The sequence below is a fragment of the Hypanus sabinus genome, chromosome 3 (assembly GCF_030144855.1).
Source record: "Hypanus sabinus isolate sHypSab1 chromosome 3, sHypSab1.hap1, whole genome shotgun sequence".
Lineage (NCBI taxonomy): Eukaryota > Metazoa > Chordata > Chondrichthyes > Myliobatiformes > Dasyatidae > Hypanus > Hypanus sabinus.
In genome coordinates, this window is record NC_082708.1 from 184,638,565 (window position 1) to 184,760,460 (window position 121,896).

General features: G+C 42.4%; 1 protein-coding gene across 2 annotated transcripts; it reads left to right on the forward strand.

The window, feature by feature from the left end:
* Window positions 1–3,884: 3,884 nt before the first annotated feature.
* npm1b (nucleophosmin 1b) lies at window positions 3,885–120,439 on the forward strand. 2 transcript variants are annotated; one of them, XM_059965755.1, is made up of 10 exons: window positions 3,885–4,011; window positions 7,582–7,664; window positions 21,304–21,423; window positions 26,955–27,048; window positions 32,553–32,659; window positions 38,522–38,637; window positions 42,680–42,803; window positions 110,590–110,700; window positions 112,339–112,413; window positions 118,025–120,439. In XM_059965755.1, exons 1-10 carry the CDS (start codon window positions 3,954–3,956, stop codon window positions 118,073–118,075), a joined length of 939 nt encoding a protein of 312 aa, XP_059821738.1. In that variant the 5' UTR covers window positions 3,885–3,953; the 3' UTR covers window positions 118,076–120,439. The 2 variants fall into 2 exon arrangements, with proteins under 2 accessions (XP_059821738.1, XP_059821739.1); XM_059965756.1 differs by lacking the exon at window positions 3,885–4,011 and adding an exon at window positions 6,013–6,200.
* The last annotated feature ends 1,457 nt before the right edge of the window (window positions 120,440–121,896 follow it).

The following is a 121,896-nucleotide window of genomic DNA, read 5'->3' on the forward strand; positions in this document are numbered from 1 at the left end:
TCATCCATGTCATTTATACAAATCACAAAGAGGATGGGTCCCCGAACAGATACCTATGGAACAGCACTGGTCACCGTGCTCCATGCAGAATATGAAGCATCCACAACCACCCTTTGTCTTCTGTGGTCAAGCCAATTCTGGATCCACAAAGCAAGCTCTCCTTGGATCCCATGCCTCATTACTTTCTGAATGAGCCCCGCATGGGGAAGCTTATCAAATGCCTTTCTGAAATCCATATACACTGCACTACTTTCATCAACGTGTTTTGTTATACCCTCAAAGATTTCAATAAGGTTTGTAAGGCATGACCTTCCCTTGACAAAGCCATGCTAACTATCCCTAATCAGATGCTGTCTCTCCAAATGCTCATAAATCCTGCCTGTCAGGAACTTCTCCAATAACTTGCCCACCACTGAAGTAAGTCTCACTGGACTATCATTTCCTGGGTTACCTCTAGTCCATTTCTTGACCAAGGGAACAATGCTTGCAACCTTCTAATCCTCTGGTACTTCTCCCTTCCCTATTGATGATGCAAAGATCATTGCCAGAGGCTCAGCAATCTCCCCCCTCTATTCTCACACTAACCTGGGGTATATTTCATCTGGTCTTGGTGACTTCTTAACTTAATACCTTTCAAAATCTCCAGCACATCCTCTTTCTTAATGTCTTCACTCAAGCATTTCTTTGTACACCATATTTCTTTTACCCTACCATTCTTCTCCTGCCTCAGTGGAACATAGCTATGCAGAATGCCATGCAAATGTTCCTGAACATTTGCTGCATTTCTGCCGTGCATTTTCCTGAGAACATCTGCACCCTATTTATGTTCCCAAGTTCCTGCCTAATAGCATCATATTTCCCCCTTTCCCAATTAAATGCTTCCACAAATTCTCTGCTGTTATCCCTCTCCAGTGCTACGGTGAAGGAGATAGAGTTGTGGTCACTACCTCCAAAATGCTCTCCCACTGGGAGATCTGACACCTGACCAGGTTCATTTCCCAATACCCAGATCAAGTACAGCTTCTCCTCTAGCTGGCTTATCTACATGTTGCATCATGAAACCTTCTTGAACACACCAATCAAACTCCAACCCATCTAACCCCCTTTGCTCTAAGGAGATGCCAATCAATATTAGGAAAGTTAAAATCCCCCATCACAACAACCCTATTATTATTGCACTGTTCCAGAATCTGCCTCCCTATCTGCTCCTCAATGTTTCTGTTACTATTGGGGGGGGTCTATAAAAAACACCTAACAGAGTTATTGCCCCCTTCTTGTTTCTGACTTCCACCCACAATGACTCAGTAGACATTCCCTGCTTGACTTCCTCCTTTTCTGCAACCGTGATACTATCTGAGATTAGCAATGCCACTCCCCCACCTTTTTTGCCTCGTTCCCTGTCCTTTTTGGAACATCTAAAGCCCAGCATACTCAGGAGCCATTCTGTAATGGCCACAACATCATAGTTCCATGTATTGACCCACTCTCTAAGTTCATCTGCCTTGCTTATGATACTCCTAACATCCTTAACAATTGGCTCCAACATCTTCCCAACCCCTGAGGTCAGGCTAGCTGGTCTATAATTTCTTTTCTGCTGCCTTCCTCCTTTCTTAAAGAGTGGACTAAAGAGGTAGTGTTGATGGATCAGGCTGAGATCACATGTTACGTGCACTCCCAGAAACCTGGTGCTTCTAACTCTATGAGAGATGCTCTCTAGTCCAGGCAGCTTCCTGGTAAATCCCCTATGCACCCTATCTAAAGCTTCAATTTCTTTCCTATAGAGGTAACCAGAAATGAACACAATGCACACAGTGTTGTTTAACCAGGGTTTTATAGAGCTGTAGCATTATCTTGCAGGTCTTGAACTTAATCCCCTGACCTATGAAGCCCAACACACAACACACCTTCTTAACAGCCCCATCGACTTGTGCAGCAACTCTGAGGGATCTATGAATCTATGATGTGGACCCCAGGATTGCTTTGTTCCTCCACATTGCCAAGAATCTTGCCATTATCCCTGTATTCTGCCTTCAAATTTGACATTCCAAAGCAAATCACTTCACACTTCAGCCTCTGCAACCTGCATAGCCTTCCAATAATATTGTGGGCGATTCGGTTTTACTGCCACTGTTCCACTATCTTGAAGATGAGCCACTTTGTTCATGGTCCAGAGTCAAAAGAAGACTGGAGCAGGTGAGGATGGAAGAATTTATAAACTAATGTATATTGAGTGGAGGGATGGAGTTACATTTCTACCAAAGGAGGTGTGAGGCACTTCTTCCCTCTCCTTGCCTGCAGATCATCCTTGGGCAGGGCAAAGCACCCGCTTAACCCTCCAATCAGGGTCATGTGAAGCCATGGGAGCGGGTTGTATGGGACCATGGGAAGCCATGGTTGTATGAGCAGCCGGTGCATATCACAAGTCCTGGTTATGCCACCACTGATGCCAGGCAGACAATCATGAAGAGTATTGATAATGGTTGGGGTCACCCATCTTGTAAAGATACTGCCCAGAAGGCAGTGAAAAATTTGCCAAGAACAATCATGGTCAAAAGACCATAATCACCTACATCGTAAGGCACAGCACATAATGATGATGATGATTGCTGTTTTGAGTTATGGTGACATACAGCACCAAATCAGGGACTTCAGCCCACTGTCCATACCAACTATCAGGAATCCAGTAATACTAATCCTGTCTACCAGCATTTGGACCAGAACCAAACATACATGACAACAAGCAGCTTTCTGGTAGAACACAGTGCGGTGAGTAGCATTTGTTGGGGGGGGGGGGGATGTGGAGAATTATTTAAAATATAAAAACTTTATTCCAAAATACGAGAGAAAATCAGTACAAAACATTTTACATTCTTAGCATCATTTGGCCAATATCTTTATTGGTGTTAACACATATTTTTATCTACAGCACCATTGCCATTCATGTGGCCCCCTTGGGAGTTGCACCCTTTCGATTTGAGTTGCTTGACTGCCTGACTCAGCCCCTCCTTGTCCATAGTGGAAGGACTTTAGACTCTCGTGCTTCTCCAGAGACTTTACATTGGGCGGATACAACAGGGTCTTTTAAGAGACTCTTAGGTAGGTACATGGAGCTTAGAAAAATAGAGGGCTGTGCACTAGGGAAATTCTAGGCAGTTTCTAGAGTAGGTTACGTGGTCAGCACCAGATTGTGGGCTGAAGAGTCTGTAATGTGCTGTAGATTTCTATGTTCTATTATACTATTGTAGCCTGAAAAGTGCCAGTTGGCAGTAGAGGAGGTGGGGGAAGGAACCATCAATGTTTCAGGCTGAAACCCTGCACTGGGGAGGGGAGATGGCTGTAGCCCAAGGAGTGGTGAAGGGTGATGGGCAGATGATGCAAATTAGCAGGACAGAAGCTTTGGCCTTGAGAATTCACATGAGTCTCTACCTCCATCCCCTATTCAGGCAGTGAGTTCCACATTAGATCGACACTCTGAAAACAAAAATCCTCAGATTCACTTCCTTATGAAGTAAACACAAGATGGAGCTCAGATTTGTGCAGTGCTTTCCAAGCATTTAGAAAAACTTTCAGAAGTGAGAAGAATGAGTGCATTGTTCCTTTCGGTGGGTATTTGCCAAGTTCAGCAACAGGCCTGTGGGTGTGAGGGAGCGAGCTGTCAATCAACGTCCAGACCCGCCTGCCTTTCATTTGATTGATATGGAATATTGCATAATTATTGGACTTCATACCCGAGCCTGCCGAGGCACCGAATGTCTATTGGTCCGCAGGAGAGTCAATCAGAGTGAAAGCGACCCTTTGTCAGGATTGGATAACAGGCTTCAATTTTACGCATCAGTGATTGGTGTAAATAGGAGGCTGCCTGGAGTAGTGATTGGCTAACGGCCCAGAGGCTAGAGGGTATTTTCCGATTGGCTGAAGCGAGCGGCGGTTGCGCACTGAGTGAAGGAGTTGCGATGGAGGAGCGGAGAGAGCGGTCCGGGGCTTCGTTTAATCCCAGCGTGCGGCTGTTCGGTAGGTAGGCGGCGGCTGGAGATCGGGCAGGGTTCTGGGACACAACGACAGGGGCTGACCGGAAGGCCACAATTGCACCCCGGTCTTTCCCATCACAACCACTTTCACTTAGCCGATCGCCGGCCCTTCCTAGCGGAGTCCTTTCCCACCGCGAACACCCTCCCCTAACAAACGGGGGTCCTTCCCCACCGCGACCATTCCACTCTCCCCCTAACAAACGGGGGTCCTTCCCCACCGCGACCATTCCACTCTCCCCCTAACAAACGGGGGTCCTTCCCCACCGCGACCATTCCACTCTCCCCCTAACAAACGGGGGTCCTTCCCCACCGCGACCATTCCACTCTCCCCCTAACAAACGGGGGTCCTTCCCCACCGCGACCATTCCACTCTCCCCCTAACAAACGGGGGTCCTTCCCCACCGCGACCATTCCACTCTCCCCCTAACAAACGGGGGTCCTTCCCCACCGCGACCATTCCACTCTCCCCCTAACAAACGGGGGTCCTTCCCCACCGCGACCATTCCACTCTCCCCCTAACAAACGGGGGTCCTTCCCCACCGCGACCATTCCACTCTCCCCCTAACAAACGGGGGTCCTTCCCCACCGCGACCATTCCACCCTCCTTCCCGCCCATCCGACCGTTCCCCCCCTGCAACACCCTCACTACTGGTCCTTCCCCACTCCCCCAGACCCAGTGCTCATAGTTGGAATCACTTCTGGAACACAATAAATACGCAGTTGGATTTGAAATATAGAACAGCCCTTTGGCTCAAACTGGTCAGAATGAGGGACTTGGTACTAATCTTGATCCCGGCAAGTAGTTCGTAAAGATCATAAGGTTTCTGAATGTCTGATCTAGTTAATTGGGACAGCCACTTATTGAAGGCAGCTCTTAAAGAGCAGAAGCTAAATCGAAAAATAAAACTGGATTCTCTTCGTTGTTCACTATACTACTTGATTCGTACACTATTCTAATTAGTCAGTCGTGACTTGTGTAGCCGTTAGACACGACATCATGCTTGGAGCAAGCAGATTTTAAAAAGTGTCAGTTGTGTGTGTTTGTATTCAAAAATCAGTGATTTTTTTCCCCTCCCTCATAGCTGGTGAGAAATATGCAGGCAATTTGAACTGTTTTGCTCGCTATTTAGGCTTGGAGGTTCCAGCATCTGCAGATTTGCTTGTGTTGGAGATACCAGAAATGGCTGGAAGTGAAAGGGAAACAATTTCACCACTTCAACAAGTTAGGAACTATGAAGAATTTGAAGTTGTCGACAATCACCTTGATGTTACAATGACAGTAAAGATTTGGAGGATGCTGTTGTTGATAACATCGTACGGCATTACCTGCACTTAGATGTCTGTACTGAATTCCTCCATCGATAACTGTTTGGAGCTAATACAGCTTTGTAGTACTATGGGTAGTATTCTAATTTATTCTGTATTTCATTTAAGGTCTTTTTATACCTTTTTAACTATTTCCATGTAAATGGCGAATTGGAGCAGCCACTTAATTCAGCCAAAGTGTCCTGGTCCCGATGTGTCTCAATTAATCAGAATCCATCATATTTCACTTGGGGCTTTAACCATTTGAACTTTGAGAACATTAGAACTAGAAGCAGGAATAGGCCTTTTGCCTTCTCTGAAAAACATTGATCACCAAATTCCAATTGGAAAAAGTAACTTCGAAAGGTCTTGGCCCGAAACATCGTCAGTTCTGATGAAGGAGTTTGTTCCAAAGCATTGCTACGTGACCAGCTGAATTCCTCTGACATTTCTACTTGTTGCTTTTGGTTATAGCTGTCTTCTTCCTGTCACCAAAGCAGCTTGACTTGAGTGTGTGAATTTGTCCCACGTTCCAAGAATGCTAACCTTTCACATGCCTCCCTTATTGAAGTCTGTATGACAACATAAACTATCCCACCCCTGGATATATACCTAATTGTCTCTTTTTGGGGGGGGGGGAAATTAATCAAATTTGTTAAGATTTTCCCTAAGCAAGCCGATGCTGACTGTTCTAACTTGTTAATCACTACTGTGCTCTCTTGTGAGGACCTTGAGCTACCTGGAAGAAGATGCTCCAGCAAATGTGACCCACGGCAACATCCTTCAGACAGTTCACAAAACTACTTCCCAAATATGATTCTTTTACTAAGCTGCATGCCATTGGGACCTGTGATCTACATTTTGATGGTATGTTCTTGGGCCGATTGAGCCTTCTGGCACTTGGTCTCCAAGGTTTGGAATGGAGTGGGAAGCTTGAAGACCAAGAAGCCTGGAGATGGGGGTGGGGGGGGGGGGGCGCAAGATTGACATCAACAAGAAAGAAGAGCAGAAGGCAGTCAGCTGTTCAGCACTGCCTGCCTGCATTTGACCGGGCTCTCTCTCCCTCTTGCTCGATGATGCCACAGTCTTGGGCAAGGTTTAATCAGCACAGTTGTGGATTAGACTCTGCAGTTCATGCTGTGTTTCTGGTTGCTCTTTTTCTTTAATTGCTATTTTGTGTGATCTTGATCAAAGTGGACGGACTACAGCCTGGAGTCAATGAGCGACATGGTGCTAAATTGAAATCGACTGGAACATTCTTAGACTTGTTTCGAGGACTGTGTGTTTTGATGTTTTACATTTTTTTCACTCATGTTTTTTGCTATTTGAGCGATTTGTTCCTTTTTATTACGCTTTTGAGTGTTTGATGTATCCTTTGATCGGATCCATAGTGTTTATTTGTTTCGTGGCTGTCTATGGGAAGGTGAATCTCAGGGTTGTATACTGTTTACATACTTTGATTCTTTTAACTCTGAGAATTCATAAGTCATTGAATTTTCAACTTGTACCCAAGCTCTCAGGACAAGAACTGAAACCTTTCAATTAAAGAAGTTTCAGTTCCTTGCCCAAAAACTACAGTTTGAAGGTTTTTTCTGTGTTAGGTAGGGCAGGGTATAACAAAATAATTTCGGAGCTGTTGATTTAGTTTGATTTATTTGCCTCACTAGAGGTGTGTGTACTTGAGTCGAAACAATCTCTCCAACTTTTATTTCATTCGTTATACCCCATAAATGGTTAAGTTGTATTGTGTTTTGACCTTCATTACTCAAGGGATTGAGTTCAAAAGCTGTGAGGTGATGTTGTGGTCATAGAACACTGCGGCATAGAGGCAGGCCCTTTGGCCTGTCTAGTTCATGCCAAGCTATTTTGTCTAGTCCCATCGAACTACACCTGGAGCATAGACCTCCATACCCTTCTTATCCATATTTCTCTTAAATGCTGAAATTGAACCCACATCCGCCACTTCCACTGGCATCTCATTCCACATTCTCACCACCCTCTGAATGAAGGGCTTAGGCCTCTGCCCTAGGCCCATCTTTCAAGTTTACCCCATGTGTAGCCCATTTTTTTGAAAATCTTTCCTCTCCCAGAGATGAGACCTTTGGAGCTTCTGTACCTCTGTATTTTTATGGATGGGATTGCTAGCCCCATGCCCAAACCTCCTTACACAATGGGCTTGGGACTGTCCATGGTGGAGTTCTTTGCATGCATTGCTGGTTATATTTATAGTGTTTATTTGATTGTTCAGGTTGTGTCCTGGAGGGGTCAAAGAAGGAGTACAAGTTCAAGGTGCAAGATGATTCTATGGTACATCAGCTTGTTCTGAAGACGGTGAGTGCGGTGCATAATTGGAAAGTACTTGTATTTTGGTAAATTTGTTTATTGTCATAAAGTGCAGTGGAAAAACTTGTTTTGTGTACTGTTCATATTCATTCAGAGCCCACTTTATTAGGTACACCTGTTCACTTCATTAGGCAAATATCTAATCAGCCAATCACGTGGTAGCAACTCAAAGCACGGAAGCTTGCAGGGCTGCATGTTTCAGCATGGTCAAAGGTATAGTTGTTCAGACCAAACATCGGACTGGAAAAGAAATATTCCACGCTTTGACTGTGGAATAATTGTTGGTGCCAGGTGGGATGGTTTGAATATCTCAGAAACTGCTGATCTCCTGGGATTTTCACACACAACATTCTCTAAAGTTTACAGAGAATGGTGTGAGAAACAGAAAGACATCCAGTGAGTGGCAGCTCTGTGGGTGAAAACACCTTGTTAATGAGGAAGGTCAGAGGAGAATGGCCAGGCTTGTTCAAGCTGACAGGTGACAGTAACTCAAATAAGCACATGTTACAATGGTGCTGTGCAAAAGAACACAACGCATTGAATCTGAGGTGGATGTGCCACTGCAGCGGAAGACCACAAACTTAGTGAATCAGAATCAGGTTTATTATCACCGGCATGTAACGTGAAATTTGTTAACTTAGCAGCAGCAGTTTAATGCAATAAATAATCTAGCGGGGGGGGGGGGGGGGGGGATAAATAAATAATAAATAAAGAAGTGAATCAATTACATATATTGAATAGATTTTTTAAATCTTACAAAAACAGAAATGCTGTTTTTTTTTCTTTAAAAAGGTGGGGTAGTGTCCAAAGATTCAACGTCCATTTAGAAATTAGATGGCAGAGGGGAAGAAGCTGTTCCTGAATCACTGAGTGTGTGCCTTCAGGCTTCTATGCCTCTTAACTGGTGGGAACAGTGAGAAAAGGGCACGCCCTGAGTGTTGGAGGCTCTTAATAATGGACGCTGCCTTTTTGAGGCACCGCTCCCTAAAGATGTCCCGGGTACTTTGTAGGCTAGTACCCAAGATAGAGCTGACTAGAGTTACAACCTTCTGCAGCTTCTTTCGGTCCTGTACAGTGGCCTCCCATACCAGACAGTAATGCAGCCTGTCAGAATGCTCTCCATGGTACAACTATAGAAATTTTTGAGTGTATTTGTTGACATGTCAAATCTCTTCAAACTCTTGATAAAGTATAGCTGCTGTCTTGCCGCCTTCATAACTGCATCGCTATGTTGGGACCAGGTTAGATACTCAGAGATCTTGACACTCCACTTCTGATCCCTCTTTGAAGATTGGTATGTGTTCCTTCGTCTTGCCCTTCCTGAAGTGACTACTTTATTAGCTACAAGTATCTTTAGTATCTAATAAACTGGTCACTGAATGTAAATCAATTCATTACAACAGTGCATTGAGGTCAGATCAGGCAAAACAAGGGCAGAATAAATTGTTACAGTTAGAGTGCAGGGCAGACAGACAGTATGGTACAAGGTCTCAATGAGGTAGGCGGAGTCAAAAGTCCAACTTATTGTACAGTCTTATAAGCTTGTGATACATACTATTGGGATTTTGTATCTTCTTTCTGATGGGACCCATGCAGACTCATTAACTGTCAGTCTTTAAGTCCTCCCTTCTCAGTGAATAGTTCAAAGTCTCCACTTCATCCCCAATGGACAAAAGTTGTGGGATTTCAGTATGAATCTGCTATGGGTGCTTTCATTCTGCTGTAATTTTGCATAGTATTGGTCCAGTGAAAGTGTTGCTGAGACTAACCTGTTACTCATCCTTCCTTTGCTCTTTGGGTCTCCAAAATGCCGCTTGTTTCTCTGCATGCTTCACTAGGAAATGTTTTCAGAATCAGAATGAGGGTTAATATCAATGGCACCTGTCATGAAATTTGTTGTTTTGCCACAGCTGTACATTGCAATATAAAATAATAAAAAATACTACAAATTCGACCATAAGACATAATGAACAGAATTGGGCCATTCGGCCTGTCAAGTTTGCTCTGCTATTCCATCATGGGTGATTTATTATCTATCTTAACCCTGTTCTCCTGCCTCTCTTAGTAATCTTTGATGCCCTGATTAATCACAAACCTATCAACCTCCGCCTTAAATATACTTAAAAATATTCATGCATGCTTATGAAAACTTGCTGTACATTACCAAACCAAAAGCCATTGATGAATCAGGAGGTCTGTCGTGTGTTGAGGGCTAGATTTGTAGCAATTAAGGCTGGTGACCCAGGTCTTTACAAGAAAACTAGGTTTGACTTGTGAAGGGTTATTTCAAGAGTGAAGAAAGAATTCCAAGCAAAGTTGAAGACAACATCAGATGCATGTCAACTCTGGCAGAGTTTGCAGGACATTACTTCCTACAAAGCAATACCCTATAGCATGAATGGCAGTGATGCTTCACTACCAGTTGAACTCAACGCCTTCTATGCCCACTTTGAAAGGGAGAACATAACTACAACTGTGAGGATCCCTGCTGTACCCAGTGACCCTGTGATCTCTGTCTCAGAGGCTGATGTCAGACTGCCTTTAAGGCGAATGAACCCTCGCAAGGTGACAGACCCTGATGGGGTACTGGTGGGAATATTCAAGGACATTTTCAATCTCTTGCTACTATGGTTGGAAGTTCTCACCTGCTTCAAAAAGGCAACAATTATACCAGTGCCTAAGAAGAGTATTGTGAGTTGCCTTAATGACAATCAACCAGCAGCATTCACATTTATGGTGATGAAATGCTTTGAGAGGTTGGTCAAAGCTAGAGTGAACTGCTCAGCAAGGACCTGGACCCATTGCAATTTTCTTATCACCACAATAAGTCTATGGCAGACAAGATCTCAATGGCTCTTCAAACAGCCTTGGATCATCTGGACAATACAAACACCTAGGTCAGAATCAACACGAGTGAATCTGCAGATGCTGGAAATAAATAAAAACACAATGCTGGCAGAACTCAGCAGGCCAAACAGCATCTATGGGAGGAGGTAGTGACGAAGTTTCGGGCCGAAACCCTTCATCCTGATGAAGGGTTCATTGACCATAGCTCAGTGTTTAACATGATCATTCCCAGAGTCCTGATCAATAAGCTACAGAACTTGGGCCTCTGTAGCTCCCTCCTGCAATTGGATCTTTGACTTCCTAACCTGAAGATGGCAATCTGTGTGGATTGGTGATAATATCTCACAACTCCAGTGATCAACACTGGCACACCTCAGGTGTGTGCTTAGCCCATTTCTCTACTCCCTCTCTATCCATAACAGTAGCTAGATGTAGCACAAATACCATCTATAAATTTGCTGATGATAAAACTATTGTTGGTTAAATCTCAGGTGGAGGTGAGAGGGCATGCAGGAGTGAGATATATCAGCTAGTTGAGTGGTGTTGCAACGACAACCTTGTCAGTAAGACCAAAGAGCTGATTGTGGACTTCAGAAAGGGTAAAATGAGAGAACACATACCAGTCCCCTCGGAAGTGGTGAGAGTGAGGAATGTTAAGTTCCTGTGTGTCAATATCTCTGAGGATCGAACCTGGACCCAACATATCAATAGAGCTACAAATTTCATTTGGAGTTTGAAGAGATTTGGTTTGTCACTTAAAACACTAAAACTTCTATAGATGTTCCGTAAAAAGTATTCTGACGGGCTGCATCACTGTCTGGTGTGGGGGAGCTACTCTATAGGATCAAAAGGAACTACAGAAAGTTGTAAGATTAGTTAGCTCCATCTTGGGTCCTAGCCTCTATAGTGTCCAAGACATCTTCAAGGAGCAGCCCCACAAAAGACTACATCCATTATAAAGGACCCCCATCACCAACGACATGCCCTCTTGTTGTTGCCATCAGGAAGGAGGTACAGAAGCACGAAGGCACACACTCAGTGATTCAGGAACAGTTTCTTCCCTTCTACCATTTGATTCCTAAATGGACATTGAACCCATGAACACTACTCACCTTTTTATATAATATACATTACATCTGTTTTTACACTATTAATCTGAAATGCACATGTACTTACTGTAATTGATCTACTTATTTTTTTCTTCTGTTGTCACATACCCCGTGACCGGGTTACCAAATCAACAGAAATGGAAGGATACGTTGGAGTCTGGTGATACTGTAACTAAAGTTGTTTGTTAGTAAACTAAGTAATACAGTATCAAAAATACAAAGATACATATAAAACAGGTTAGCAATGATAAATACAGAAGTGTAGGAATAAGAATCAAAACCAAGCTCTATCATAGTCTAGGGGTAAATAAATAGTCTTAAGATAATGCAGAGTTCAGTGTACGTTGAGGTAGTTGCTGTTGTGATGTTGGGGAGAGAGAGAGTGAGCAAGATGTGTGCAGCTGCAGCAGGTAAACCTTCTGTTGTCTTCTTGTACCGTTGTGGTCATCAATGATGACCCCTCCGTTCCAAGCCAGACCGTTCTTCAGCGGTGGACTCTTCACCCGAGCATGGGTGGACACACACACACAACCCCCCACCGGCCTGGTTTCACACACTGTGAGCCTCTGACCAATTCCCCTGAATCGATCCTCCAAGCCCCCACCTTCCTGTGGGTGCACAACACTCTTTCAGTGTCCCGTGGCGTGTCTGCCGGTGTCTCAGCAGACTTGTCTTTTATCTCCCCTGCCGTGGTACCAGCCATCCATCAACTGACTATGTCCACTCCCTCCTGTCTCAGCAGGCATCTGGCATCACTCTGCTGTGTCAGCAGGGATCCACGCAAACAGGCCAAACGTCCTTGGCGTTAAAGTCAACAGTTAGCGAAGAAGCCATAATACTAAATCATCCATGGAGCCATAGCTTTAATCTTTGTCTCTTTCTCCCATCTGCAGCAGGATGTCTTCATCTCTCTCTCTCGTTAGCAGCATAGTTCGCAGGGGGTCAACTCTGGACCCCATCTCCATCTGGTTTTCTCATCACACATAACACTAAAGTATTGCATTGAACTGTTGCTGCTAAGTTAACAAATTTCACGACACATGCTGGTGATAATAAACCTGATTCTGATTCTGTGACTTGGCCTCCATAGCTATGTGTGGCAATGAATTCCACAGATTCACCACCCTTTGGTTAAAGAAAATTTTCATTATCTGTTCTAAATGGATGCCTTCAATTCTGAGGTTGTGTCCACTGGTCGTGACTCCCCCCCCCCCCCCCCCCCCCCAACTATAGGAAACATCTACTCTATCCAGACCTTTCACTATTTGTTAGGCTTCAGTGAGATCCCCTTCCCACCCCAACCCATTCTAAACTCCAGCAAGTACAGGCCCAGAGCCATCAAATGCCCCTCGTATATTAAACCTTTTGTTCCTGGGTTAATTCTTGTAAATCTCCTCTGGGCTCTCTGATGCCAGTACATCCTTTCATAGATCAGAGGCCCATTCCTGCTTTCAGTACTCCAAGTGTGGTCTAACCGATGTCTTAGAAAGCCTTGGTATTGTATCCTTGCTTTTCTATTCTAGCCCTTGCCGTCAAATAACCTGCAAGTAAATCCTACATGAGGACTCCCAAATCCCTCTGCATCTGATTAATTTGAATGTTCTCCCTATTTATAGAATAGACTATTCCTTCTGCCAAAATACATGACTATGTACATTATGTTCCATCTGTTATTACTTTGCTCATTCCTCCAATCTGTCCAATTCTTTCTGCAGGCACTCTGCTTCCTCATCTCTACTTGCCTTTCCACCTGTCTTTATATCCTTTACAAACATGGTCACAAAGCCATCAATTCTGTCCTAGGTGGAGCGTTTGCTACTTTTGTTCAGGAGGATTTAAACTAATGTGGCAGGGGGGATGGGAACAAGTGCAGAGAGACAGAGGGGTGTAAAATGAGGGTAGACGCAAAAAGTAGTAAGGTGAAAAGTAAAAGTGGCAGGCAGACAAATCCAGGGCAAAAATCAAAAAGGGCCACTTTTCAACATAATTGTATAAGGGCTAAGAGTGTTGTAAAAACAAGCCTGAAGGCTTTGTGTGTCAATGCGAGGAGCATTCGTAACAAGGTGGATGAATTGAATGTGCAGATAGTTATTAATAAATATGATATAGTTGGGATCACAGAGACATGTCTCCAGGGTGACCAAGGATGGGAGCTCAACATCCAGGGATATTCAATATTCAGGATTGATAGACAGGAAAGAAAAGGAGGTGGGGTAGCGTTGCTGGTTAGAGAGGAGATTAACGCAATAGAAAAGAAGGACATTAGCCTGGAGGATGTGGAATCGATATGGGTAGAGCTGCATAACACTAAGGGGCAGAAAACGCTGGTGGGAGTTGTATACAGGCCACCTAACAATAGTAGTGAAGTTGGGGATGGCATTAAACAGGGAATTAGAAATGCGTGCAATAAAGGAACAGTAGTTATAATCGGTGACTTCAATCTACATATAGATTGGGTGAATCAAATGGGTAAGGGTGCTGAGGAAGAGGATTTCTTGGAATGTATGCGGGATGGTTTTCTGAACCAACATGTTGAGGAACCAACTAGAGAGCAGGCCATTATAGACTGGGTATTCAGCAATAAGGAAGGGTTAGTTAGCAATCTTGTCATGTGAGGCCCCTTAGATAAGAGTGACCATAATATGGTGGAATTCTTCATTAAGATGGAGAGTGAGCAATTCAGAAACAAATGTTCTGAACTTAAAGAAGGGTAACTTTGAAGGTATGAGATGTGAATTAGCTAAGATAGACTGGCAAATGATACTTAAAGGGTTGACAGTGGATATACAATAGCAAGCATTTAAAGATCGCATGGATGAACTACAACAATTGTTCATCCCAGTTTGGCAAAAGAATAAACCAGGGAAGGTAGTGCACCCATGGCTGACAAGGGAAATTAGGGATAGTATCAATTCCAAAGAAGAAACATACAAATTAGCCAGAAAAAGTGGCACACCTGAGGACTGGGAGTCCAGCAGAGGAAGACAAAGGACTTAATTAGGAAAGGGGGAAAAGATTATGAGAGAAAGCTGGCAGGGAACATAAAAACTGACTATAAAAGCTTTTATAGATATGTGAAAAGAAAAAGATTGGTTAAGACAAACGTAGGTCCCTTACAGTCAGAAACAAGTGAATTGATCATGGGGAACAAGGACATGGCAGACCAATTGAATAACTACTTTGGTTCTGTCTTCACTAAGGAGGACATAAATAATCTTCTGGAAATAGTAGGGGACCGAGGGTCTAGTGAGATGGAGGAACTGAGGGAAATACATGTTAGTAGGGAAGTGGTGTTAGGTAAATTGAAGGGCTTAAAGGCTGATAAATCACCAGGGCCAGAGGGTCTGCATCACAGAGTGCTTAAGGAAGTAGCCCAAGAAATAGTGGATGCATTAGTGATGATTTTTCAAAACTCTTTAGATTCTTGATTAGTTCCTGAGGATTGGAGGGTGGCTAATGTAACCCCACTTTTTAAAAAAGGAGGGAGAGAGAAACCGGGGAATTACAGACCGGTTAGTCTGACATCGGTGGTGGGGAAAATGCTAGAGTCGGTTATCAAAGATGTGATAACAGAACATTTGGAAAGTGGTGAAATCATTGGACAAAGTCAGCATGGATTTGTGAAAGGAAAATCATGTCTGACGAATCTTATAAATTTTTTTGAGGATGTAACTAGTAGAGTGGATAGGGGAGAGCCAGTGGATGTGGTATATTTAGATTTTCAAAAGGCTTTTGACAAGGTCCCATACAGGAGATTAGTGTGCAAACTTAAAGCACACGGTATTGGGGGTATAGTATTGATGTGAATAGAAAATTGGCTGGGTGAAAGGAAGCAAAGAGTGGGAGTAAACGGGACCTTTTCAGAATGGCAGGTAGTGACTAGTGGGGTACCGCAAGGCTCAGTGCTGGGACCCCAGTTGTTTACAATATATATTAATGATTTAGACGAGGGAATTAAATGTTGCATCTCCAAGTTTGCGGATGATACGAAGCTGGGCGGCAGTGTTAGCTGTGAGGAGGATGCTAAGAGGATGTAGGGTGACTTGAATAGGTTAGGTGAGTGGGCAAATTCATGGCAGATGCAATTAAATGTGGATTAATGTGAGGTTATCCACTTTGGTGGCAAGAACAGGAAAATAGATTATTATCTGAATGGTGGCCGATTAGGAAAAGGGGAGATGCAACGAGACCTGGGTGTCATTGTATACCAGTCATGAAAGTGGGCATGCAGGTACAGCAGGTGGTGAAAAAGAGGGTTCGAGTACAGGAGCAGGGAGGTTCTACTGCAGTTGTACAAGGCCTTGGTGAGACCACACCTGGAGTATTGTGTGAACACAAGGAAATCTGCAGATGCTAGAAATTCAAACAACACACACAAAATGCTGGTGTTGTTTGGAGTATTGTGTGCAGTTTTGGTCCCCTAATGTGAGGAAGGACATTCTTGCCATAGAGGGAGTACAGAGAAGGTTCACCAGATTGATTCCTGGGATGGCAGGACTTCCATATGAAGAAAGACTGGATCAACTGGGCTTATACTCACTGGAATTTAGAAGACTGAGGGGGGATCTTATTGAAATGTATAAAATTCTAAGGGGATTGGACAGGCTAGATGCAGGAAGATTGTTTCTGATGTTGGGGAAGTCCAGAACGAGGGGTCACAGTTTAAAGATAAAGGGGAAGCCTTTTAGGACCGAGATGAGGAAAACCTTATTCACACAGAGAGTGGTGAATCTGTGGAAATCTCTACCAGTTCATTGGCGATATTTAAGAGGAAGTTAGATATGGCCTTTGTGGCTAAAGGGATCAGGGGGTATGGAGAGAAAGCAGGTACAGGGTTCTGAGTTGGATGATCAGCTATGATCATACTGAATGGCGGTGCAGGCTCGAAGGGCTGAATGTCCTACTCCTGCACCTATTTTCTGTGTTTCTATTCATTTATCCAAATCATTTGACATTCAACGTGAAAAGAAGCGGACCCAACGCCAACCCCCTGCAGCTCGTCGCTCGTCAGGCAGATACCAGAAAAGGCCCTCTTCATTCCCATTCTTTGCCTTCTGCTAGTCAGCCAATCATATATCCATTCTGGTACCTTTTCTGTAATACCGTGGGATCTTATTTTGTCAAGCAGCCTTGTGTGTGGCACCTTGTCAAAGGCCCTCTGAAAATCCAAAGAAAGAGCATCCATTGACTCTGCTCTGTTTATCCTTCTATCTCCTTAAAGAATTCCAACAGATTTGTTGTGCAACATTTCTCCTGTGGAAAACTGTGGCGATTTCATCATGTGCCTCAAAGTAGCCTGAAACCTCGTCCTTAATAACCTTCCCAACCACTGAAGTCAGACTTACTGGCCTATAATTTCCTTTCTTCTGCCTGTTTCCTTGACAAGTGGAGTGACATTAGCAATTTTCCAGTACTCAGGAACCTTTTCAGAATCTCATGATTGTTAAACGGTCATTACTAATGCCTCCACAATCTCTTCAGCTACTTCTTCAAGAACCCTGTCCATTTGGTTCAGGTGACTTAGTCTGTTCAGCTTCCCAAGCACCCTCTCCTTAGTAATAGCAACAGTAATTAGATCTGCACCCTGACACTCTCCAATTTCCAGTGTCGTGCTAGTGTCTTCCACAGTGAAGACTCACACAAAATACTTATGAGTTTGTCTGCTATCTCTTTGTCGCCCTTGCCCATTTGTAGTGGTCCAATATCTACTCGTCTTTTTTTTAACTCCTTGTATTGAATCATAAAGTACAGCACAGAAACAGGCCATCCAGCCCATCTAGTCCTTCCTGACCCATTTGCCTCGTCCCATCGATTTGCAGTCGAACCATAACCCTCCATACCTCGCTATACATGTACCTATCTAACTACTTAAACGTTGAAATCGAGCACGTGCACCAGCAGCTCATTCCACACTCTCACTGCCCTCTGAGTGAAGAAATTTCCCCTTAAACTTTTCACCTTTCAAGCTTAAACAATGACCTCTAGATGTAGTCCCACCCAACCTCAGTGGAAAAAGCTTGCTTACATTTGACCTATTTATGCTCCTCATACATTTGTATATCTCTATCAAATCTCCCCTCAATCTTCGACATTCCAAGGCATGAAGTCCTGTCCTATTCAGACTTTCCTTATAACTCAGGTCTTCCAGTCCTAGCAACTTCCTTGTAAACTTTTTCTGTACTTATTTACATCTTTCCTCTAGGTAGATGTCCAAAACTGCACACAATATTCTAAATTAGACCTCACCAGTGTCTTATAAAACTTCAATATAACATAACATCCTATCTCCTGTACTCAGTACTTTGATTTATGAAGGCCAATTTGCCAAACGCTTTCTTTATGGCTCAACCTATTTGTGCTACCTTTTTCAATGAATTGTGGACCTGTATTCCCAGATCCCTTTATCCTCCTGTACTCCTCAGTGTCCTCACCATGTAAGACCTGTCCTAACCTGATTTTCCCAATCTACAGAAGAATGTTTGTGAACCCTTTGCAATTACCTGGTTTTCTGCATTAATTACTCATAAAATGTGGTCTCATCTTCATCTAAGTCACAGAAAGACAGTCTGCCTAAACTAACAAACAATTGTACTTCTCGTCAATACTGAGTACACCATTTAAGCAAACTCAGACTAAGTTCAAAAATTATGTGAATGGTTTCTACAAAAGTTATTTGGAGTCAGATGTTCTGATCAATGAGTTGAGATTGGAAGCGGGGGTTGTAGAGGTGTCCTGCCCCGTGTAAAAGACGCATAGTCTGATTATTGACAGAGCCTGCTCTTCTCAAGAAAGATCTGTTACGTGTACCATGCCTCGATCAAAACAACTTTCAGAGGACTTTAGTCGAAGAATTGTAGAGATGCATAAAGCTGGAAGAGGCTATAAATAACATTTCTAAAGACCTGAGTGTTCATCAGTCCACAGTAAGAGAAATTGTCTACAAATGGAGGAAATTCAGTACTGTTGCTACTCTCCCTTAGTGTGGGTGTCCTGCAAAGATCACACCAAGAGCACAGCGTGTAGTGCTGAAGGAGGTTAAAAAGAACCCAAGCAAAAGACCTGCAGAAATTTCTAGAACTTTTAAAGTCTCTGACCTTTTGTCCACTCTTAAGAAAAACACTGAACAAGAATGATGTTTGTGGAAGGACACCACAGAGGAAACCATTGCTCTCTTTTTTTAAAAAAAAACATTGCTGTGTATCTCAAGTTTGCAAAAGACCATCTGAATGTTTTACAGTGCTTCTGAGGCAATGTTCTGTGGACAGATGAGACAGAAGTTGAACTTTTTGACAAATGCACATTGCTATGTTTGGAGGAAAAGGGGCACGCACCAAAACCTCATCTCAACTGTGAAGCATGGTGGAAGGAGCATCATGGTTTGGGGCTGCTTTGCTGCCTCAGGGCCTGGACAGCTTGTAATCATTGAGGGAACAATGAATTCAAAATTGTGTAAAGACATTTTACAGAATGTCAGGGTAGTGATCTGTCACCTGAAGCTTAATAGAGGTTGGATGATGTAACAGAACAATGATCTGAAACACAAGAGTATGTTAACAACAGAGTAGTTTAAAAAGAACATTTGTGTTTTGGAATGGCCAAGTCAGAGTCCAGATCTTAATTCAAATGAGATGTGGCATGACGTGAAGAGGGCACAGTGAATCTGTGGCTGTGAACTTGCCACTATTCAGGAGATTTACAATGACAGGTACGTATAAAGAGCCCAAAGTCACCACAACCACAAACCTTTCCAGCTGCTACCATCCGGAACCAATACTGCAGCATTAAAGCCAGGAACAACAGGCTACGAGACAGCTTTTTACACCAGGCCATCAAGCTGATCAATCCACACTGATAAGTTGTACATCTTGGTGTACATACAACTTATTGCAAATTTCTACATTGCACATTCAGACGGAGATGTAACAAAGATTTTTAGCCCTCGTGAATGTGAAGGATGTAAGAAATAAATTCAATTCAATTCTTTTGTATGGAGGGATGGTCTAAAATGCCTCCTTAGTATTGTGTGAGTCTGGTCAGCAGCTACAGGGAATGTTTTGTGGAGGTTATTGCTGCAAAAAGAGGTTCTACCAATTATTAAATACAAGGGTTCGCATACTTTTTCTGGCCTGGACTGTGAATGAATAAACAATGTGTTCAATAAAGACATGAAAAGTACAATTATTTGTGTTATTAGTTTAGGCAGATTAGGGATATGGAGGGATATGTTGCAGGTCAATGGGACTAAGCAGAATAATAGTTTGGCACGGACTAGATGGGCCAAAGGACATGATTCTGTGCTGTAGCCTCCAACCTGATGGAATGAACAATGATTTCTTCCCCTCCCCACCCTTCCCCCTCTCTCACCTTATCTCCATGTCCATCCATCACCTCTCTCTGGTGCTTACCCGCTCTTTACTTCATTCCTCCCCCTCCAGGTTTCACCTATCACCAGGTGTTTTTCTCTCCCCTCTCCCCACCTTTTAAGTCTACTCTTCAGCCTTTTTTCTCCAGTCCTGCCGAAGGATTTCGGCCTGAAATGTCAACTGTACTTTTTAACATTGATGCTGCCTGGCCTGCTGAGTTCCTCCAGCATTTTGTGTGAACTTCTCACAGAATCGTTTTCTAAATTTATTTACCATGGAACATCATCTGGGTACTCTTCTTGCAGTTACTATTGGGCAGGGAGTACAGAAGCCTGAAGTCCCACAGCACCAGGTTCAAGAACAGCTGCTTCCCTTCAATCATTCGGTTCTTGAGCCAAATGGCACAACCCTGATCAGTACAGTTTAGCAACACTTTTAACTCCTTTTCTGTTTCTGTTGTAACTTACTGATGCCACCAGATGGCGCTTCAGATAGCAGATCAGCCTTCAAACGTGCGGAGGTTTAGCCTGTTTGAACTTGTGACTGGAGCATTTCTTGCCCCTTCAGTTTAAAGGGTGAAGCTCAAGGAATATTCAAAGTAAAGTAAATTTATTATCAAAATACATATATATCGCCATATACAACCCTGAGCAACAGACACAAAGTGCTGGAGGAACCCAGCAGGTCAGGTTCCCACCTTCCCCCACCTTCTTGCTTTGACTTCTCATCTTCTTTTCCTGTCCTGATGAAAGGTCTCAGCCCGAAACATCAGCTGTTTACTCGTTTCCCTAGTTACTGCCTAACCTCCTGAGTTCCTCCAGCATTTTGTGTGCATTACTTGGATTTCCAGCATCTTCAGATTTTCTCGTATGTGTACAATCCTGATTTCTTGTGGGCCTACTCGTTAAATCCATAATAGAATGATAAACATAACGGAACCAATGAATGGTCGCTCAACGTGGGTGTTCAACTAGAGTGCAGAAGATAACCAAACATGCAAATACAAAAAAAATTAATAATAAATATTGAGAACATGAGATGAAGAGATCTTGAAAGTGAGTCCATAGGTTGTGGGAACATGCTAATGATGGGTCAAGTGAAGGTCTCCCCTCTGGTTTAAGAGAGGTAATAGCCATTTTTGAACCTGGTGGTGTGTTTCCTGAGGCTCTTGTACCACCTACCTTATGGCAACAGCGAGAAGAGATCATGACCTGAGTGGTAATAGTCCCTGATGATAGATGAATTTGATTTAACAAATACTTTCAAATTGCTTTTGGAAGCTTTGTTACTCTTATTTCATTTTGACAGGTGTGTGTGGGGCCTAACACAAAGGACGAGCTGCATGTTATTGAACTGGAAGCCATGAGTGCAAATGGGAAATTGATCAAAATGCCCTTGACTTCTCTGAAGCCGTCCGTTCTAACTACTGTAAGTGGCCTTCTGATATATGTATATATTTATGTTTGTGTATGTGTGTGAGATCAGATTTTACTATATATACATAAGGCAATAAGACATGGGAGCAGAATTAGGCCATTTGACCCATTGCATCTCAGTATATGATTTGTTATGTTTAAAGTTGATGGAAAGTTAGTGTTAGGGTCTGCTCGGGTGAGAAACGGCTACGTAGAAAGTATAGAGTATTCCTGGCTTTTGCCCGAGTCAGTTCAGAGGTTTGGGTTCGTTTCCTACCTCTGCTGATAGCTCCTACCACTGATAGCTCAGTGCTTTCACTTTTACACAACCTACAGGTGCTTAGAATGTGCTGCCAGGTGTGGGGGTGGTAGTGGAAGCTGATATAACAGAACATTCAGGAATGTGCAGGGAATGGAGGGATCTGGACCATGTGCAGAAGAAGAGATTAGTTTAATATGTCTTCATGCTTGGCGCAGGCTTTGTGGGCTGAGTGGCCTGTTCCTGTGCTGTTCTGTGTTACAGAATACCGCATGGTTGTGGCTGGGCAATTAATTGTTCAGGTGTTTGCAAGAGATCCTCTTCAAAGTTGCTGCACACATTGACTCTGTGTTGGCAGTTATTAATCGGAGGACTGAGTTCAAGAACCTTGAGGTAATATAGCAGTTCGATAAAATCCTGGAATGTTGTGTTCAGTGCTGAGTGCCTCATTATAGGCGGCGTATGGAAGTTTTAGAGAGATGCAGAGGACGTTTACCAGGATGGTGCCTAGAATGGAGCAGGCATCTTATGAAGTAAGGTGGAGTGAACTAGGGCTTTTCTCTTTGGAGTGAAGGAGAATGAGAGAGAACTTGATAGAGCTGTACAAGATTATAAGAGGGATAGATCAAGTGCATAGCCAGAGACGTTCTCCCAGGGAGGAAATGGATAATATGAGAGGGCTTAGTTTTGAGGTGATTGGAGGAAAGTATTGGAGGGATGTCAGAGGTAGGTTTTTATAGAGTGGTGGTATTGCATGAGTGAAGTCACTGGAGAAAAGTTCTGGTAGATTCAAAGCAGCTTCTTTATTCGACAAATCAAGGTACGGCAGGCATCAGACGGAGACATTTTCAGTCAACAGGTCTCGCTGGCCCAACATGGGGCTCTAGTTTATGTGCTAAACTTCGAAGGACAGTTCCATATTTACAAAGTACAGTATGGACAACGCTCTCTTTGAAACTACTCAGAAACTTCATGTCTCCGTATTCACACACTCATCGCAGACATCCAATTGAATTTTAATCAGTGTTGTCTGGTCTGAGATTCACAGCTTTTAGGACCCATTGTCAAGAGCTTTACTCTAAATTAAATCCACAATACATGTTCAGATGTGAATACTGGTAGCCAAAGTCATTTGCTAAACGTAAATGTGCTAAGCCCAAAAATTGTTCTAACAGTAAGCCTGTCAAGAGTGGTGGTAGAAACAGGTACATTATGAACACTTAAGGGTCATTTAGAATGGATGCTTGTACAGGAGGGAAGAGTTAGATTGATCTTGGGCTACATCCACACTAGACTGAATAATTTTGAAAACGCTAGTTTCGCGTAAAAACAATAGGCGTCCACACTATGCGTTTTTGAAAATATCTCTATCCACATTGAGACGGAGATTTCAGCAAATCTCCTCCTCCTGCGCAGGCGCAGGACACATCTACCAAAAACAAGCGATATGTTTGATGTCGCAGTTACAGACTAGAAAGACTTAAAACGACGGACAGCTGTAGGCTCTCGCGCAGGAGAACTTAAAACTTTTAAAAAATCAAATACTGGAGCGTACAGCGGTAACCAACAGGGAGTTCACAGACAGATTGACCCGGCTGATGACAAACATTGAAAAACTGACTAGCTCTGTTGCATTAATAAAGCACTTTGTTAAATGTACAAAACATGTCTGCATCAGTGTTATCTTGTATTTCCATACAATGTTACATTAGTCTGTTACACATCTATTGTCAGGGAAGTACTTACATAAATAGGTAAACCACCTTCGTACGAGCAAGGACAGAAAACAGGGCAAAGTGAGTATACTTATTTGTTCAGAAAGTTATGGGTCAAAGTATTTGGTGAGTACATTTCTAACTCTTCTGGCTTCAGTCTCATTGCCGTCTGTTCTGAAATTGTTTGGTTGCATTCAAGAAAACAGTGAAATGGCGCGCTGCCGTCTGATAGCGCTTTCAGATTTCTCCGGTTACCCCATCCACACTGATCTGCCCGAGCAGCATTTTCAAAAATACCCGGGAAAGCGTTTCTGAAAAGCTCCGGTTTCGGGGGATGAAAACGCGGTTTTAGTGTGGACGGAGGGTAAAAATGAAGAGAAAAAGCTTCGGTTACGGACTTATCTGGCGTAGTGTGGATGTAGCCTCCGATTGGTTAAAAGGTCAGCACCATTTCATGGGCCAAAAGGCCTGTAGGGTGTTGTAGCGTTCTGTGTGAGATGAATGGAAGATGTCATACACAATCCTAGCCAGTGCTGAACTTGCAACAAATACCATAATTGCTGCTTGTTATTTAGTTCTCTTTAGGACTGCTGTTTCCCTACATTAAAGCAATTAGTGTACTTCTAAAGTACTTCATTGACTCCAAAGGCATTTTGTCCTGAGATCCCAGAGGCAGTAATAGTGGGCAAGTAAAGAGAAAGTTGAACTAGCAAATGAGGAGGAAGGCAAACAGAAACAGAGAACCTCCAGCACAGTACAGACCCTTCAGCCCACAAAGCTGTGCCAAACACATCCTTACCTTAGAAATTACCTAGGGTTAGCCAAAACCCTCTATTTTTCTGAGCTCCATGTACCTCTCCAGGAGTCTCTTAAAAGACCGTATTGAATCCGTCTCCGCCACTGTTGCTGGCAGCCCATTCCAAGCACTCACCACTCTCTGCGTTTTTGGAAAAAAAAAACACAACTTACCCCTGACATCTCTTCTGTACCTACTTCCAAGCACCTTAAAATTGCCCTCTTGTGTTAGCCATTTCAGCCCTGGGAAAAGCCTCTGACTGTCCACACAATGAATGCCTCTCATCATTTTATACACATCTATCAGGTCACCTCATCCTCCATTGCTCCAATGAAAAAAGGCTGAGTTCATTCAACCTATTCTCGTAAGGCATGCTCCCCAATCCAGGCAACATCCTTGTAAATCTCCTCTGCATCCTTTCTATGGCTTCCACATCCTTCCTGTAGTGAGGCGACTAAAACTGAGCACAGTACTCCGAATGGGGTCTGACTAGGGTCCTTTATAGCTGCAACATTACCTCTCAGCTCCTAAACTCAATCCTACGATTGATGAAGGCTAATGCACCGTATGCCTTCTTAACCACAGAGTTAACCTGTACAGCAGCTTTGAGTGTCAATAGAGACAATGGACAATAGGTGCAGGAGTAGGCCATTCGGCCCTTCTAGCCAGCACCACTATTCACTGTGATCATGGCTGATCATACACAATCAGTACCCCGTTCCTGCCCTCTCCCCATATCGCTTGACCCTGCTATCTATGAGTTCTATCTAACTCTCTTGAATGCATCCAGAGACTTGTCCTCCACTGCCTTCTGAGGCAGAGCATTTCACATATCCACCACTCCCTGGGTGAAAAAATTTTTCCTCATCTCTGTTCTAAATGGCCTACCCCTTATTCTTAAACTGTGGCCTCTAGTTCTGGACTCGCCCATCAGCGGGAACATGCTTCCTGCCTCCAGCGTGTCCGATCCCTTAATAATATTATATGTTTCAATCAGATCCCCTCTCATTCTTCTAAATTCCAGTGTATACAAGCCCAGTCGCTCCAATCTTTCAACATATGACAGTCCCGCCATTCCGGGAATTAACCTTGTGAACCTATGCTGCACTCCCTCAATAACAAGAATGTCCTTCCTCAAATTTGGAGACCAAAACTGCACACAATACTCCAGGTGGGGTCTCTCCAGGGCCCTGTACAGCTGCAGAAGGACCTCTTTACTCTTATACTCAATTCCTCTTGTTATAAAAGCCAGCATGCCATTAGCTTTCTTCACTGCCTGCTGTACCTGCTTGCTTGCTTTCATTGACTGATGTACAAGAACACCTAGATCTCGTACTATGGACTTGGACCCCAAGATCCCTCTGATCCTCCACACTGCTGCGTGGAAGAGAGGACTACTCTGACATTTGTCTGCAGGTCTGGTCATCTACCTACAGGAATGATGTATCAATAAGCTTGAAAGAGTGCAAGAATATTTACAATGATATTGTTTGGACTTGAATAAGTTAGGACTTTATTCCCTGGAGTGCAGGAGAATGACAAGAGATCTCATGACGGGATACAAAACTGAGTGATATAAATAGATGAATACAGGCAGGCTTTTCCCCCTCAGCATGGGTAAGAATAGAACCAGAGGTTGTAGGTTGAAAGTGAAGGTGAAAAGTTTAAGTGAAATCGGAGGGGAGCTTCACTCGGAAGGTGATGAGTGTGGAATGAACTGCCAGCATAACTGGTAGATGTGGAATCAAGTGGAACACGTCGGAGGAGATTGCATAGGTACAGGGATAAAAGGGTATGGAGGGCTTTGGTCTGGATGCGGGTGGATGGGACTAGACAGAAAGAGGCTAGCACAGACTATATGGGCTGAAGGGTTTGCTTTTGTGTTGTAGTTCTCTGTGACACTACAGCTGAAAAGGGAGCTTGACTGGAGCATGAGTGTTGGTCTGGTTGGCCCATCTAGCCTGTTTCAGAGCTGGATATCCTGTTAGCATGTCTAATGATTTTTGCAAAGAGTACAGTAACTAAAGAGGCCAGAGCAGTATAACTGTTTTATGTATTTAGTTATGTATTGCAAATATCTAACACTTAATTTTGTGTGTATTTTACTTCAAATTTATTCAGTATGTTCTAGTGACCTCACTGTTTGCTATTTCCACTCATTTCTGATTACGTTCCAACTTTAGCCCAGATTACCTTATTTCATACATTCTGGAAATTTACAAACGTTAGCTCTTTACAATTGTGCTCCTTTTTGTTATTGGAGACAGTTTAATTTAGTAAGCAACAGTGCAGAGTAGGACCTTCCGGCCTTTTAAGCCATGCTGCCCAGCAGTCCCTGATTTAATCCTAGCCTAATCACAGGCCAGTTTACAATTGCCAATTAACTTGCCAACTATTAGGTCTTTGGACGATAGGAGGAAATCGGAACACCCAGAGCAAAGCAATGCAGTCACGGGGAACGTACAGATTCCTTACCGACAGCAGCTGGTATTAAACCCGGGTCACTGGTACAATGGAAGGGTCTCAGCCTGAAACATTGACTGTTTATTCCCATCCATAGATGCTGCCTGTCCTGCTGAGTTCCTCCAGAACATTGTTTGTATTGCTACAGAAAAAAATCATTTGTGGCTTGTATGTATTTATAATGGAAAGACGCAATATACCAGGCACTATGTTACTGTGGCTTTAGCTGGAGGGCCAACGTCTCGCACTAATAATGAGATCCTAATTAACGAGTACCTTATTTGAAATGCTGAATTCTGGGTCTTTTCCAGATGGGTCTGGGTGGATTTGAGGTGTCTCCCCCTGTCCGTTTCCGCCTGAAGAGTGGCTCTGGTCCTGTTTACATCAGTGGAGAGCATATCATCGGTGAGTGTCTGCATACCAGTTATGATTGCATCAATATTTATTTTTAAAAGAAGAAATTCTTGTATTTTTTCCTCTATGATGACTTTCAAATGACTTTCCATTACTTGGTTGGTTGGGTGGCTAGTGTATGCAACGGATTTGCGCCTTGGTCTTTTACGCCGGAAACATGCTTAAGATTCCAGCTCGGAGTGATTTGGGATGAAAGTCTTCTCATTCGACCTCCAGGCTTGAAGAAATGCAGGACCAAGACCTCCGTGCCCAAAGAAGACATTGTATTGTGGAGAACCTGGAGGGAAATGGTTCCTGGGATATTGATCATATCGGGAATAATCTTGGTAAGTGTTATTGAGGGATAATATGTAAAGTCAGCACATGTATTTTTCTGAGATTAATGGAGTTATAGTGTATCATATTCATATCTTCACAACTATGGCCATGTTTTCTGGTTACAGATTGGCCTGAATGTGATGCAGCCACAAGAGGATCCTTTGGCCCAGTTGCATCTACCATTTCTAGCCCCTATGCCGGAGAATTTAGCACCAGCTTGATCAGCTTTATAATGAATGTGACGTGTCTCATGGTGGAAGGGGATGTAGATCAGCTGAAGGATCTGAAACACCTGCAAGGATGGGCAATGGGAAAGCTTCATTGAAAGATTTTGAAGCATCGATTGGATCTGGATACAAGCCTGGGATGGGCTTTGATGCACTGAAGTATGGATCTGTTGCAATGTGCACAGTAAGGGGCCTCACAAGAAGCACGTGGCAAGGAAGTTTTAAAATCGACTTTTTTATGGGACTTTCTGCTTCCTTATTTATTGAACAATTTTTTAGGAATACCTTTTACACGTGGAGTTAATGTTCAGGGTTATTTCACTCATCTGGGTAAGCCATTTCAAAGAAGGGGTTGAGCAAATGAGCCAGCTCCAGGCTACCTATCTGGTGGTGTAACTAAGACAAATGTCCCAACGTCAGGACTGTCAGCATTGATGGTGGGTGTCCTTTCTCTCATCTCGCCTTTCTGTGTTCCAGGGACAAACTACTGGAATGCTGCTAAAGAAAGCACTGCCTTTGAAATAAAGTATTACACCTATCACAAATAAATGCAATTGCACTACATATTCTGGCGGTCTTGTTTTTTCGTAGAGCTCTGTGAGACATTGAGTTTGTGTGTTGATAAGTTATCCACTTTTAATCTAAACCAGAGGTTCCCAACCTCAGATCCATGGACCATTTGCTAATGGTATTGGTCCATATCATAAGGGTTGGGAACAATTTGGAAAATTTGTAGCTCGGGTGGTTGAATTGTTCTCTGAACTTGACAATTTACTTGCAAACGTTTCATCACCAGACAAGGAGCAACTAACAACGCACTGATGATGTCTCCTCATACAGTGACAATGTTTGCAGACAAATTGCTAATTAGAGAAAAACTCAACCCAAGCAAGGTTGGGAACCCATGATCTAAACACCGTTTGGACGCAAGGTTCAATGTGTTGAAATCAGCTAAAGGTGATGATCAATTTGTATCTGCTAAAATCCTTTCAACCACATACATCTAAAGAGCAAATCGAACAAAATAGTGAGGTGCCAATTATGGATCATTTAGAAATATGATGGCAGAGGGGATGAAGCTGTTCCTCAGTCATTGAGTGTGGGTCTTCGGGTTCTTGTACCTCCTCCCTGATGGCAGTAATGAGAAGGCATGACCCCCTTAATGATGGATGCTTCCTCCTTGAGGCATTGCTTCTTGATGGTTGGGAAGGTCATGCATGTGATGGCACTGGCTGAATCTGCAATCTGCAGCCTCTTATCATCCTCTGTATTTGTGCTTTCATGCCAGTCAGAATAATGTAACCAGTGAGATTATTTTCCACTATACAGTGGCATGCAAATGTTTGGTCAAAATTTCTGTTACTGTGAATTAGTTAAGTGAGTAGAAGATGAATTGATCTCCAAAAGTCATAAAGTTAAAGGTGAAACATTCTTGTCAATATTTTAAGCAAGATTAGTGTATTTGTTTTGTACAATTTTAGAGTGGAGGGGGGGAAGGAAAGGAGCACCATGCAAAAGTTTGGGCACCCCAAGGTATTTGAGCTCTCAGATAACTTTTGCCAAGGTCTCACATCTTAATTAACTTGTTGGGGCTATGGCTTGTTCACAATCATCATTAGGAAAGGCCAAGTTTATAAATACCCGGACTCCTCAAACCTTGTCCCAACAATCAGTGGCCATGGGCTCCTCTAAGCAGCTGCCTAGCACTCTGAAAATTAAAATAAATAATGCCCACAAAGCAGGAGAAGGCTGCAAGAAGATAGGTGATTCTGTAGATGCAGGAAAGAAAGGCCAATGGTAGTTTGCCTCCCAGGTACCAGGGTCTGGGATGTTTTTGATTGCATCCATGATATCTTGAAGTGTGTACGAGAACAGCCAGAGGTCATGGTACATATTGGTACCAATGACATGGGTAGGAAAAGGGAGGAGGTCCTGAAAAAAGACTACAGGAAGTTAGGAAAGAAGTTGAGAAGCAGGACCTCAAAGGTAGTAATCTCAGGAATAAATGCCTGTTCCACGTGACAGTGTGTATAGGAATAGAATGAGGTGAAAGATAAATGTGTGGGTGAGGGATTGGAGCAGGGGACAGGAATTCAGATTTCTGGATCTTTGGGACCTCTTCTGGGGCAGGTGTGACCTGTACAAATAGGATGGGTTGCACTTGAATCTGAGGGGGACTAATATCCTGGTGGGAAGGTTTGCTAAGGCTTGTGGGGAGAGTTTAAACTACAATTGCTGGGCAGTGGGAACTGAACTGAAGTGACAGAGGAAAGGGAGGTTGGCACACAAATAGAGAAAGTTTGGAGACAGTGCAAAAGGGAGGATAGGCAGGTGATAGAGAAGGAACACACTCAGTCCGATGGTTTGAGATGTGTCTAATGCGAGGAGTATCATGAATAAAGCGGATGAGCGTAGAGCGTGGATCAGCACTTGGAGCTATGACGTTGTGGCCGTTACAGAGACTTGGATGATGCAGGGGCAGGAATGGCTACTTCAAGTGCCAGGCTCTTGATGTCTCAGAAAGGACAGGTTGGGAGGCTAAAGAGGTGGTGATAGAGATCAGAGATAGTGTCATGACTGCAGAAAAGGAGGAAGTCATGGATGTGTTGTTTATAGAGTCTCTGTGGGTGGAAGTTAGGAACAAAAAAGGGTCAATAACTACTGGGTGTTTTTTATAGGTCATCCAATAGTAACAGGGATATTGAGGAGCAGATAAGGAGACAGATTGTGGAAAGGTGTAATAATAACAGGGTTGTCATGGTGGGAGATTTTAATTTCCCAAATATTGATTGGCATCTCCCTAGAGTGAGGGACTTAGATGGGGTAGAGTTTGTTAGATGTGTTCAGGAAGGTTTCTTGACACAATATGTAGATAGGCCTACAAGAGGAGAGGCTGTACTTGATCTGGTATTGGGAAATGAACCTGGTCAGGTGTCAGGTCTCTCAGTGGGAGAGCATTTTGGAGATAGTGATCACAATTCTATCTCCTTTACTATAGCATTGGAGAGGGATAGGAACAGACAAGTTAGGAAAGCGTTTAATTGGAGTAAGGGGAACTATGAGGCTATCAGACAGGAACTTGGAAGCATAAATTGGAAACATGTTCTCAGGGAAACGTACTGAAGAAATGTGGCAAATGTTCAGGGGATATTTGCGTGGGGTTCTGAGTAGGTACGTTCCAATGAGACATGGAAAGGATGGTAGGGTGTATGATCCATGGTGTACAAAGGCTGTTGTAAATCTAGTCAAGAAGAAAAGAAGAACTTATGAAAGGTTCAAAAAACTAGGTAATGATAGGAATATAGAAGATTATAAGGTTAGCAGGAAGGAGATTAAGAATGACTGACCATGCAGGTTGCGCAAACTTTTGCTTCGGGCCCTTTTCCTTTTTTGTTATTTTGAAACTAAAAGATGGAAATAAAAATGTAATTTTGCTTAAAATATTAAAGAAATGTGTTATCTTTAACCTCATGCCTTTTGGGAATCAGATAATCTTACTCGCTTAGCTATTCACAGTAACAGAGAAGTCTGGAGTGTCCAAACTTTTGCATGCTGCTGTACATGAACAGAAATTTGTAAGAATCTTTAGTAACATACCAAAATTCATCAAACTAATGAAGTAAAGCTGCTGGCATGCCCCCTTTTTCTTGATTCCTTTGATGTGTTGGGTCCAGGATGGATCATCTGAGATGCTGACACCCAGGAACTTGAAGGTGCTTACCCTTTCCACTGCTGACCCCTCAATGAGGACTGGGGTGTGTTCCCCCGATTTCCCCTTCCTGAAGTTCACAATCACTTTGACACTGTGTGAAGTTCTTGTTGCAACACTGCTCAACCAGACGATCTTTCTCCTTTAAGTCCCTGCATCTCCATCTGAGGTTGTACTAACAACAGTGGTATCATCAGCAAAGTTATAGATGGTATTTCAGTTGTGTCTAGCCACACGGAGAGTAGAGCAGTGGGCACATCTTTGAGATGTGTCTGTGTTAATATTGAGGAGATGTTTTTGCATATATAGACTGACTGGTCTGTTGATGAGGAAGGTGAGGATTCAGTTGCAGAGTGAGATACATAGGAAGCTTGCTTATTGGTACCAAGAGAATGATGGTAAAAGCCAAGCTGTTATGATATACAGCAACCTGATATGCCGGACAATTGTCTAGTCGCACCTACATGGACCATTTTTGACCATCTAGCTTTTAAATAGTAAGAAAGGTGCAAAATGTTTCATAAATCAAATATTTAGAACAGCAGTTGGGGTGTCATGCTAAAGTTGTATGAGGCTTTAGGGAGGCCAAATTTGGAGTATGTGCAGTTTTGGGCACCTACCTACAAGAAAGATGTCAATAATATTGAAAGGGTACAGGGAAAATGTATGAAGTTCTTAGATTTTCAAGTTCTATACAAGATCACTTCTCAGTTGACCCTATAACCTCTCAATTCTTGTGTTGTTCTTGTATGCTGACTTCAGATTCTGATTTATTTATCATGTAGAGCATACTGTGGAAGGTGTTTGCATTAACAACACACCCAAGGATGCGCTGGGGGCAGCCTGCAAGTGTCGCTGCACATTCCGCTGCCAATATAACATGCCTGCAATTTTCACAGAACAACACAAGCAGCAGCAACAAGAACAAAACAAGCCCCTTTCCCATCCTTCTGGATAGTTAGTGCAAATGTATATCGGATAATATTTAGCTGTAAACAAAGCCCTGGATTAACTCAGCAGCATCTGAGGAGGCAAATGGATGGTCGGCCCTTCATCTGGACCTTTTATGAATCCTGATGCATAGTCTTGACCGAAATGACGACTGTCCATTTCCCTCCCCAGGTACTGCCCATACTGCTGAGCTCCTCCTGTGTTTTATTTATTGCTCCAGGTTCTAGCATCTGCACTTTCCTCAGATGATATTTACTTTTGTTAATTGCTGTACCTTATGACATTAACAGGTGTGCCTGAATCGGATTCTGAATCTGAAGACGAACATGTGAAAGCCCCCGCCAAGAAGGAGCCAGTGAAGCGCATACCATCTTCACCCGTAGCGCCACCCGCAAAGGTACTGGGAGCATGGAGAAGGAACCCTGCAGCTTCATACAGCAGTCCCTACAAGTCCTTCCACTCATACACGTGGTCACAAGTTCCAATACCTACACCGAAGCAAATGCTCGGTCAAGGTGCTTGATAGCGAAACACGACAGTGCTCAATTTTTGAAAGGCCATTTGTGTGGTGACTCAAGCCTCTGATTTATTGTCCATTTTTAGGTTCTTTCATGAATTCCCTGGAGAGAAATACTATATTACCCATTATGCCTCTGACACCTTGTCAGCTCTTTAAAAGTGTATTTGTCACACAGCCCTCTGCAATTCCCTGATTTCTTGATCTTGCACTTCATTGTCTACCTGCACAGTGTATGAAATCACGAGGGGTATCGATAGGGTGAATGCACACAGTCTTTTTCCCAGGTTTGGGAAATCAGGCACTAGGGGGCACAGTTTTAAGTAATACACACAAAATGCTGGAGAAATCCAGCATGTCAGGTGGCATCTAGGGGAATGAATAAACGTTTGATGTTTTGCACTGAGACCTTTCATCAGGACTGGAAAGGGAGAGGAGATGCCAGAATAAGGTGGGCAGAGGGGAAGGAGGATAGCTAGAAGGCGACAGGTGAAGCCGGGTGGCTGGGAAGGTCTGGAGAGGCAGGAATTTAATAGTTCTAAATTGAGAGGGGAGAGATTAATACGAACGTGAGGGGACAAACTTTTCCACCCGGGAGCGGTGGGTATGAGCTGCCAGAGAAAGCGGTTGAGGCAGATAAATTAATAGTATTTAATAGTACTTGGATAGGTTCATGGATAGGAAAGGTTTCAGGGAATATGGGCCAAATGTGGACAAATTAAAGTCAAAATAAAATTTATTATCAAAATATGTATAAGCTATCATGTACCTTGAGATTCATTTTTTTTCAGGGTTTTACAGAAAATAAAGAAATATAGAATTTAAGAAGAACTACATGAAGACTGACAACTAATTTGCAAAGCGAGACAAATAGTGCAAAAGATAAAAATAATACTGAGAACATGAGAAATAGTGCAAAGAACTGAGGTCTAGTTCAGATGGGAATCTTGGGCGCCACCGACCATTTGGGCTGAGGGGACTTTTTACATGCTGTGTGGCCAAAAGCAGAATTTTAATTGGTCCAGCCATCTTAAAGTTTGATTTTTGAAAGGTGTAGTGTACAATTAATTAGTTCTGATGGGAAGTCGACTGCGGCAGTCCAATCACACATAATAGCTTTAGAGACAGGAGAGGCTGCAAATGCTGGAATCCAGAGCACCAAGCTAGAAGAACTTGGTAGCATTGCAGCATCTGTGAGCGGAAGGGATTCGTCATCATTTTATGTTAAAACCCTGCAAGAGGGCTCCTTTACACTCAGTAGCCACTTTATTAGATACCTCCTGTACTTGATAAAGTGGCAATTGAGTGTACATTCATGGTTTTCTGCTGCTGTAGCCCGTATACTTCTAAGTTTGACTTGTTGTGCATTCTGAGATGCTGTTATGTGCACTACTGTTGTAACGTGTGGTTATTTGAGTTACTGTTGCCTTCCTGCCAGCTTGAGCCAGTCTGGCCATTCTCCTCCAATCTCTCTCTTTAACAAGGCATTTTCACCCACAGAACTCACTCACTATTTGCTATCTTTTGCACCATTCTCTGTCAACTCTAGGGACGGTTGTGTGTGAAAGTCCCAGGAGATCAGCAGCTTCTGAGTTACTCAAACCTCCCCATCTGGCACCAACAATCATTCCATGTTTAAAGTCACTCAGATCACACTTCTTCCCCATTCTGATCTTTGGTCTAAACAGCAACTGAACCTCTTGGCCATGTCTGCATGCTTTTATGCATTGAGTTGCTGCCACGTGATCGATTAGATATTTACATTAACGAGCAGGTGTACTCTATAAAGTAGCTATTGTGTGTGTATATTCATTAACTCTGTTGTTTTTCTCAGTGCTGTTCTGAGCTTTAAACAAAAGTTTAGCTAAACATGAAAACCACTGCCATACTAAACAACTTGTTAACAAAATCTCTGTCTTATCACAGTCTCCCTGTTGGGGATAAACTGCTTACCAGAAAACCCCTTCCCCCTTACTTTCCAGTCCTGATGAAGGGTGTTGGTCTGAAGTATTGACTGTTTATTCCCTTCCATTGATACTGTCTGACCTGCTGAGTTCCTGCAGCATTTTGTGTCTGTTGTTCTGGATTTCCACCATCTGTGGATTTCTTGCCCATTTTGAGACTCTTAAGGGGAAAGATTAGTTGAGAGTGAGTGGCTGACTATGAGATCATGTTTTATATCTGTTGTTTGAGGCCCATTAACAAGACATGGGGAAATTCTCTGATGGATGGAATGATAGTCCACATTAGAGCAGGGGTTCTTAACCTTTTCTATGTCACAGTCCCCTCCCATTAACTGAGAGGTCCGCGGACCCCAGGTTGGGAACACCTGCATTAGAGCAGATGAGTCAGGAGCAGGATAAGCTATTAAACCCCTTAACCTTATTTGATTGTAATTTCCCTTTCATGTTTCCTGTTAATCTTTCATCTTGCTTATCAAGAATTTAAAGATTTGAAGATTATCTTTAATTGTCCTAATGTGCATCATTTGCATCAACGTCCAATACGGTCTGGATTTGTACTGAGGGCAATTCAATTTGCACCACTGCCTGTAAGGAGTTTGTACATTCTCCCCGGGAACCTGTAGCTTTCCTCCCACATTCCAAAGACATATGCGTTAGGGTTAGTGTTGCATGGACATGTTACGTTGACACCGGAAACAATGGGGACATGGTAACATTGCATGCCTACAATTTACTCAGACCCCATATTAGATACTTGCATTAACAAGCAGGTAGCATACCTTCTTCCTGATGACAGCAATGAGAAGAGACTGTAGGCCTGGATAGTGGGGAGGGGGGTGTCTTGGATGATGGATGCATATTTCCTATGACAGTGCTCCTTGTAGATGTGCTCAGTAGTGGGGAAGGCTTTACCAGAAATTTACTGGGCTGTATCCATGTCTTTCTGTAGGCTCTTCCTTTCAAGGGTATTGGCATATTGAAGTTTGTCAAAATTTAAGATAGCATAATGAATCTTCACAAAATTCTAAGAAAATAGAGGTGTTGCTTTGAAATAGTACTTCTGTGCTGGGCCCTGGACAATCCACTGAAGTGATAGCGCCAGGGAATTTAAAGCTGCCCACCCTCTTAACTCTGATTCCCCCAATAAGGATTGGCTCATGGACCTCCTCCTGTGGTGAATAAGCAGCTCCTCGGTCTTGTAGACGTCGTCGTTGTGTCACCATTCGGCCAGATTTTCAGTCGTCCCTCCGATGTGCCGATTCATCACCACCTTCAATTTGGCCAACGACAGTGGTGTCATCAGGAGACTTGAACATGGCATTGGAGCTGCGTTTAGCCCCACAGTCATAAGTGTAAAGTGCGTAGAGCAGGGGCTAAGCACACAGCCTTGTGCTAATGGAGATTATGGAGGAGACATTATTGCTGATCCGAACTGACTGGGTCTGCAAGTGAGGAAATTGAGGATCCATTTGCACGAGGAGGTACTGAGGCCAAGGTCCTGAAGCTTACTGTTAAGTTTTGAGGGGATGATAGTATTGAATGCCGAGTTGTAGTCAATGTTTGGATGTTCCAGTGTTGAGTGAAGAGCCAGTGAAATGGCAGCTGCTGTGGACCCGTTGTATTGTTAAGCAAATTGGAGTGAATCTAGGTTGCTCTTCAGGCATGAGTTGATATGGTTCCTCGCCAGCTTCTCAAAGCATTTCATCGCAGTGCTACAGCCCAGTCCAGCACAAGCAAAGCCTTGTCCACCTTGGAGTGCGTTTATATGGGAGCGCTGCCAACGGAAGGCAGCATCTATCATCAAGAACCACCAACATCTAGGTTACACCCCTTTCTTGGTACTACACTTAGGCAGGAGGTTCAGAAGCCTTAGGTCCCACACTACCAGGTTCAGGAACAGTTATTATCCTTCAACCATCAGGGTCCTGAACCAGTGTGGATAATTTCACTCACCTCAACCTGAACTGATCCTATGACTTTCAAACTCATGTTCTCAGTATTTCTATTTGCACAGTTTTTCTTTTGCACATTGATGTTTGCCAGGCAGTGTTTATTTATGTACAAAAGACAGAACAGTACATCAGAGGAACAGGCCATTCAGCCCACCGTGTTGTGCGGAACCAGCTAAAAAGCAAATCAAAATCAAATACTAATCCCTCCTACCTACACCATGGCCATATCCCTCCGTCTTCCTTACATCCATGTGCCTACCTAAATGTCTCTTAAAAGCCTCCAATGTATTTGCCTCTACCACCATACCAGGCATCCACCACTCTCTGAGTAAAAAGTTTACCCTTCACACCCCCTCTGAGCCAACCCCCTCTCACCTTCAATGCATGCCCTCTGGTATTAGACATTTCAACCCTGGGAAGAGATACTGTACTCCCTGTCTACTCTATTTGTGCCTCTCATAAGCTTGTAGATCTCTATCAGATCTGCCCTCTGCCTCAGCTGGTCCTGAGAAAACAACCCATGTTTATCCAGCCTCTCATGATAACACATGCCCTCTAAACCAGGCAGCATCCTGGTGAACCTCTTCTGCACCCGCTCCGAAGCCTCAACGTCCTTCCTGTAGTGGAGTGACCAGAACCGTATACAATACTCCAGATGTGGTCTAACCAGAATTTCATGAAGTTGCAACATAACCTCTTGATTTTTGAACTCAAAAGGTATAGTTTTTTGTAAAATTATATTCTTTTTCTTTTTCCTGTAAATGCCTGCAAGAACAAGAATCTCATGCTAGTATATGGTAACGTATATGTACATGATAAATATGTATATGATAAATTTACTTTGAACGCATCTGGCCTTTTCTCACCTTAGCCACATAGCCAGGGAGCCTAAGGCTTTTGCACAGAACTATCACAATTTTACGTCTTTCACTGTACTTCTGCAAAAAGAATTAATGACGTGAGTGAAATTTGATTTTGATATTGGTGTCCTTTGTGGACTGAGAGTGGGAAGGGGGCAGGGAGGGGGGAATCATGGTTGGGAAAAAGAGAAGGGAGAGGGGACAGAACTGGAAGCACTAGAAGATATTCTGTAATCATCAATAAACCAGTTGTTCGGAATCAAATTACCTTGTCTTGTGTCTCAGGGCTGGGTATGTCTGCATTCGAACCGCCACCATCCCGACATTTCCTTCTCTGCCTTCTGTCCCACACTCCTTCTGTGGCGCACCACTCTCTCTATTCCCAATATCCTTTGTTTCCAGCCGGATTTACAAACTTGCTGTCTGCTCCACATTGACAAATAGAGAACTGTGCAAAAGTCTTAGATATATATATATATCTATATCTATATACACACACACACACACACACACATCTGAGAGTTTTACACTATATTCTAGGTATAATGGTATAAGGCAGTTTTGATTGCTGGAGATCCACTATCAAAGCTCCTAGATATCACTGCAAAAGATTCTTGGGAAGAGAAGAATGGTTTAGGCAGGGGGCTCGTTGCCATTTGTGAAAGCCAGTTCTTTGGAATGTTTGATCTTGTATTCACTGAACCTACTAAACCCTAACTAACTAGCCAGTGTCCTGCTGAACACGATGGATATGGTATGTTGACAGCGGAACGTGTGGTGATATTTGTGGGCTGCCCCCAGCACATCGTTAGGTTGTGTTGGTGGTGCATTTCACTGTATGTTTCGATGTGCAAGCAGTAACTAAATTAATCTGAATCTGAATCAGTCTGGAAATTCTCCACTGAATAGAGATTGCCACCTTGAAGTAGCAGACAGCCCTGAACTAATTGTCTTTTATGTTTGTAGAAAATTGCAAAGTTGGAAAAGCCGACAAAAGCTAAAACTAAAAGTGACGAAGGTGATGACGCTGATGATGAAGAGGACGATGACGATGATGATGATGATGAAGAAGATGAGGATGAGTGAGTAGTTCTTCCTTTCTTCCTTTCCTAATCAGCCAAATGAACGGTGGGTGCCTCTTTCAGGCATCTTCCCCCTTCCTTCTCAGTCCTGAAGAAGGATCCTGGCCTGAAACGTCGACTGTTTACTAGTTTCTGTAGATTCTGCCTGACCTGCTGAGTTCCTCCAGCATTTTGTGTGTGTTGCCTTGGATTTCCAGCATCTGATGACTTTCTTTTGTTTACAACATGTGTCTAGATGGATGCAGGGAAGGAACTGGGCTTGTTTTGCTGTTGTTTTGTTGCCTGTTGTGTTCTGTGTTGTTCTGTTGAACTACGTGGGCATGCTGTGTTGTCGCCGGAATGTGTGGTGATACATGTGGGCTGTCCCCAGCACATCTTTGGGTCTGTTGGTTGTTAATGCCTACGACGCATTTCACTATATGTTTCAATGTACATTTGATTAATCTGTAAGTGTAAGGCATTTGATAAGGCCGGCATGGTGTTCAAAAAACATTTGAAGGTATGCAGTTACCTGGACGAAGGGTGCAAATCACTGTAAAGGAGACTGGATAAACATTGATTAGATCCCATTTATTTCAAGTATTGTAAGATATGTTCCAGTTTTGGTGGATAGAAGGGAGTGAGAGATGACATGATTGTGATATGACTAATAGTTATTAAATATTGGCACTATTGGTTTTTTATTATCATGTGTATTAAGATAGTGAAAAACATTTGTTTGTATGCCATCTAGACAGATCATGCCATATGTAAGTACAACAATGTAGTTAAAAAGCAAATAGAAATATAGCTCGTGCACCAAATAGAGTGGCCACTGAATATACGTTCACGGTCTTCTGCTGCCGTAGCCCATCCACTTCAATTGAACTGAATTGAATGATCTCTATTATTAATTTACATAGGTACAGTGAAACTCTGTTTGGCTTCCTCTCAGGCAATCAAACAAAGCGGTAGATAAAAACAAGACAGTAATAGAAAAACAGTATTAAATAGATAAGTAGCAGAAAATAAGTTGCAGCAGCACCAGAATGTCACAGTAATGCACAAAGTGCCGTTAGTGCAAGTATTTGAGTCCTTGTGTGTGCTCACAGTTTCAGTCATTGTTCTGTGGGAGTGGTGTGATGGAGGCCACAGCTCTGGGGTAGAAGCTGTTCCTCAGTCTATTTGTTCTGGTTTTTAGTGTCTCTGGTTATGCTGATTGCTTTCCTCCTGAGTCTGCTGGAATAGATGGTGTCCAGTCCTGGGAGCTCCATCCTGACAATTCGCTGGACCGCCTTCACCACGCGATGCAGGTCTTGTCGCTCAGCGGCTGTGCAGCTGGCACACCACACGGTGGCGCTGTTGGTCAGGATGGTTTCAATTGTGCTTCTGTTCAAGCAGCAGCTTTTGTGGGAGTTTGGCCTGTTTCAGCTTTCTGAGGAAGAAGAGTCTTTGTTGAGCCTTTTTTACAAGCAGGGAGGCGGTGGTCTATGTCAGCTGCCTTGACAATGTAACTCCAAGGAACTTTAGGTTTTCCACACTTTCCACTACCTCTCCATGTATATGGAGAGGGGTGTGTACTCTCTCCTTTGATCTCCTGAAGTCAGTGGTCATCTCTTTTGTTTTAGAAGTGTTAAGAACCAGGTTGTTGTCCTTACAACACTCCGTCAGATGATCCACCTCAAGCCTGTAGGCTGTTTCATCCTCGTCTGAGATCAGGCCAACCACTGTGATATCGTCGGCAAATTTAATTATGGAGTTGGAGGTGTAGATGGGGTGTAGTCATGTGTGTAGAGTGTGTAGAGCTTAGGGCTCAGCACACAGCCCTGCAGGGGTGCCTGTTTTTGAGATGAGGGTGGTGGAGATGTGCTTACCAACTCTGACTTGCTGTGGTCGGTCTGTGAGAAAGTCCATGACCCACGAGCACAGGGAGGAACCAAGGCCAAGAGTGTCCAGTTTGCTAACCAGTTTATGGGGGATGATCGTGTGCAGAACTGAAGTCCACAAATAACATCCTCACATAAGAGTTCGGTTCCTCTAAGTGAGTCAGAACAATATGGAGGGCTGTTGTGACTGCGTCCTCTGTGGAGGTAGGCAAACTGGTGTTTGGCCAGATCAGGTGGGATTGTAGCCCTAACGTGTGAGAGCACAAGTCTCTCAAAGCATTTCATGGCTATGGGTGTCAGCGCTACAGGGCGATAGTCATTCAGGCACTTCACTGTGCTTGATGCTTCAATGTGGTGTGCATTCAGAGATGCTCTTCTACACACCTCTGTTGTAACACATGGTTAGTTGAATTACTGTCAGCTTGACCCAGTCTGGCCATTCTCCTCTTACCTCTCTCATGAACAAGGTGTTTTCACCCACAGAACTGTCACTCACTGGATGTTCTATGTTTTGTGCACCATTCTCTCTAAACTCCGGAGACTGTTTTGGAATCTCCGGAGAGGTAGCTCACATGTGGTGTTAATTCTGGATCAAACTTGAATCACTAAAGAAAGCTCAACAGCTATCACATCCAACAAAGTGAAACTAAGCAACGTAGGTGATAACAAGGCTTCACTCCCAGACGATCCCTTTGGCCGTAAAGACATGGAGGAATTTCAGTGTCTGAGGACATCCTTCAGGAGGCAGAATTCATGGAAAGCATCCGGCCCAGACAGGGTACCTGGCCAAGTGCCAAAGGCCTGTGCTGACCAACTGGTTGGACTGTTCAATATCTTTAACCTCTTGCTTCAGCAGTCTGAGGAACACACTTGCTTCAAGCAGGCTTCAACCATACCAGGTGGTAACCTCCCTCAGTGGCCATCATGCAGTAGTATCTACATCACTGTGATGAAGAGCTTTGAAAGGCTGGTGATGAAACATATCAACTCCTGCCTGAGAAGCAACTTGGATCCTCTCCAGTTTGCATACTGGAGCAACAGGCTCACAGCAGAAGCCATCTTATTAGCTCTTCACTCAACCCTGAAACATCTAGACAGCAAACATGCATATAACAGGATGTTCTTCATTGATTACAGTTTGGTATTCAGTACTAACATCCCCTCAAAACTGATCAATAAGCTGCAAGACCATAGTCTCAGTATCCCCAAATACAACTGGATCTTCGATTTCAGACCCTACTCAGTCAGACTGGCAACAGCATCTCCTTCACAGTCTCCTTCAGCACAGGTGCATCACAAGGCTGTGTACTTAGTCCCCTGATCTACTCACTTTATGCTTATGACTGTGAGGCTAAGTGTAGCAGCAGTGCCATATTCAAGATTGGCTCTGGCAGAATCAAAGGTGGTGACCATTCAGCATATAGGAGGGAGATTGAAAATCTGGCTGAGTGGTGCCACAACAACAACCTCTCACTCAGTAAGACCAAGGAGCTGATTATTGACTTCAGCAGGAGGACACCAGAGATCCATGAGCCAGTCCTCACCTAGATGAAAGTGTTATAGTTCTGAAGGAGGTCAGGGCAGGAGAATGAAGGGAAATACCTGAAATGTTTTATAATATCCTGTCTATATATGAAACCCTAATCAGCAAAAAGGTAAACGTGAAAGATTCTAGAACTCGAACTTAAAATTCGAAGAGCATCCATGGAAAGAGAAACAACTAATGTGTTCATCTGCTTGGAGCAGTGTATTAGTCTCTGCAGATGCTGTCAATCTTTTTGTCAGCATTGTCCTCTCCTATCAGATTTCTTTTTCTGCAGCCCTTTATCTTTTCCACCTATCATGTCCCAGCTTCCCACTTCATCTTCTCCTCCCCTACCCACCCACCTTCTTCCTTGCCTGGCTTCACCTATCACCTCTCATCTTTTACTCCTCCTCCTCTCCAGCTTCCTTTTCTAGGTTCTTCCCCTTCCTTTCCAATCCTGATGAAGGGTCTCAGTCCAAAATATCAACTGTTTATTCCCTTCCATAGATGTTGCCTGACCTATTGAGCACTCTGGATTTCCAGCATCTGCAGAATCTGTGTCACAAAGTAATTTGTTTTTATATTTTGTGTTCTGTTGGAACTGGAAATTACTGTTTTTTCTTCCTCCTGAATTTACCATGTTACCTTTCAGTGAGGAGGAGGAAGAGGAGGAGGAGGACGACGAAGATGATGATGATGAGGAAGAAGATGACGATGAGGGTGATGAAGATGAAGAAGATGAGATTCCAAAGACTCCTCTGAAAAAAACAGTTAATGTGAGTTAACATAATGCTTGCCAATTGTAGTAATTAATGTAGACAATACAAGTGATCTCCACATTGATGTAAATGATCAAATGACATAATAGAAGCAGTAAGTGTCATGTGATGATGCAGTTGGGTGTTAGTAGGAGGCAGAATGCAGAGACGCAACCTTTACAAGTTGGTCCAAAGCAAGATTCCAATTCGAGTCTAATTTAGTACCGTTGCTTTGTGAAAACTTTTTGGAGTTCTCCAGATTATGAAGGAAGTTGGTTCAGAGATCTTGTTTTCATGGTGGCTGAAGATTGCAGAGCTGTGGGGTTATAAAGAACGAAGGTGTGAAGTTATAGAGGGATAGTAACAGAATTGTGCCTGTTACGGTGAAGGGATACGGGGAGATTTTAAGTCAGTATATACAAAGGGATGCATTAGTCAGTGATGATGCTGTTTATTCCAAAGTAAATTACTTTTGTTATCTGTCTATCTATCAATCTGCTATTTATCTATTTATTTATTTATAAATGCATTTTCTTATATTTCTCTTAAAACATTTTTGATGTTTAAACAAAGCAACTATCATGAATTACATGGACATTTATTGTAGATCCCCATGATGTTTATAAATTCCATCATTTTTGGTAATTTTGAAGTATTTACTATTTTTTGATTATAAGGATATGGAAGGCTGTGCGGATAGCCACTTGATAAATATTTGCCATTCTTAAATGACCCCCTGCTGAAGAATATGTATTTCAGAGATCACTGTGCTTGATCTCCAATTGAGTTAGATAAGTTGTAGACTTTATAACTCATGTTCTTGGTATTATATATTTATTTATAATTACTGTTTATTCTGGACCTGTGTATTTTGGTTCAATTCAGTGGCTACCCCAATTAAATGAAGTTTCATGGAAATAATTAAAAAGGTATAAAAAAAAAGACAAATTGCCATTTAACTGTAACAATTTATGTATTTAAATGAAATACAAATCTAATTAGAACACTAACAATACAACTACAGTACTGTAAAGCTGTGTATTACTTTCTAATAGTAATTGAAGGAGGAATTAATCTAGTGTTTGCTGCTGTATCCTTTTGATTGACTTTAAATGAACAAATTCAGTGCTAACATCAAGTGGAAATGATGGAGGCCTTCATACAATGCTTTCAGCTATTGCATTATCCAAATATTACTTTCATTGTAACATTCAAAATGATTGTCAATACCTTCAAGTTCTTTGTAGTTTCTAATAAGTTGAAGTGAACTTATTTCATTTCCACTGCCAGCCGTTTCTGGCATCTCCAAGCCTCAATACTTGAAACCGCAGTGAGCAAACAAGTTCTGAATTATCTTCCTGAATGTTTCTCCAACTATCGGAGGATCAGAGATGAAGAGGGTCAGTAACTTTAAATTCCTGGGTGTCACTATCATAGAGGAGATGTCCTGGACCCATCATATAAATATAATTGCGAAGAAAGCATGACAGTGCCTGTACTTCCTCAGGAGTTTGTGGAGATTTGTCATGTCATTAAAAACCTTGGCAAACTTCAATACACGTTTGGTAGAAAGTGTGCTTACTGCCTGCATTATAGCCTGGTATGGGAACCCCAATGCCTTTGAACTGAAAATCCTTCAAAGGGTAGTGAACTCAGTGCAGTGCATACTCCTGACCATTGAGCATGTCTACATGAAACATTGCCATAGAAAAGCAGCATCCATTATCAAAGATCCTCACCACCCAGGCCATGTTGCCATCAGGTAGAAGGTACAGGTGCCTCAGGACTCGAACCATCAGGTTTAAGTTACTAGCCCTTAATCATCAGGCTCTTGAACAAAAGGGAATAACTACACTCTTCTAAGTACTCTTTTATCTTGTTATGTCATACTCGTTATTTATTGCTGTTTATTTATATCGGCATTTGCACAATTTTATTACAGGTCCTGATGTTTACTGTTTATAGTTACTGTTCTATAGGTGTGCTCAGAAGAAGAATCTCAAGGTTGTATGTAATGATACGTATGTACTCTGATATTAAGTTTACTTTGAACATTGAACTATCGTGACAGAAACTATTGCTTTTTGAACACAAACACATGCCACTGATGCAAGTTAGAAATTGTTCGTTATAGTCTCCTATCCCAATATTAGTATCCCAAGTAAGTGAAGAGAGTCCTGGCTTTTTAATCAATTAGTTTTTGGTCTTTAAGAGCTGTCCAAAATAAGTGGCTGGCCCAATTAACCAGAATCCACTGTGTTTGATTCTTTTGTATTTGCACAGTTTGTCTTCTTTTGCACACTGGTTGCTTGCCAGTGTTTGTATGCAGATTTGTTTTCATTGAGTCTATAATAGTTCGTTGTTCTAGTGTGAATACCTGTAAGAAAATGAATCTCAGGATAGTATATGGTGACATCACGTAGTTTGATAAACAATTTACTTTGAATCTATATCTAGGAATGTATGAAACCTCTACTCACTGCATATTTCACTCACCCTATTAATAACCTGAGCAAAGGAACATAATCTTAATGAAACAGCCATTAATATTAACATTAACTTGAGATAATGTTCACTCCCACGGCAACATTCAAAGCAGGTTTACTGGGCATTTGTGCTTTGATGTTTGTGGGATTTTGCTGTGCACGTGAATCAATGTTGAAGCAACACTTGGAGTATTATGTACAGTTTTGGTCGCTCAGGTATAGGAAATACGGCATTAAACTAGTCTGGGTGCAGAAAAGTTTTACCAGGATGTTGCTTTGCCTTGAGATCCTGAGTTACAGCAGAGGTTAAGTAGAGTAGGACTTTATTCCCTGGAATTTAGGGGTGACCTGATAGAGCTACATAAGATCATGAGGGCCATAGACAGGGTCAGAGCACATATAGTCTTTTTCCCAGGTGGACGTGCTAAGAACAAGAGGGCATAGATTTATGATCGGAGGCAAGAGGTATATAAGAAACATCAGACACAGCTTCTACAGGCAGTATACCTGGAATGAACTGTTGAGGTGGGCATATTAGAAATATTCAAAAGCTGAGTACATGGATGGGAGAGGTTTAGAGAGCTGCAGGCCAAGCGCAAGCAAATGGGAATAGCCAGCTGGGCAGCATGGTCGGTGTGGATGAGTTGGGACAAAGGGCCATTTTCTATGCGGCAGACTCTGTCTCTATGACAAATCTGCAGGAATGGATGGACAAACAAGAAAAAGTGCACAAAATGCTGGAGGAACTCAGCAGGCCAGGCAGCATCAATGGAAAAGAGTAAACAGTTGACGTTTTGGGCTGAGACCTTTCATTTGGGATTGGAGGAATGTGGATCCATTTATTTTGTTATGTGTTGTGTTTTATGCCCCAGGCAATCATGGTCTTTTCATGTCCATGATTGATTGGGGAAATGTTTCTACAGAAGTGGTTTGCCTTTTCCTTCTACTGGGCAGTGTCTTTAGAAGACATGTGACCTCAGCCATTAACAATACACTTCAGAGATTGTCTGCCTGGCATCAGTGGTCACATAATCAGGACTTGTGATCTGCACCAGCTGCTCACATGACCATCCACCACCTCCTTAGGCAACCCCTTGGAAGAACATCATACTCGATCACATTACCACAATGGAAAATGTACAGAGGCATCACAGATACATACAGTAGGTACAGAGAAGAATTATTAGTTACCGTAGATTCCGGACTACAGAGCACACCTGATTAAAAGCCGCACGCTCTAATTTTAGAAAGAAAATCAATTTTGTACTTGTACAGGCCGCACCGGATTTTAAGCCGCAGGTGTCCCACGTTGTAATATGAGATATTTACACAGAAAGATATTACACGTGAGGATTTTTTAACTTTTAATTAAATCCGTTTGGTAACATAAACAAATATATATTGCAAATGCTTTTTTTCGAACAGTGCCTTTAACACAGCTACTTTTAAATATACATACGTATCGGTAACTCACAAATTACGTTGCATATACTTTTTTACTGAACAGTGCACGAACAACATTCCAATATCTCCTAACGACTGGTAAAAAAAATATATATACTGCAGCCTACCAGGAAAAGTTATTGATCGCCTTCTTCATCTTCCTCCTGCGCACTAAAACCATCAAAGTCCTTCAGTGTCCAAATTGAACAACCTCAGGATCTCGTCACTCACTTCAGTCTCTTTGTTGTCGCTCTCACTTGAGCGCACGCGGTCCTCTTCATCACGCAGCAGTCCAGCCTTTCAAAACCCGTTGGTGATGGTGGAAGTTGTGACACGGCTCCGCGCATTTAGGATCCACTGGCAGACTTGAGTTAAAGATGCTCTTCGCATGCGTCCTGTTTTGGTAAAGGATTTCTCGCCGCTTGTCATCCAAGCCTCCCACTCAAGGCGCAGCGCCACTTTAAATGCCCGGTTCACGCTGATGTCCAGTGGCTGCAAATACTTTGTGGTGCCCCCAGGAATCACAGCTGGAATTGAGTTTGTACTCTTGATGGCAGCTTTCACTGGACTTTCATTGTCAGCTGCTTAAAAATCACTATCGGTGGAAGCTTCAGTCCGGATGCTGTGCAGCTCAGAACACAAGTAAAATGCGTTCTCTCATGGCCACTTGTTTTCACTGTGATGGACGAGTCACCTTTTTTATTAACAGTCGGAGTGAGAGGCAGGTCAAACGTCAAAGGTACTTCATCCATATTTATGATATCATCTGGCCCGATGGAATTCTCCACTATCTTTGTTTGAGTGAATGTGCGGAAGTTAGCAAGTTTTTCCTCGTGGTCGGGAGGGAGCTGCTGACACAGTCGTGCGTACCCTGAAGGACAGGCCTTTTCGTCTCATAAATCTAAAACACCACGATGGCCCACCTCTAAAATCTTCGATTTTCATTTTGGTGGCAATTGCTTTAGCCTTCAGTCTGATCTGCACAGTGGAAACACCATGGCCGCCTGCTCTCTGTGTGTTAACCTAGTCTTCAAGAAAGTTTTCAAGTTCGGGCCATCTGCTATGATTACCTCTGAAAGCTTTTGTCGTCTTTTTGCATTGACTCAGTTCTTCACGCTGGCGTCTCCACCGTCTCAACATCGATTTATTTATGCCAAGATTATGTGCAGCAGCTCTATTTCCTTCTTCAACCGCCAGATTGATCGCCTTTAACTTAAAAGCTGTATCATATGCTTTTCTTCGAGTGGTTTCCATGTTGATGAGGGTGAGTACAAATGACTGATTTACAATAATTTAATTGTGAAAGTGCGCTTGATTTATCATACAATTTCATTGAACCTCTGTGAACTACTCATCAATTTTACTGGTCTACAGTTATGAGGCAAAATGTTTTTGGCGGCATGAAAAAAAAACATGCATTAGCCGCACCGTAGTATAGGCCGCAGTGTTGCCGCAGTGTTCAAAGCGTGGGAAAAAAGTAGCGGCTTATAGTCCGGAATTTACGGTAATTTTTTTTCTGATAGTAATATTCCACATGTGTGTGTGAGTTAAGTATACAGGTGGTCCCTGTTTTTCGAACATTCACTTTACGACACCTCGCTATATGAAAGGCCTACATTAGTTACCTGTTTTCTCTAACAGAAGGTGTTTCCACTGTTACGAGAAAAGGTAGCACGCGCCCCGAGCAGCCAAGCTCCTCCACCGGAACTGCATTCTAGCCGCCATTGCTTAAACACGTGCATGTGAGCATCTGTGCTTTATGTCAATTTATTTTGTGCATCCATTAGTAAGGTGAGTTCTAAGGTATCGGAAAAGCCTAAAGGAGCTTGGAAGGGTGTTACACTTAGCGTAAAACTAGACATAGTTAAGCGTTTCGATAGTGGTGAACGAAGTAAGGACATTATCCGCGCGTTGACTCATTTGCACTATTTATATGCAGAGAGAAAGAATCTTGAAAGCTGCCAATGTTGCTGTTGGTTCCGCTCGTGGCAAAGTGATCTCTCTTAGTCGGCATTCAGTAATGGATAAAATGGAAAGTCTGTTGCTTGAGTGGATTGATGGGTGTACAAAGCGTGGTGTTCCATTAAGTTATCTTATACTTAAGGAGAAATCAGTCAGTCTTTTTAATAAGCTGAAACAGAAAGCACTGGACGATGGTGGTGAAAGTGTTGCGAAAGTGGAATTTAAAGGCAGTCATGGGTGGTTTGATCGGTTTCTGAGGCGAGGGCAGCTTCATAGCTTAAAGTTTACTGGAGAGAGTGCTTCGGCTGATACTGAAGCTGCCAAAAAGTTCCCAGAAGAACTGAAGAAAATAATTACAGAAGGTAGTTACTCGTATAAGCAAGTGAAACTGCAATGTATTGGAGAAAATTGCCGAGCACCTCAACCTTTGATGACTCAGCCTCATACACTATCATCAATGTGCACGCTTTCTTTCCAATTCTGGTAAGTGAAACTACACTGTACATACATTATTTCTACTTTATGTAGGCTGTGTATTTTTATGTGTTATTTGGTATGATTTGGCAGCTTCATAGCTTAAAGGTTACTGGAGAGACTGTTTCCGCTGCGTACTGAGATTATACGCTACGCCAGATAGTGCTGCAGTGATTGCAGGAAAGTATTCCTACATTATATAGGCTGTGTATTTATCATATCATTCCTGCTTTTAATATATGTTACTGTTATTTTAGGTTTTATGTGTTATTTGGCATGATTTTGTAGGTTATGTTTTGGGTCTGGGAATGCTCACAAATATTTTCCATATAAATAAATGGTAATTGCTTCTTCCCTTTACGACATTCCGGCTTACAAACCATTTCATAGCGGTGCTCTACCTTCGAATAGCGGGTAAACCTGTACTCTGTTGGGCACCTTGGTCCAGAGGAACATTGTTTCATTTGACAGTATACGTATGTGCGATTGAATGACAATAAACTGAACTTGAAAGGTGTATGGTTTAGTAAGTACAGTGTTTGTGCCTGTATCATGGCAACATATGCGGGCTGCCCAGCGCAATCCTCACTGATTTGATTTGATGCACACGATGCATTTCACTGTTTGTTTTAATGTACATGTGACAAATGGAGTGAATCTTTATCTTTACCTGCTTTGTCAATCACGTCTGCATCCCATCTTCCCCACTGCTATCAGACCTCTGGACTAGTCGAATCTTTCACATACCCTTGTAGCTGGTGAAGCCGTGTTCTCGGACTCTTACCCCGCTCTCAATTATTCTGTTATTGTCCATTGTCCGTCTTCCCTGCCTTCTTGATCTGTTGATAATTATTGATTCTGTTCATACATTCACATTTGATTATTGGTGTTTGTGCATGTGACCGTTCTGCTGCCTGTTGATTGCTCAGGGCTCTTTACATTATTGTCTTGTAAGTCCTTGGTTGCTATTGGGATCTCTGAAGATCTATCCTGGACCCGACATATCGATACAATTACAAAGAAAGCACAACAGTGGCTATATTTCATTAGGAGTTTGTGGAGATTTGATATGTCACCAAAGACATTTTCAAATTTCTACAGATGCACTGTGGGGAGCATTCTGTTGGCTGCATCACCGTCTGTTATAGGGTGGGGGGCTATTGCACAGGTTCAAAGTAAGCTGCAGAAAGTTGTGAACTTAGTCAGCTTCATCATGGGTAGTACGGTGGCGTAGTGGTTAGCAGAACGCTTTACGGAACCAGTGACCCGGGTTCAATTTCCGTCGTTGCCTGTAAGGAGTTTTGTATGTTCTCCCTGTGACCACGTGGATTTCCTCTGGGTGCTCTGGTTTCCTCCCGCATTCCAAAGACGTTCCTGTGGATAGGTTAATAGGTCATTGTAACTTGTCCCATGATTAGGCTGGGATTAAATCGGGGGATTACTAGGCAGCGCGCCCTTGAGAGGCCAGAAGGGCCTGTTCCGCGCTGTACGTCAATAAGTAAGTAATAAATCATGGCCACTCCCCTCTAACATCTCGGACATCTTCAAAAGGTGGCATCCGTCATTAAAGACCCCCATCACCCAGGACGTGCCCTCTTCTCATTGTTACCATCAAAGAGGAGGTACAGGAGCCTGAAGGCACACACTCAACGATTCGGGAACTGCTTCTTCCCCTCTGCAGTTAGATTTCTGAATGGACATTGAACCCATGAACGCTCCCACACTACTTGTTTTGCTTTACTTATTTAATTTAACTCTTTAATATGTATATATACTTACTGTAATTCATGTTTTTATTATTACATATTGTAGTGTATTGCTCCTGCTAAGTTAACAAATTTCATAATTTATGCCGTTGATACTAAACCTGATTGATTCTGAATCTGTCTTTTATAGTATTGTCCTGTGTTTTATGTTTGGCATAGAACCACAATTAATTCTGGTATGTTTCACATACTGGTAATAAAGTGATTCTGATTTGGATTAGCGTTTCTTTTGCATGACTTCAGTTTGCATTACAATCTTCTGCTGTTTTACACGGCTCATATTTATTGTTGTACTTAATAGTGCCATGTACACTGCTTACTCTGTACAAGAGTAAGGAATTTTATTACACCCTTGTGTATATAGCAATAAACTAAACTGGATTTAAATGAATAAGACCAATTATGGCCCAACAACATAATTGACTTGGATGGAGTACCTGGGTTAGTGAAGCTCAGAGAGGTGTCCTGCACCATACAGCCACTAGGTTGTGTAGCTGACTCTCTAACCAGTCTCGGGTCTTTGTAAATGTGCGGAAAAGACGGTTGCCTAGAAATTGGATTATGGAGTCCTTCTTTTTGCAAGGCTTTTGTATTCCAAAATTGCAGTAAATTACCTTAGACAGTTTTGAAAAAATTGGGCAGAGTAATTCAGGTTGCAGTCTAGTATAGTGTATTCCATGTGTTGCCAGCATCAGACGTCCAGTAAATCATATATTTTGTGGTGTGAGTGAATGTTTCAGTCCCGTTGGGTCCTGTGATCACTTCTCATTGAGCAATTTCCACTGCGATGGACAGAACGGCTCTACAGTGGGTAGTCAGAACTGTACAACACATCGCAGGCACCAGCCTACCTGCTATCAAGGGCGTACGGTATATACAGAAAGGTACCGGAGAAGAGCCAGTTGCATCATGACGAATCCTACCCACCCTGCTCATGGACTGTTTGTTCCACTCCCATCAGAGAGGAGACTACGTAGCATCCATGCCAGGACCTACAAACTCAAAAAACAGTTACTTTCCCCAAACTGTAAGACTGATCACCACCTCCACCCACTAGCCCACCTCTCCATACCCCCAACCACCACTAATTAATCATTTCCTGTCAGTCACCTTAGGTATAGACACTCTTGTGTCTAACGTCACTTTATGGACATAAAATCAATCTATGTATATAAGCTAACTTGTGTATTTATATTTATTGTGCTTTTTAATGTAATTGTCTTCTTTATTTTATTGTGTTTGTTTTTGGTGCTCTATCAGATCCAGAGTTAACAAGTATTTTGTTCTCCTCTACATTATGTATTGGAATTGACATTAAACAGACTTAGATCACAATAAGGATCAAAGGGGCACCATACACGGCTTAACACGTACAAAATGCTGGAGGAACTCAGCAGGTCAGACAGCATCTATGGAAATTTGGGCCAAGACGCTTAAAAAGGACATGGCTATACATGGCTTTCTTCATTTAGGTATGTTTTAAAAGGTAACTCTGCTCATGTCCGGGCATTTTAGAGGGCAGCCTCAAACCTCACTGGTTTGTTCATGCACATTCCAAAGTGCTGGGCCTTTGCTCAGGATATCTGTAACACTACAGGAAGTTCCACGAGGAAATCTGCAGATGCTGGAAATTCAAACAACACACACAAAATGCTGGTGGAACGCAACAGGCCAGGCAGCATCTATAAGGAGAAGCGCTGTCGACGTTTTGGGCCGAGACCCTTTGTCAGGACTAACTGAAAGGAGAGATACTAAGAGATTTGAAAGTAGTGGGGGGAGGGGGAATTGTGAAATGATAGGAGAAGACCGGAGGGGGTGGGATGAAGCTAAGAGCTGGAAAGGTGATTGGCGAAAGTGATACAGAGCTGGAGAAGGGAAAGGATCATGGGACGGGAGGCCTCGGGAGATAGTATCTAATGCAGGAGTTCCCAACCTAGGGTTCACGGGCCCCTCAATTAATGGTAAAGGCAACACACTTTCCAGTGTTTATTACTTATTTATTTGTTTTTTTATATTTCTTACTGTAATTTATTGTATTTTTGTGTCTCGCACTGTACTGCTGTCACAAAATGACAAATTTGATGACGTATGTCAATGGTAATAATAGTGATTCTGATATTGTGTGCCAACGAGGATATAACCCACAACAGTTTATCAACAACTTCTTGCCCTCCGCCATCAGGTTTCTGAACGGTCCATGAACACTATCTCTCCTTTTGCTCTCTTTTTGAGCTACTTATTTGTTTTTTTTTATATTTCTTATTGTAACATAGTAATTTTTTAAATGTTTTGCACAATGCTGCTGCTGCAAAATGCCAAATCTCACGACATATGTCAGTGATAGTAAACCTGATACTGTGTACCGAGGAGGCAGCGGGGCTCAGGCGAACGCAGACAACTGTTGCCTTGTGAGGAGAGATGAAAAAAGCTATATCGCGCATCCCAGCGAAGCTCGCTGTCCTTCTGACGTTTCAGCGTGACTTCAGTTCTCAGGTTGAAACGTGATTCCTTAAACATCCAATCTGATCATATAATGAATAAGCAAACACTTATGTTTATGGCCTCTGCTTCTTCCCCCCCCCCCCACACCCCCGTCACATCCATGGAATCCCACATAGAAACAAGTAAGAGGGGTCGCGGGAAGTACTTTGATCTGAGGTTGGCTCTGTTGCAACAGAGAGCGCCTTTTTTTACCTCCCCTCCCCTCCTTTCTCTCCACGACATTCATGCGTTAATCTCTTGAGTCAAAAATAAAAAAGCCCAGGTGCGCACAGAGGCCAACAAAAGCACCAGTTGGAAGTGAATGTAGCCATATCATCAGCTGGGGAGAGAGAAAAGAACACATCCTTTGTTCGCTCAGGCCTTTTTTTCTCTTGGCGTGGAGAAGCACTGAAGAATTACTAACTGAAAGCGAAGGAGAGATTACAAAGCTGTGCCCATATGATTAAACTCAAAACCATATATTTCAGCAGGTCGGGAGCTTGTCCTGAGTTAAGTGATTGAAACATACAATTTTAGACTGCTGTTAGCATAAAATGCACCATAACAGCCATTTCTGTGCTACCTTCTGCAGACAAATTCAATTGCTAATGTTTCAAATTTTTACCTGAATGTGTGGAGAAAGAAAGCAAGAATTTACATTTTTGACTACCTTGTTTGTGACCTCAGAACATGTGGAGGGAGACTTTTTCTCCCAGGGCAGAAATAACTAATCTGAGGTATGCTTAAGGTAATTGGAGGGAAGTATTGGTGGAGGGAGGGGGGGGGGGGGTTCAGAGGCAGGTTTTTTTACACATAGTGGAATGCACTGTCAGGGGTGGTGGTAGAGGCATATGTATTAGGGGCATTTACGAAACTCTTAAAAGGCACACGGATGAAAGGAAATGGAGGACTATGTGGAAGGGTGCGACAGAAGGGGGAGATAGATCTTAAAGGGCTGGCACAACATCGTGGGCCGCAGGGCACGCACTGTGCCATCTTTTCTGTGTTCTGTGTCCTAGTGAAATTGTTGGTTTGTAGTCCTTAAGTGCTGTGGGATAACTGGCAACCATTTTGTGGATTGCAAGTTTCCAAATACATTTGATAATCAATGGATGCAGATGTCACTTGCCAAAGATAGATCTTACTCTGGAGGCGGAGGAGGACTCTGGTGACGAGAGGGCGTGCAGGGATGAGTTATCTGGCTAGTTGAGTGTGTTACAGCAACAACCTCGTTAACAGCAAAGAACTGATTGCGATTGGCGCAGCTATGAAGAAGGCAAGACAGCAGCAATATTTCATTAGGACTTTGAGGAGATTCGGTATGTCACCAAAAACACTCGCAAATTTCTACAAATGTGGTCATAGAGAGCATTCAAACTGGATGCATTGTCTGGTATGGGGAGTGGGGAGCACCACTGCATGGGATGGAACTAAACTGCAGAGAGATGTCAGCTTCATCGTAGCAAACTGCCTTCTTGGGATCCAGGGCATCCTCAAGGAGTGGAGTCTCATAAAATTTAGGACCCCCCACCACCAAGGACGTGCTCTCTTCTCATTGCTACTATCAAGAAGGAGGTACAGAAGCCTGAAGGCACACACTGAACAATTGAGGAACAGCTTCTTTCCTTCTGCTATTGGATTTCTGAATGGACATTGAACCCATGAACACTATCTCACTACATCTTTATTTCCTTTTCTTTTGCTCTACTTAGTTAAATTAATGATTTAGTATATATATACTTACTCTAATTTACACTTTTCTCTCTATTATTATATATTGCATTGTACTTCTGCTGCAAAGTTAATAAATTTCACAACATATGCCAGTGATATTAAACCTGAGTCTGATTCTGATTCCTTCTAGTTTTTCTTTGAGATACTAATAAGGAGAGGTATTAGCTGTAAGTGGGTGACTGGGTGAAGATGTATCCCTACCAAAAGAAGTGAAAGACACTCCTTCACTCCTTCCCTCCACTAGCCTGCTGGTCATGTCTGCTTAACGCCCCCCCCCCCCCTCCCCAACCCAATCCCCGATCAGGGCCACGTGAAGCCATGGGAGGAGGTGGTGGATGGTCGTATGAGCAGCTGGTGCAGATCACAAGTCCTGGTTATGTGACCACTGACACCAGGCAGACAATCTCTGAGGAGGATTGATAAAGGCTAGGGTCACCCATCTTGTAAAGACACTGCCCCGAAGAAGGCAATAGCAAAACACTTGTGTGGAAAAATTTGCCAAGAACAATCATGGTCATGGGACCATGATCGACTACATCTTATGACATGACACATGATGGCGATCAGCTGTAAGGGGAGGTATGACAAATTTGGATTTTCTTCTCTGGAGCATTGGAGATTTAGAGGAGGTCTGTTAGAAGTTTATATGATTATGAAAGGCATACATAAAGTAGACAGCTAGAATTTTTTTTTCCCAGAAACGAAAAACAAATACCAGAAGACATAGTTAAAGGTGAGAGAGGAGAAGATTTTATAGAGAGAGTGGATCAGGCTGCAAGGGTGATGGTGGAAGCAGATACAATAGTGGCGATCAAGAGGCTTTTAGAAGGGCACGTGAATGTGCAGGAAATGGAGGGATACAGATTGTTTAGGCAAAAGTTCATCAAGGCTTTCAGATTCAAGTCAAATCAAGTCACTTTTATTGTCATTTCGACCATAACTGCTATGTACAGTATAGTAAGAATGAGACAACGTTTTTCAGGACCATGGTGTTAAATGACACAGTACAAAAACTAGACTGAACTACTTAAAAAACAACACAGAGAGAGAAAAAAAACTACACTGGACTACAGACCTACCCAGGACTGCATAAAGTGCACAAAACAGTGCAGGCATTACAATAAATAATAAACAGGACAGTAGGGCAGTAAGGTGTCAGTCCAGGCTCTGGGTATTGAGAAGTCTGAAAGCTTGGGGGAAGAAACTGTTACATAGTCTGGTCGTGAGAGCCCGAATGCTTCGGTGCCTTTTCCCAGACGGCAAGAGGGAGAAGAGATTGTATGAGGGGTGTATGGGGTCCTTCATAATTCTGTTTGCTTTGCGGATGCAGTGTGTAGTGTAAATGTCTGTGATGGCATGAATAGAGACCTCGATGATCCTCTCAGCTGACCTCACTATCCACTGCAGGGTCTTGCAATCCGAGATGGTGCAATTTCCAAACCAGGCAGTGATGCAGCTGCTCAGGATGCTCTCAATACAACCCCTGTAGAATGTGATGAGGATGGGGGGTGGGAGATAGACTTTCCTCAGTCTGCAGGAAGTAGAGATGCTGCTGGGCTTTCTTTGCTATGGAGCTGGTGTTGAGGGACCAGGTGAGATTCTCCTTCATTCTGGCTCTCAAAAGGTATGTCTTATCAGTCCCATGGCAGATGGAGTTCAACCCCGAAAAGTGAAATGATTTTAATTTGAACAGTTGAATTTGAAGTACTACTTATTTAAATTTATTATTCAATACTGTGCAAAAGTCTTAGGCACATCTATATAGCTATGGTGTCTAAGACTTTTGCACAGTACTGTAATAATTTTATGTATTGCACTGTACTGCTGCTGCTAAAAAAATCAAATTTCATGACATATGTGATGATGATAAACCTGACTCTGATATGGGCCTGTGTTGAGTGGGAAAGAGGAATCATGGTTAGAAAAAGGGGAAGGGAGGATGAAGGTAGCGGGAAACACCAGGGAGACATTCTGTAACAATCAGTAATTCAAGTGACCTTGCCTAGTGTCTCAGTGCTGGGTGTGTCTGCACGCTGAGCACTGTAAAATTCACTGTAGAATCGCAAATATGTCAGTGATCATATAAAAATACAATCAGGCACAAGAAAGCTGGGTTGTAGCGAGGACTAGGCCTCAAGTCGTGGGCTCGCCTGTGGCAGCAGTCCAGGAGAGGAGGTGTCGAAGGTGTTCTAGCGCAGCATCTATGCTGGGTTAGGGGCTGGCCTCCACTGTCATTGCTACCCTCCTGTATTCACTCGGTGGGAGACAAGCTGGATAGTGTGCATATGAAACCTGCCATCAGCTGACAAGATGTGTCACTCAGGGACTTGGGCTAAATATTTTTTTGTGTGTGACTATCAAATCAGATAAAGTTTAATTATCATTCAACTATACCTAGATACAGCTGAACAAGATGGTGTTCCTCTTGGGCCGAAGTGCAGAACATTAAGAGGTAGCAAGCAAACATTCAAAAAAAGTGAGTAACAAATTCAAAGAAGCATATTCACTCAAAAAAACATATGTAGTACAAAACCCTGAATGACAATGTCTGGCAATCAATGGTACAGTCTCCCAGCAGTGTACAGACGCATGCAATCCAGCCTGTCATTCCACTGCTCAAACACAGGGGGCAGCACTGACGGGTGAGGCCAGGCCCCAGCTGAGCTCCACCACGCTGCAGCACTTCAGCGTCTCTCACCTGGTCTGCAGCAGCAGGCTAGCCTGAGGCTTGAGGCCTAGTTCTCACTACAACCAAGACTACACAGCTCCCATGATGACCGTCTCTCCACCAGACACGGGTAACAGGCCTGTGCAACTTGCATTATCAATGTCCAACAGAGTCTTGTGAATTTAAGCGAAACGTCCAGGACAATCTCACACAGTTAAACCACATAAAATTTGATGTTTCTGAGTCGCGGGCAGCAACACGGTCTGCAGCCAGGTCAGCTCCTCTGAACCTAAACCAGCTCCTCCGACAGTCTGGCAGGCTCCTCCAATATCCCAATGGATATATATATATACACACACACACTCTGATACACTGGCAAGCTCCTCGGATACCCCGAGAGGCTCTTCAACATCTCGGCTGGCTCCTTCTCCACCATGTCAGCCTTGACTGGCCCCTCTGACACCTCGGCCAGCTCCACTGCCAACACCAGTCCAGCTACTCTGATCAACAAGCATATCATCGATGGAGTAGCCGTGTATTCCTGATGTACTTGGAGTAGAGTTGTCTTTAGATCATAAAAATTACATTGAATTGAATTGACTTAATTCATTACATGAAGAGTAAAGATCTTCATGTTATGTCTCCGTCTGCATGTGCAGTGTTCAAATTATCGTAATTTGTAATAAATAGTATGTGCTGTAGGATACACAACAGAGCAGTTAATATAGCTTAGAAATACACTTGTGTCAGCGTGGATTGATCAGTCTGATGGCCTGGTGGAAGAAGCTGTCCCGGAGCTTGTTGGTCCTGGCTTTAATGCTGCAGTATCATTTCCCGGATGGTAGCAGCTGGAACAGTTTGTGGTTGGGGTGACTCGGGTCCTCAGTGATCCTTCGAGCCCCTTTTACGCACCTGTTGCTGTAAGTGTCTGAACGGTGGGAAGTTCACATCCGCAGATGCGCTGGGCTGTTCGCACCACTCCGCAAAGCCCTGCGATTCCCATACCAGGCAGTGATGCAGCCTGTCAGCATGCTCTCAATTGTACCCCTGTAGAAAGACCTTGGGATTTGGGGAGTCATGCTGAACTTCATCGACCGTCTGAGGTGAGAGAGGGACTGTTGTGTGACCACACAGCCAGTATGTACAGACCACATGAATTCCTTGGTGATGTGTATACTGAGGATTGGAAGCTGTTCACCCTCTCAACCGCAGATCCATTGATGTCAATAGGGGTGAGCCTGTCTCCATTTCTCCTGTAGTCCACAACCAGCTCCTTTGTTTTTGCGACATTGAGGGAGAGGTTGTTTTCTTGACACCACTGTGTCAGGATGATGACTTTTCTGTAGGCTGCCTTGTTATTATTTGAGATAAGGCCAATTAATGTATCATCTGCAAATTTAGTTAGCAGATTGGAGCAGTGGGTCAGCTGTGTTGAGGGTCTGGTGCAGACATGAGGGACCCCACTCTTACCACCTGCCGGTGATCTGACAGGAAGTCCAGGATTCAGCTGCACGATGCAGGGTGAAGGCCGAGGTCTCTGTGTCAAGCCTGGAGGGAATTATGGTGTTGAATGCTGAACTGTAGTCCAAAAACAGCATTCTCACACAAGCATCCCCCTTCTCCAGATGTGTAAGGATGGTGTGTAGAGCTGTGGCTACTGCATCATCTATCGATTGGTTGTGTCGGTAGGTGAATTGTAGGGGGTACGGTGAGGGTGGTAGCATGCTGCAGATGTAGTCTTTGACCAGCTTCTCAAAGCATTTGCTTATTATTGAGGTGAGTGTGACAGGACACCAGTTATTCAGGCGTGTACCCTTGGTCTTTTTAGGTACAGGAACAATGGTGGATGTTTTGAAGTAGGAGGGCACTCTACTCTGGGAGAGGGAGAGGTTAAAAATGTTTGTAAACACACCAGCCCGTTGTGCTGCTCACATCCTGAATACCTGTCCTGGGATGCTGTCCGGTCCTGCAACCTTGAGGCTGTCCACTCATTGGAAACACCTGTGTGCTTCAGCCTCAGCGATGACCAAGGCGCAGGCCGCATCAGGGGCCCAGTGTTGGTGAAACTGTACTGTGTAGAAAAGATTTACCCCATCTGGGAGAGGGGCAGCACCACTGCACATAGCTTTGAAGTCTGCAATGGTGTGCAGACCTTGCCATAAGCTGTGTGTGATGTTGGTGGAGAGTTGTGTCTGGATCTTGTCCCTTTATTGTCGTTTGGCTGCCTTGATGATTGCTCAGATTGTGGCTGCATTTCTTAAGTTCCAGTTGGTTACTGGCAGCGAAAGGTCTGTCTGGCATGGTGAGTGCAGTGTGCAAGGAACTTCGCAAAGACAAATTTTACAAAAGAAACAGCACCTTTGCTTGGCCCCAAGAGGCCACTGCATTCTCTCGCGCGGCCATCTTACCAGAAGTTAACATGTATGTTTACTTGCTGTTATAACTGTGATATATGACTGTTGGTACTGTGTTTTGCACCTTGGTCCCGGAGGAATGTTGCTTCATTTGGCTTTATTCATCGGTATTCATGTATGGTTGAATGACAATTTAGCTTGAACTTCAAAGTTAGAAAACTAACTATAAGAAAAATAACTATTCTCCACTCCAATCCAACAAGAGAATGTATTCAGTATTGACAGTGCAGAAAAGATTCATCAGATTACATACTGAGATGGCCACCCTGTTTTTTTATTTGTAATACCCCTCTAATAAATCTCCCCTTAGTCTTCTGTGTTCTAGGGAATAAAGTCCTAGCCTATTCAACCTTACCGTACAACTCAGGTCCTTAAAGATCCAGGCAAATATCACAGAGCAGATGTGAACCAGTATTTGTGTGAGTCTTCAGGTACTGTATATAAAGGCAAAATACCTCTTGGAAGGGCATTTGGGCTTTAATAATATTCATGAATCCACAAGGTCAACTGTTTATTCCTCTCCATAGATGCCTCCTGACTTGCTGAGTTCCTGCAGAATTTTGGGTCTGTTGCCAATTACTGAGGGTGCTGTTTCTCAGAATTATTTAATCAAATTTAAATGCCTTAGCTACTGTTTTGCGATTTTCAACCCTTATATCCAGATCACTAGCCTGAGCATCTGAATTTCCTGTGTAGTAACTTCACCGCTGCAACCTTATACCTACCGTGCAAACATGATGTGAAAGAAATGCACATTGCTTAAATAAAATTGTGAAAGGCAGACTATTGTCCTGAAAGTTTTAAATGTTAATTCTTACCTCAAAGCTATGCTAAGAGGCAAAATAAAGGCTCTGGGGCTCATGAAATGTACAGTATGGTATTAGATATCCGATCCATCTCATGTGGCTACTTTGACAAACCCAATCTATTCATTGTAGATTACAGCACAGGTAAATGAGAAAGGAGGATTTATGGACACATTTTTACGCTTCACGAAAGTATTTAAAAAATATCCAGTTATAAAGTTAATCCTCACACAAGTGTTTGTGATAATCCGCCTTCCTCCCCATCACCCCTTTCCACTCCGTACATACCAAAAAAAAATGTATTTGATCTTTTTTTTATTTTAATCTTCTTTCTTTTCAAATCAAATCTTTCTAAGAGGAGATAGCAGCAAAGGTCAAAGCCGAGCCTAAGCTTGACGTGGAGCTGAATGGTGCACCTGGGAAACAGTCACACCCAGTGCCAAATCACAGCGCTAGGTAAATGCAGCAGGATTCTTTTCGTTTCATCCATTCTCTTTGACGCATTTTTTGTGATTTTGTCCCTTGCTCTTTTGCATGACTGGTTTCTAGACCCAGGCGCGTTGGGTATAAAGTAACTACTTTGTTTTGCTCGGCTTGTGGAAGCTCATGTCTGAGACTAGGGTGCCAACATGCTGCACAAGAAGGAAACTGATGGATACACAAGACCTTACTATAATATATAGCAGCAGAATCTGTCCATTTGGCCCATCGAATCTGCTCTGCCGTTCCATCATAAACAAGAGACAATCTGCAGATGCTGGAAACCCGAGCACCATCGTGGCTGATTTATCACCCTCTTAACCCTATTGTCCTACCTTCTCCCCATAACCTTTGACATCCTCACTATCAACCTCCGCTTTAAATATACCCAGTCACTTGGCCTCCACAGCCGCCAGGGGCAATGAATTCCACAGATTCGCCACCCTCTGGCTAAAGAAATACCTCCTTATCTCTGTTCTAAAGGATTTCTTTGTATTCTGAACCTTTGCCCTTTGGTCCTGGATTCTCCCACTACAGGAAATATCCTCTCCGTCTCCCGCATAGGGGTCTACACTTTAGACCTTATTGCTGCTGATGGAGAGGAGGTACCAGAGCCTAAAGACCACGCTCACTGTTTAAGGAGCAGCTCCTTCTCCTCTGCCATCAGAGATCCATGACTCCACGAGCACGGTCTTTTTTGCCTTTTTAATTTTGTTTTGTAATTTATAGCCATGTATGTTTTTGCAGGGCTGCAGCTGTGACAATTTTCATGTCACATAAGTCAGTGATAATAAGCTTGATTCTGAACTCTGCATTGGCGGGAGAGTGAAGGGAACACTGGCAGGTGCTCATCATTAGCCGCCTTCCCCTCCTTCCACCTCTTTATTCTGGCATCTTCCCCCTCACATTTCAGTCCAGAAGAAGGGTCTTGGCCTGAAACATCAACTGTTTATTCGTTTCCATAGATACTGTCCAACCTGCTGAGTTGCTCCAACATTTTCTGTGTGTTGCACTGGAAGGTGACAGAGTTATTTATATAACCTACTCACCATGTTCGCTTACTCATTGCCTCACTTGAGTTATTGTTACTTGACCCTCTTGAAATGGCCCAGAATTGAATGATCATAACAGTTAAATTGGTTTAATATTGTCACATAAAAAAAAAACTCCTGTTTTGCATAACAATCAGCGAGATCATCATTCCATACATTGAGGTAGCACATCATCTTCATCATTATGTGCTGTGTCGTATGGCAGAGACGATCATGGTCTTTCCATGACCATGATTGTTCTTGGCAAATTTTTCTACAGAAGTGGTTTGCCATTGTCTTCTTCAGGGCAGTGTCTTTACAATACTCTTAATACTTCTCAGAGATTGTCTGCTGGCATCGGTGGTCACATAACAAGACTTGTGCTATGCACCAGGGGCTTATATGACCATCCACCACCTGCTCCCGTGGCATCACGTGACCCTGACCAGGAGGGGTGGGGGGCTACCACACCTTGCCCTGCAGGCCAGCAGAGCCTGCCTTACCCCTCCTTTGGTTCGGGCATACCGTCATCCCACCACCCAAGAGGTAGCACAAAAGGAATAAAAAACTGGAGTGCAGAGTAGGATGTCACTGTCATATAGAAAGTGCAGTCCAGGTAGACAAATACAGTGATTGAGTGAACTAAAATTTAGCTTTAGTGTATAAAAGATCTGTTCATGAATCTGCTGACAACATGATAGAAGCTGTCATTGAGGCTGGAGCAGGAGAAGAGGAGGGAACAGACCTTGATTGTGATAGTTGCTTTCTTGAGGCAGTGGAAAGTGTGGACAGAGTCAGTGGAGGTGAGATTAATTTACGTGATGGAGTGAGGTGTGTTCACAACTCTTCTTGATTTTGAATACACAAATATTGAGGTTGGCAAAGCCTTTCTTTTAAACTTCTATAATGGAACTCATGGGTGGCAGGGTGGAGATATGCCTCTACCAAAGAAGGTGTAAGGTGCTCTGCTAGCCTGCAAGTCACCCTTGAGCAAGGTGGAGCACCTGCTTATCTATCCACACCAATCCCCACCGATCCAGGGTCACGTGAAGCCATGGGAGCCATGGTCATATGGGCAGCTGGTTATATGACCACTGACACCAGGCAGACAATCTCTGAAGAGCTCGTGTCACCTGTCTTGTAGGGACGCTGCCCAAAAGAAGGCAATGCAAGTTTGCCTAGAACCATCATGGTCATGGAAAGACCAGGATGGCCATGTCATATGACACAGCACAAAACGACAACAAATTGGTACTCAATCCATAAGAAAGGTGGCTGATAGACCCAGTGCTGTGACACGTGCTTATCCCTGGAATGCTGACAAAAATCTTCTGTGTTTTTTTTTAATGATGACATTGAATTTATCTTGTTATGTGTATGTGTTTAAATATTTCCTAATGCCAGTACCTGAGGGCACCTGTTTAAGGTGGGTGGAGGAAAATTTAAGGGACATGTTAGATGTAGGTTTCTTATACAGACATTGCCATGTTCCTGGAATGCACTGCCAGGTGTGATGGTAGAGACGGATACATCATGACTGGCAGATATATTGTGGGCCGAAGGGACTGTTCCTGTACTGTACTGTTCTATGCTTCATGTCTCATTCAGGACTGAAGAAACTGACAACAACTATTTATTATTAGCTCAGGGGTAAGATTATCTTATTCCTCACTGTTAGAGTTGGTACAATAGCTTTCCATTTTTGTATCATCCACGTTCCTATCTAAAAGTCCCTTAAACAAAACTCTTAGATAGGCATGTGGATGATAGAAAAATGGAGAGTTATTGGCTGTGTAGGAGTGAAGGGTTAGATTGCTATTGGAGTAGGGCCGAAGGGCCAGTACTGTGATGTGTTTTTCTATGTTCTTGTGGGTCTTGGGCAGAACATTTGCCAAGCCTAGCCATGGTGCACCTGGGTAGAATCAGCTGTTAAAATCGATGAGGGTCACAAAAACAGAAACAGCTGTGGGACATGGGGGGAATCCAGAGCACCCAGAGGGAATCCTTGCAGTCAGAGGAAGAAGGTGCAAACTCCACACCAGGGGTCAGGATTGAACACAGATCCGCAGGTGAAAGTGCTAGCCTGGGGGAAGGCTGATTACAGCTGTATGAGGCAGGAACTGCAGGAAATAACTTGGGAACGGTAGTTTGATGGTAAAATCTGCATCTAACATGTCTTCTAAAGGCCAATTGATTGGAGTTCAGGGCCACCATGTTCCTTTGAAGATGAAAGGTAGGGATGGCAAGTTATGGAAACCTTGGATGAAGATAAACTCCGGTCTGAAACCTCTGCTACCTTGTGTCTGTACCCACTCATGGGGAAGGCTTTGGGAGTCAACCCCGACGGAGCTGGAGTCCCTAAGACAGTCCTACATGGTCAACACTGGCTGGCAAATCCTGTTCTGCTGCTGTCATCTGTCTGCCGTTTCTTTGGGCTCATCAAATGCATAGATAGGGGGAGCTTGCTACTTTGGTTAGATGCTGTAAACAATGGCAATGCCTAAGAGGTATTTAGACAGCCACACGAACAGGCAGGGAATTAAGAGATACAGGCCATCTGAAGGCAGATGGGATTAGTTTAAATTGGCATCATCGTGGACGCAGACTTTGTGGGCTGAAGGGCCTATTCCTGTGCTTTCCTATGTTTCATTGTTTTTTGTAACTGTACTAAAGTAACTTGTGGAAACTGGCTGTTGCATTACCACAGTGGAAATGTTAGCATGGAGGTCAGGTAACCCAATTACAACCCAGAATCCCTATCTATTGATCCAAAGTCAGAAATTCATATTCCCATCAAAGTGCCAGAGAGTTGAAATTTAAGTTGTTTAATTAATCTGGAAAAATGGTATTTTTTTTTTAGTAACAATGACTGTGTGGCAAATCAGCAAGGCACCATGGTAGCAGAGTGGTTTCTGTGACGCTATTTCAGCTTGGGCCGTCGGAGTTCAAAGTTCAATTCTGACATCATCTGTAAGGAGTTTTTAACGCCCACCCGTCACTGTGTGAGTTTCCTCCAGAATCTACAGTTACCTCCCACGGTCCAAAGGCATACCAGTTAGTAGCTTAATTGTTTATTGTAAATTGTCCTGTGATTTGGCTAGGGTTAAAGAGGTTGGTTGCTGAGTGGTGCAGCTCAAAGGGCCAACTCTGTCGTGTATTTATCTATCAATCGATCAATCAATCAATTAATTTGAGTGAAGGAAAATTAACTATTCTTACTTAGCCTGGTGTATGTGTGTTTCTAGAGCATGCAATATAATTGACATTTAACTTCTCAGTTAGTGACAGATGATAAATGTCAGCATCATCTGCATCCAATTAACAAAATAGTAAATAAAAAATTGTGGTGAAACTTCAGCTAGGTACATAATTTGGTGGGAATTCTCAGGGTTGTGAGTTTGCTAAGTAAATAATTCCATAAGACCGTAAGATATAGGAGCAGAATTAGGTCATCATGGCTGATCCAATTTTCCCCTCTGCCCATATCTCCTGCCTTCTCCCCGTATTCTTTCATGCCTTGACCAATCAAGAACCTTATCAACCTCTGCCTTAAATATTTGTAAAGACTTAGCTTCCACAACTGCTTGTGGCAAAGAATTCCACAGATTCACCACTCTAGCTAAAGAAATTCCTCCTCATCCCTGTTCTAAAAGGACGTCCCTCTATTCTGAGGCTTTGTGCTCTGGTCCCAGGCTCTTCCACCATTATTTCTTTTGTTCATAATACTATGAGTTTGGGAGGTTATTATATATTGATTATCATATATTTGAATGTCTATTTAAACTATTAACTATGTACTCTCAAACTCTCTGTATTCATGTTTCATTTATGTTTGCTTAAAAATTAATAAAAAGATTTAAAAAGAAAGAAAGAAAGGAAACAACTTCTCCACATCCACTCTATTGAGGCCTTCCAACATTCGATAGTGTTCAGTTGTTATAAATTCATGAAATCCTGCATTTGCTGGGAATCTTGAGCAACATATGCAAAGAGGAACTTAGCAGGTAAGGCAGCATCTTTGAAAAAGAATAAACAAAACAGTTGACTTTTCAGACTGATGAAGGGTCTGGGCCACAAATATTGACTGTTTATTCATCTCCTCGGGCACTGCCTGACCTGCTGAGTTCCTCTGGCATTTTGTGTATGTTGTTCCCACTTTTATAGATTATTGTCATTCAGCATCAATATCGGCAACAAGTGTGTTTGTCTTTACTTAAATGCTGTTAAGTGACAACAAAGTGCTTTCCAGTTTGTGACGGTACATCTGGTGCTCCAACCACGCAGCTGGGGGGGGCGGGTGTGTGTGTGTGTGTGTGTGTGTGTGTGTGTGCGTGTGTGTGTGTGTGTGTGTGTGTGTGTGTGTGTGTGTGTGTGTGTGTGTGTGTGTGTGTGTGTGTGTGTGTAAAAGAAAAAACGTGGGAAACTGGCTGGAGGCTAAACCACATGGTAACTGTTCGGAAATCCCTTTAAGCCACATGAAAGCCGCAGAGGAAAAGACCAATTACCACAACTTGGGAGGACAGTATTAAACCAAACACCAATTTTTTTTTTGGAAAGAAAATAAATTGCTGGCTTGTTTATTCTGACATTTTACCTTTATTGCCCTGTTTGAAGTAGGTAGACCTACAGGCTAGGGAAAGGCAAGGAGGGCGCGTAAAACATCGTTAATTCCATTAATTTTCACGTATGTTAAATCATTGCTTCTGAATGTCTAAAAAAATCGCTGTAGTGCTCTCATCTGCGTAAATTAGAACTGATCTGAGAGGAGTTCAGGTCATCTCAGATGGAGATGATTTGCATTGTAAATACATGCTGGTATTTACGTATTTATACACATTTTGTTCCTTATGTGTACTTTAACCAATTTTATATTTTCTATAAATCTTTGTAATTATTGTATGCTTTTTTTTGTTGCATGACACACCAACACCCCCCCCCCCCCCCCGGTAAATTCCTAATATATGTAAATATACATTCAGTGGCCTCTTTTAGGTACTTCCTGTATCTAATAGAGTGGACTCTGAGTGTATGTTCGTGGATTTCTGCTGCTGTAGCCTATTCACTTTGCGGATCAACATGTTGTGCGTTCACTAATGCTCTTCTAACACCACTGTTGTAATGCATGGTTACTTGAGTTATGGTCACTTTCTGCTCAGCTTGAACCAGTCTGGCCATTCTCCTCTGATCTCTTATTAACAAGGTATTTTCACCAACAGAACTGCCACACATTGGATATTTTTAGTTCTTTCACACTATTCTCTGTAAACTCTAGAGAACTCTAAATCCTAGGTGATCAGCAGTTTCTGAGGTACCCATCTGACACCAACAATCATTCCACGGTCAAAGTCACTTAGATCGCATTTCTTCCCCATTCTGATGTTTGGTCTGAACAACAACTGAATCTCTTCACCGTGTCTGCATGCTTCAATGCATTGAATTGTTGCCACATGACTGGCTGATTAGATGTTTGCATTAGTGTGCGGATGTAGAGGTGTACCTAATAAAGTGGCCACTGAGTACACAATGAAGAAGTTGATCCTTGATCCTGGAGGAACAGGAGACTGCAGATGCTGGAACCTGGAACGATAAACAAATTTGTGTATTGATGGGAGGATCAAGACCCAAAATGTCAATAATCCCATTACCTCCACAGATGTTGCTTTGATCTGCTGGATAACCCCAGCAGTTCTTTATTGCTGTGCATCTCAATACTGGCCAATCACAGAGAACTACTGTACTAACAGTTAAAAGGAAATTGCCTTTATTTGCTAAATATACTTGGAAACATACAGTGAAATGTGTCGTTTGCATCAAATCAAATCAGTGATGATTGTGCTTTGCAGTCCATAACTGTTGCAGAGTTTCTGGCGCCAACAATGCATGCCCACAACATACTAACCTTAACTAGTACGTCTTTGGAATATGTGAGGAAACCAGAGCAAATCCACATTATCACAGGGAGAACTTACAAACTCCTTACAGGCAGCAGCAGGAATTGAACCCTGATTGGTGAGAGCAAGCTGTTGCCCACGTAGCAGGCTCCCCCTCTCCACACATCTGATCAGCCCAAAGGAACGGCAGAGACTGATATTGTTTGGCACCAGCAGCATGACAGGAGCTGCCTGTCATCGTTGGACTCAATATAGGACTGCCTTTGGATTTACACCCAAAGACTTCCTCATGAGTGGGCTTAACTGGAAAACAGCGGAGGTTTGAGATCAGAGTCTTCCTTCTAGATGAACTGCCAAGCACAGCGGACTGGCCCCATCTGGCCGAAATGACTGGTTTTAAGGTGCCAGTAACCCAACTTTGCCCCCTCTTCTGTCAGTAGAAATGATTCTGCCGGGGTTCGTAGCTAAGCCACACGTGAAGGCCAGGGGCTCAACTTGGTTGTCAGAGGCCATTTGAAACGCACATATTGGGAGCATTTAATAGGTAGTGGGAGCTTACTCCTCCCCTCCCCCACCCTCCTGCTATAACTTCCTTAAGAAACTATTTTGTGTGTATTACTCAAGATTTCCAGCATCTACAGAATCTCTTGTACTTAGGGGAGATTGAAATTTGGTGCAACAAACTATATTGTCGAGCAGCATCTGTGAACGGAACGGAAGTTGACATTTCAGGTTGAAACCCTGCATCTGTTTAATGATCTGATCTGTATGAATGGTATGGGCATACTTTTAAGGTGATTGTATGGGAGAGAATATCAAAGGTAAGCTTTTTACATACAGAGTAGTGATAGAGGCAGATCTATCATTATTAACTTAGTCACTAAGTTAGGAACACTAAAGAGATTTTTAGACGAGCACATGAATGAAAGAAAAATGGAGGGCTATGTAGGAGGGAAGGGTTAGGTCGATCTTAGAGTAGTTTAAAAGGTTGGCACAACATCATGTTTTATGCTCTGTGCAAGACAAGCTTTTCTCCGTACATCAGTACATCTGACAGTTCCTATTCCACACAGAAAATACACCTTTCACCACCTAAATATTTTAAAATATTGTAGGGATAATTAAATACTTCAGTATTTAATTTAGTAAGTGTGGTTGCCAATTTCCATAAAAACATCATAACAGTGTGAAAATTGTTTCACATGTTGTTTGAATGAGGGAGAAACTGCCTTCCTGTTGTTTAAAACAGCATGATTAGATCTTCATCCACCAGAATCAGAATCAGAATCAGGTCTATTATCATTGACTTATAGAACTTAGAATATACATATATCATGAGTTTGTTAACTTTATTGCAGCGGTACAATGCAATACATGATAATAGGAAAATAAGTATAAATAATATTATATATTATTTAATAGTTCAATTATTTTAGTGCAAAAAAAAAAGAAATTAAAGAAGTAATGAGGTAATGTTCATGGGTTCAATGTCCAGTCAGAGAGGAAGAAGCTGTTCCTGAACTATTGAGTGTGTGTCTTCAGGCTGCTGTGCCTCCTTCCTGATGGTAGCAATGAAAACAAAGCCTGACTTGGGTAATGGGGGTCCTTACTGATGGATGCCATCTTTTTGAAGTATCACTCACTGAAGATGTCCTGGATACCACTGAGGCTAGTGCCGATGATGGAAATGACTAACTTTACAACTCTGCAGCTCGTTTTAATGCCCCCATCCCATACCAGACAGTGATGCAGCCAGGGTCCATCTGTACCTGATGGTGGTAATAAGAGGAGAGCATGACCCCACCCCCAGCCCCATAGTAAGGATCCTTAATGATGGATGCTGCCTTCTTGCGACACCACCTTTGAAGATGTTCTCTTTGGAGAGGAGGGTTGTGCCCATGATAGAGCTGACTGAGTCTATAACCCTCTGCAGCCTCTTTCGATCCTGTGCATTGAAGCATTGGACGCAGAATGGCTGTACTGACAGTAGGGTACTCCCTCAGCATTATATTGAGTGTTGGTCAAAACTGTGCTCATCCCTATAGACTACTTCTTGGAGCCACGGTATCTGGCTCACAGCTGAGACTGCTGCTCAGTGGGTCACAGCTGAGAGCTTTGATCTCGGGATTTTGATTGTTGGAAAGTCTTCAATGTTCTGTCTACTGGCAACTCCTCAGATAATGCAGCAATCTGTTTGCAACAGGAGGATGACAGGTGACTTGACAGAGGTTCAAAGTAAATTTATCAGAACATGTCACCATATACTTTGAGATTTAATTTTCATGTGGGCATTCACAGATACAGAGAGACACAATAGAATCAATGAGAAACTACACACAAAGATTGACATACCACCAATGTGCAAAAGACAACAAGCTGTACAAGTACTAAAAGAAAAACAAATAATATTGAGAAAATTAGATGTATAAGATGATGAGGTATAGATCGAGTGGACAGCCAGAGACTTTTTTTCTCCCAAGGCAGAAATGGCTAATATAAGGGGATACCATTTTGAGGTGATTGAACATAGAACATAGAATAATAGTACAGCACAGTACAGGCCCTTCGGCCCACAATGTTGTGCCGACCCTTAAACCCTGCCTCCCATATAACCCTCCACCTTAAATTCCTCCATATACCTGTCTAGTAGTCTCTTAAATTTCGCTAGTGTATCTGCCTCCACCACTGACTCAGGCAATGCATTCCATGCACCAACCACTCTCTGAGTGAAAAACCTTCCTCTAATAACCCCCTTGAACTTCCCACCCCTTACCTTAAAGCCATATCCTCTTGTATTGAGCAGTGGTGCCATGGGTAAGAGGTGCTGGCTGTCCACTCTGCCTATTCCTCTTAATATCTTGTACACCTCTATCATGTCTCCTCTCATCCTCCAGAGAGAAAAGCCCTAGCTCCCTTAATCTCTGATCATAATCCATACTCTCTAAACCAGGCAGCATCCTGGTAAATCTCCTCTGTACCCTTTCCAATGCTTCCACATCCTTCCTATAGTGAGGCAACCAGATCTGGAGGAAAGTATAATGGGGATGTCAAAGGTAAGTTTTTTACATGGAGAATGGTGGGTGTGTGGAACACCCTGCCAGGGGTGGTGGTAGAGGCAGATATGTTAGGAACAATTAAGAAACTAATCTTAGATTGGCACATGGATGATAGGACAATGGAGGGCTATGTCAGGGAACAGTCAGATTGATCTTGGAAAAGGTTAATAGGTCGGCACTTTATGGGCCAAAGGGCTTGTACTCTGCTCTACTTGCACTACATTCTTTGATGTATGTAAGACAACAGGTGGAAGTAATATTCGTATTATAGACATGGTAAATTACTATTCCCTTGACATTTAATGGCAGTACTGTCCAATAATGGCATTAGGATCTGGAGGATATTCACGAGAATGATCAGGGTTAACATATAAGGAATGTTTGATGGCTGTGGGCCTGTATTGGCAAATGTTTAGAAGGGGTGGGGGGGGGTAGGGATCTCATTGAAACCAATTGAATATTGAAAGGCATAGAGAGAGTGGATATGGGGAGAATCTTTCCTATAGTGGAGGAGTCCAGGACCAGAGGGCACAGGCTCAGAATGGGATGAGGAGGAATTTCTTTAGCCAGAGGGTGGTGAATCTGTGGAATTCATTGGTACAGAGAGCTATGGAGGCGAGATCTTTGTGTATATTTAAGGGCGAGGTTGGTAGTTCCTTGATTATTCGGTATATCAAAGGTTACGAGGAGAAGGCAATGGAATGGGGTTGATAGAATGGTGAAGCAGCCTGGATGGGCAGAATGGCTTTATTCTGCTCCTGTGTCATATGGCGTTTTACTGCAGCTGATATTCCATTCCCATAAAGGTGTCACCGTTGACCAGAAACTCAAATACAGTGGCCAACAATAGTAGAACCTGTGGTGTGTGGCTCTCCTGAGCCTTTCCCAATTTCTTTCTGCCATACTGGAATTGGAATTATTGTCATATGCACTAAGACATGGTCAAAACTTTGTTTGTACAGATCAAACATTCTACAGTGCATTGGGGTAGTACAAGTAAAACAATAACAGAATGCAGAAACAAGTGCAGCAGCTATAGAGAAAGTGCAGTGCAGGTAGACAATAAGGTGCAAAATCACAATGTGGTAGATTGTGAGTTAGAGTCCAACTTATCGTACTAGGAAGCCATTCAATAGTCTTCAAAGTTCAAAGTAAATTTATTATCAAAGAACTATGTCACCCTTCAGGTTAATTTTCATGTAGGCATTCACAGTGGAACAAGAAAATTACAATAAAATCAATGAAAACGTATCTTATGAAACTTATAACAGAGGATAGAAACTGCCCTTGAGCCTGGTGGTGCATGCTTTCAGGCTTTAGTATTGTCTGCCCGATGGGAGAGAATGTGTGGGTGTGGGTGTCTGATTATGCTGGCTGCTTTACTGAGGCAGTGAGAGGTATAGGCAGAGCCCACTGAGGGGAGGATGGTTTCTGTGATGTGCTGAGCTGTGACCGCAATTTCCTTGGTCCTGATAGTGATTATGTGGAAGTGAACGGTGAGAACCTTTCAATTGTGTGGAATTTTTGAAGGCAGGGTTTCTGTTTTCCTCTTTCTGTGTCAGCGTACTCGGCATGCAGTCGGTTAAACTTGAGATGTACTTTCCTGACCCTCATTAACCTTTTGATAAACGTTGCTGGGTCTCTGTGACTTGTGCCAAGTTTGATATGTGGCTCGGGTGGTGGTGACCTACAATCACTCAGCTTACTGATACAAAGCTCTCGTTTACTAAGATGGGGCTAATCAGCGCGGTGGGGACCTGCTCCAGAGAATGTTTTCCATTCTTCAGATGCACCCAGTCGTGGGTTATTCCTCCCTGAAGAACACTCAGTCTTAAACAATACAGTTACAGCATATATTATAAAGGTAGATTCTGCAGTATTATTCTCAGACAAGCAAAGAACAAGTACAAAGTAAATTTATTATCAAAAGTACATACAGTACTGTGCAAAAGTCTTAGGGATATATATATATATATATATATAGCTAAGTGCCTAAGATCTTTGCACATTACTGTATTTGTCAACGTGGAACAGAGAGCAAGTTTGTAAATCTGGTGGCAACAAAGGATGTTGGGATTTGGCAAGGGTGGAGACCCTCGGGAGGGATGTGGAACAGGTGGCAGAGAAGGAGTGCCAGCGAGGGGTAATGGTGGTGTGGGTGCAGACACACCCAGCCCTGAGACATCAAGAAAGGTCATTTGATTCCAAGCAGTTGATTTTTTGATCGTTACAGAATACCTTTCTGGTGTTTCCCACTCCCTTCCTTCTCCCTCTCCCTGTTCCCATCCGTGATTCCCCTCTCCTTGCCCCTTCCCATTCTCAGTCCACAATAGAGACACCTATCAAAATCAGGTTTATCATCACTCACAAAAGTCATGAAATTTGTTTTATTTGCAGCAGTAGTATAGTGCAGTACATAACATTACTGGCATAATGGGCAAAAGGCCTAGGCACCCTAGCTATATATATTTTCTTCAGACACAGGACTGTCACCATATACACAGCCCTGTGATTTGTTTTCTTGTGGGCATACTCGGTATAAGGAAGTTACCAAGAAACATAATAGAATCAATGAAAGACTGCTTCCAACAGGACAGGCAAATAACTAATGTGCAAAAGACGACAAACTGTGAAAATACAAAAGAAAAAAGAGAAATAATAATAATAAATAAATAAGCAATAAATATCAAGAATATGAGATACAGAGTCTTTGAAAGTGAGTCCATAGGTTGTGTGAACAGTTCAGCGATGGGGTGAGTGAAGTTGACTGGTTCAAGATTGAGGGGTACTAACTGTTTCTGAACCTCGTAGTGTGGGTCCTGTATTTTCCTCCTGTTGGCAGCTGTGAGAAGAGAGCATGGCCTGGATGGGAGTCCCTGATGATGGATGCTGCTTTCCTGTGACAAGACTTCGTGTAGATGTGCCCAGTGGTCGGGAAAGCTTCACTTGTGATGGATGGGCTGTCTCCACTACTTTTTGTAGGATTTTCTGTTTAAGGGCACTGGTGTGTCCATACCAGGCCGCGATGCAAACAGTCAATATGTACTCCACCAGACATCTATAGAAATTTGCCAAAGTTTTAGATGTCATAATGAATCTTCGCAAACTTCTAAAGACGTAGAAGCCATCATTGGTTTGGAGCCATCATTGGCCAACACCTGCATGGGTTAAGTATTGTTTACCTCTTGGCAGCCGTAACCCTGAATGTCATCCAGTTAACTTCCTTATCTGAGGAGTTGTGAATGGCATTACCTGCTATACAATTATAAGAACATAAAAAATAGACGTGGGAGTTATTGAAGTATTGTGTTCAGTTCTGGTCACCTCACTATAGGATTAGATGTGGAAGCTTTAGAGAGGATGCAGAGGAGATTACTGGGATTTACCACTCACAAACACTCGCAAGATGTACCATGGAGAGCATTCTAACTGGATGCATCACCATCTGGTATGGAGGGGCCACTGCACAGGATCGAAAGACAGTTGTGAGCTCAGTCACCTCCATCATCAGCACTGGCCTCCCCAGCAACCAGGACGTTTACAGGGAGCAATGCCTCAAAAAAGTGGTGTCTACCATTCAGGACCCCCGTCACCCAGGACATGCCCTCTTCTCATTGCTACCATCAGGGAGGAGGTACAGGAGCCTGAAGGCACACACTCAATGTTTCAGGAACAGTTTTCTTCACCTCTGCTGTCAGATTTCTGAATTGACATTGAACCCATGAACTACTTACTTAATTTAACTATTTAATATAGATATTCTTACTGTAATTCATTTTTTATTATTATATATTGTGTACTGTTCTGTATTGTTGTGTATGTACTTAGTGTAATTCAGTTTTTATTAATATGTATTGCAATGTACTGCTGCCACATAGCAACAAATTTCACGACCTATCCAGTGTTATCAAACCTTATTCTGATTCTGATTTTGCCTGGATTAGGGATTGTGTCTCATGAGGATAGACTGAGTGAGCTAGGATTTTTTCTTTGGAGTGAAGGAGGATGAGGTAGAGGTGAGATGAGATGACTTGATAGAGGTGTACAAGATGAAGAGAGGCATAAGTAGAGTGGACAGCCAGAGAGATTTTCCCCAGGGCAGAAATGACTAACATAAGGGGCATAATCTTAAAGTGATTGGGGAAAGTACAGGCGGGATGTCAGAAATAGGTTTTTTACACAGAGTGGTGGGTGTGTGGAATGCAGTTGATTATATAAAATTATATGTATGCCCAGGGAAGTTAAACTCAAGAAAAATAACGATTTTACACCCTAATCCAACACAGGTTAACCCCGTCATCTCCGCAATCCACCAGGCAATCTTCCTCTACACATCCACCAAAGCCAGTATACAGTAGTTCTTCTCAAGTAAGGAGATGCAGTATTCTAGGTGCAGCCTAACTTGTGGATTTGCAGCATAACGTACCTGCTCTTGACTTCAATCCTTGTCATAATAATGGCAAACATTCCACCGGCCTTCTTGATAACCTGTTGCATCTGCAAACCAACCTTTTGTGCCTTGTGACGGTGTTGAGTCTCCAGAAACTGCCTTAGCCTATCCACTCTCTCATAAGTAAAACCCTCTTTTCCAGACAATGTCCTGTTGAATTTTTATCGCGTATTTTCTAACGCTTCCACATCCTTCCTGTGATTGGTGCCCAGGACTGTACACAGGACTTTGAATTCCACATCTATTCACAGAACTGTGTGCTCATCACCTGTTTGGTGTGAAGCTAGAGATGTAATTATAGTCGAATTTTCTAAGATTTCTGCCCGAGGCATCTAGGTAACATAAAGTAATTAATAACAGATTAGCCAGCTGTGTTTAAAAATGGACTTGGTCATAGATATCAAAAAAACATGATAAGCATGTTAGACATTACGCTGGGAAAGTGCTGGGTAAAAGTTCACACACATCTCCCTGTAGATCCTTATTGCCTGTGTGATATAGAAATGAGGAGCAAGGATTAACTTTCTTTGCCACATACATTTACACGTATTAGGAAGTTGCTGTAGTGTGTTAGCACGAATGCAACAAAATGTGATGTGTATTTGGAATGAGCTGCCAAAAATAGTGGTCAAGGAGGGCACATTAGCAACATTTAAAGGCCATCCAGATAATTACATGGATAGGGGAGGTTTAGAGGGCTACGGGCCAAACGCGGGCAGATGGACCTATTGCTGGGAAACACATTGGGTATGGAAGCGTAGCGCCATGGGGATCGTTTCTGTGCTGTAAGACTCCATTTCCTCAAGTGCTCATCCTGCTAAAAGGGTGGCATGGTAGCGTAGTGGTTAACACAATGCTTTACAGTACCAGTGATCCGGGTTTAGTTCCTGCTGCTCTCTGTAAGGAGTTTGTGTGTTCTCCCTGTAACTGCATGGTTCGGGTGCTCTGGTTTCCTCCCACAGTCCAAAGATGTACCAGTTGGTAAATTAATTGATCATTGTAAATTGTCCCGTGAGTATGCTCAGATTAAAATCAGGGGGTTGCTGGGTGGCTTGGCTTGAAGGACCAGAAAGGTCTATTCTGTGCTGTACCTCAATAAATAAACAAATACAACAATTATACAGAATAAAGAATTATATAAAATACATTTAGAAATATAGATATGGAATAGAATGTGCATAAACATGATACATGATACATAACTTGGACTGGTTAGCATTACGCCTTTCAGCACCAGTGAACCAGGCTCTCTTCCTGCTGCTGCCTATAAGGAGTTTGCACGTTCTCCCCGTGACTGTGTGGGATACCTCCGGGTGCTCCGGTTTCCTCCCATGTTCCGAAAGCCCTACAGTTTAGTAGGTTAATTGGTCAAATGCACGTAATTGGGTGGCGCAGGTTTGTTAGGTCAGAAGGGCCTGCTACCATTATGCATCTTTAAATAACAAACAAAATACCAGCATGTATTTACAATGTAAACAGCATTGTAAAAAGTGGTTTAAAGTGCTTACGGTGCAGTTTAGTGACTGGGGTAATAGGTAGAGGGGAGTAAGTGGGAACTATCTAGAATTGTTGACCAGATTAACTAACTGAGGGAGAAAGTGTTTAAGCAGCACACACAAAATGCTGGTGGAACACAGCAGGCCAGGCTGCATCTATAGGAAGAGGCACTGTCGACGTTTCGGGCCAAGACCCCTCGTCGGGACTAACTGAAAGAAAAGATGGTAAGAGATTTGAAAGTAGGAGGGGGAGGGGAAAATCCGAAATGATAGGAGAAGACAGGAGGGGGTGGAGTGAATCTAAGAGCTGGAAAGGTGATTGGCAAAAGGGATATGGAGCTGGAGAAGGGTAAGGATCATGGGATGGGAGGCCTCGGGAGAAAGAAAGGGGAGGGGAGCACCAGAGGGAGATGGAGAACAAGCAAAGAGTGATGGGCAGAGAGAGAAAAAAAGGGGAGGGGGAAATAAATAAATCAAGGTTGGGGTAAGAAGGGGAGGAGGGGCATTAACGGAAATGAGAGAAATCAATGTTCATGCCTTCAGGTTAGAGGCTACCCAGAGGGAATATAAGGTGTTGTTCCTCCAACTTGAGTGTGGCTTCATCTTGACAGTAGAGGAGGCCATGGATAGACATATCAGAATGGGAATGGGACGTGGAATTAAAATGTATGGCCACTGGGAGATCCTGCTTTCTCTGGCGGACAGAGCGTAGGTGCTTGAATTTCCAGCATCTGCAGAATTCCTCGTGTTTGCGAGAAAATGTTTAAGATGGTGTGAAGTTTTGTTTTGTTTTAGAAATAGGGTGGAATTGGCCCTTCCGACCCATGGAGCCACGCCACCCAGCGACCCCAGATTTAATCCTGCCTAATCACGGAACAATTTACAGTGACCAATTAACCCACCAACCAGTGTGTCTTTGGACTGTGGGAGCAAACCGGAGCACCCGGAGGAATCGCATGCAATCACGGGGAGAACATACAAACTCCTTACAGGCAGCAGTGGAAATTGAACCTGGGTCACTGGTACTGTAACCGCTACACTACCGTGCTGCCCCAGCACACCACAGTAAATTCTGGTACATATATACATGTACATGCTGAATAAAGTTGATTCTGAGCCTGAACTTTGATCAAAACACCAGAAGTTTCCCAGCCATCGGGCCTATAGAGGCCAGCGCCTACCTGAATACCTCCTTTCCTTCCAGTTTTGGCTGAGCTGAAATGCAAAACCAATTGACAGTTTCCTCTCTTTTCATCTTGCATTCTTCACGGTTATTTTGTCTGCCCTCCCCTAATCCCACGCACTTTCTTGCACCTCTTCTGAATTAGTGCCTGAGCCATCCCAAGTTAACGGAGACATTAGGATTTAGGTAAAGAATGTTGATTGGCATGGGAATGCTTTGCACCCTGTCCACCTTAATTGTGGAAAAACTTTCTGTAGTACAACACACACCTTTAAATTCCTCAGTGTTATTATTTTGGTGGACCAATCCTGGGCCTGTAAGGGGAATTATGAAGAAAGCTTCTTCTTCCTTCAGAGTTTGCGAAGATTCAGCATGACATCTAAAATGCTGACAAACTTCTATACATGTGTAGTGAAGAATATATTGACTGGCTGCATCATTGCTTGGTATGGAAACACCAATGCCTCTGAATGGAAAGTAGTGGATGCAGTACAATCTGTCATGGTAAAGCCCTCCCCTCCACTGAGCACATCTACATGAAACACTATTACAGAATAGCAACTTCCATTATCAGGGATCCCCTACCACCCGGGACATGCTCTTATCTCGCTGCTGCCATCAGGAAAAGGTACAGGAGCCTCAGGACTCACAGCACCAGGTTCAGAAACAGTTATTACCCCTCAACAATCAGGCTTCTCTACCAGAGGGGATAACTTTGCTCAACTTCATTTGCCCCATTATTGAAATGTTCCCACAACCTATGGACTCACTTTCAAGGACTCTTCATCTCATGTTCTTAATATTTATTGCTTAACTACTTATTGTTATTATTTCTTTCTATTTTGTGCTTTTACAGTTTACTGCCTTTTGCACACTGGTTGAGTGCCTGAATTGGTGTGGTCTTTCATTGATTCTGTAATGGTTATTATTCTATGGATTTATTGAGAATGCCGGCAAGAAAGTGAATCTCGGGGTAGTATATGGTGACATATATGTACTTTGATAGTAAATTTACTATGAACTTTGAAATTTGAAATGCTTTCCTTAAGATTTCCAGCATCTGCAGAATCTTTACCTATTTTGCTTTACCTAATACATAGAATAATACATACATACATAGAACATCTGGGTGCTCTGGTTTCCTCCCACGTTCCAAGTACGTCTGGGTTAGTAGGTTGATTGATCACGTGGGTGTAATTGTGCGGCTTGGCCTCATTGGGCTGGAAGAGCCTGTTATCGTGCTGTGTCTATCAAAGTAAATAAATAAATAAATATATCCATGCATGTGTTTTTGGTATTGCCGTAACGATTACACCCCAACCTTGCCTCAGTAGCTGGAAATACCTCTGGAGCATCCTGCAGCTCTGAAAAGTCCAACAAGCATCCCAAGTTTGTCTCTGTAAATCAAGATTGTTTAATGTCATTTCCAAAGCACAAATGTAATGGAGAACGAGTAATTGTTACTTTGGGTCTGATGCAGCAGAGAAAAACACAATAAAATAAGGAATATAACAATAATAAAAACATATAAATATGTGAGATTGCTGATATAGATTGATTGTATGTTCATAAAGTGACACTAGGTACAGGAGTATCTGTACATAACATGACTGACAGGACATGATAAAGTAGTGTTACAGGTGTGGAGTGGTGAGTTAATAGTTAGCGGTGTTATTGGCCTTTTTCCGGCATGTTTCTGTATATGTGTCCTTGATGGTGGGTCAGCTGGTTGGCCAGTAACATCATGAAGGAACCCCTCAACCTGCCCATGGACTGTTTGTCCCACTCCCATCAGGGAGGAGGCTACGTAGCATCCACACCAGGACCACCAGACTCAAAAACATTTACTTTCCCCAAGCAGTAAGGCTGATCAACACCTCTACCAACTAACTCCACCACTAATTTACTATCTCCTTCAGATACATTATTTACAGCTTAGCACCAACTGATGGACATACAAACAATCCATGTACAGAATATAAGCTGTCTTATGTATTTATTGTGCTTTTATTGTTATTGAATTCTTTGTCTTGTGTGTTTTTTGTGCTGCCTTGGATCTGGAGTAACAATTATTTCATACGCCTTTACACTTGTCAACAGGAAATGACTTTAAACTTTAAACGATAACAGAATTGAAGCAAATGTTAGCTGTGGTGCACGCTGGGAAACTCACAGCATGGTCAATACAGAAAGCGTGTACTCTAAAGCTGCGTTCAAAAAGAGAGGGGCCTTCTGCATGTAGGAGGCCCAATTGATTAACCGTGCAATCAGTCAGCCACACGCGCACTTGCCACGTTCTCGCAGTCGATCTGATTCGGTTCATTATGTCGGTGCCGAAATCTGTGGCAACATTTACAGGCTTCCCCCAGCACATCCTTGGGTTGTGTTAGTTGTTAACACAAATGATGCATTTCACTGCATGTTTCGATGTACGTGTGAGAAAAAAAATCAGTCTCATTCTGTTTACAGAATATCATTCCTTTAATTTTGTATTGATATAGAGATACAGCATGATAATTGGCCCAACTGGCCCAATTACACCCATGTGACCAATGAACCTACCAACCTGTATGTCTTCAGGATGTGGGATGAAACTGGAGCACCCGGAGGAAATTCACGCTGTCACTGGGAGAGACACAAGCTCTTTATGGACAGCGACAAGAAATGAACCTTGTTTGCTGGCACTGTAAAGCAATGCGCTAACTGCTTACCATGCTGCTCACGGATGCACGTTGGCTACACTCTGTTTACAGCACTACAGAAGAAATGAACTGTGAGAAATCTTGGAGATGCATCAACACCAGTTGATGTTTAAATACATGTACCTTTAATTTACCTGAGCAGTTCTTTTCCCTGAACAAACATTTCATCTTGCCCAGCAATCAGCAGCTCTCAAATAAAAGGAGCGGGGTTTCATTTTCAAAGCACAGGGCATGGAAACCTGCTGTCCTTCGATCAGCCGAATACCTCACTGTACACACGCTGTCCTGTCATTATCTTCAAGTATACACCCATAATCAGCAAACACCTGCTTCCGACTGCAAATCACCAGCGCTGTCACTGTCTGCAGTTCCGTCCATGAAAGGCTGTTCTTTGCAGTTTCACCCCCCCCCCCCCAACTTTCCACGTTTTCTACTCAGAATTTGATCGGATAAGCACTGGGAGCACCTGAGTTTGTCGATGTTTTGAAATGTTGTTGTGTTGTGATAGTGCCTGCAGTTAAACAGCTGATTATTGGCACACAGGACAGGTGAAATGATTGGAAAAATCTGCTGAGGGTTGTAGACTCTGCCAGGTCCATCATGGGCACTAGTCTCTCCATCTTCAAATGGCAATGCCTCAAGAAGGCAGCATCCATCATGACGTACCTTCACCATCTAGAACATACCCCCTCATTACTGCCATCAGGGAAGAGGCACAGGAGGAATACAGTCATAAAGCAGCACAGAAACAGTCCTTTCAGCCAGTCAGGTTCATACCTAACTATCATTCTGCCTAGTCCCATCAACCCACACCTAGTCCATAGCCCTCCATGCCCCTGCCATCCATGCATCTATCCAAATTTCTCTTAAATGTTGAAATCAAAGCCACACCTACCACTTCTGCTGACTGCTTGTTCTGAGTGAAGAAGTTCCCTCTCAGGTTCCCTTCAAACATTCCATTTCGCCCTTAACCTATGACCTCTAATTCTAGTCTCACCCAACCTCAGTGGAAAAAGCCTGTTTTGCATTTACCCTATCTGTACCCCTCATAATTTTCTATACCTCTATGTAATCTCCCCTCATCCTCCTCCCTCCAGGGAATAAACTCTTAACTATTCAACCTTTCCTTATAACTCAGGTCCTCAAATCTCGGCAACATCCTTGTAAATTTTCTCTGTAGTCTTTCAATCTTATTGATGTTTTTCCTGTGGGTCAGTGAGAAAAAACTGCACACAATACTCCAAATCTGACCTCAACCATGTCCAATATCGTATGGTCTAGTAATGAGAGGAGGGTATGTCCTGGAAGGTGAGGGTCCTTATGATAGATGCCACCTTCTTGAGGTGTTATCTTTTGAAGGAGTCCTCAATGGTGGGTATACATTTTCAGAATAACACCCCAACTTCTGTACTCAGTGCTCTGACTTAGGAAGAGATGTATAGTGTGGCGACAGTGCTTGCAGTTAAACAGCTAATTATTGGCATGCCCTTCTGATTTTACTACCTTTGAGTATATTGGTCCTTGTTTATTCTACAGTTCCATCTTATCTCTCTCTGTCCTTTCCTATTGCTATATATAATTGTAAACCTAGGCAACTTGTAGGTAAGATTTGGTGGTTTCATGACGGCCTGGTATTGACGCACAGGATCAGAAAAGCTGCAGGCGGTCACAGATACGGCCAGTTCCATCACGGGTACAACTCTCACCACCATTGAGGGATTCTTCAAAAGGCAACACTTCAAGTTGGCGGCATCTATTGTGAAGGACCCTCACCACCTAGGATATATCTTCCCAGTACTACATCATTAAACATTGGGCGTAGAAGAATTAGGCCATTCAGCCCATCAATTCCGCTGTGCAATTCCATCAGGGAGGAGGTACAGGAGCCTGAAGACTTACACTCAATGACTCAATATCTTGCTCTCTTTTTACAATGTTTGTTTATAATTATGTACTCTTTCTGTAAGTTATATTATACTTTGTGTATTGCCTGCATTGCTGCTGCAAAGCAACGGATTTCACCTATCACCTTCTAGCTGTGCTCCTCCCACTCCCCCCACCTTTTTATTCTGGCATCTTCCCCCTTCCTTCTTAGTCCTGAAGAAGGGTTTCAGCCTAAAACGTCAACTGTTTATTCATTTCCATTGATGCTGCCTGACCTGCTGAGTTTCTCCCGTATTTTGTGTGTGTTGTTTCACAATATATGGAGGAATTTAAGGTTGGGGGGGGGGGGGTTATATGGGAGGCAGGGTTTAAGAGTTGGCACAACATTGTGGGCCAAAGGGCCTGTACTGTGCTGTACTATTGTATGTTCTATGTTCTATATGTTAATGGTAATAAACCTGATTTTCATTCTGACCTACTGAGGCGACTTGGTGCATTAATTTTTGTAATGAACTATGTTTCTCTGATGGGAAGCCTGTGACCAGCGGCGTACCACAGGATGTGTTGGAGAGTATGCACAGAAGATTCACCAGGATATTGCCTGGATTGCAGGACTTTAGTTGTGGGGAGACATGGGACGGGGTAGTATTGTTTTCTCCTGGAGTGAAGGGGGCTGAGGGATGATCTGAACTTCCCCTCAACTGTTTGGCTCTTGAAGCAACCAGCGCAACCCTAATCACTTCGTTTAGCAACACTGACCACTTTGATCATTTTGCACTGAAATGGATTTCTTTTACCTAATTGTGTTTTCTTCCAAAGGATTGTGTATAATTTATGCTTAATTTACGCTTTTCTTGAATGCTGCTTATCTGATGCCATGTGCCTGTGATGATGCTGCAAGTAAATTTTTCTTTGCACCTGTGCTTGCCTGTACTTGTACACGTGATAGTAAAATCGACTTTGTCTTTGATGATGGAAGAATATAGGAGGCAGCCGGCCTTTGAGCCTCACCCACCAGTTAGCATGATCATGTCAGGCCCCAGATCCTTGATCAATCAAAAATTTATCCAACCTTTGTACCTGTCCAAGCTTCCTTTAAATATTATCTTTTTTTAAAATCTTTTTATTAATTTTAAACAAATATAAATGAAACATGAATACAGAGAGTTTGAAAGTACATAATTAATAGGTTAAGTATACATTCATATAGATGATAATCCATATATAATAACCTCCCAAACTCATAGTAATTGCAAAAAAAGGGAGTAAATAAGAAGAAAAAAAATCCCCAAAAAAGAAAAGAGAAAAAAAAACCTAACCAACATGGGCCATTGCATTATGTCAAATATACACAGCAGCGTCAATAACTCCGCACCTCCATTCAAATAATTAAGGATAATAGAAGCAGGGTTTAGGAAAAGTCAGTTTAACTGATATGAAAATGTTGGATAAATGGTCTCCAAGTTTCTTCAACTTTAACTGAAGTATCAAAAACAACACTTCTAATTTTTTCTAAACTCAAACAAGAGATAGTTTGAGAAAACCACTGAAATATAGTTGGAGGATTAATTTCTTTCCAGTTCAATAGGATAGATCTTCTAGCCATTAATATAACAAATGCAATCATCTGTCGAGCTGAGGGGGATAAACAAATCTTTTCCACCATTGGTAAACCGAAAATTGCAGTAATAGGATGTGGTTGCAATTTGATATTCAGAACTGTTAAAATAATACCGAAAATATCTTTCCAATAATTTTGCAAAGAAGGGCAAGACCAAAACATGTGGGTCAATGAAGCTACTTCAGAATGACATCTGTCACAGGATGGATTAACATGAGAGTAAAATCGAGCAAGTTTATCCTTGGACATGTGAGCCCTATGTACAACCTTAAATTGTATTAGGGCATGTTTAGCACAAATAGAAGAGGAATTGACTAATTGTAAAATTTTCTCCCACTGCTCAGTGGGTATAAGACAGTGAAGTTCTTTTTCCCATTCCTTCTTAATTTTTTCTGATACTTCTGGCCTGTATTTTCATGATCATATTCTAAATGATGGCTACTAAACCCTTCTGGCAAGGATTCAGAGCTAAAAAAATTTCCGTAATGTCCATTGGACATAATTTCAGAAAAGACTGTAACATATTATTCAAGAAATTTCTAACTTGCAAATATCTAAAAAAAGGAGTTTTAGGTAAATTATATTTATTAGATAGCTATTCAAAGGACATAAAACTATTATCTAAAAATAGATCACGAAAACATGTTATACCTTTTGTTTTCCATAATACAAAGGCGTGATCCATAAAAGAGGGTCGGGAAAAAAAAGTTAGATATAATAGGGCTTGATAAGATAAACTTATTCAAGCCAAAAAATTTACGAAATTAAAACCATATTCGCAATGTATGTTTAACTATGGGATTAGTTATTTGTTTATTCAATTTAGATAAAGCAAAAGGAAGCAAAGATCCTAAAATTGAAAACAATGAAAAGTCTTGTACAGATTTACATTCCAAATTTACCCATTGTGGGCAAGATGCTATAATCGATTCTTGTGTCCAAAATATTAAACATCGAATATTAACTGCCCAATAGTAAAATCTCAGGTTTGGCAAAGCCAAACCACCCTCCTTCTTCGGCTTCTGTAAATATTTTTTGCTTAGTCTAGGATTTTTATTCTGCCACAGATACGAAGATATTTTAGAGTCAATGATATCAAAAAAATATTTAGGAATGAAAATTGGTAGTGCTTGGAATAAATATAAAATTTTGGGTAACACTATCATCTTAATAGCATTAATTTGACCAACCAATGACAAAGATAATGGAGACCACCTGGTAACAAGTTGCTTAATTTGGTCAATTAAAGGTAAAAAATTAACTTTAAATAAATCCTTATGTTTCTTGGTAATTTTAATACCCAAATAAGTAAAATGATCTGTGACAACTTTAAATGGTAAGTGTTTATATATTGGAACTTGCATATTTAATGGAAATAATTCACTCTTATTAAAATTCAGTTTGTAACCAGAAAAGTTACTAAACTGAGCAAGCAAGGATGAAATAGCAGCAATAGATCTGTCAGGGTCAGATATGTATAGTAACAAATCATCAGCATATAATGATAACTTATGTCCCTTCCCTACGGATAATACCCAAAATATTGGGTGATTCACAAATGGCGATAGCTAAAGATTCCAAAACAATGTCAAATAGTAAAGGACTTAAAGGACAGCCTTGCCTCGTACCTCGGAATAACTGAAAAAAAGGAGATCTTTGATTATTGGTGAAAACCAAAGCCAAAGGTTTATAATATATTAACTTAATCCATGATATAAATTTCGAACTAAAATTAAAATGCTGCAACGTATTAAATAAATATGGCCATTCAACTCTATCAAATGCTTTTTCAGCATCTAAAGAAATGACACATTCTGGTATTTTGGATGAAGGAGTATAAATAATTTTAATCAATTTTCTGATGTTAAAAGATGAATAATGATTTTTAATAAATCCAGTCTGATCTTTTAGAGATAATTCGAGGTAATATATTTTCTAATCCAGTGGCCAAAATTTTACTAAAAATCTTAAAGTCCGTATTCAGCAAGGATATTGGGCAATAGGATGCACATTCAGTGGGGTCTTTACCTTTTTTAAGAATTAGAGAAATGGAGGCATCATAAAAGATTGTGGCAATTTACCTACAGTTAACACATCTTTAAAATTTTTTAAAGCCAAGGAGAGAGTATAGAGGAAAAGGATTTTAAAAATTCTGTAGTATAACCATCCGATCCAGGGGCTTTACCTGAATTAATTGAAAAAATAGCCTCTTTTATTTCGTTTTCCGTAATAGGTAATCTTCTGTAGTTAATTTTGGGATATTCAATTTTCTTAAAAATTCATCCATTATAGAAGAATCCTCAACAAATTCTGATTGATATAAAGAATTATAAAAATCTTGAAAGGCTTTATTTATCTCTTTATGATCAATCGTCAAAAGCACCATCTCGTTTATGAATCTTAGTAATTTGTCGTTTAAACGAAGCAGTTTTCAATTGATTAGCCAATAATTTGCCAGATTTATCTCCCTGTACATAAAACTGAGTTCCAGATTTAATTAACTGATTTTCAACCGAAGAGGATAATAACAGACTGTGCTCCATTTGAAGTTCAACTCTTTCGTTATAAAGTTCTTTGCTAGGGGTCACTGAATAAATCTTCTCAATTGCTTTAATTTTATCAACCAATGTTAATATTTCCGAATTAGTTTGCTTCCTAACTCCAGCAGAGTATGAAATAATCTGTCCACAAATAAATGCTTTAAAAGTGTCCCATAATGTTCCACTAGAGATCTCTTCTGTAAAATTTATTGAGAAAAACAAATCAATTTGTTGTTTAGTAAAATTAAGAAAGTCTGGGTCCTGCAATAAAATAGAGTTGAACCTCCAAGATTTAGCATTAGAAGATGAATCCATTGTCTTAATAGATAGCTTCAAAGATGCATGATCAGAAATGGTAATAGAATCATATTTACAATCAATAACATCTGTAAGTAAACGATGATCAATAAAGAAGTAGTCAATTCTTGAATAATTTTGATAAACATGGGAAAAGTATGAAAATTCTTTGTCATTGGGGTGTAAAAAACGCCAAATTTCGGAAATTCCAGAGTCAATCATAAAAGAATTAATAAGAGAGGCCAATTTATTCGGAAGAGCTTGGGTGGGCTTAGATCTATCCATCAAAGGGTTTAAACAACAGTTAAAATCCCCACCCATTATCAGCATGTACTGATTCAAATTAGCAAAGGATGTAAATAAACACTTAAAAAATTCAGCACAATCGGTATTCGGAGCATAAACATTAACTAAAACAACTTTTTGATGAAAAAGTGAACCAGTAATAAGCAAAAATCTACCTTGTGGGTCTGAAATTGTTTCATAGTGTATAAAGGAGGTTGAAGAATCTATAAAGATGGAAACACCTCTTACTTTGGCTTGGGAATTCGAGTGATACTGTTGGCCTTTCCAAAACCTAAAAAGGTGTTGACTATCCACCTTCCTCACATGAGTCTCTTATACAAAGATAATATTAGTATTCATTCTGTAGAATACTTTGAATACTTTTTTCCATTTGATCAGATGATTTAAACCATTAGTATTCCAAGAAACAAAATTAATAATCTTATCCATATTGCCAATATTTATTACAATTAATATATAAGGTTAAACAAAAGATGACCTCATGAATCCGGAAGAGGGAAGTAAGTTCAAGGAGGAACTGGAAGTCATGACACTGCAACCATTTTTGTATTTTCAAGTCAGCCCATGAAGTAAAATTAAGCATGAAGCAAGCAAAAAGAAAAGTCCCCCTCCCTCCACCCTCAGAACCCCAGGAAAAAAGCCAAAAAGAGGCAAGCAAGCAATCTAAAACTAATTTTACCCCCATGTCTCAAGATGGCAACTCAAACAAAAAAGTTAAAAAAAACAGATACAAACCACCCATATTTAAAGAAAGGGTTAATATAACAAAGATTAAACTATAAAATTAATGTTATATATATAAATCAAAAGGATTAAAAGAAAAAAAGAAAAACTAAAACGTTAAAACCCATAACTGGATAATATTGTATTAGTATTTTAAAACAGGTCAATTAGGGGGTGTTTGTAGGTAGAAAAAGGTAAAAGGATTGGAGCGAAGCCTAAAACAGTATCACTCCATAAGCGCTATCTTGAGACCTCCCGCTTTCTTTAAATATTATCAATGTAACATATAACTCTAACCCTAACTGCCTCAACCACTTCCTCTGGCAGTTCATTCCCTATACTGACCACCCTCTGGGTGGAAAAAACAGCTCCTCAGGGTAACTTAAATCCCTTCTCTTACCTTAAACCTGTACATTTGAGTTCTTGAATCTATGACCCTAAGGCGAGATTCTATGCATTCCTCCTACCTATTCTTATCAAAATTATTTACACTTTTTATAATTTTAAGAAGGGTGGGAATGAGGGCCCTGGTTTGAGGACGAGGGTGGGAATCAGGGTGCCCAACCCATTAGGGATATCTTAGTTGTCCAATAGTAGATTATCAGTTTTACTGTAGATCTTTCCTACATACCAAAATGTTGAAAAAGCTGTGAAAAGTGATAGGTGCACACAACTAGTTCCATAATCAACAACAAAGAGAAAAAGGCGTCTTCTTGTTAAGTGGGTAAAGAGCTATTGAGTCACGTCACAGATCAACACAACTCACTGCTTGTTCACTCTGCTCTGGTGTCAACTAGGTTTGTGAGTTTGTTGGACTGGAGCTTAAATCCACAGTTGTTTAATTGGAATGTAGGGTCATGGTTAGACAGTTTACTCATATGGACATATAGCACGGAAACAGGCTGTTCGGCCCACCAAATCCATGTTGACCGTCAGCCACTCATTTACATTAATCCCTTCTTAATCTCCCCACATCCCCATCAACTCATCTTTGTGCTGACAAGTTACATGAACCTCCCAACCTGCACACCTTTGTCATTTGGGAGTTACCAGACCACCCAGAGGAAGCCCACGTGGGCACCAGGAGAATTAGCAAACTCCAGGTAGGCATAACCTGTGGTCAAGATTGAACCCAGGTCTCGGGAACTGTGAGACCACTGCTCTATGAGCTGCACCACTCGCTCCTCCAAAATGGTCTTGCAAGCAACGTTAGGAAACAGCAGAGAGGAAATACATCATACTGGCAGCCCCTGGATCGTAGAAGTCCTGATTTACCAAGATGCTGGTATTACAGAGCTTATGTGGAAAGGTTGTGTGATGTTAGGAAGATGAGCGGTGACTTGACAGAAGTGTATAAGTGGCATAGATTGAATGGACAGCCAGTGCCTTTTTCCCAGAGAGGTAATGGCTCATATAAGAGGATATACTTTTAAGGTGATTGGAGGAAACTCATCATCTTCATTATGTGCCATGTCGTATGATGTGGGCGATCGTGGTCTTTCCGTGACCATGATTGTTGTTGGCAAATTTTTCTACAGAAGCGCTTCGCCATTGCTGTCTTGTGGGCAGTGTCTTTACAACGTGGGTGACCCCAGCCATTATCAATACTCTAGAGTTTGCCTGCTTGGCATCAGTGGTTGCATAACCAGAATGTTATATATGCTCATATGACCATCCAGCACCTGTTCCCACAGCTATGTGTGACCCTGATCGGGGGTGGAGAGGTTGCTAAGCAGGTTCTACATTTTGCCCGTGGATGACCTGTAGGCTAGAGGAGGGAGGGAGTGCCTTACACCTCCTTTGGTAGAGTTGAGGAGGTGGCCACCCTAAGAAAGTATAGGGGGTGATATCAGAGGTAGGTCATTACACAGAGTCACTAGGTGCATGGATCACCCTGCCAGTATAGTTAGAAGCAGATACATTAGGGACATTTCAGAGATTCTTAGATATGCATATGGAGAGCTATCTATATATTTGTTAATTTTAAAATGAAGGACTATGGGTGTATTTAAATTAGAGGTTCATAAGCCTTGATTAGTGAAGGGTATCAAAAGTTACAGGGAGAAGGCAGAAGAGTGGAGTTGAGAGGGAAGATAAATCAGCCATGATCGAATGGTGGAGCAGACTCGTATAAGCGCATGTATATAGCTAGGGTGCAGAAGACTTTTGCACAGTACTGTACTTATCAACGTGAAACGGAGAACGAGTTTGTAAATGTGGTGGGAGCAAAGGATGTTAGGAATGGCGAGGAAGGATCACTATGGGAGGGGAGTGGTACAGGTGACAGTGAAAGAGTGCCGAGGCAGACACGCCCAGCCCTGAGACACCAGGCAACGTCATTTGATTCCAACAATTGGTTTATTGATCAGTAAAGAATGTCTCTCTGCTGTTTCCCACTTCCTTCTCCCTACCCCTTTTCCCAACATGATTCCCCTCTCCCTGACTCATATCAGAATCAGGTTTATCATCACTCACATATGTCATGACTTGCTTTTGCAGCAGTACAGTGTGATACATAAAATTACTACAGTACGGTGCAAAAATCTAATTACATTTATGTGCCTAAGACCTTTGCACAGTACTGTATTTCTTATAATTTTATGTAAAAGGGAAGGTTAGATTGATCTTAGGGTAGGTTAAAAGGTTGTTACAACATCATCGGTCCAAGGGCCTGTAGTATGCTGAACTGTGCCAAGTTCCAACAGTCCAAAGCTGAGTTCTCCTTTAAGTCAGAAGCATCTGTTATCCAACATCGTCTTGCTCTATTTACAATTACTATATTCTCATTGAATATTCACCCTAACACTACTGGAATACATAGTGGTTCTAGTCATAAATGAATACAACAAAGCATTATTATTGTATTGAAATATGCTTTAGAAACATAGGGAGCATTTGCACTAAGTCAGATTCCCGTAAGTTAGGCCATCCGTAACCTAGGGAGCAAAGTAACAAGAAACGCTTGAATTTACAGATTAATTTAGAGTCTCAACTGCTACACACACACACACAAAATTTCTTCTCAAGTCTATGAACTACAGAAGTGGTGGCTACATTGTGAAAGACAAAGTGATGAATCAGGAATTTGGCAAATACTCTGGTGCCTCAGAGAAGAATTCCAGCAGTTCTTTAAAATTGCTGTTTTGGAAAAGTGTTGTATTTATTTATTTATTTATTTGTTTGTTTGTTTGTTTGTTTGTTGAGATACAGTGCGGAAAAGACCTTTCTGGCCCCTTAACCACAGGACAATTATAATGACCAATTAACCTACCAACCCGTATGTCTTTAGAATGTGGGAGGAAACTGGAGCACCTGGAGGAAACCCACTCACAGGAAAGTTTACAAACTCATTACAAGCAGCAGTGGGAATTGAACCCAGGTCGCTGATACTGTAAGGCGTTGTGCTAACCTCTATGCTACTCTGTCACCAAGGCTACATTTATTATTCATTCCTAGTTCAACAATACTGTGTCATAAACCTACTGTGTAGTTTGCAACTAAAGATGCACTGGTACGATGCTCTATAAAGGTATTATTGAATACCAATCCAGTAGTTTTCCTGAATACTTCTTCTGGCTCAGAGAACAAACACAACAGTTGCTTTACCAAATCATGACAGAATCATGTTTTGTCTGACGTGCCCAGCTACATGTGGAGTGGCTTCTATATGTAGATCCAGGGCAGCTATTGAGTGCCAGTAAAGCATATACCACCAGGCTGAAAGACACTTCTATCTGTGGGTGACACAGCACGGTAGCACAGCACCTGGCGCAGTTGCTTTACAGTGCCATCAATTGACTGTTCCTGCCATAGTCTGTAAGGAGTATGTATGTTCTCCCCATGATTGTACATGCTTCCTCCGGGCACTGCACATTCCACAGATGTACGGTTCCGGTTTGTAAGTTGTGGGCATGCTACGCTGGCACCGGAAACATGACGACAGTTGTGGGCTGCCCAGCGCAATCCTCACTGACTTGATTTGACACAAAATGACACATTTCCGTTGTATCTTTTGATGCACTTGCAACAAATAAAGCTAATTTTAAAAATCTTAATTGATATCGCGTTGTTATCAGACTCCAAAATGGTAAGATTATTTATCCATCCATCTATCTATCTATTGAGCTACGACATGAAATAGGCCTTTCCGACTTTTGTGCTGTGCCGCCCAGCAATCCCTGGATTTCATCTGATCCTCATCACGGTACAATTAACCTACCAAGTGGTATATCTTAGGACTGTGGGAGGAAGCAAGAGCGCCTGGAGAAAACCCACATGAGATTCTTTACAGGCAGAGGAGGGATGGATTCTTGGCCTCATTTTCTACCTCGATATGATCATCAGTTGCCTCCACTGCACTTCTCAGTAGTTTTTACACTTTAATCTGCATTGTTATTACTTTATCTAGTTGTACCTCAGTGCACTTTGACCTGTATGAACTATGCAAAGGAAGCTTTTCGCTGTATCTTGGTGCATAAGAAACCAATACAACCATGCTGCAGTGGATGCTTCTGTTGACCTGTCGTGACATAGGAAGCTCAGCATTGCCGATCTCTTCCCTCTTTGATGCAATCTGATTGGCACCATCGGCCAAAAATGAAGAAGTGTGAATATAGCAAATACTGGGATGGAGGGCCAGCTAGTAAAACAGGTTTAAAATGCAGGGACTGTATTTTTAGAATCGCAACTTAACATTCAGATTCATTTAAAGTCATGGATACAGCCCAGTCCATCTGCACCATTGAGCACATCTACATTGTTCGTTGTCACAGGAAAGCAGCAGCACCCATCATCAGGACCCTTACCATCCATGATCTCTCTCCTGTACCCTCTGCCCACAGAAAGAAGGTACAGAAGCCTCAGGACCCACACCATCAGGTTCACGAACAGTTATTACCCCTCAACCTGCAGGCTCTTGAACTAGAGGGCAAACTTCACTCAATGTCACTTGCCCCCTCACTGAACTGTTTCCAGAACTTATGGATTTCCTTTCAAAGACCCTTCATCTCATGTTCTTAATGTTTATTGCTTATTTATTTTTTTCTCTCTTTTGTATTTGTACATTGGTTATTTGTCTGTTCTGTTGGGTGTGGTGTTTCAATTAGATTTACTAATAAAAGGAATCTGAGGGTTGCATATGGTGACATATATGTACTTAGATAAAAAATTTACTTTGAACTTTGAATTTTTTGAACATGTACTTTGGAATAGACAGTGAAATATGTCGCTTGCTTTGAACCAGTGAGGATAACTTCGCTCGTCTTATGTTCTCGATATATATTGTTTGTTTATTTATTTATCAATATAATTTTTTTTCTTCTTTTTGTATTTGCACCGTTTGTTGTCTTGTGCATATTGGTTGTTGGTCCATCTTTGTTGTATGCAGTTTTTCATTAATTCTATTGTGTTTCTTTGTATTTACTATGAATGCCCACAAGAAAATGAATCTCAGGGTTGTATATGATAACAAATTTACTTTGAACCAGTGTCTACACCCGATGTCATTCATCCTCACTGCACTCTAATCCAAACCCTACACTCATACAGTAAAGCCCAGACTAGCAGAGCCTGACACGGACACACACTGCCCTCAAGCCACCCCACCATCAGACACACTGCTTTCTTGGTCAGGGGCAGGAGGCCTCTTACTGATGGTTGCTAACTCACGCTACCCACAGAGAGAGAGAGGAAGAGGGGCGGAAAAGAGAGAAAGAGGGTCTTGTTTTGTTGCTGTTGTTGGCATGTTATGTTGGCACCAGAATGTGTGGCAACACTTACGGACTGACCCCAGCACATCTCTAGGTTGTGTTGGTTACAACCACAAGCAGTGCATTTCACATATTTTTCAATGTATGCGTGATAAATAAATGATTCTGAACCTGAGTCCCCCCAGCACTCTTTATGTTACTCCGGACTTCCAGTGTCCGCAACCTCTCCTGTCTGCCCGTGATGTCACTCATGGATGGAGCAACTCCTACCCCCCCCCCCCCCCCCACCCATCACTGGGAATGGTGGCTGGGCATTTCAGCCACTACTGGGACACGCTGCGCAACTTCCCAGCATCTGGAACCATATATCTGAACCTGTGTTTCCTGTGATATCCACTTACCATTGTCCAAGCACGTATATGCTACCATATACTACCTTGAGATTCATTTTCATGCAGGAAAGTAAAGAAGTATAAAAGAATTTATGAAAAATTATGCATAAGCAAAGACTGACAAGCAAACTGTGCAAAAGAAGACAAATAGTGCATGTTTAAAAAATAAATGGGCTTGTATACACTGGAATTTAGAAGGATGAGAGGGGATCTGATTGAAACATATAAGATCATTAAGGGATTGGACACGCTGGAGGCAGGAAGCATGTTCCCGCTGATGGGTGAGTCCAGAACTAGAGGCCACAGTTTAAGAATAAGGGGTAGGCCATTTAGAACAGAGATGCGGAAAAAAAATTTCACCCAGAGAGTGGTGGATATGTGGAATGCTCTGCCCCAGAAGGCAGTGGAGGCCAAGTCTCTGGATGCATTCAAGAGAGAGTTAGATAGAGCTCTTATAGATAGCGGGGTCAAGGGATATGGGGAGAGGGCAGGAACGGGGTACTGATTGTGTATGATCAGCCATGATGACAGTGAATGGCGGTGCTGGCTAGAAGGGCTGAATGGCCTACTCCTACACCTATTGTCTATAAATAATGCAGAACATGATTTATAAAGCAATTTTGAAAGTGAGACTTACATAAATAACAAACTAAAGTGCATACATTAAATATTGTAAGATATGGAACAGATTAATCAGTAACTTTGAATATGATGCAGCAGGGCATTCAAAAGCCTAATGGCCTGAGGGAAGAAACTGACTCCTATCCTGACCATTGTAGTTTTTATTCATCGGCGTCTTATTGAACAGTAAGTGAGCTGGAACTCAATGGTGGGGAGACTTTTTCCTGTGAGGGATGTTGCCACTCTGTTGTCAGGTTAACCCTGTTCCAACTTGAGATTCAGTAGGCATCCTGATCAGTTCAATTAAAGGACAATTTCAAACAAAACTCTGTAAGTCTGTCCGCTCACGCATTTCACACTCCGGCAAACTGTTGTATCTCTCTTTCCTTGTCTTGGCATATTCCCAATTGTTTATTTATATTTTCCTTTCACCATCGCAGCTAAAACAGATTAGCCAAGTGTTTTACAGCACATGTGGGTTTGTGTTAGAGTTTAAAATCCCTTAAGTCACCTATTTTGTTTCTTAATGAAGAGAAAAACTTCACGGCAAACTGGGGTTATCAACTGACCAGAAATCAACGGTATTGAATTACAATTTACATGGGTTTTCATCACAGTATTTAGCATTTTACCACATGAAATGAATTCCAGCCTTTAGCATCATGTAATTAAGTTTGGCATGATTATGCGAGACAAATTGTGGACTAATGCTTCTTTTAGTTCTTTAACCACAGTGTTCAGATGTCTCTTACCCTTAATAAGTATGTAATAATCAGAGCGTGACTACCTGGTTAGTCTTGCTACGGGGGGGTGTGAGGTCGTCTTTCAGAACCACTGTAATAGTATATGGCATTTCAGGGACTAGCCAAGGACAGCACACAAAATATAATAGATCAATTGCGGTGTAAATAGTTTTGCAAGCCAAGTTTAGCATGTGCTTTGTACTAAAATAAAATTATAGCAAATGTTTACTTTTCTGCTTGGACTAAAGAGGCAAAAAACACTGATGCACAGTGGAGAGTATCCTGACTGGTTGCATCACAGCCTGGTATGGAAACACCAATGCATAAGAATGGAAAAGCCTACAAAAAGTGGTGGATACGGCCCAGTCTATCACAGGAAAAGCCCGCCCCACCACTGAGTACACCTACACAGAGGACTGCCACACGAAAGCAATCAGAATCAGGTTTAATATCACCAGCATATGTTGTGAAATTTATTGTTTTGCAACAGCGGTACATTGCAATGCATAATAATAAAAACTATAAATTATATAATAATATGTACTTAAAATTAAATTAAATAAGTAGTGCAAAAAGAGAGGAAAAATACAGAGCTTCCAAAGTAGCATCCATCATCAAGAACCTCCACCATCCAGTTCATCTCTCACCGTGCTATTATTGGAGGGAGGCACAGGAGCCTTAGGTCCCATACCTCCAGGTTCAGAAACAGTTATTACCCTACAACCATCAAGCTTCTGAGCCAGTGTGGATAACTCCATTCACCTCAATGCGGAAATGCTCACTGAACACAACCTATAGATTCAACAATGCAAGTTTTCAATATTATTTATTTATTATCATTATTTTTTGTTTTTTTGGTATTTGAAGGGTTTTCTTCTTTTGCACGTTGGTTGTTTGTCACATCATTGTGTGTAGTTTTTCATTGGATCTGTTGTATTTCTTACTGTGAATGCTTGCAAGACAATTAATCTCAGGGTAATACAGTAGTGTGCAAAAGCCTTAGGCACACATATATAGCTAGGGTGTCTGACTTTTGCATAGTATTGTAGTGATTTTATGTATTGCATTGTACTGCCAAAAAAAATCATGATATAAGTGATTGATGATAAACCTAATTCTGATCTGGGTCTCTATTGTGGACTGAGAGTGGGAAGGGGGCAGGGAGAGGGGAATCATGGTTGGCTGAAGGGTAAGGGTGCGGGAAGCACCAGAGAGACATTCTGTAATGATCAATAAACCAGTTATTTGGAATCAGGTGACCTCGTCTGGTGTCTCAGGGCTGAGTGTGCCTGCACCCAGCCCTGAAACACTCTTCCCATTGCAGTCCACCCTCGCCATTCCCAACATCCATTGTTTCTGCCAGATTTACAGAGTCGCTCTCCATGTTGATAAATAAAGTACTGTGCAAAGGTCTTATGTACCCTAGTTATATATATGTGCCTAAGACTTTTGCACAGTACTGTAAATAGTGACATGCATGTACTTTGATAAATACATAAGACTATAATACATAGGAGCAGAATTAGGCCATTTGACCCATCGAGTCTGCTCCATCATTCAATCATGGCTGATCCTTTTTTCCCCTCCTCAACCCCATTCCCCGGCCTTTTCCCCGTAACCTTTGATGCCGTGTCCAATCAAGAACCTATCAAGCTCTGCCTTAAATGTACCCAACGACCTGGCCTCCACAGCTGCCTATAGTAACAAATTCCACATGTCTCTGCATCTCTGTTTTAAATAGACGCCCCTGTATCTTGGGGCTGTGCCCTCTTGTCCTAGATTGCCCCACCATGGGAAACATCCTTCCCACATCATTCAACGTTCAGAAGATTTCAATGAGATCCCCTCATCCCTGTCAATTCCAGTGAGTACAGACCCAGAGCTATCAAATGTTCCTTGTACAATAACCCTCTCTTTCTCAGAATCATCCTAGATTTACTTTGAACTTTGATAAACAGTATGTGGTGTGACCCTGCTAAAAAATGACTTACATTTCAATAACTTTTTTCTCTAAGGATGTTCCCATCTGCTTGGGAACTGCCTTCATTCTTGTAACACTGGTAATACTGCAGCCAGTTTACACCCAGCAACCTTGCAAAAATAGCGAGATAATGTTCAGTGTGGTCATGTTCAGGTAACTTGAATTTGTGTGATATTGGAAAATGCTTGAAAAGCCCTAATGATCCAGTTTGGGTTTTTAAATAATTTAAAGTCATATCATACCACAGCACAGAATCTGGCCCTTCAGCCCAAATCAAAAAGTTCAAAGTAACTTCAAATGTTGAGAAAGCAGGAGAATGGGGTTGCAAGGTATAATAAATCAGCTGTGATCAAATGGCAGAGCAGACTCAATGGGCTGAAGGGCCTAATTCTACTCCTTTGTCATATAGTTTTATGGTCTAATGATACCCTTCCCATTGCTAAGCAACTTATGGTCTCCTCTTCTTTAAACTTATAGCTTTTTCCACTACTCTTTTCATTTTTAATGGCTTTGTTCTTAATGCAGTTCCTTAATTTATAATTTATTAAATACTAACTTCTATGAGAAACTGAGCAGCATCTCATTGCAGCCTGTGTTATACCTGACCCAACAAAACTCTCGCTTCACTGAAAGAAATGAGACAAAAGACATTCCATCCCCTAATATGGCCATTACTCACCTGAATGAGTAAATTAATGACACTTTCCCTTTTTTTTACAAAAATAGTAATGGAGAGCCTTGAGAATAAGAACTATCAAAAAAAAAATTCCAGTTGTAAATGAAAGCATCACATCAGTCAGATCAAAGACAACGTTATTATGAAATACAGAAAATACATTCAAATCCCTGGCTTAGAGCCAGAATAGTAGACTTTGAGCCTTCAAAGAATTGTGTTGTGGTCCACAACAGAGATTGTTTTTATGGTCTTCCACAAGGGGTTTAAGCTCTTTGCAGTGTTTCCTGCCTTTGTTTGTTTGGCATTCCATTACGTAGAAGATAATTATGGAAGGCCAAGGCATTTACTTTGCAAATCTCCAGGTCACAATCCCAGCTGTGATGCAGGCATAGCGCTTACTGTTGTCCTCCGGCACCCATATAGCACTGATTATGTGGGGTTAGTTGTAGGGCACCTCGCCAGCACTGAGGAGATGGCTTGGAGCGCAACTGGATGAGGTGCCCAGTTAACTGCTGCAGCTTCATATTGTCCCACTATCAACCTTTACAAATTAACACACAGATAGTGCTGGAGGAACACAGCAGGTCCGGCAGCATCTATAGAAATTAATTAAACTGTCGACGTTTCGGGTCGCAACCCTTCATCAGGTCTGAAAAGGTAGGGAGAAGAAGCTAAAATTAGGCCCAATGACCTCTCCTATCAGAATCCTTCGTCTTCAGCCCTTTACCTCTTCCGCCTATCATCTCCCAGTGTCACTGGGTTTGGATATGGTCCAAGTGCGGAGTGAGAGACACTGAAGCGAGTCGATATTTCACAGACTTTAATGCAAACAGTGTTAAAGAGAAAATAAAACAGGGCCAAAACAGGGCTGTTGACTAAAACACTCGAATGGAAAACAAAGCCTACACTGCGGCTGAAAAACACAACTGAGAATAAAACGAATACCACTAGTCTCCAGATCAGGTGACTCGACAATCCAATTTCTCAGGCAAGGCGGAATGCAGATAACGAAGTGTAGCTATGTTCATGTCCAAGTCTCGACAAGTACTACGATGGAATGAATGGAGTTGAATACTAACACAATGAAATAATAATTAGCTGACATGTGCATACTCACAAGCGCAATTGCCGAATCTGATGCGCTGCCGAATCCGTAGTTGTGACAGGGCTCCCCTCTCTAGGCGCAGGCCCTGAGGCACAACAGACCTGTGTCCGCTGGAAGACCCCAATGAGGGACTCGTCCAAGATGTCCTTCAGTGATGCTGGTAGATACATGTCATGGTGTGCACTGCCAATATCGGAGCCAAAGACTTCCATGTAGAGACAGAAACAAGAGCTTATTCAGAGGTAGCTTGACCAAGTGACACCGTGAGATAGATAATTCTCAAAATGGAGACCCTCCGATTGGAGCTAATCTGGCATCTGCTTCAAGAATAAAGCTAACAGAATCTGAATTTATCAAAATAAACTTAAATTTAAACAGAAAGCACCAGGAAACCGCATTACAAAGAACGAGTCGCTCGAGAAAAACACAAGAAACTTTAAAACCAATTAATAACTGTTAAACAACAATTAACCAGTTCAGGTGCTCTGAAAACCTCAGAGCCAAAAAGTTCTCTGATTCCCTGCACAGGCCTGAAGAAGTCACCTCAGGACTCCCCTCCTCCCCCCCCCCCCCCCCAATAGCTGGCACTTGATGGCCCTGGAAGACCTGAAAAGTCAAGATCCAGAGAAGGCTCAAAAGACCTGGGGAACTTGAGAGGCAAAGAGACTTGGGGATCCAGAGAGACTGAGACCTGGGAACCCCAACAGACTGAGATCAAGAAACCTTGGGCGGGGCCAAGAGGGAGGTTTGGGAGTCCTCAAGATGGAAAAGACATTGAAAAACCCTAAACACATTGAATAAGCCTCGGAAACGATTGGAAAAAGAAAACCCTTTCCCAAGAGAAAAGTCCTTGGGAAACCTTGAAACCATAAAACTTGAAATGTAGAGAAGGAACCTTTTCAAATCTCGTTCATAGTGTTTTACCTTATACAGTTTTTCCAGAGACAATTAGGATATACTCTCAGTTTTACAGATCAAGACAGCATATCGCTAAGCTAGGTGGTTCTCTGTAGATCTGTTGAATTCGCTACATGAAAGTTCAATTTTCCCAGTCTATACCATGACTTTCATCAAGGGGTTAAAAATACTCTTGATAGGATTATTTTACTTGTGTGTTTGCACACTCCAGCCAGGGATCAGATTTTGGAGTAGGGCTCTTCCAGAATTTACACTTGACTTGAACGTTGAATCAATTGAAAAGCTTGCTTGAAGCGCTTATTTGTTATACAGATCTGAGCCACGGGACTACAATGCTGGGAACCTGGGTACTTGTGACTTGAAAAGCTCGGAATGGATTCCGGAGAAACTCTATGCAGACTAGAGAAGCTCAGTATGTAGACTCAGACTCTCAGAGTGTAGAGTCAGGATATGCACCGGGAACAGAAGGCACCCTCTCCTCAACCCACCAATATCAAAACGTCACTGTTCAAACTTTGCTGGGTCCATTACTTGCAAAATCCTTCTGTCATGCTGGAGACAGAAACAAGAGTTCATACATAGGTATTCCAATGGAACATTGTTGCCTCAACGAATCACTCTGACCAATGAATCTCATGTCCATGGTCAGCTGCCCTCTCTCCGCTGGGTCCATCTTTGCATGGTCGAGACTCGCTGTCACCCGGTTCGAATATGGCCCAAGTACAGAGTGAGAGGCACTGAAGCGGGTCGATATTTCACAACTTTAATGCGAACAATGTTAAAGGGGAAAAGAGAACGATAAACACTAGGCCAAACAGGGCTGTTGACTAAAACACTCAAATGGAAAACGAAGTCTACACTGCGGCTGAAAAAAACAACTGAAAATAAAACGAATACCGCTAGTCTCCAGATCAGGTGACTTGACAGTATAATTTCTCAGGCAAGGCAGAATGCAGATAACAAAGTGTAGCTATATTGACAAATACTAAGATGGAATGAATGGAGTTAAATACTATCACAATGAAATAATAATTAGCTGACACATGCATATTCACAAGGGCAATTGCCAAATCTGCTGCACTGCTGAATCCTTGGTTGTGACACCCAGTTTCTTATTTAATCTCCCTTCACCACCTACCCACCTTCCCACTCACCTGATCTCACCTATTATCTGCTAGTTTGTACTTCTTCCCCTCTCCTCACCTTCTTATTCTTTCTGTCCCCTTCTTTTCCAGGCCTGATGAAGGGTCTTGGCTCGAAATATTGACTCTCCATAGATGATGCCTGACTTGTTGAGTTCCCCCGGCATTTTGTGTGTGTTGTTCTGGATTTCAGCAGAATCTCTTGCATTAATCCTTAAGATTAATCTACATTACTATGCAAAAGTCTTAGGCACTGTAGCTAGGGTACTTAGGACTTTTGCACAGTACTATAATAATTTTATGTATTGTACTGTACCTGTGCCACAAAAATAAAAACAAATTTCTAAATACACACAATACCCCAAATCCATATACAACTTCAACGTAACATCCCAACTTCTGTACTCTGACGAATGAAAACCATTCTACTTAGAGGGCTTGTGGTGTTTGTGATACTGGGAGGGTGCACTGTAGGCCGTAGTCAGCATGATTTTCATAAGGGAGAATCTTGCCAGACAAATCTTTTGGAATTCTTTGAGGAAACAACACACAGGATAGACAGGAGAATCTGTACTTGTGTACTTGGATTTTCAAAAGGTCAATAGTGCAAAATTGTCAGAGAAATATTACACATACAGCAGGATGCCCAGGGCTTTTGCACAGTATTGTTTGTCAACATTGAGCAGGGAGCGAGTCTGTAAATCTGGCACAAGCAAAGGATGTTGGGAATGGCGAGGGTGGAGCACCATGGGAGGATTATGAGACAGGTGGCAGGGAAGATGTGCCAGGGGGTGGGGTTGGGGGTTATTGGCATGGGTGCAGACACACCCAGCAATGAGATTCCAGGAAAGGTAATTTGATTCCATACAATTGGTTTATTGCCAGCTGGTGGTGTGGTGGCATCAGCACTGGACTTCAAGGCAAGTGGCCCTGGGTTCATTTCTGGGCAATTCTATGCACACTTCCTATCCGTACTGGGTTAAGTGTCAAGCTAGCATCGTGGCCTCATTAAAAAAAAACAGACAAGATGCTAAAGAAATGGCAAGGTTTCCACCGGATGTACCACAAGATGTGGAGAGGAATAATAATAATTGTTTTATTGATCATTGCAGAATGTCTCTCTGGTGCTTCCCACTCCCTCCCCTCTAATTCCCCTTTTCCCAACCATGATTCCCCTCTCCCTGCCCCCTTCCCACTCTCAGTCCACAATAGAGACCCAGATCAGAATCAGGTTTATCATCACACAAACATGTCATGAAATTTGTTTTTTTTTGCGGCAACAGTACGGTGCAATATGTAAAATTACTGCAGTACTGTGGAAAAATCTTAGGCTCCCTAGTTTTATATGTATATATATGACTAGTGGGCTATGTTACAGATCACCAAACAGCCCTTGGGCTTTAGAGGAACAAATTTGTAAAGAGGTCAGAGATGTTGCAAGAAACAAGGTTACTACTATAGTAGGTGATTTTAACTTTCAACATATTGACTGGGAATCCCATACTGTAAAAGAAATAGATGGAATAGAGTTTGTCAAATGTGTTCAGGAAAGTTGCTTTCATCAGTTCATAGAAGTTCCAATGAAAGAGCGTGTTATACTGGATCTGCTTTAGGGAAAGAAGTTTGTGTAGGGGAACAATTTGCATCCAGTGACCACAATGCCTTTAGTTTCAAAATAAATATGGAAAAACATAGGTCTGGTCCACAGGTTGAGATTCTGTATTGGAGAAAGGCCAATTATGATGGTATCAGAAATGATGTGGCAAGTGGGGATTGGGACAGGCTGTTTTCTGGCATTGTGTACTTAGTAAGTAGGAGGCCCTCAAAAACAAAATTTTGAGAGTACAGAGCTTGTATGTGCCTGTCGGATTAAGAGGTAAAGATAAGTGTTGGGATCCTTGGTTTTCAAGAGATATTAAGCCACGGTTAAGAGATAAAAAGAGGAGCATAGCAGGTATAGGCAGATAGGAGCAAATGAGATGCTTATGGAGTATCAAAAACGCAAGAGACTTGAATGGACTTAAAAGGCATGAAGTTGCACTAGCAGACAAGGTGAAGGAGAATCCTAGGGATATCTACAGATATATTAAGAGTAAAAGGATTGCAAGGGACAAAATTCCTCTCGAAGACCATAATGGTAATGCAGAGTAGTGGGAGACAGAGTAGGAAGGCCTTGGCTCAACGGGGCTTCAGCGATAAGGGGTCGAGGCCAGGTAGGTTATCTGTTTAAAATAAAGACAGAGCGTATGTGTGTGGGGCTGGTTTTCTGTGCTTGATGTCAGATGTGGGAAGTCCTAGAGACTCCTGGACGACCACATCTGCACCAGGTGCATCGAGCTGCTGCTCCTTAGAGACCGCGTTAGGGAACTGGAGCTGCAGCTCGATAACATTTGTCTGGTTAGGAAGAGTGAGGAGGTGATAGAGAGGAGCTATAGGCAGGTAGTCACCCTGGGACCACAGGAAACAGAGAAGTGGGTAACAGTCAGGAGAGGAAAGGGCTAGAAGCTGGTACTAGAGAGTACCCCAGTGGCAATCCCTCTTAACAATAAGTATTCCTGCTTGAGTACTGTTGGGGAGGGACGGCCTACCTGGGGGAAGCAATAGTGGTTGTCCCTCTGACATAGAGTCTGGCCTTGTGGCTCAGATGGGTAGGGAAAGGAAGAGGATGGCAGCAGTGATAGGAGACTCTATAGTTAGGAGGTCAGACAGGCAATTCTGTGGACGCAGGAAAGAAATGTGGATGGTAGTTTGCCTCCCAGGTGCCAGGGTCCAGGGTGTTTCTGATTGCATCCACAATATCCTGAAGTGGGAAGGAGAACAGCCAGAGGTTGTGGTACATATTGGTATCAATGACATCGGTAGCAAAAAGGGAGGAGGTCCTAAAAAAAGACTACAGGGAGTTAGAAAGGAAGTTGAGAAGCAGAATGTCAAAGGTGGTCATCTCGGGGTTACTACCTGTGCCATGTGACATTGACTATAGGAGTAGAATGAAGTGGAGGAGGGATTGGAGCAGGGGGAAGGGATTCAGATTTCTGGATCATTGGGACTTCTTCTGGGGCAGGTGTGACCTGTACAAAAAGGACGAGTTACACTTGAATCCGGGGAGTAATATCCTGGCAGGAAAGTTTGCTAAGGCTATTGGGGAGAGTTTAAACTAGAATTGCTGGGGGGTGGGAACCGAACTGAAGTGACGGAGGAAAGGGAGGTTGGCTCACAAATAGAGAAAGTTTAGAGACAGTGCGAAAGGGAGGATAGACAGGTGATAGAGAATGGACGCGCTCAGACCGATGGTTTGAGATGTGTCTATTTTAATGCGAGGAGTATCATGAATAAAGCGGATGAGCATAGAGTGTGGATCAGCACTTGAAGTTATGATGTTGTGGCCATTAGAGACTTGGATGGTGCAGGGACAGGAATGGCTACTTCAAATGCCAGGCTTTAGATGTTTCAGAAAGAATAGGGAGGAAGGCAAAAGAGGTGGGGGTGTGGCACTGTCAATCAGAGATAGTGTCACAGCTGCAGGAAAGGAGGAAGTCATGGAGGGGTTGTCTACGGAGTCTCTGTAGGTGGAAGTTAGGAATAGAAAGGGGTCAATAACTCTACTGGGTGTTTTTTATAGACCACCCAATAGTAACAGGGTCATCAAGGAGCAGATAGGGAGACAGATTCTGGAAAGGTGTAATAATAACAGGGTTGTCATAGTGAGAGATTTTAATTTCCAAAATATCAATTGGCATCTCCCTAGAGTGAGGGGTTTAGATGGGGTGGAGTTTGTTAGGTGTGTTCAGGAAGGTTTCTTGACACAATATGTTAGATAAGCCTACAAGAGAAGAGGCTGTACTTGATCTGGTATTGGGAAATTCACCTGGTCAGGTGTCAGCTCTCTCAGTGTGAGAGCATTTTGGAGACAGTGATCACAATTCTATCTGCATTGGAGAGAGATAGGAACAGACAAGTTAGGGAAATGTTTAATTGGAGTATGAGGCTATCAGGCAGGAACTTGGAAGCATAAATTGGAAACAGATGTTCTCAGGGAAATGTACCAAAGGAATGTGGCAAATGTTGAAGGGATATTTGCGTGGGGTTCTGCATAGGTACGTTCCAATGAGACATGGAAAGGATGGTAGGGTACAAGATCCGTGGTGTACAAAGGGTGTTGTAAATCTAGTCAAGAAGAAGAGTTTATGAAAGGTTCAAAAAACTAGGTAATGATAGGAATCTAGAGGATTATAAGACTAGCAGGAAGGAGATTAAGAATGAAATTCGGAGAGCCAGTAGGAGCCATGAGAAGGTCTTGGCAGACAGGATTAAGGAAAACCCCAAGACATTCTACAAATATGTGAAGAGCAAGAGGATAAGACATGAGAGAATAGGACCAATCAAGTGTGACAATGGAAAAGTGTGTATGGAAACAGAGAAAATAGCCGAGGTACTTAATGAATACTTTGCTTCAGTATTCAGTATGGAAAAGGATCTTGGCGATTGTAAGGATGACTGAAAAGCTTGAGAATGTAGGTATTAAGAAAGAGGATGCACTAGAGCTTTTGGAAAACATCAAGTTGGATAAGTCACCGGGACCAGACAGGATATACCCCAGGCTACTGTGGGAAGCGAGGGAGGAGATTGCTGAGCCTCTGGCGATGATCTTTGCATCATCAATGAGGAAGGAAGAGGTTCCGGAGGATTGGAGGGTTGCAGATGTTGTTCCCTTATTCAAGAAAGGGAGTAGGGATAGCCCAGGAAATTACAGGCCAGTGAGTCTTACTTAGGTGGTTGGCAAATTGATGGAGAAGATCCTGAGAGGCAGGATTTATGAACATTTGGAGAGGCATAATATGGTTAGGAATAGTCAGCATGGCTTTGTCAAGGGCAGGTCCTGCCTTATGAGCCTGATTGAATTTTTTGAGGATGTGACTAAACACATTGATGAAGCAAGAGCAGTAGATGTAGTGTATATGGATTTCAGCAAAACATTTGATAAGGTATCCATTATATCATGTCTAAGCTTGGAGAAAATTAGAAGCCAGACATTTGATACATCTTTTAATTTTGAACAAGTCTGGCGACCCTTTATTCAATATTTTCACATGATTTGTTAGGGAAAATCCTTATCCGTGAAGGTTCGGAGATGACTGAAAGGATGTTTTTTTTCTTTCTCTTTTTTCTAATTTTATCCTCAAATGGACTGCCCAATCTTTCTTTTCCTTTCTTTTTTTGTTTTAGTTTAGTTAGTGGGTTTCTTTTTTCCCTTTATCAAATAAAATTTCCAATCTTTTTTTTATGATTGTTATGAGTTGTAGTTTTTTTGACTATATTGTATATATAACAGTGTAACATTTTACCTATCTGATTTTGACAATATATACTTGCTGTTTTTTATTGCTGTTTTTATGTCTTTTGTATTATCTGTTTGCTATACTTCTCCTCGAATTTGTATATTCTTTATTAGAAAATCAATAAAAAGATTGAAAATGAATGAATGATAAGGTACCCCATGCAAGGCTTATTGAGAAAGTAAGGAGGCATGGGATCCAAGGGAACAATACTTTGTGGATCCAGAACTGGTTTGCCCACAGAAGGCAAAGAGTGATTGTAGACTGGTGATATTCTGCATGGAGGTCGGTGACCAGTGGTGTGCCCCAGGGATCTGTTCTGGGACCACTACTCTTTGTGATTTTTATAAATGACCTGGATGAGGAATTGGAGGGATGGATTAGTAAATTTGCTAATGACACAAAGGTTGGGGTGTTGTGGATAGTGTGGAGGGCTGTCGGAGGTTACAGTGGGACATTGATAGGATGCAAAACTGGGCTGAGAAGTGGCAGATGGAGATAAGTGTGAGATGGTTCGTTTGGTAGGTCAAATATGATAGCAGAATATAGTATTAATGGTAAGACTCTTGGTAGTGTGGAGGATCAGAGGGATTTGGGGGTCTGAGTCCATAGGACACCCAAAGCTGTTACGCAGGTTGACTGTGTGGTTAAGAAGTCATACGGTGCATTGGCCTTTATCAATCATGGGATTGAGTTTAGGAGCAGAGAGGTAATGGTGCAACTATATAGGACCCTGGTCAGACCCCACTTGGAGTACTGTGGTCAGTTCTGGTTGCCTCACTACAGGAAGCGTGTGGAAACCATAGAAAAGGTACAGAGGAGATTTACAAGGATGTTGCCTGGATTGGGAAGCATGCCTTATGAGAATAGGTAGAGTGAACTCAGCCTTTTCTCCTTGAAACGACAGAGGATGAGAGGTGATTTGATGGAGGTGTACAAGGTAATGAGAGGAATTGATTGTGTGGATAGTCAGAGGCTTTTTCCCAGGGCTGAAATGGCTAGCATGAGAGGCAACAGTTTTAAGGTGCTTGGAAGTAGGTACAGAGGAGATGTCAGGGGTAAGTTCTTTTACTTAGTGAGCGGTGAGTGCGTGGAATGGGCTGCCAGCAGCGATGGTGGAAGCAGAAAGGATAGGGTCTTTTAAGAGACTCCTGGATAAGTACATTGAGCTTAGAAAAATAGAGGGCTATGTGTAAAGTCTAGGTAGTTCTAAGGAAGGGACATGTTCAGCACAACTTTGTGAGCCGAAGGGCCTGTATTGTGCTGTAGATCTTCTATGTTTCTATGCATGTGTGGAGCCGAAACAGATGGGGGAGATCTTAAATGAATTCTTTGCATCTCTATTTACTCAGAAGATGGGCACAGAGTCTACAAAAGTGAGGCAAAGCAGCATCAACTTCACGGACCCTGTACAGATTACAGAGGAGAAAATGTTTGCTACCCTGAGGCAAATCAGGGTGGATAAGTCCTCAGGATCTTTTAAGGTGTTCCCTTGGAACTTACGGAAGGCAAATGCAGAAATTGCCAGGGCCCTGGCAGAGATCTTGAAATAATCCTTAGCGACGGGAGAAGTGCCTGATGACTGGAGGATAGCCAATGTTGTTCCGCTGTTTAAAAAAAGGCTCTAAACGTAAACCTGGAAATTATAGGCCCAAGAGTCTGACTTTAGTTGTGGGAAAGTTATTCGAAGGTTTTCTAAGGGACTGGATTTATAAGTATTTGTATAGACGTGGACTGATTAAGGATAATCAATATGACTTCGCGCATGGTGGGTCATGTCTAAACAATCTTATAGAGATTTTCGAGGAGGTTACCAGACAAGTGGATGAAGGCAAGGCAGTGGATGTTGTCGACATAGACTTTAATAAGGCATTTGACAGACGCTGGTCAGGAAGGTTCAGTCATTGGATATTCAGGATGAGGTAGTAAATTGGATGAGACATTGCTTTGTGGGAAAAGCCAGAGAGTAGAAGTTGAGGATTGCCTCTCTGAATAGAGGCCTGTGACTAGTGGTGTGCCACAGGGATCAGTGCTGGGTCCTTTGTTGTTTTCTTCTATATCAATGATCTGGATGATAATTTGATTAACTGGATCAGCAAATTTGTGGATGACACTAAGAGTTGTGGTGTAGTGGACAGTGAGGAAGGCTATCATGGCTTGCAGAGAGATCTGCATCAGCTGAAAAAATGGACTGAAAATGGAAGATGGAATTTCATGCAAACAAGTGTGAAGTTTTGCACTTTGGTAGACCAGCCAGGGTACGTCTTACACAATGGATGATTGGACACTGAGGAGTGTGGTAGAATCAAAGGGTTTGGGAATACAGGTCCATGATTAGTTGGAAGTGGAGTCACGGGAAGATAGGGTTGTAAAGAAAGCTTTTGGCATGTTGACCGTCATGAGCCAATGTATTGAGTACAGAAGATGGGATGTTTTGTTGAATTTGTATAAGACGTTGGTGAGGCTTAATTTGAAGTGCTGTGTGCAGTTTTGGTCACCTACATACAGGAAAGATGTAAATAGGGTTGAAAGAGTACGGAGAAAATTTTACAAGGATGTTGCCTTGTCTGGAGGACCTGAATTATGATAGATTGAATTGGTTGGGACTGTATTCTTTAGAATGTAGAAGATTGAGAGGAAATATGATAGAGGTATCCAAAATTATGAGGGTATGGATCGAGTAAATGTAAGTAGGCTTTTAACACTGAGGTTGGGTGGGAATACAACCAGAGGTCATGGGTTAAGGGTGAAAGGTGAGAAGTTTAAGGAAAACACGAGGAGAGACTTGTTCAATCAGAGGGTCATGAGAATATGGAATGAACTGCCAGCACAAGTGGTGCATGTGAGCTCGATTTCAACATTTAAGAGAAGTTTAGATAGGTGCAAGGATAGTAGGGTTATTGAGGCTTTGGTCCCAGTGCAGGTCAATGGGAGTAAATGGTTTCAGCATTGACCAGATGGGCTGAAAAGCCTGTTTCCATGCTGTACTTATCTCTGTGCCTAAGACTTTTGCACTTGACTGTATAGTCTCAGGTGGTGTCATACTTTTTCATTTGGTTCAGGAGCCTGATAGCAGTAGGAAAGAGTTAATTGTTCATGCTGTTGTGGACATTAGGATTGTCTCTTCGGTCTTATTCTACATTTGGTACTTTCATTGGTGATGGATTTTGTGGACATGTGCACTATTGTTCTATTATACCATGATAGTGGAGAGGGAGAGGAAAGAATTTACTTGGAATTGTACTTAAATTCTGATTGGCTAAGGCTGATGCTATTTACTTTTTTTGGCAGACTCCTGTGAAAACCAAAAATCTAGGAGACAATTCAAAACCAGTGAAAACCTCCAAGACTGCAATCGCTATGGATGACATTAAAACTAAAATGAAGGCTTTGGTTGAAAAGGTAACTATCTGTGTTACTCAAAAATGCTGTTATTTCCTGGTATCTTGATGAGGCTGTACACTTACAGCCTCTTCCACTATCACGATGTAGATTTGAGGAGCAATACCTCCTAATCCACACACAAAATGCTGGTAGAACACAGCAGGCCAGGCAGCATCTATAGGGAGAAGCGCTGTTGACGTTTCGGGCCAAGACCCTTCGTCAGGACTAACCGAAAGGAAAGATAGTAAGAGATTTGAAAGTTGAGGGGGAGGGGGAAATGCGAAATGATTGGAGTATACCGGAGGGGGTGGGATGAAGCTAGGAGCCGGAAAGGGGATTGGCGATAGTGATACAGAGCTGGAGAAGTGAAAGGATCATGGGACGGGAGGCCTCAGGAGAAAGAAACGGGGGAGGGGAGCACCAGAGGGAGATGGAGAACAGGCAAACAACTAAGTATGTCAGGGATGGGGTAAGAAGGGGAGGAGGGGCATTAACAGAAGTTAGAGAAGTCAATGTTCATGCCATCAGGTTGCCTGACCTGCAAGGATGTTGCCGGGGCTTGAAGACCTGAGTTAGAGGGAAAGGCTGAATAGGTTTGAACTTTATTGCCTGAACCTCAAGAGAATGAGGCAGACCTTACAGAGGTATATAACGTTAAAAGGGGTGTAGATAGGGTAAATAGGCTTTTTCCTCAAGATGGGTGAGACTTGAACTAGAGGTCAGAGGATTAGAGATGAAAGGTGAAATGTTTAAGGGGAATCTAAGAAGGAGCTTTTTCACTCAGAGGGTGGTGAGAGTGTGGAACGAGCGGCCCGAGGAAGTGGTAGATGTGCATTTAAGAGATTTCAACATTCAAGAGATGTTTGGTTGTGCAGGTCGATGGGACTAGGCAGAAGACTAGGCTAGCACATACTAAAAGGGCCAAAGGGCCTGTTTCTGTGCTTGTGGTGCTCTGTGAGTCAAGAATTGTTGGGAGGAAATCCAAGACCTGTATCTTTTGGGGAGGAGGTGATCACAGGTTTAAATTAAGATCAGGTGGTTTCTCTGGGTATCTAGGTGGAAAAGTCAAAGCAAATCATGACAAAAATAAAAAATAAAAAAGGAGATCTTGCAGATGCTGAAAATTTGTAACACTCAGCAGGCCAAGTGGTATCTGTAGAGAGAGAAACGGTTGCAAATTTGGTTCTGGGACCATCAGTTCTGCCCAGGAGACAGGACCTGCAGCATCAAGTGTTTCTCCCCTTTCAGATGCTGCCCAGCTCTCTGATGTTACATTTAATTTCCCTCTTTTCTCTCACTTTCCTCCTTCTTTCCCCCACTTGCACCCTTTTTTTTGCTCATCTCCTTTTTCCTGCTTACCCTTTCTTTTGTGCCCCTTCTTTTTTTTCACACTCACTCACCCCACCTCACTCAGTCATACTCCTCTTTTTCTGCTTGCCCCCTTCTTTACCCATTCATCCTCTTTTCCCAAATCACCCTCTCTCTTTCTCTCATACCAACCTGCCTCGGTTGTTTGTCCCTCTGGCTGCCACCTCCCATTCCCCCGTTTTCCCCTGGGCTACCTGTTCTAGGTGATAGATAGCTCCTGCAACTGCTGTGCAGACTATCTTCATGATGTTCTGGTCAGCACTGACCCTGGTTGTTACTGGTTTGCAGGGGCAGCACTTACCGAAGACCATACAGAAGTTTAAGAACTTTATAAAAAGCTCATTCCGACTTGAAGATCAAAAAGTGAGTAACATCAGCCTTTAAGTAAGAATCTCAAGTTCAATTTTGTTGTTGTTTGACTGGTTTAAAATGGCACCAGTGAAGCTCAGTGATGACTTGCCGGTGGCAAACAGATCAAAGAAAATTATTCAAAATTTGTTGTTTTTCTCTGCATTTTGGGTGTTTGTTAGTCATTTTTAATTGGTTCTTTTTGGTTTCTTTGTTTTATGATGACTGTGGTGGAAGAATCTCAAGGTTGTATGTAGTCTATGTACTTTTTTAATTAATGCATTTTGACTTTGACATATATACAACCAAATGAAACAACATTCCTTCGAACAATGGTGTACCTGCAAAACATGTATCACACACAGCACATAAAACAAAATATTACCACAGATAAGCTCATGTGGTGTGCAGCACAGGTAAACAGTGAACAGTGACAAGACCATGGTGGTGGCAGGGTACTCATTAATCGCACAGCCTGAGAGAAGAAACTATTACCTAGTCCTAGTTCTGTACCTCCTTCCTGATGGTAGTGGGTCAAAGAGATTATGGAAGGGTGGTAGGGGACTCTAAACGATACTTTGGTTCTTTAATATCTGAAGGGAATATCCAGGGAATATCTTCAGAACATTGTGTGTTAGTGTGAAGGAGAAATGGAGGAATATTTGCGGGGGTTAGATTGATCTTAGAGTAGGTTAAAGGGTTGGCACAACATCATGGCCCAAAGGGCCTGTACTGTGCTGTAGCGGACCGTGCTCTATGTTTTAGCTCGCCATTGTTGTTTCCCAAGCCTGCCTAAGAACACTGGGTTCAGGCATTTGTCCAGTGATCATCCTCCTATTTAGTTCATGTGTGGTCATGAGGAATGACCCTTTAAAATAAATACTCCTCATCTGTAACCGTTGAGGAGAGGGATGTGATAGTGAGAGGATTCAGAGAAGGGGTATTTAAGAAACATTTAGATAGGGACATGGATGATAGAAAAATAGAGGGCTTCGTGGCAGAAAGGGTAGATTGATCTCAGAGTAGGCTAAAATGTTAGCACAAATTCATCGGCTGAATGGCTTGTACTCTGCTGTACTATTCTATGTTCTTTGTTGTATGTCTAGCAAAGATGTTATTCAACTGAAAAGATTGCAGAAAAGATTTATCAGGGGGCCTGAGTTACAAGGAGAGGTTGTATAAACTAGGACTTAATTCCCTGGAATATAAGAATATATGTCTCTACCATTTTATAAGATTATAAGTCATTGGATGTCAATGATTCAGATGATGGAATAGATGGCTTTGTTGCCAAATTTGTAGATGAAACGAAGATTGCTGGAGGGGCAGATAGTGTTGAGGAAACAGGTGGGCTGCAGAAGGACTTTGAAAAATTGGGAGAATGGAAAAGAAAGTGGCAAATGTTGAAAAATGCATGGTCATGCACTTTGGTACTGGAAATAAATGTGCAGACAATTTTCTGAACAGTGAGAAAATCAAAAAATCTATGATGCAAAGGAACTTGTGCAGAACACCCTAAAGATTAACTTGCAGTTTGAGTCGGGGTGAGGAAGGCAAATGCAGTGCTGTGGATTTGTAAGGCAGTGGTGAGGCCGCACCTTGAGTGTTCTGAACAGTTTTGGGCTCCTCATCTAAGAAAAGATGAGCTGGCTTTAGAGAGGATTCAGAGGGGGTTCACAGGGATGATTCCAGGAATGAAAGGGTTATCATATGAGAAACTTTGATGGCTCTGGGTCTGTACTTAGGGGGATATCATTAAAACTGTTGGAATGTTGAAAGGCCTAGAGAGAGTAGATGTGGAAAGGATGCTTTCCATGATGATGGAGTCTAGGACAAGAGGGGACAGCCTCAGCATAGAGGGGTGCCCATTTAAAATGGAGATGCGGAGAAATTTCCGCCAGAAGGTGGTAAATTTGTGGGATTTGTTGCCACAGGTGGCTGTGGAGGCCAAGTTATTCAGTATATTTAAGGCAGAGCTTGATAAGTTCTTGATTGGCCAGGGCAACAAAGGTTATGGGCAGAAGGCCGGGGAGTGGAGCAGAGCAGGGGAAAGAATAATCAGCCATGATTGAATGGCAGAGCAGACTCGATAGCCAAATCATCATCCTTAATGATAAGACATAGACAGGGTGAAAGCACATAACCTTTTTTCCCAAAGAGATGGTGCTAAAAACAAGAGGGCACAGGTTTAAGACCAGAGGCGAGAGATTTAAAAGGGACGTCGGTGGCAGCTTCTTCACATAAAGGGTGGTGCTTATTTGGAATGAGCCAGAAATAGGGGTTAAGGCAGACACATTAGGAATATTTAGATAATTACATGGATAGGGGAGGTTTAGAAGGCTACAGGCCATGGGACTACTACTGGGAAACACATTGGGTATGGAAGAGTTGGGTCATGGGGATTGTTTCTGTGCTGTAAGACTCCATTTCCTCAAGTGCTCATCCTGCTAAAAGGGTGGCATGGTAGCGTAGTGGTTAACACAATGCTTTACAGTACCAGTGATCCGGGTTCAGTTCCTGCTGCTCTCTGTAAAGCGTTTGTGCATTCTCCCCGTGGCCACATGGGTTTCCTCTGGCTGCTCTGGTTTCCCTCAGAGTCCAGAGACGTACTGCTTGGTACTTTAATTGGTCATTGTAAACCGTCCCATAATTAAGCTGGGGTTAAGTTGGAGATTGATGGCTCATAGGGCCAGAAGGGCCTATTCCACAATGTTTCTCCATCAATAAATAAAGAATTTCTGCCTCTACCATCTTCTCAGCAGTGTTCTAGACCACCACGACTCGTGTGCTGAAATAATTTCAACTCAGTTTCCTCTAATCCCAAGTTAACAACTCTCCACTGAGAGAAGTAGATCTTTCCTGTTCACCTCTCCTAGGCTACTCTTCACTACGTTTATTGCTGTGGGGCTGCAGAGGGTTGCAGACTCAGGCAGCTCCATCGTGGGTGTTAGCCTCCCCAACATTGAAGACACCCTCAAAGGGCAGTATCTCTAAAAGTGACATCCATCACTAAGGACCCTCATTATTCAGGCATTCAGGACATAAGAAATAGGAGCAGGAGTAGGCCATCTAGTCCATCGGCCTGCCCCACCATTCAATAAAATCATGGCTGATCTGTCCATAAACTCAGCTCCATCTACCTGCCTTTTCCACATAACCCTTAATTCCCTTACTACATAAAAACCTATCTAACTGTATCTTAAATATATTTAGTGAAGAAACCTCAACTGGGCAGAGAATTCCACAGATTCAGCACTCTCTGGGAAAAACAATTTCTCCTCATCTCCATCCTAAATTTTCTCCCCTGAATCTTGAGGCAATGTCTCCTAGTTCTAGTCTCACCCACCAATGGAAACAACTTTCCTACTTCTATCTTATCTATCCCTTTCAAAATTTTGTATGTTTCTATGAGATGCCCCTCTCATTCTTCTGAACTCCGGAGAGTATATTCCCAGACAACTCAATCTCTCCTCATAGGTTAACCCTTTCTTCCCTGGAATCAACCTGGTGAACCTCCTCTACACTGCCTCCAAAGTATATCCTTCCTCAAGTATGGAGACCAGAACTGCACACAGTACTCCAGGAGCGGCCTCAACAGTCCCCTGTATAGTTGCAGCATAAACTCCCTGCTCTTGAATTCAATCCCTCTAGCAATGAAGGCCAACATTCCGTTTGCCTTCTTAATAACCTGTTGTACCTGCAAGCCAACTTATTGTGATTTATGCACAAGCACTCCCAAGTCCCTCTGCGCAACAGCATGCTGCAATCTTTCGCCATTTAAATAATAATCTGCTCTTCTATTATTCCTTTCAAAGTGGATGATCTCACATTTATCAACGTTGTACTCCATCTGCCAGACTTGGCCCACTCACTTAACCTATCTATATCCCTCTGCAGACTCTCCACATCCTCTGTACAATTTGCTTTTCCACTCAGTTTAGTGTCAGCAAATTTTCAAAATCATCAATGTAAACGGTAAACAGCTGCGGGCCCAGCACTGACCCCTACGATACCCTGTTCACTAAGACTGCCAAATGGAGGAACACCCATTTATACCAACTCTCTGCCTTCTATCGGTTAACCAATCCACAATCCATGCCAATATACTTCTCCGACTCCATGCATCTGTATCTTATTTATAAGTCTCTTGTACGGCACCTTATCAAACGCTTTCTGGAAATCCAAGTACTCTATATGACATCCACCTGTTCACCTCTATCCACTGCACTTATTATGTCCTTAAAGAACTCCAGTAAGTTTGTCAAACAGGACCTGCCTTTTCTGAATCCATGCTGCGTCTGTTTAATGGATCCACTCCTTTCTAAATGCTTCATTATTTCTTCCTTAATAACAGCTTCAAGCATTTTCCCCGACTACAGATGTTAAGCTAACTGGCCTATAGTTGCCCGTCTTCTGCCTACATTCTTTTTTAAAAAGTGGCGTGACATTTGCTGTCTTCCAATCCACTGGGACCTGCCCAGAGTCTAGAGAGTTTTGATAAATGATTACCAACGCATCTACTATAACCTCCGCCAATTCCCTCAGCACCCTGAGATGCATCCCATCAGGACCAAGGGACTTATCGACCTTCAGGCCCTTTAGTTTGCTCATCACTATCTGTTTAGTGACAGTGATTTTATCAAGCTCCTCACCTCCCATTTTGTCCATAACATCCTTCTTTTGCATATTAGGCGTGTCCTCCACCGTGAAGACCAACACAAAATAGTCGTTCAATGCCTCAGCCAATTCCTTATCACCCAATATCAACTTCCCCTGATTGTCTTCCAAGGGACCTATGTTGACCTTAGCCACCCTCTTCCGCTTTATATATTTATAAAAACTTTTGCTATCTGTTTTTATATTTTGTGCTAATTTACTTTCATACTCTATCTTCCCTTTCCTTATTTCTTGTTTAGTTGTTCTCTGTTGGTTTTTAAAGTTTTCCCAATCCTCCAGTCTCCCACTTTTGCAACTTTGTACACATGAGCTTTTAATTTTAATTTGACCTTTTATTTCCTTAGTTATCCAAAGGTGGCTCTCCCCACTCTTACTGTACTTTGTACTGGAATATACTTTTGTTGAGCACTGTGAAAAATCTCTTTGAAAGTATTTCACTGTTTATCTACTGTGCTCCTGATCCACATCAGCCAACTCCTCCCTCATCCCGTTGTAGTCTCCCTTGTTCAAACATAATACACTGGTTTTAGATCTAACTATTTCATCCTCCATCTGAATGCAAAATTCAATCATGCTCTGATCACTCTTTCCAGGAGGATCCCTGACTACAAGGTCGTTAATCTTACCTGTCTCATTGCACAGGACTAGATCCAAGATATCATTTTCCCTTGTAGGTTCACTAACATGCTGCTCAAGAAAGCCATCACGGATGCATTCTATGAAGTCCTCCTCAAGACTTCCTTGACCAACCTGACTCACCCAATCTATGTGGAAGTTAAAATCTCCCATGACAACTGCTGTTCTGTTCTTTCAAGCCTCAGTTATTTCAGGCTCCATTGCAATGTACTGCTGCCGCAAAACAAGGAATTTTACAACATACTGTATACTAATGATATTAAACCTGATTTTGATTCTGTTTCTGATTCAACAATGTCATCTTTGTCGACAGGTAATTGAGGAGCTTTGGACCTGGGGCCAGACCCTGAAGCAAGCCAAGTGAGGGCTGCCCGAAGATTGCCTACAATTTGCCGAGTTGATGGAGGTTCTACAACCTGTTTTGTCCACAGGATATCTGCAAACCACATTTTGTTTGGAGTTGTTTCTATGTTCAAGTCTTTGGTGACACAGATATGCCGTTCTAAAATATTGCCAGAGGGAGTCCAAAAAGCAGGTTAAAATTAAAGGCACAGCCAGTGGAAACACAGCAAGTGTATCAGCATCTTAACAAATTTACTTTATTGTCACCAAACAATTGCTACTAGAGCGTACATCATCACAGTGATATTTGTTTCTGTGCTTCGCGCTCCCTGAAATCTGAGGTTAATATTTCTAACCTATTAATTGGTTTTAGAAGTTATCTACAGCCAAACATGAAACCCTCTCTTCTTTAGATGCTGATAGGCCCATTGTGTTCTCAACACTGTCTACGTTTCCTAATTTGATTTTGTGTAGCTCACAGCCAATAAATTCCATGCCTTTAAAAGCATGCAAAATAATTTGATTTTTTGTTCTTACAACTATACAGAATGCCATGTCCTTGAGAAAATTTCTCTTTTGATAGCCACTGGAAGCACACTGTAGCTCTTGAGGTTACTGGGACTCCTTGGTGTGGTGTTAGAGTTAGCTCTGGGTCTGAAGCTTGTCGATCCCTGATCTCTCAACCCCGAGAGCCAAGGAATGGGGAAGATTGGTCAGAGATTCTGCTCCTGCGGCGTGATAGCGTAGCAGTTTGTGTAGCGCTGTGCAGTACTAGTGACCCAGGTTCAATTCATGCTACTGCCTATAAGGAGTTCATATGTCCTCCCCGTGACCGCTTGGGTTTCCTCCAGGTGCTCCAGTTTCCTCCTAAGTTCAAAGACGTGCCGGTTAGTAGGTCAGTTGGTCATTGTAAATTGTCCTGTGATCAGGCTGGGGTTAAATCGGGGGTTGCTGGCAGCATGGCTCGAAGGGCTGGAAGGGTTTATTCTGCATCGTATCTCAATAATAAACAGATGAATACAGCATCAGCGATCAGGGTTCAATTCCCGCTGCTGTCTGTAAAGATTTTGTACAGTATGTTCTCACCATTATGGCGTACGTTTCCTCCAGGTGCTCCAGTTTCTTCCCACATTCCCAAGACACATGGGTTAGGGTGTGCATGCTGGGAGCATGGCTCCACTTGCAGGCTGTCCTCAGCCCATCCTCACACTGAGTTAATCATTGAAGTAAATGACACATTTCATTGTATGTTTCGATGTGCATGTGGCAGATAAGGCCACATCTTTATCTTTATCTCTCCTGGTTAGCCATCCTTGTGTACAGGAAATTTTATCCACACGACGTAATGAAGGAACTCAGCAAATCATGCAGTGTCTAAGGAGGGAAATGGGCATCTGGACTGAAAGAAGGAGGGGAGTATAATGAGGTGGAAGGAAAGTGTGGACAAAGATCTGGCAGGTGATGAAGTGTCTGCATCTAACCTTTCTCCCTTCATGAGTCTCAACCCAAAACGGTGACTGCCCAACCCACTGAGTTCCTCCAGAACTGTTATGTGTTGCTCCAGATTCCAACATCTGCAATCTCCTGTGTCGCCAAAAACAAATTTTTAAGTTAAGTTGCTGCAGTTGTTTTTCCCAAAGTTCAATTTAAAGTTGAGTCTTCTCTGGTGATATCTTGTCCTGAGGTGGCCTGGAATCTTTTCAAGGAGTCTGATCACAACAAAGTTGAAAGTAAATTTATTATTAAAATACATACGTGTCACCATATTCAACCCTGAGATTCATTTTCTTGTGAGGATACTCAATAAATCTCTAGAATAATAACCATAATAGAATCAATGAAAGACTGCACCATCTTAGGCATTCAACTAGTGTGCAAAAGACAACAAACTGTGCAAATACAAAAAGAAAGAAATAAAAATAAAAAAATATATAAGCAATAAATGTCAAGAACATGATATGAAGAGTCCTTGAAAGTGAGTCCATAGGTTGTGGGAACAGTTCAATGATGTGGCAAATGAGGTTGTGTGAAGTTCAAGTGCCTGATGGATGGGGGGGGGGGGGGGGCTGGAAGTAGATGGAACTTTTATCCCTGAACCCTGTCTTTGCAGAGGTTGTCAAAGGTACTACATAAATACAGGTCATCCTTTTTACCTTCGCCTTCTGCTTGTTCCACAAGTGTTTGCATGCGGGACAAGTGCGAGGTCAGATGTGTGTGTGGACCATGAAGGGTCTCAGCCTGAAATGTCTAACTAATCTCTCCCTTGGCTCTCGGTGTTGCTGTCTGTGGATGCTGCCTGTCTTAATGAGTTCCTCCAGCATTTTGTGTGTGTTACTGTTTGTGGAGTGGCCAGCCGGTGCTGACTGGATAGGCTGGAATGTGAAGAGGTGGCCTTGTCAGGGGGCGGTGCTGGCAGTGGAACAAACTGCTTCTGTTTACTGTCGAGCTTTCTTTTTAACAATTAGCGTTGCTTGTCACATGTACATTAAAGCAATGTTTGTGTCCGAGGATGTGCTGGGGACAGCCCGCAGGTGTTGCCACACTTCTGGTGCTGACATAGCATGCCCACAACTCACCAACCCTAACCCGTATGTATTTGGAAACTGGGAGGAAACCAGAGCACCCAGAGGAAACCCACTTGGTCACAGGGAGAATATACAAACTCCTTACAGCCAGTGGCAGGAATCGAAACCCGATCTTACAGCTTGTGCTGTAAAGCATCACGCTAACCACTTCTCACCATATCCGAATCAGGTTTATTGTCGTTTACATAGGTTGTGAAATGTGCTTTGTGGCAGCAGTACAATGCAGGCGTAACAGAGTTATAACTTTTTTTAAATCATGCGAATGAGAAATAGTGAGGTAGTGTTCACAGGTTCATGGTCTGTTCAGAAATCTGATGGCAGAAGGGGAGAAGCTGCTTCTAAAACATTGAGTGTGTGTCTTCAGGCTCCTGTTCCTCCTCCTTGATGCCAGCATGAGAAGAGGGTATCTCCTGGGTGGTGGGGATGCCACCTTTTTTGAAGCATTGCCTTTTGAAGATGGTCTTGATGCTGGGGAGGCTGGTGCCCATGATGGAGCTGGCTGAGTTTACAACTCTCAGCAGATTATTCCGATCCTGCAAAGGGTCCTTATCATGCATAGTTTAAGTTCCACAGTTAAGTATCAGCTAAATTGTAAATTTAAAAGGACTCAATCTGCTTGCTACCTACTGGAATAATCACTCTAATATCTGTTGTATGACAGTGGTTATGCTGAACTGGACTGATATCTAGAGGTGTGGATCGTCGATCTGTAGACTTGAGTTTGAATCCCCATAATTTCAGCTGGGGAACTTAGATTAAAGTACAAGGCTTCACTGGGTTACAACAGGGTTCTGTTCCTGTGAACTATTTGTAACCTGCACAGCTCATAAATTGGAAATGCAGCCACAAACAGAGTTCCCACATGGCAGAAGATACCAACAGCCCTGTAGTTACCAGGAAATCCATTACCTAGTCTCCCAAACACTCATCTGTTTGTCCTGGTGGTACATAAGTTGGGCATTTGTAAATTGGAGAAGCTGCCAGATTGTCATAAAAGTATCAGGTTCAAAAAGAATATCTAGCCAGACTGGCATGCATATGAGTCCAGTCGTACCAGTATGATTGACTCTTCATCTCCTACTCTGATGGCCCAACAACCTATTGTTTGCAGCCAATTAGGAATTGCCAATAAATATCAAACACAAAATGCTGGAGGAAGTCAGCAGGTAAGGCTAAATTGAGTCAACGTTTCAGGCTGAAATGTGGAGGGATACAGACAGTCAACATTTTGGGTGGAGACCCTTTACCTGGACTGGCC

Excerpts from the sequence above, each read along its gene's own strand:
- npm1b (XM_059965755.1), top strand. The coding sequence starts at position 3,954 with ATGGAGGAGCGGAGAGAGCGGTCCGGGGCTTCGTTTAATCCCAGCGTG. Across the intron at positions 38,638-42,679 it reads GATGAAGAAGATGAGGATGA|TGAGGAGGAGGAAGAGGAGG; the intron begins GTGAGTAGTTCT and ends GTTACCTTTCAG. Across the intron at positions 110,701-112,338 it reads TGAAGGCTTTGGTTGAAAAG|GGGCAGCACTTACCGAAGAC; the intron begins GTAACTATCTGT and ends ACTGGTTTGCAG.